Source organism: Podarcis filfolensis (assembly GCF_964270895.1).
Source record: "Podarcis filfolensis genome assembly, chromosome: 14".
Taxonomy (NCBI): domain Eukaryota; kingdom Metazoa; phylum Chordata; class Lepidosauria; order Squamata; family Lacertidae; genus Podarcis; species Podarcis filfolensis.
Genome location: NC_139616.1, coordinates 38708248 through 38830698, shown reverse-complemented (window position 1 = coordinate 38830698; position 122451 = coordinate 38708248). Strand labels below are relative to the sequence as shown.

The 122451-nt window shown below is 42.2% G+C and overlaps 3 protein-coding genes and 1 long non-coding RNA gene across 5 annotated transcripts; all 4 read left to right on the top strand.

The window, feature by feature from the left end:
• The first annotated feature begins 20607 nt into the window (after nt 1-20607).
• Nucleotides 20608-90781, top strand: SMG1 (SMG1 nonsense mediated mRNA decay associated PI3K related kinase). The gene is made up of 62 exons (XM_083584843.1): nt 20608-20988; nt 30228-30391; nt 32935-33090; nt 33509-33645; nt 35440-35498; nt 36737-36950; nt 38323-38448; nt 38538-38610; nt 41325-41422; nt 41913-42086; nt 42683-42907; nt 43271-43372; nt 44882-45151; nt 45923-46053; nt 46651-46812; nt 47668-47786; nt 48669-48756; nt 48841-48942; nt 49340-49480; nt 50212-50411; nt 53173-53369; nt 54520-54684; nt 55426-55580; nt 56973-57118; nt 57263-57464; nt 58002-58111; nt 58304-58451; nt 59547-59706; nt 60315-60435; nt 60978-61226; nt 61698-61982; nt 63522-63666; nt 64677-64812; nt 65146-65376; nt 65499-65676; nt 65879-66040; nt 66528-66745; nt 66931-67085; nt 67585-67807; nt 68683-68929; nt 69047-69276; nt 70254-70502; nt 71624-71872; nt 72114-72332; nt 73160-73350; nt 73470-73642; nt 74494-74773; nt 75092-75364; nt 75872-76106; nt 76427-76650; nt 76968-77118; nt 77354-77543; nt 78354-78823; nt 79702-79839; nt 80696-80848; nt 81595-81774; nt 82786-83013; nt 83697-83908; nt 84567-84673; nt 86946-87125; nt 87225-87331; nt 88360-90781. Exons 1-62 carry the CDS (start codon nt 20891-20893, stop codon nt 88435-88437), a joined length of 10989 nt encoding a protein of 3662 aa, XP_083440969.1. The 5' UTR covers nt 20608-20890; the 3' UTR covers nt 88438-90781.
• Nucleotides 90782-92676: 1895 nt separating this feature from the next.
• On the top strand, nt 92677-99252 carry ARL6IP1 (ARL6 interacting reticulophagy regulator 1). The gene is made up of 6 exons (XM_083585426.1): nt 92677-92864; nt 95688-95821; nt 96302-96421; nt 97353-97470; nt 98059-98143; nt 98318-99252. Exons 1-6 carry the CDS (start codon nt 92829-92831, stop codon nt 98434-98436), a joined length of 612 nt encoding a protein of 203 aa, XP_083441552.1. The 5' UTR covers nt 92677-92828; the 3' UTR covers nt 98437-99252.
• A 4063-nt stretch (nt 99253-103315) lies between these two features.
• RPS15A (ribosomal protein S15a) lies at nt 103316-111083 on the top strand. Of its 2 annotated transcripts, none has more exons than XM_083585445.1 (5): nt 103316-103449; nt 105596-105733; nt 106775-106854; nt 110170-110255; nt 110950-111083. In XM_083585445.1, exons 2-5 carry the CDS (start codon nt 105601-105603, stop codon nt 111041-111043), a joined length of 393 nt encoding a protein of 130 aa, XP_083441571.1. In that variant the 5' UTR covers nt 103316-103449; nt 105596-105600; the 3' UTR covers nt 111044-111083. The 2 variants fall into 2 exon arrangements, with proteins under 2 accessions (XP_083441571.1, XP_083441572.1); XM_083585446.1 differs by having other exon boundaries at nt 103441-104994; nt 105418-105733.
• A 546-nt stretch (nt 111084-111629) lies between these two features.
• On the top strand, nt 111630-114199 carry LOC310749037. Its single transcript, XR_014541448.1, has 2 exons — nt 111630-111764; nt 112149-114199. It is a non-coding gene; the product is annotated as an uncharacterized lncRNA (long non-coding RNA).
• Nucleotides 114200-122451: the final 8252 nt, after the last annotated feature.

Sequence of the window (122451 nt, the reverse complement as noted above, 5' to 3'; positions counted from 1 at the left end):
ATGTGAACATAACATACAATAAATAAATCTTTTGCCTTTTACTAAGCAGATTGCGTTTCAACCTTGACATTTACTCATGTAAACTAGTAAGCAAAGTGCATCTGAAATGAATTCCTGTTCTGTCCTTGTAAAGGGTTTAAAAGATGGGAATAATAATACCCCTACGACTCTAAAAGGTTGATAAAAGGCTAAGCCTTTGAAGGTGCAAATAATGCTTTCATTTAAGATGGGAGGCAATAACAAGAGTCAACACACTTTTACTCAGAGTAGACTCATTGAAATTAATGGCTGTTACTAACTTAGTCCCATTAATTTTAATGAGTCTGCGCTGAGTAAAAGTTAAATACAGCCCTTAGTGTATTGAGGGTATAATTACTGAAGAAGATATTTATGCCTTTTAATGTGCCTATCTATGTCTCATGTTCTGGCCCCCAGGCGTCTGGGTCTGGCCTTTGGAGCGCTCCCCAGACTTTGCCCCTCACGGGTCCTGCTTCCCATCCCAAGGGAAATGTGTCCTTGAACTCTGGCAATGTTGTTTGCCTTGGTGGAAGAAAGGGACAGGTATGTGCAGGAGCCAGCCACTGTTACAAAGGTATTCATTGCTCCTCCCACTTCTGCCTCCGGCCCTGTGCAACACTGGCATGTGGCCCCTGGAAAGCTGCCTGGAAGAGCCTCCCCACCCCAGCTGTAGTCCATAGGGTACCATAAATCTGCTGGCCTTTAGGATGCCGCGAGACACCTTTCCTCCAGAGGACGTTTCTGTGACCCTTTTGCAATCTATAGCTTGTGGGCCACTTATTTTAAAACTCGGCTGTATGAAAATTATATACATTGGGTTGGCACGGATTTGCCACTCAGTGACCCCTTCGGTCAATGTCTTTTCATTCTGTGACTCACTCACAGTGTGAACCAGAAAATAATGGTGTTTTCAAGGACTGAAAACTGGCTAGGGTTGGATCTGTGCTCTATACATGTAGGTGATGAGGTTTATCTCTTGAAGACTGGCTGCTGGATCAGGCCAAAGGGTCATAAAATTCAGCATCCTCTTCTCACAGTAGCCTATAGGATGCCTAAGGGTTGTTTGCAAGAAGGACCTGTGAGCACAACAGCCCTTTCCCCACTTTTGATTTTCAGCAACAGGGTTGCAGAATAGGAGTGGGGGTCTTGTTGCCTGGGCAACTGGCAGTTCTCCCAGTGGTGTCCCACTGGTGCTGTTTTGAATGACATATTTACATGAAATCATAGAGTTGGAAGGGACCCTATGGATCATCTCGCCCAGCCCCCTGCAATGCAAGAACATGCAGCTGTCCCTTATGGGTGGTCGAACCTGCAACCTTGGCATTATCAACACCATTCTCTAATCCAAGCATGCAGTTTGTAGCATCTTAGGTAGAGAGCAGTTGGTGCACGATGCCCCGTCGTCTCTCAGCTCTCCTTCATCTGGAAATCAACGCAACACAAAATCGATGGTGGGTGCCTGCCTCAGTTTGCCAAGTAGGGAAAAGCAAAAGCATTTTTAACGCAGCTCTGTTTTCAGGGATTTTCTTGGTTACGACTGAGTGGCGTGGTAAAAGGCCATGTGCTTCTCATTTGCTTCGTGGCTACCGTACTTGTTGTGGGGCTGGGGAGAGAGAAGTGGAGCGTTCTCTCTATTAAAGTTCAAACCACTTGATTTCAAAGGAGGCGTGCTGTTAAAACCAAGCACTCATAACAAAACTTAATTGCTGGATCTATACTGTGGGATGCTTTAGGTGCATTGGGCCTCATTAGCAAATATTAGCTTGACTAACCACTCGAGTGGAAGCCTACTACTTAGCGCCCTATTAAAACAAGAACCTCGCCATGATCAATAAAGCTTTCGCGAAATCTGGCACGCTAAGCACAGTGCTGCTGGATCAGACCAGGGGCCTATCTAGCTAGCATCCTGTTCTCACAGTGGCCAATCAGATGCCTCAGGGAAGCCCCCAAGCAGTGCAATAGTACTCTCTCTCACCTGAGAGCCTTATTTCTCCCCTTCTGATGGGGAGAAGAGATAGAACCTTCATATTAGAATTGATACGGTCATCTTTATTGTCATTGTCCCATAAAGAACAACGAAATTGAAAAAAATCTACATCAGACATTCAAAAACCAACAAGCTTGCTATCCCAGCTATCCCAGCCTGGTTAACCCCCTAAAAACTCTGATACTCCATAATTAAATACAATATACTCCCACAGAGACTACCTTAAACTGCGTTTGAACCAAAATTGCATTTGGATAAAAACTGTTTCTCAGGTGGCTAGTCCTAGTCTTTATAACCCTGTACCTTCTTCCAGAAGGCAGAAGCTGAAAGAGATCATTTCTGGGGTGTGTACTATCCTTCACTATCTCTGCAGCTTTCTTATGACACCTGGAAGCATAGATTTGATCCAATCATAGACTCATAGAGCTGAAGGAAACCTGAGGATCATCTGATCATCAACCTGAGAGGCACAAATACAAGATGGGTGACACCTGGCTTGAGAGCAGTACATGTGAAAAGGATCTAGGAGTCTTGGTTGACCACAAACTTGACATGAGCCAACAGTGTGACGCGGCAGCTAAAAAAGCCAATGCAATTCTGGGCTGCATCAATAGGAGTATAGCATCTAGATCAAGGGAAGTAATAGTGCCACTGTATTCTGCTCTGGTCAGACCTCACCTGGAGTACTGTGTCCAGTTCTGGGCGCCACAGTTCAAGAAGGACACTGACAAACTGGAACGTGTCCAGAGGAGGGCAACCAAATTGGTCGAAGGCCTGGAAACGATGCCTTATGAGGAACGGCTAAGGGAGCTGGGCATGTTTAGCCTGGAGAAGAGGAGGTTAAGGGGTGATATGATAGCCATGTTCAAATATATAAAAGGATGTCACATAGAGGAGGGAGAAAGGTTGTTTTCTGCTGCTCCAGAGACGCGGACACGGAGCAATGGTTCCAAACTACAAGAAAGAAGATTCCACCTAAACATTAGGAAGAACTTCCTGACAGTAAGAGCTGTTCGACAGTGGAATTTGCTGCCAAGGAGTGTGGTGGAGTCTCCTTCTTTGGAGGTCTTTAAGCAGAGGCTTGACAACCATATGTCAGGAGTGCTCTGATGGTGTTTCCTGCTTGGCAGGGGGTTGGACTCGATGGCCCTTGTGGTCTCTTCCAACTCTATGATTCTATGATTCTATGATCTAGTCCAACCCCTGCAATGCAGGAATTTGCAGCTCGTGCATGCAAAAAAGGGGAGGTGGAACAGGCATGTACAACCAAACTGAGCAAGATATAACCCTCCTTCATGAAATGAACAGAGGGTTAAATCCTGCAGTGTTGGTTGTGCTTATCTTTTCCCTACTGCATGTGCAGCCAATGCAGGATTTAACCCTGCCCTCCAACTCAAGAATGGCACCAGCTGATTGATAGGTGGGCGTGGTTTGGGCACGTCAAATTGGACTCCCCAGTGGGCCAAGATTGGCCCAAGGGCTGGTGGTTCCCCAACCTGATGTCTCTAATGGAGCGGCCTCTAGCCCACAAAAACAAAGGACACAATGAACCCATTAGTCTTTAAAGAGCCCCAAAACTCTTTTTGGTGTTTTGTTGTAACAGATTGACAAAACGGCCCCTCTGGAATTTGTTGACTTTGATGAATTCATAGAAGATAAGTCTATCATGGGATACTAGGCATGATGGCTATGCTCTGTCTCTACGGCTGGAGGTAGTAAGGCTCCCGAAAATCAGTTGCTAGAGACCACAGGGAGGGAGAGATGCTCAAATCCTGCTCCAGGGTTTCTCAGGGGCATCCTGTTGGCCAGTGTGAGAACAGGATGCTGGATGAGATGGCCTCATCCAGCAGTCTCTTTTTACGTCCCTACGTTGCAGAATTCAAGAGAAAAACATGACATCCTATACCTGAAAAGCACAGATCCAGCACTACCCAGTTTTCACGTTAACTAGCTGTACTTGAGGTAGACCCATTGAAATTAATGGGCATGACTAATTTAGGCTCATTAATTTCAATAGGTCTAACACTGAGCAGGACTTAGCTGACTACAACTCTTGGTAACTGCGAAACAATGAAACTTTTGCAAAAATGTAATTGTAACTTTTAACAATGTGAGGTGAGGATTCCATAAATGTGAATCATTCACTGAACGAGTTTGTTTTGTTTTTTATCTTCAAATACCTGGGCCAGCCTTGCCCAACCTAGTGCCCTCCAGATACTGTTACATTACTGCAACACACATTGGCCCCAGGTAACGTTGCCAACTGTCAGCCATGATGAGATATGTATCTTAATGTCTGGAGGGTGTCAGGCTAAGGAAAATAGACTACAGTTGCCCAAAAAAAGTTAGAACAGAAATAAAGTAAAGCAACAAGCGGCTATGAGGAAAGTCAGTTTTTAAAGGCAGTTGCGCTAAGAAAGCAGTAGGCCAATTTAAACAATTCTCATCAGATGATCAGGTATTAACTAATGTCCTGATACTAAACCATTTCAATAATAACTAGCTGTACTTGAAAATGCAGTTACTTTCTGCAGAAATGCAGTGGTGGCCAACAACTCTGGTGGCTTTAAGAGAAGAGTAGACAAATGCACAGAGGGTAAAGCTGTCAGAGGCTACTTGCCATCATGATGGCTGTATTCTACATTCACTGTCAGCCTCCCTCTGAATACCTGTTGCTGGGAATCTCAGGTGTGGGGGGAGGGATGCTGTTGCCCTCAGGTTCTGCTTCCAGGCTTCCTATGAGGATCTGGTTGGCCACTGTGGGTGCAGGATGCTGGTGACTGGCCTGATCCAGCAGGCTCTGCTTGTGTTCTTACAGTATGTGCTACTGAGAGTTGTCCAACAGAGTTGAAATATTGGTCTATCAAGCTCAGTATTGTCTATATGAGGGTTTCCCAAATCTGGGTCTCCAGCTGTATTTGGACTACAACTCCCATCATCCCTAGCTAGCAGGACCAGTGGTCAGGGATGATGGGAATGGTAGTCCAAATACAGCTGGAGACCCAGATTTGGGAAACTCTGGCCTATCCTAACTGGCTGTGGCCCTGCAGGGATTCAGAGAGGAGGCTTCACCAGACTTACTTTAAGAAGTCAATGAATTATTATTATTATTAATTATACCCTGGCCGCCTGGCTGGGTTTCCCCAGCCACTCTGGGCGGCTTCCAACACATACAAAAACATAATAAAACACCAGGCATTGAAGCTGGGACCTTCTACATACATGCAAAGCACACATTCTGCCATAGAGCTGTGGATCTGATTTCCTTTCGAGATAACCAGATCGTAACCAAGACAAGTTGACCTGCCAGATAATGACGGCATGATCTCAGATAAAATGATTTATGAATTGCTTCCACCTGCTGCCCCACCCCCAGTGAACTGAAGTCATTCTGGAGGGTCTGGTGGTGAACAAACAGTTGGAGGAGAAGCACCATCAAGCAATGCAGAGCTGGCTGGAGATTCCTTATCTCACAAGGGAGGAGAACAGCTGGAGGTAATTCTGAATCTAGTGAGCTCTAAATTACTTTCCTTTGGGTTCATTTATTCCTTTTGAAGCCCGACACAGTGGAATGTCTTCCATCAAAGTTTCATCATGATAGAAGTCCCATCTGGTATGAAGGAAATGTTGTTAAGAGACTCAGGAGGCCACCAAAGCAGATTTCTGGTTTCCAAGCATCCAAGATGTTAAAAAAAAAGGGGGAGGGGAGGAAGGGGGAATATTAGAACAGCTAATGATTTTGTTGTCCTAATAACAACCTGATTTCTGAACTGGAACAAGTTTCACTGTTTTCTTGCAATCAAAGGATATGGTTGCCATGCTCCTCCAAATTGCACTGCGATGAACCCCTGTTGTCTGATGTTGCTCCACAGTGGCATCTAGAGCAACTGGGATGTTGCATCCTTGCAGTGAACCCTGAATAGATAGCTGCCAACTGTCCAGAGTCTTCAAGAAGGTGGAACTAACTCTAAGTAAATTTCTGATGGACCACAGATATCACTGGCCTGAGAGATGGAGCAAATTTTGTTGTGTTTGAGTCAAACAGCAATCTGTATCCACACTCCAAGGCTGGCTTTTACTTGTCTCAGATTCCCACGAAAGTTACGTTTTGATGACTTTGTGGCAAAGGGTGGATAAAGCATCTAATAAAATAATAAATAACTAAATAGGGCCATTTCAACGCCAGGTAAAAGCATGGCTATTTATCCAAGCATTTGGTGAAAACGCTGTCCCTCGCTTGTCTAATGATGTAATTATGTTGCTAATATTTTGGTACTGTATAATATTCCACCCTTCCTGAGGTCCTGCTAGAGAGAAACAAGAGGGCTTTGGCTCTTGTGAAAAAAATTCCCCAATATGTCCTTATTCATATCTGCTGCCTTAAAAAAAAACTTCTGGGCACCTTCCTCAGAATGTAAAGACAGAATTATTTAGGCCAGCCATGGGGGACCTGTGACCTTTCAGACGTTGCTTAACTACAACTCCCATCATCCTTGCTGGCTGGGGCTAATGGGTGTTGTAGTCCAACAGCAACCGGTGGGCCACAGGTTTCCTATCCCTTATTCATCCCGTGTCATTTCTGCCAAATGCGCTCTTTGTGCCCTTCAGCTCTGCATATTCCATCTGTACCATTTATATAATTCCTGTGCTGTTTATTCTATTTGTGCAATCTATATGCTCTGTTGTGTTAATGGTTCCATTTGCACAAATTGCACTGCCTGGATGACTTCTGGTAGCTATCATAGGCTATATGCTTAGGTGATGTGATTATATGTCTGTTTGCGCTTGCTGTAAATATGGGTTTATGGTACCTTGGGTGGAAAGATAATAAGTGGGTGTGTACTTCAGTTTGAAGTTGGAAGCAGCCCTATGTTCCAATGGATAGTGGAGGTTGGCCCACTAGAGCAGATGGGGCATGGGAAAACCAATCTCAGCCTCTCCTCAGCCAGCCAGCCAGCCAACTGTCATGGACTGGTTGGATGTAGAGAAATGGTTGGAGGAGCCAGCTGGGGAACTCCCAAGGGAAGAAGGCTCAGAGCCTGAGGAGTAGTGCTAGGACAATGAGGATTGGTCAGAGGGAGAAGACTGGGAAGAGGGGGTTCGGAAGATGTAGAAGTAACAGGGCTTAGTGAGCTGGGAGACTCAGTGGCAGAGATAAGTCCAGAATAGAGCCAGAAGCTGAAAAGTGGGAGGAGAGAGGCTAAGAGGCAGAGATGAATTGAGCTAGTGAAGAGTCACAGGTGTCTCCCCCTCCTGCTATGATAAGCTCCCCTCCCTGTTGTCTCCCAGAACCAGAAGAGGCATGAAAAGAGCGGAGGAGAGATTGGCAACATGCTGACATAGTCTCCAGTTGCTTGAGAAACACCCCTGGAGAGGAGGATACTTCAGCAGCTGTGGGGAGACCTTCAGTCTCAGCAACTGCTTCATAGGGGCAAGACTAACCAGAGACGAGTTGCCGGTGGAAGCTGGAGGCCTGTTCGCCATTAGGTTCAGCAGCATCTGATTGTGCCATTTCCACCTCAGTTGCGGTGCTCTGGATTTCTATTCAATGCAGTCCCTAAGGGGTGGGGGAAGGAGAGAGATGTCTCCATCTCAATGCGCCACAGATAAGGTTATCTTAACATGACAAGGCTCTCGGGAAAGCTCTTATTCTCTTGCTTCAGACAGGAGCCTTGGCACTGCAGGCCGAGCCTTAGACTGTATAGATCTTGAGTAATGGATGTGCTATTTTCAGACTGTAGGTAGTGGGCAGATTACTGCACACAGCTGCCAATCTTACCCTCTTGAGTCATAAACAATATTATCTATCTCTTGTGTTTGCTTTACAAACTAGATTTCATTGCAGCCATTCGCTCCATCTCTGTGTGCTTTCACGGAGCGAGAGGTCGTGCCTAAGAAGACACAAATATTTTCACAAGAACTTGCTTATGTACATGTGTACTTGTTTTTTATTTTATTTTATTTTGAAACATATAAAAATTGATTTCAGAAGTTTTTTCATTTATTTATTTAAATGCTGGGATTATGTGAAAGGAAGATAAAAGGAAGCTGAATCCCTTTGGGTAGCTTGGAGGTTATATCAAACCACTAATAATCAAGGCTGGAGATGCATCTGGGCTGTCAGCAGTGTTGGATTTATGTATAAGCTAAACAAGCTATAGCTTAGGGCCCCACTCTCTTGGCCCCCCCCCAAAAAAATTAAAGGCAAACCTGGATGTACATTTCCAAAATAATAAGATAAAAAACAAATAAAATACAGTGGTACCTCGGGTTACATACATTTCAGGTTACATACGTTTCAGGTTACAGACTCCGCTAACCCAGAAATAGTACCTAGGGTTAAGAACTTTGCTTCAGGATGAGAACAGAAATCGTGCTCCGGCGGCGCGGTGGCGGCAGGAGGCCCCATTAGCTACAGTGGTACCTCAGGTTAAGAACAGTTTCAGGTTAAGAACGGACCTCCAGAACGAATTAAGTTCTTAACCCGAGGTACCACTGTAAAACCTACATACAGCAACAGTGTTTTGTGTTGTGTAGGCTCCTATGATGTAAGCAATGGGCCCTGCCTGCTAGCCTGCTCCCTAAAATATCACTGGTTAGCTCATTTCTATTTGTAGGGTGCCTACGTTCTGCATGGACTGGTTGCAGGGCAACATGTGCAAATGGCTTTAGCTACCTGTTAGGTCCGTAAATTACCATATAACATATATTTAACACAAAAAAACAGCAACAGTTTGTTGTTGACAAAGGACAGCTGGACATATAAAGGGCCCATTACCTTCAGTAGCTTAGGGCCTCATCAAACCTAAACCCTGCCCTGGCTGTCAGTATTTTGCAGGAAATTTTGAGGGAACCCCCTGGGCAGATTTAGGGGGTGCATGGGGAGAGGGAGGGGAAGTTCCACTGCACAGCTAAAAGTCCTTGCACTGATGGAACAAGTGAGTTGAATGCCGCTCAGTGTACTGTATTTAAACCTTCCTAAGTGCACTAGTATAAATAAAGAAGGCACCACAAGATTGCTTCCTTTGTACGAAAAGGAGGGGGGAGGCAGATTTCCCCTTCCCCACTGTTCAGATGACTCATCCAGAGTTGCTTGCCATCATTCTGTTTTTTAGCAATATCTCCAAATTGATTCTTCTCCTGGGTTCAGTTGCTTAGCAGCCACCTCTTGACTTGTGTGATTAGTCTGGGAGCAAAGTGCTCAGAGATTACCTGAATTGCCTGATGAATAACAGTTTAGGGTTTTTATTTTTAAAGACCGGGCACCGGTAGGGATGGGCTGATCTGTCCATCTCGGTTTCTCCTTGTTTCCATCCCCCCACCTCAATACTGAGTTCAATTCTCAGCATTTCCATATCAGTTTTCAAATTCTTTTTATTTATTTTTGAAAATGTCAATACGAACATTTATCAGAGGTTTAGTGTGCATTTCTCCTAATACACATACTTTTGGAAGCAATTTCCCATGATTAAAATGCACGTTTATATGTCATTTTTACTAATCTATGCATTTTATGCAAACTTTCCGCCAATATATGAATTTCTGTGCATATTATATAGAGAAAACTCCATTGCAAAATGTCCCCTATTTGGCCTGGGCGCAGGATGCCAGCTTCTCAACCCCAGATGGAGCCTGACGACCTAAAGCGTGGGCTATAAAGTGTGTAAGTAGATTATAAAACTTGCTGATATTATTAGCGTAAGAGAAGGTAGGGAAAGAGAGAACTGATTGGTTGAAAAGTGAGTTTCTATCTTACTGGAATGAAAAAAAATATCCCAGATGCTTTGAATCCTTTTATGTTGTTGAGGAAGATATACAGTGGTATATCTTCAGGTTACAGACTCCGCTAACCCAGAAATAGTACCTTGGGTTAAGAACTTTGCTTCAGGATGAGAACAGAAATCGCACGGCGGCAGCAGGAGGCCCCATTAGCTAAAGTGGTGCTTCAGGTTAAGAACAGTTTCAGGTTAAGTATGGACTTCCGGAACGAATTAAGTACTTAACCCAAGGTACCACTGTAAAATCAAATGTTAAAGGTTATTTTTTAGGTCAGAGAAATAACCCTTTTGTTGAAAGCTTCTTTAACTGAGAAAATTTAATTGTAAAAATCAGTTTACACATACAGTATTGTATATTTGTAGAAGTTAGTATAATTTTAGATTATGTAAAACATACTTATTTCTAATTTCATATGTGTATATTTCATACATACATAGCCTAATGAGTCTGCCACACAATCTCAATTAATGCATCCAAAAGGGTATGTTCTAATTCAGGTTTTATAATGTTCTACAGTGAAGCCTTGTGCTGCAGGTGTGCTCTATTGACTGCCGTTCTATAATGACTCTTCCGGGCCCTGCAATTGTCATTGGGCTTTTTAAATGTTCAATATCTGTTTCAATTAAACCTTTTAATCTGAACCCGGTGGGATGTGCTATTCAGTAGGCAATGGGTGGTCCTGTTAATTGATTAATTCATTAATCAACTGCATTTCATACAATGAATGAGCTAAGATTCGTTTCCCTGAGTGTCTGTAACTTACCTTACCTGCCTTGGAGGTACAGAAACTCAAATGACAATGAGTGTGCAGGTTCTAGAGGTCTTAATCAGACTTGCTTGCATAAACAATGGATGCTTTCCAGAAAAAAAACCCTCTGACAACATGTATAAAAATAAGAATCACATACAGGTATTTTGCTTTGATCTCTTTTGCCTCTGGCCTTGCCCACCACTGAGAGGTGTCCCTCGCGAAGGCTGTTCATGGAGGAATCTGGCCCCTAGACAGAAAATGGTGCCCCGCTCCTGTCTTATGTGAATCTGTTCGTCCTTGAAGATGGACTGCTCTGCCCTTCCTGACTTCTCCTGCTCTGCCCCCTTGCCTTTTGAGGCACAGCTGATGGCAACATGCAAAAGGACACCACCACCACCACATGCACCTTGTACATGCCAAAGAGGTTATCTTCACCTGGCAAATATCAGAACTGCTTGGTGTAGGTTGTATGAGACTAAGAAGTGTTCAAAGTTTACATTTAATCTGTAGGGAAAGCTAGCCATCTGCTGGTGCGTGCAGGAACTACATAAAAACTATTTTTGTTACATTTATTCTTGATAGTACAGTGGTACCTCAGGTTACATACGCTTCAGGTTACATATGCTTCAGGTTACATACTCCGCTAACCCAGAAATAGTGCTTCAGGTTAAGAACTTTGCTTCAGGTTGAGAACAGAAATCGTGCTCCGGCGGCACGGCAGCAGCAGGAGGCCCCATTAGCTAAAGTGGTGCTTCAGATTAAGAACAGTTTCAGGTTAAGTACGGACCTCCGGAACGAATTAAGTACTTAACCCGAGGTACCACTGTAAAATGTAAAGGGACCACTGACCATTACGTCCAGTCGCGGATGACTCTGGGGTTGCGGTGCTCATCTTGCTTTACTGGCCGAGGGAGCCAGCGTACAGCTTCTGGGTCATGTGGCCAGCATCACTGGCGAAACCAGAGCAGCGCATGGAAACGCCATTTACCTTCCCGCCGGAGCGGTACCCATTTATCTACTTGCACTTTGACGTGCTTTCAAATTGCTAGGTTGGCAGGAGCAGGGACCGAGCAACAGGAGCTCACCCAGTTGCGGGGATTCGAACCGCCGACCTTCTGATTGGCAAGCCCAAGAGACTCAGTGGTTTAGACCACAGTGCCACCCACATCCTTTATTCTTGATAGAGGAGCTACAAAAGGATGAGTGCTTTTTCATCACACAAAGGAATATGTTTTCCTATCTATCTATCATCTATCTATATCATCTATCATCTATCTATCTATCTATCTATCTATCTATCATCTATCTATCATCTATCATCTATCTATCTATCTACAGTGGTACCTCGGGTTAAGTACTTAATTCGTTCCAGAGGTCCGTACTTAACCTGAAACTGTTCTTAACCTGAAGCACCACTTTAGCTAATGGGGCCTCCCGCTGCTGCTGCGCCGCCGGAGCACGATTTCTGTTCTCATCCTGAAGCAAAGTTCTTAAGCACCTGAAGCACTATTTCTGCGTTAGCGGAGTCGTAACCTGAAGCGTATGTAACCCGAGGTACCACTCTATCTATCTATCTATCTATCTGTCTGTCTGTCTGTCTATCATCTTTCCCAGAGATTGTGTCCAACTGAGGTGATAAGATGACCAATTTCAAATACCTGAAGGCCTGTCAAATGGAAGACGGAGCAAGCTTGTTTTCTGGGTAGGACCCAAACAAATTGATTCAAAATACAATACAGGAGATTCTGACTAAATATTAGGAAGAACTTTCTGATGGTGAGAGCTGTTCAACAGTTGGACTGACTACCTTGAAGGTAGTGGACTCTCCTTTAAAGGAGGTTTTGAAGCAGAGTTTGGATGACCATCTGTCAGGGATTCTTTAGCTGTGATTCCTGCATTGCAGGAGGTTGGACTAGATGAACCTTGTGGTCCCTTCCAAGTCTACAGCTCTATGATTCTAATCCTACTCAGAGTAGAGATTAATGAAACTGAGTTAGGTCAACTTCAGACAGCACTTCGTTCACTTTTGCTGATGTTTCCTTACCTGATAATTTCAGTGTTTTATATGTGATCTTTCACATGATCTAGAAAAGCAGGGTTCCTGGTGTTCGAACACTTTATTTCTTCTTTCTAATGTTTTAGTTGCTCCGAATAAAACATGCAACTACAGTGGTACCTCAGGTTAAGAACTTAATTTGTTCTGGAGGTCCGTTCTTAACCTGAAACTGTTCTTAACCTGAAGCACCACTTTAGCTAATGGGACCTCCCTCTGCCACCGTGCCACTGCTGCACAATTTCTGTTCTCATCCTGAAGCAAAGTTCTTAACTCGAGGTACTATTTCTGGGTTAGCGGAGTCTGTAACCTGAAGCGTCTGTAACCTGAGGTATCACTGTACTCACCCCCCCCCAATGGACCAACACAACTCCCATCACTTTTTATTTTGTATTTTCTTTCCTTGCATTGTTTTAATTGTTCTTTAAGCTGCCTTGGGGACTATTGGTAGAAAGGCAGGGTATGCTTTAAAAAAACCAAAAACAAATTTTAATTCCCACACTAGCTATTTCCCACAGGGAAGAAGAATGAGAAGGACATGCAAAATGAAAGCATGCCAAGGAGTCCTCTGATGGATGACTTGCAGAAGTAAAGCCAAGCCACAAGGAAAAAAATGCTTTTGAAAAAGCTCTTCCTCTCATAACTGCCTAAAACGAAGAGTAAATGTTGCTAAATAGAGAGAGTTGCAGCATCCCTTATGTAATAAGAACAACTAGATTCATTACACAATGAATTAAGCACTTCATCGAACATTTCTTAGAAAAACCAAGGAAACAGGTATTATCTCCAGTGGTTTGACTTCACGCCCAAAGGCACAGTCCTCCATCGTCCCCCGAGACAAAAGGATGCCAACAATTGAGTGAAAATTAGTGCAGGATAGGCTTGAGTTGACTTCACAGGCTCATTACTATAAGGCCTCTTGCGCAACATACATTTAAAGCACTATGATTCCACCTTAAACAGTTCAAGGCTTTCCCCCAAAAAATATTGGGAACTAGAGGGACACGAGTGGCGCTGTGGTCTAAACCACTGAGCCTCTTGGGCTTGCTTATTGGAAGGTTGGCAGTTCGAATCCCCGCGACAGGGTGAGCTCCTGTTGCTCTGTCCCAGTTCCCACCAACCTAGCAGTTCGAAAGCACACCAGTGCAAGTAAATAAATAGGTACCACTGCAACTGGAAGGTAAATGGCATCTCCATGCGCTCTGGTTTCTGTCACAATGTTCTGTTGCGCCAGAGGCAGTTTAGTCATGCTGGCCACATGACCCGGAAAGCTGCCTCTGGACAAACGCCGGCTCCCTTGGCCTGAAAGCGAGATGAGAGCTGCAACCCCATAGTTGCCTTTGATTGGACTTAACCATCCAGGGATCCTTTACCTTTTTACCTTTATTGGGAACTGTAGTTTCTTAAGGATGCTGGGAGCTGTTAGGAGACACCCCAGCCCCCCATTACCCTCCCAGAGCTACAATTCCTGGGCTGCTTTAACAATAAATCCCTCTTGCCATTGTACTCTACCAATGGTAATAAATAGATAGAAGTGGGGCTTGGTGGTTTTCTGTTTGGATGAACTGATTTGGCGTGGAGGGAATTCTATCTTGTGAGCCTCCTGTTTGTGTCTGAAGTGATGTGGCCCACACACAGTTTCACCAGATCGGTGAGAACTAGGTCTTAAGAAATGTTTGGCCTTCTGACAGAATTCTAACATTTCCCCCCCTTAAACAGAATTAATTGGGAAAAGAAAAGGAGCTGCGGTCTATATCTGACCGCTTCATGCTGAAGCGTGGTTGCAGTAAGACTCATTAATTGCATTTATTTAATGTCAAAGGTAAAAAGGTTTGCTGAAAGTTGTACAGGTGGCTGGTTTTGTTAAATCAAAACCCCTGCCCAAAGTGTACTGCCTTTTCCCACGCTTGTTATTATGAACTCAAAATTGCTATCTTCAAACCAGGAAATCTGAACTCGTCTCAGTGCATTCTAGTTGTTTTCTCCAGAGCTGGCACCTTCTTCTTCTTGAAAAGGTCAAACTAGACATGACACAGTGGATCTGTGATAGAATCTCCTGGAGGTGTGTGGTTGGTTTTTTAAAAGTAATTAAAAGCAGCAGTAGAGAGTGATTTTTTTTTTATAAGATCTGTTAATTGGGCAAGTTGTCTTTCCCTTCCATGATCTTTGCTCTTTCAGGGGTGAGAAGCTGAACTTCCTGAAGATGCTTTTGAATTAAATAAACAGTGCAAGATATCCTGTCCAGACATATGCGCCCCCTTATAGCCTTTATCTTTTCAATATCTCTTCAATATCTTTATGCGCCCCCTTGCCCAGATTGTCCAGAGTTTTGGGCTGGGTTGTCAACAATATGCTGATGACACCCAGCTTTATCTGTTGTTGGACGGCTGCCCTGACTCGGCCCCGGACACACTGACCAGATGCTTGGAAGTTTTAGCTGGATGGCTGCGTGGGAGCTGGTGGAAGTTAAATCCTTCAAAGACATTGATCCTCTGGCTTGGTCGGGATGACATGGGGTTGGGGGGCCAACTCCCATCTCTTGCGGGGGCTCACTTAGTGCCAGCGCCTTCCGTCAAGAGCTTGGGTGTAACCTTCAATGCCTCCCTTTCCATGGAGGTGCAGCTTGCAGCCACAGCAAATGTGGCGTTTTTCCATCTCCACTGTATCAAGCAGTTGGTCCGTTACCTTTCTCACCCTGAGCTGGCCACATTGATCCATGAGACGGTCACCTTAAGATCCACCTTAAGGTCCACAGTGATCCATGTGACTGTCACCTTAAGGTCCACAAATAACAACACTTTGGAGGTCCCAAGCCGCAAGGTGGTTAGATTGGTCTCAACTAGGGCCAGGGCCTTTTCAGTACTGGCTCCGACTTGGTGGAACACTCTGTCACAAGAGACTAGGGCCCTGCGGGACTTGACATCTTTCCGCAGGGCCTGCAAGACAGAGCTGTTCCGCCTGGCTTTGGTTTGGACTCAGTCTGACCCTTATGTTTCCCTCCCCTTATGGTTTTGATTTATGGGCTACTATTAAAATGAGGCTGCATTTTAAATTGCATTTTAACCTGTATTTTAATAAACTGTTTTTCTTTATTTGTTTGTTTGTTTAATTAATTATGTTTTATTGTAATTTTATTGGTGTTAGCTGCCCTGAGCCTGACTCTGGATGGGGAGGGCGGGGTATAAATAAAATTATTATTATTATTATTATTATTATTATTATTATTATTATTATATATTTCCATGCTTTTCTTTGCTGCATGTTTTGCCACGTTAAATCCCGGGTCTTGGCTTCCAGGATTTCCAATCTCTACCTAGTCAACAGAATTCTCCTCAGACCATACATTGACTCCTCCTTGGCCCTGCTATGTACCCAAAATGTTTTTGCTGGAGAGGAATGTGTTCCTCTGAGACTCTGATAAGGTCTCTTGCTTGTCTGGTGGGTGGATAGAGAGGGGTGTGTGAGTGTGAGTGGAAACTATCCTATTGCACAAAGGTAATATCTACACCTGCTGCTTTGCCCCCCCCCCCACTGGGATGTGGTCCCAGGAAGGTTGTCCAGAATGGAGTGTGGCTCCACACTCCAGAAAAAGGTTCCCCACCCCTGCTGTGGGTGATAGACAAGATGCACATTCATCAGGGCTTAGAAACAAATTAGGAACCAATGAAAATGAAGCAATATCGGAATCACATGCTGCAAAGAAATATAATTATTTATACTCCGCCCATCTGGGCGGCCTACAACATATATAAAAACATCAAGTTTTAAAAACTTCCCGATACAGGGCTATCTTCAGAAGTCTTCTAAAAGTTGTGTAATTCTTTATCTCCTTGACATTTGAAGGGAGGGTGTTCCACAGGGAGGGCGCCACTACCAAGAAGTCCCTCTGCCTGGTTCCCTGTAACTTGGCTTCTTGCAGTGAGGGAACCAGCAGGAGGCCCTCAGAGGAGGACCTTAGTGTCTGGGCTGAACGATGGGGGTGGAGACACTCCTTCAGGTGTACAGTGGTACCTTGGGTTAAGAACTTAATTCATTCTGGAGGTCCATTCTTAACCTGAAACTGTTCTTAACTTGAGGTACCACTTTAGCTAATGGGGCCTCCCACTGCATTATTTCTGTTCTCATCCTGAAGCAAAGTTCTTAACCCAAGGTACTATTTCTGGGTTAGCAGAGTCTGTAACCTGAAGCATCTGTAACCTGAGGTACCACTGTACTGGGCTGAAGCCATTTAGGGCTTTAACGGTCAGAACTCAAAAAGAAAGAAAGAAAGATCCTTTGTGATTATCAAAGTGACTACACCCATACAATACATTTAAAGCACTATGATACCATTTTAAACCTTCATTGTTTCCCCCAAAGAATTCTGGGAGCTTTAGGTTGTTACGGGTGCTGAGAGTTGTTAGGAGATTCCTCATAGATACAGTGCTCAGAATGGTTTAACAATCAACTCCTCTCGACAGGGAACTCTAGAAGCACCCAAAACTCTCAGCACCCAAAACAAACTATAACTCCCAGGATTCTTTGGGGGGAGCCATGACTGTGTTAATGTATGGAGTGAATGTGGCCCATGTTTGAAAATCAGTGCCAGCCCTCTCATGAGGCAAGGTGAGGCAACCACCTCAGATGACAGGATCCACTGGGGCAGATCCCAATGTTGATCTTTCCCCCTGCTTGTTCCTAATGTAGATATTCCCTCTCTCCTTGTTCCCTGGCAGGGAGGGAAGCACCATTCTGTGGTCTGCCTCAGGTGCCAAAATGTCTTGGGCCAGGCTCTGTTGAAAATGCACATGCAGTTTCAGCCTTGTTCTGACTCCGCTTGCACAGCACTGGCTGCTACTCTGTTGCTCCGTTGAATTGGGACCCATTTTGTGAAGAATCAGGAATATACCCTGCCTATGTTTCTTTGGTGGTTTGCAAGTATAGGTCCCAGGTTCGGTTCATGGCATCTCCAGGTAGGAATGAAATCCTAGAGAGCTGCTGCCAGCCAGTGTAGACAATACACTGGACCAATGTTCCAGTTTCCTATGCTACTTTTAAGGTAAGCAGCCTTGCCAAGGCTACTGTCCTGAAGGCGGCTTAGAAATATTTGAAATAATAAACATAATAAAGTTTGACCTTAACAAGATTTCTCATGAAATAAAGAGAGGTAAGCCCATGGTTGTGACCTTTTCTACATGTCTCCAAAAATAGAACAACGGCAAATGTATTAATATAGACCTGCGTTATCATAGTTTAGTTTATAGACCTTTTCCTTGTAAAGGAAGTGTTATTGTTTTCATTACTATACACAAACGACTCTCTTGCTTTCTCTCTCGGGAAGTGGTCAAGGATATTGTTTCATATTTTCAGTGCAGACATCTTGGTTCCAAATTATGAACACGGTTGCCAAGGAGACATATCACCACCAGAATGCATATTTTCTTATATTTAGCATTTACTGTGCAATCCAAGCCCGGGATTCTCTCAAGGTCAGAGGGAGTTTCACTATGGTGGAATTCCCACCCCAGTAATAGAGAGAGTCCATGTGGGTGGAAATTCCCTGCTGCTCTTGGAACCCCCTCCTCTCCCCATGGACAGCCCAACTGATGGGAGATTATGTCCACTGTCAATCTGCTGGGAATGTCACCCCCCAAATGGGGTTTGATGGAGGCAGAGAAGGGCCATGCCAATGGGGGGGGGGTGCCTGGCAGCACATCCAACCCCCTGCGGATGACAGCCACACCATTACAACCAATTGGATCCTATACCAATAGAAGGGTTGGTGGAAGGAGGGCTTTCTCAACAGGAAACAACAGGTGGGCCTGATTCAATAATTATGGACTGCCCCCTTCCCTGGCTATGCCCATTCCCAAGCTGACACAGGAGCATTCTGGAATATGGCAGAGGCTAGTTGCTACATGACCATGGCAGGATATACTGTACTGTAAACCCTACATGCACCAGATGCAGTTCATATGACACCTCATCTGGTGCAGGATTATGCCTTGCACACTCCTGGTGCAGGGACTTTTGATTGCAAGAAGGGGAGCTCCAGGGAAGAGGCGCTGCTCTCAGGAGCACTGAGTGCAAAGCTAGCAAGGTTGTCACCCAGTTAAATCAATCCTAGTTCATATGTCTAAGTGACAGATTCAAGATGCATAATTTTGCAAATGGGAAAGCACCAAAAAATTCTAAAGAAAAAGCCTGCTTCCTTTGTTTGCTTGGGTTTTTTTTAGATTTTGTGCGTTGTAGCAGGCATCATTTTAGAAGATTCTCACACAGGAAGAACTGTCGCTTGGAAGGTGGGGCTTACTACCTGCAGGTTGTAGGCGTGTTTTAAATAAGAACTATTATTTAAAATTTTAGTTATAAAAATATGATGACTATTCATTAATTGAGTGATCTAAGAGGTTTTAACTTCACCAGGCCCTGATAGCTATCTCATTCAAAAGCACAGAAAGATATCTGGCAACCATATCTGAGCTCCCATTGACAAAATAGACCATCCTGACTTATTAACCAAGATTTTGCCTAGCAAAGGAATGGTCCACAAGGAGCCATAACAATGTACGACTTAGAATCCCAATGCTTTATAGTCATTTGGAGAGTTCTCAGTTCAGATCTCACCTTAGGCATTAACCCAAGTGTAGATCAATCTTATATGCATCTAAAATGTAAGACCTACTAAATTCAATAGGACTTACAGGTGAGAAAAGGAGCAGTCTTAGCCATGATTTTATGCAAAACACTCTTCTCTTAGCCTAACAACATAGAAAATAAGACTGGCTGACCTCTGGGAAGCTACTGATACTCTTGAGATGTCACCATGATATTTACAATGCAGTCCAAGGGCAAGAGGTGTGTCTAGATGCTGGGTTTGGGGAAATCTCATGTAAGAATCCTGAAGATTCATTAGGAGCTACATTCATGTATCTAGCTTTTACTTGCCTCCCACTCCAAGTTGATAATTCTAGTCATATGAAATCAACAATGGTTCATAAAGTGGCAACCAAAATGATCAAGGGTGGCGGAGCAACTTCCCTACTAAGAAAGGTTGCAGCAAGTTGGCCTTTTTTAGTTTAAAGGAGAGTAGCCGGTCACATTGTAGAAATGTATGAAATTATGCACGGCACAGAGAAAGTGGAAAGAGAAGTTTTTTTCTCCCTGTCTGATAACACTAGACTCCATGGATATGTGACAAAGCTGAATATTAGAGTGGTGGTCTTCAACTGCTCCACCTCTGACTCCTAACCTGCAACACAGAACCCACTTTCACATATTCACTTTTCAGTTTATTGTTGTTACTGTCCTTATTGTTGTTTATTAGATTCATATCCTGCTTTTCATCCCAAAGGAGCCCAGGGCAGCAAACATTACAATGGAATTGCCCAATGGGCGGTGGACCCCACAGCCCTGCTTTGTGCTGAATTTGAACGTATTTCCTGACCCAGCACCCTTTTCTTCTTCTTCTTCTCCTTCAATTTATTGAATTTATACACTGCCCTATACAGTACCTGTAGATCTCAGGGTGGTTCATAGAACGAAATCCAAATATAAAACCACAAAATATATAATCAAAATAAAAACAACCACCCAATAACACCCCCCAACCACATTTTAAAAGGGGGTGTCTCTGAAGACGCCAGTTCTGCTTGCAGATGCCCATATGGACATTTTGGAGGGGTTGCAGCACTGACACAAGTTTAAGATGTTTGCACTGGCGGTGACGGTATCCTAATTATTTTTGCTCTTGGCATTGCTTAAATACTATTTTTCGTTTTATTGTCTGTATATTCCTCTCTGTCATTTGTTAAATATGTTGATGACGATGATGAATCTGACAGCTAGAGAGAGCTGTGGCTGCCATGCCCTGAGCAGAGAGGTAGGAACGGGAAGAACTCAACCCGCCCCTTCTCCCCTCACGACTCGGCCAGAGCAGCGGCCGTCCCATGATGCTCCGCGGCAGGCGGTCACCTCGGCTCGGCTCGGCCTGCGTTCCCGGCATGCCGCGCGCGGGCCCTCGCCTCAGCCTGCTGGAATCAGGCGGCAGCAGCAGCAGCAGCAGCAGCACTACTAGCAGGCGGGGCCGCCGTCGCTGTCGTCGCCTCCTCCTCCTCCGCCTCCCCGCCTCCCGTGTGAGACAGCAGGAGGAGCGCCCGCCGCCTCAGGAGGAGTAGCCACCCCGCCGAGCCGCAGTAGCCGCTCGCCTCCATTACCGCCGCTCTTCTTGCTGCTGCTGCTATTATTGTTGTTGTTATTGCCTCCTCCTCCTTCCCCTGCCGCCGCCGCTTCCCCGGCCGGCCATGCCGTCTCGGGCAAGGTAATGAGCCGCAGAGCCCCGGGGTCTCGGCTGAGCGGCGCTTCTTCCTCCGGCACCAGGCAGCACTATCACCAGCGGAGCTGGAATGACTGGCAACCCAGGTGGGCGAGCGGGCAGGCGGGTGTCTTCTATGGCGGCGGCGCGGCCTAGGGTCTGAGGGCGGCGTGCGGGTGCCTCTCTCGCTCCCCTCAGCCTTGGCAGGGGTCGGGCCAGGGCGGAGGCCCTGAGGCAGGAAGGGAGCCGGCCGCCCGGGGTGGGGGTTGAAGGAAAGTTGCCCTCTCATGCGCCCACCCGCCGCCACGGCAGGGCTCGCCTGGCGCGGCCTAGCGCGGAGAGGGAGAGGCTGGCCGCTTCGGCCCGTGTTGGGGATCGTCGGAGCGGGGAGGAGGAGGTGGCAGGAGACGGGGGAAGCCCTTGCAATGCCTCTCCCTCGCGGCCTACGAGGGAGGGAGGTCGTGGTGCTTCTACTACTACTACTGCCGCCGCTTCTTCGGGTTGGTTTTGAGGCCTAGGGAGGTTTAAAGCGGGTGGGCAAATGTGTGTGTGGAATCCCACCCCCTTTCTTCCTCTGTTCCTTTCTTATGTCTGTGTCTCTCCACCTCCACCCTTGTCGGCACGGCCTCCGTGGAGATACTGGTTCCGGGTACGTGTGTGTGCGGGGAAGTTTGCTTTCACTCTCTCTCTCTGCATGTGTGTGACAAACCCAGTGCGCTGGTTGGAGGTAATAGGCCCCGTGCGTGGTGGGGTTTTCCTATTTCATAGATCTTTTATTTCTGGGGTGGGAAAGAGGATTTGGCATGGGATGGGTGGGAAACTTGTATATTGGGGGAAGTTTTTGTACTAAGAGGTCTTGCCTAGGAGGTTGAACTCGATGGCTTTTATGTACCATCCCATCCAGATGTGATTCTACGAGTGGGTGGGATAATTTAGAGAGAGGCACACACCCCTCCTTGCCAGTTGAGGAATAATAAATATTAATGGGCTCTGCAAAAGCTGGTGCCATAGCAAATGCTGCAGTAGAGCAAAAGCATGAAATACAGCATTTATACCCACAGTAGAGGACTTTGGGTTGGGATAGGTAACCTATGGCCTTCCAGATGTTGCTGGACTCCCAACCAAAATCATCTCTGGCCATTGGCCATGCTGGCTGCAGCTGATGGGAGTTAGGATCCAGCAACATCTGGAGGGCCACAGGTTTCCCAGCCCTTGCGCCAGGTACCGTTTCCATGCACGTTCCCATCCTCTGGTTTTGCAGTTCTCCTTCCTATGATTGAAGGAATTTGAATTAATTGTTCATTGGATGCCTTCATCCACTGGGTTAATTTCACAGGACTTTGGAGTTGCAACATTGTTGTCTAGATGGTAACTTGTTGATACTGTCTAGACATAAGGAAGGCCTGGTGACTTGTGTCAAGGATTTAGTGTCTACAGTAGTTCAAAATGCATTTACAGTACTTGAAAGGGTTTGAAACTATTAACTCTTAAATTTGGGTTTTTTAGATTGATTATGATGCTGTTAGATGTTACATTGAATCTAGTATTTTAAATGGGTGATAAAATTAAATCCTTAATGGTTCGGATTTTCTATTTTTAATTTTAAAATTTGTCATAATTTGGTCTAATATGTTCACTATACTTAGGTACTCAGGACGTAGCTTTTCACTTGCAGCACATTGGTCACATTAAAGTGCATGTAGGCGGTAGTGCTATACACACTTATTTGAGTTCTATTAAACTCTAGGACTTCAGAATAGATGTTTAGAGGGTTGTGCTATTTGTATCAATGTTAAAGAAATGGATGTGAGGTGATAATCTCATGTACCTAAATGATAAGATTTATTTATTTTAATTATTCCACAACATTTATATGCTGCTTCTTTGTTTTAAGACGTCTAAGCAGTTTACAAAAAATAAACATTGGTTCTGTTCCACGTTTTCAGGTGTGTAAAAATAATAGTTCAGTTTTGCTTGTCAATAATATTGAGATAAATCATTTGACATCTCCATAAATGGCAAGTGAGTTTTGTACTGCAAATTAGTATCCAAGGAACTACAGTGGTACCTCAGGTTAAGTACTTAATTCGTTCCGGAGGTCCGTTCTTAACCTGAAACTGTTCTTAACCTGAAGCACCACTTTAGCTAATGGGGCCTCCTGCTGCTGCTGCGCTGCCGGAGCCTGATTTCTGTTCTTATCCTGAAGCAAAATTCTTAACCTGAAGCACTATTTCTGGGTTAGTGTAGTGTGTAACCTGAAGTGTATGTAACCTGAAGTGTATGTAATCCGAGGTACCACTGTACCTGGGCATGGCCAGTGTGGTTTTTTGAGCACTAAGAAGAGCAGGTCCCCATGTCATACCACAGTCTGCTCATGAAAGTCCCCTCAGTTTAAAAAATGATTGCTATGTGACATGTGGGGTTACTGTTAAAAACAAACATGTAAGTAGTTCCCCCCCCAAAAAAACTGGATACTTATCTCTTGGTCTCCAGTTTTCCCAGTAGCATTTATTTAGTGGTGTAGTGGTTAGAGTGTTGGACTAGGACCAGAGAGTCAACAATAGAGAGTGCAGGACATGAGATTGCTCCTAAAGCCAACACTGCTAAACCGCAACATAGAGGGGTTTGTTTGTAAGGCAACAACAGTGTTAAACAGAATGTTGCTAATCTTTTTGAATAATGGAAAGAGAAAAGTTATAAATTAATGATGAGAGGCTAAACTGAAGGCACTGTATAAATAAAATTGCATCAATGTCATAATCTCATTTGAGAAAAATCACTTAAAATGCATGTTGGCAACAAGCTTGATGTAATCGGTCCGAGAACCAACTTCATCCTTTCAGATACATAAATGATACTGCTAAGATACACAGCACTCCAGTTTGAATGTATTGTAAATGAAGTACAAACTTTCATGCCTTTGTCATTCAGGATAAGGACTTAAGGTGAATTGTCATAGCTTTTTTTGTGGAGGCTTATTCTGTGGATGTAGATTCAATTCCAGACATCCCTAGGTAGGGCTCCAGGAGTTGCTGCTATCTGAAACAATGGCAAGGTGTTTGATAGTAGATGTTAGTGACTACTAGGCTGGGTGATATGTCAGTAAATCATCCAAAACTGGTTTGAAGTCCATATCATGATATTGATCTCATAATTTTTGACCTGGCAATATACATGTGTGTGTGCTATGCAAAAATCACAATGTGGGGAAAACCGTGGAGCCAGCCAATGCAGCCCTTGTTAATTCTGTCGGCTCAGCTCTCCCCAGCCTCTTGCACGGGGCAGCAAATCACAGGAGCAAGCTCTGGCAAAAATCACGATGCGGGAAAAACCAGGAAGCCAACCAATACCTCTACATAGCTCCATCCTTATTTCAGACATCGTGATATATTGGTATATCGCTATGTTTAGCTGATGATATATTACAATGTTGAAAACCAGTGACTACATGAAATAAAGATATAAAAATTTATAAATTTTGAGGCTGTGGGGAGGAAACTTTCCCCAGGAAAAAAATGGAAATTTTGGGAAACATTGAAAATATGTGCTGTACTTTCTTATCAAACTTAAAGGTTGTTTCCTGTTTTAACAAAAGAAAAGGTATCATTCATTATATAAAATTGTTGTAATATTAATTTATTGTATTTTAAATTATGTTTTATTACATGTGAACAACCTATCTATCTATATATGACCCACTCTTCTTACTGGAGCTTATGCCTAGTAAGCAAACATAGGATTGAATCCTAAAAGGATAAATACCTTAGTTTTGCAGCAGGGTGTCTTCCCAAGAATCCTTTGATGGTAGAGGTGAAAAGTTGACCACAAGGGAGGGACCAAGTCAGAAGGACAGCTAATATCTCCAAATTAGGTCACCAGAGAAGGCAAGCAGCAATTCATGAACAATGTAGGCCCTTTATGTTCCTTTCTTGAAAAGGGCAGCACCTTTTGGGTGCAGAAATACGTATTGGATTTCACTTGCCTTGTTGTAGACATCTACAATCTTCAAAGAAATTATCAGTCTCTAATCTCTTCATACCATACACTTTGAGTGGGTAAAACATTGTCTTAGGCAGCCTCCTAAGTTCTGCTCAAGTGAGAAATACTAGAGAATGCTTCACTTGATATGGTTAATTTACATGTTACTACATTGATAGAAGGGACTTTGGGTAATTGTGAAGAGGGCCATTTGTGTGGTAAACTTTTCAATAAACTATTGATAACTCACCATAACTATTAACCATTGAAATTGCATTCCCGCTAAAGGCTCTAGCTTAAATTTCAGCCATTTCCAGGAACATTTAAGTTTGCTGCATTTTTGCTAGTGCTGTTTCTTTAATTGCAGCCTGGCACAGGTTATACAGGTGAAGTTTTTCTTACAGTGGAGAAAAGCAATGGGAAAAGCTTCTTCTGCTAGTTTCCTAATTGTCAGGCTGCTGTCAAAGGCACAGGAGCAGTACCAGTTAAAAAAGAAAGAAAATGGTAATCCTAGTAATTGATCCTCGTACATAACTCACTACTACTTCTTCACTCTGTTATGCCTTATTACATATCTTTTGATGTCCTCTGTTCCTGCCTTCCTCTTTTTAGCAGCTTCAGGAAAGCCTTTTCCATCTAGAAAATTCAGCTGCATGCCTCTTGGCTCTGCATATGGTTTCCCTCTTCTTTTGCAGTCATGGTTGTCAGTACAATATTTGCTATGGAAGCACTTTTCCTTCTTCCATAGATAATTCTTGTCCATATAGTAGCTGTGCTGGATAAACATTTTTATAGCTTTATTTTTCTGTGTGTGCGTACTGTATTTTTGTAGAATAGTAAAATTAAGTTTCTACTTTAAAAATCCTATTTCCTTGGATATGTTTATAGTAAACTGAGAGACAAAGCCAACCTCCACTCAAGCTGTGACTTCCCCTTTTTAGTATCTTTGTGGGTCATATGATGGTGTGAGGAGTAGCAGGGGTTAGGGTAAACATATACTTCATTTAGAAACTGTCACAACTTGCTCTGCAGCATAGCAGCACTTAGAAAGGAGTTTTATAATTTTCGAAGGCAAAAAGTCATGTGTTAAACCTGCCATTTTTTAACAAACACACCGTTTAAAGCACAATGGTTGCATGTTCTTCAGAAGATGCCCTCTCAAAGCTTCTGTTTTCAAGAGAACATGTAATGACTGCCACTGAAGAATACATTTGTTCCACAAATTTTAGACTTCTGAACAAATTCTCCATCTATCACCAGTTTGAGATTATGCTCATCTTGAGATGTTCTCCTCTCTCTTTCTTTTTAAAATAAGGAGGTTCTCCTGGGTCTGTCTTATGGATGGGTTAAAACCTAGATGAGTTTGTGCATCAAGAAAAAATAAATCACTCTTCTAGTAGTGTTGAGGTTGTGTCAAATATTACTTTCAGTTCTCCACAAAATTGCTGTTAAAGTGGGTAGCATTGGCTTCTTGTTTTTACTATGTTTGCAGAGCCAAGGATACAGTATAGTTATGATGTTGTAGCTGATGTGGTGAGCTCTAGGTGTTGTGGACTGCAACTCCCATCAGTCCCAACATGGCTAGTGAGCATGGATGATGGAAATTGCACTTCACAACACGTGAAGGGAAGTAGGATATCTCTGGTCTATAATAGCTCAATATCATGTGTAAAATGAAGAAAGAATGGAAGTATCAGTGTGCTATACTGACAGTTTAATGAGAGGAATAATAATAATAATTTTATTATTTATACCTCGCCAATCTGGCTGGGTTTCCCCAGCCATTCTGGTCGGCTTGCAGCATATATAAAACATAGTAAATATATCAAACATTAAAAGCTTCCCAATGCAGAACTGCGTCCAGATGTCTTCTAAAAGTTATGTAGTTCTTTATCTCCTTGACAGCAAATCTTACATGTAGCTAGAGGGGGAAATTGCATTATAGTGGTTCAGTTCATTAGATGGCAAAGTGTGAATTATTAACTACAGTTAGAAATAAGACATTACTGAAAATGCATGGCAGTTATTGAAAGCTGCTCTTTTCAACTCGCTTTGTGTGGAGAAAAAAGAATGGATGATATCAGATGTTATGCAAGAGGAAGAAATGGGAGTTCTTTCCCCTGCAGCCCCTCCAAATCTGCTCTGGAGGGTCCTCTAGCACTCTAGAGCAGATTTGGAGGGATGGGGGGTATGGAGAGGAAGGGGAAGTTCCATTGCTCTAGAGAAAGTCACTTCCGCTCATGAATGGGCAGAATTGAACGTCCCCCAATGTGTGCCTTGATGCCTTCACTTTTCCATTCTCCTATACATGGCAGCCAATGAGGTTGGTCAGGGAGAATTTGAATAAGATGACTTGTATCATTTGTTCATTTTGCTGCATGTTGTAAGAAATAAATCCAGGGAATTGAGTGCTATCACGCCATCCGTGGCTGTCATTTTTGTTGTCTCTTGGAGATTGAATGTTTTGGGTATTAAGATGCACAAGCGAAAGTCTTACTCACATGTGTTGGGTTGTAGCTAAGGTGCCTTGTGTGAGCAGATAGGACTTCACCTTGTACAAGGCAATCCTCCCTGCACTCCTGTTTTGGCAATTCTTCACTCCTACTGGAAGCCCTATTCTGCGACTTTTCAGAGTCTGGTTGGTTGAATATTTATATATGGTAGATGTGTGTTTTGTCTACCTCTAACTAAGGGCACTGTGGGACATTACTAATGTGAAATTGACTTGGTTTGTTTTGTATCCTATTATGTGTTGCATTATATATTACAAGAGATCAAAGGAGTTAAGCTGAGCAGTTTTATTACAAACAAGGAAGAGTATTGTGGCATTTAAAGACTAACAAATTTATCATGGCATGAGTTCTTTATTATTGTGAAATGCATTCGTGAGGAGAGGTGAACTGTGCTGCTTTGGGATTTTTCCTCCAACAAAAGAATGCTAACAGATACTTGTAAAATTCAGAAGCTTCAGTTCTAGTGGTCTCTAGCAACCACAGAATTTGGTTTGGATCCTCATTTGGCATTTGGGAAACAGCCTGATTTTGTTCGAAGCAGTTTGGAGACTATCCAATTTGGCTTGCAGTCTGAAGTTGAATCAGAGTTGGATGAAATTTGCAGGCGTTGTAGCCCCTTCTGAGAGGACGAATCCTGTCAAATTTCAAGGGCAACCTTGCAATTTTAGGGTGATTAAAAAGGGATTCACCTAATTTCCCCTATTATAGGGCAGTTTCTATGGAAATAACATACATCAAAGAGGTTCTTCCTTGATAAGAAACCTGCCAAATTGCAGACAAAGAGGTCTAGTGGTTTTAAGGTTGCTTTTTTTTGGGGGGGGGGTAAAATATCCTCCTCCCTCCCTGTGGTTTATGAGCAACAGTTTTACTATAAATATGGCACATAGATATTAGAGGTATCACTATGAAGGCAAACTGCCAAATTTCAGGAGGATGGTTGCATGGGGTAGGGATTAAGAACTAGAAAAACAGCTTCAGGCATGTGTTCTGCTCAGTTGGTACCAAAAGACGCAGAAACCAAGTGCAAACAGATTAGATAGAAGTGGATGTGTGAGCATGTAACAGACATAGAATGAAGGAGCGTCTCCACCCCCATCATTCTGCCCGGACGCTGAGGTCCAGCACCGAGGTCCTTCTGGCGGTTCCCTCATTGCGAGAAGCAAAGCTTCAGGGAACCAGGCAGAGGGCCTTCTCGGTAGTGGTGCCCGCCCTGTGGAACACCCTTCCAGCAGATGTCAAAGCAATAAACAACTACCTGACATTCAGAAGACATCTTAAGGCAGCCCTGTTCAGGGAAGTTTTAAACGTGTGATATTTTACTGTATTTTTGGTTTCTAGGGAAGCCGCCCAGAGTGGCTGGGGAGGCCCAGCCAGATGGGCGGGGTATAAATAAATAATAATAATAATAATAATAATAATTATTATTATTATTATTATTATTATTATTATTGAATGCCTAGCATTTTCCAAGCAAGCACCATGAGCAGAACTAACAGAGCACAAAACAATCAAGAAGATACCTTTGCCAAAGTGAAGAGCCCTGGTAAAACCATTATCTCAGAGTAGAAGCTAGACATATCAGTCTTATAAGAGACCTCTCTTCACTTTCTCCTCACTTTCTGTTTTCTTGGCAAGCAGGCTGTGGGGAAAATGTTTCTGTTTCTTCAGATATGCTGTCTGCAGCTTTTCCTTTTTTTTTTTTTAGCACCTCTGAATCTCTGAAGTACTCAGAATCAATTTGGTGGTCCTCAGAGTACTTTGAAAGATCTAGTTTTGGGCTCAGATAAGCCATAAATCTGTCTGAAGTGGCCTGCTTTGGTCTTGTAATTCATCTGAATCTGATGCATAACCCAGTGTTGGGTATTGAACACTTTACCAGGTGAAGGTTTACTAAAGTGTCAGATTTGATAATCATTTGTATATGTTTTGTTTTTAAGGTTGATCATGGAGATAGGATTCTGAGAGAGCTTCTCTACTAGATGAGAGCTTAAGACTACTAAATCGTGGTGGCACTTAATCAAAATACTTTTTGTTAGTGGGCAGAGGGGGGTATGGGGAGCTGAGGAACCTGTGATGTCAAACACTGACACTGGGGAGCTTTTTATATTAGCCACGTCTGATGTTGAAAGTCCTTCCATGCAGGGTAGAACTGTGTAAACTTCCATGTTACATCACTGATGCATGTATTTCACTGGCCTAACGTGTGATGGAATAGATATGTTCATCATGCTAGGTCAATATTTGGTTTTTAAAAGGTGTTTCCCATATGGGAATGCATCTCACATAGCTGCATAATATTTGAGTCTCCCTTCTCTAATAATAATTCATAATTTTCTCTCTCTTTTTACATAGTGAAAACTTGAGGACTGTTGCTAATTTGACTTGGAATAGCATTGAGAAGCTGTTAGTTGTGCGCTTTCCTGTTAGGGAAGCATATAAACTTAAGTTTCTGCAGGTTTATCATTCGTAGCAGCTCTTTAAGCTTTTACAGGTTTTACTCCACTGAAATTTAGTTCTTAACACCTAGTGCTTTTGCTGTGTCCTTGATGCACTTTTAGCTGATGCCGCAATAAATTAAATACAGAAATAGGTGGTACTGACCTTCTCTTCATGCAGGTGCTTAACTTGCTTGTTACCTTGATGAATTTTTCACTGGGCCAGAGATGTTTTATCAGCTGGGACTCCACTTATCAGATGGTTAAGCCACAGGGAGAATTCATATGTTCCACAAGCTAGTGAATACTTCTCCACCCTTCTACCCTTTCCTATTTAGAGATCAGAAATTCTAGAAATATGGGAATAGTAAGGGCCAAATCAGAGTTGAGCACTCACTTAAAACATTTCTCTTTTTGCAGATCTGACAGTGTATCAGGTGACCAAGAGAATTTAAAATACTCTTCATCCAGAGACCGGAGTAGTTCTTCTTCTTATGGATTACAATCCTCAAATTCAGCGGTGGTGTCTCGACATAGACATGATGATATCAGAGTCCCCACTGACATACAGAATGAAGAAAAAGGTACATAATTTGTCTTCATAGGTAAAAAGGAATACTGCCAGTGGAAATAAACTAGTTTGTGGTCTAGATGAGGGGTGGCTGACTTTTTCAGCCCCATGGTTTCATTGAGGGTCAGCTGCTCCTCTGGAGCTGCTTGCTAGCAGTGAGCATGCTGAGTGCAATCTTGCATGTGCGCACATTCACCATACACAGGTTACACATGCATCAAGCACACATAGTCACACAGCTGGGGAGTGGAGTTGACTTACAGAAATGCAGCAGACTCTCACACACAGATACTCAGGCAGGCACATGGGGCAGGTTACAACAATTAAAACACAATATTTGCATTAAAACACAATATTACACAATGTTAAAAATGGTTTAAAACAACTTAAAATTACAGAAATAGGGTGGGTACTAATACTACCTTCTCTTTTGTTGCCATCAGCTATATAAGTGGTCCCCAAACCCTGGTGGTGGTGTGAGTAGCAGTTATGGGACTGGCTTTTTGAGATCAGTGTCACAGATTCGAGGGAGTCCTGTATGTTATCATGAAGACTTGTTTCCCTATTGAACAGATATATGGGTACTCCTCTCCAAGTGTCCCCTGTGGAGAGCATGGCTGCCTCCCCCGACCACCTCTCTCATGATATGCAACCCCATGTTTATGCTAGACTTATTCTCTTAAATGATGGTTTAAAAAACACCCATTGGCTCAAGCACCACAAAAGCTGAGAAACTGGAAAGTAAGGTCTCTAATGCCTTCACAGATGTGCCCCGTGATCAGTGATGATGTTGTGCAATGTTACAAACTATGCTTGCTTACATCTTACCCTTAGGCCAAAAAATTGCCTCATTCTTGCTTCAGTTCTCTCTTTGCTCTTACCGTGATACAACATGAAAGTTGCACTGTGCATGCTTAACTTATGTGATAAGCGGACTGGGCCTCTTTACAGCTAATTAAGAAATAATCATCAAACTAAAAATGTACGCTTTGGTGTGAATATCCACAAAAAAGCATTCCCAGATCTCGAATGTCTCTTAACTCTTAGATCTTAAGATAAACCAACTATTGCACCACACTGCCTCTCCACTTTGGACAGGAGCACTGTGATGCTGGCAGTGTGGTCTAATGGTTTGACATGTGAGTCACAGGATACATTGCCACAATTACTACCATATTTTTCCATGTATAAGAGTAGGTCCCCCCCCAAATAATGTCAAATATTAGGGGGCATCTTATACTCTGGGCTGTCTCCCCCCATTTTTGTAAATCTGAGTCCCCCAAAACGGGGGTGTCTTATACATGGGAGCGTCTTATAGACAGAAAAATACAGTATTTCTCGACGTGACCTACATCACTGGGTTGCTGTTAGTATGATTCCAATATTTAATCTGTCTTCCTAGTGAACATTCTGAGGGTGTTCACTGTGTGGGAAGAGGTTCAGTGTCAGGCAGTGTGTATGTGTTTCAGTCTAGGGTGATTCTGAGGGGGTGAGGGGTGTGTGGGTGTTGTGTGGAGCAGTATGTGGGGGTGGCTTTTAAGTGTACGGTTTCAGTGTTTAGATTTTCAGTGCAGGGTGGGTGTGGAGGTTTCAGGATGGGGCAGGGATTGCGTGAGCGTTTTCATTTATTGAGTTATTTGTCAGGTTAAACAGATGACATGCCACAGTTGCTGTCTCTCTACATGACCTAGTTAAATGGTGGTTGTGAGATGAAATACTGAAAGAAACTCACCGTTGTCAGACCTCCTGTGGAGACAGTTGAGTGTGGGATGGGATATTTGTGAAGGAGGTTTCAGTGTAAGGCAGCATATATGTGGTGTTCACCATGGGGTAGGGCGCATATTACGTTGCCATATGAGGAAAATAGTGGGGTGAGTGCATGCATGTCTATGGGGTGCATCGTCCCCCATGACAGTTTCTAAGGTTGTCAGAATTATTTATTTTATTCATTTAGTGCATTTATATCCCACCTTTTTCTCCAAGGACATCAAGGTGGCACACATAGTTATTCCCATCCTCATTTAAACTCCATCACAACCCTGTGAGGTAGGTTAGTCTGAGAGGCAGTGACCAGCCTGAGGTCACCCAGTGAGCTTCATGACTGAGTGGGGATTTGAACCCTTGCCTCCCAGGTCCTAGTGCAGTACTCTAACCACTATACCACACTGCCTCTCAAAGCCATATACTCCCAAAAGTTTGGTGTCCCCCTGTGTTGCTATTGCATCACACAGTCACACGAGGTATGGTAGTTTTACAATGGGAGAGCATGTGTATTCATGGGGTGTGGTCTTCCATGAGTTTCTTGGGTTTCAAATGTGCCCATGGCCCCAAAAGGTTGACAAGCCCTTATTTAACCATTGCGTCGCACTATGATATTTCATAACTTAAATGAATAGGTAACAGAGTGATTCATAAACTTAAATAAATAACCATCCCCGCTAAATGTGTCATTCAGATGAGAAGGACAGGTAGCTCTTAACCTTGGAAGTTTTTCAGAAACCCACAGTGCATGGCTGTCAAGAGAAACTAACATGGCTCTGGAACCTTTTCTTCTAGGTGGCTACAGTGTCAATGGAGGATCTGGGGAAAATACTTATGGTCGGAAGTCGTTGGGGCAAGAGCTGAGAGTTAACAATGTGACCAATTCTGATTTTACCAGTGTTCAGCATGGGAATCGTGCTTTAGTCACAAAAGACATGAGGAAAACACAGGGTAAGTGTTGTGTTGTCCTGAAGAAAAAGGGAAATTCTGTTTTTCTGGCAAAAAAAATATCCTGTTGCTACAGTAGCACTAGGGTCACTGCTCAAAGTAAAGTAGAGCCCTATTAAATTTTTGCAAACTCAAAATCTCCAGCATTTTGTCATGATTACACTTTAGTTTATATAAATTGGGTATACTTTGTCTCTGAAAGTACTGCAAGAAGAGGCTTTTTCAATGGTAAGAATGATCCTTGGTCAATTGTTGCAGGTTTGGATTTGCTTCAGGGCTAGAAATCTTGTACTAAAGTTACTGCAAGTTGTGAGGTAAAGATGAAGTAAGCCTATTGCGTATATGTTGCTCCTTGGTAATTGTTTATTTTATACTTCATACTTGGATAGAAGCATGCCCATGTGTAATATCTCAATTTTAGAGCGATCATTGTCTTACTCTGATGAGTCTCGACTGTCAAATCTTCTTCGGAGGATTACTCGGGAAGATGACAGAGACCGAAGACTGGCTACTGTAAAGCAAATGAAAGAATTCATTCAGCAACCAGAGAACAAACTGGTTAAGTATCTTCTGTTAGCAACATATTAATACTTTGTTTCTCATATGATCTCTCTGGGGGCAGGTTTCTGGGTTGTAGGGGCAACCCAGAAAGAATGAAGGTTTGTCAGCATTGTCATTGGTTGCAGGATAACTTTGGCTCCGATACTCTCAACCCTGCATATAAGCTTTCCTCACTAACTATATCAGATCTGAAGGAGGGAGCCAGCTGACTGTCCCCACAACTTTGATTTTTTGGAGAGCAGTTAACTGGCCTTTCACCTTCCTTCCCTCCTTTGATAACTAGAACCTTCCGTGTTCATTCTTGTCCCACAGATAGGAAGGAGTAGCAGCTTGCTTGCTTGCCAGAGGGAAGAAAGAATTTCTGGCCAGGTGACTTCATCCTGGTGTGACTGACTTTCCATGGCAGTTGGAAGGAAGGAAGGAAAGATCAGCTGTGCTGCAGATAAATGAAGGAAAGGGACTGGTCTTGAGGGTCCCTTTTCCTTGTAGTCAGAAGTTACACTGAGAATAATATATATCAGCTGGCAGGCAGTGGGAGGTGGGGGCTGTCTTTCCTTGGAATGGGGAGGGTGGAGGGGCAGAGCAGTTTTCAAATACTCCAGTTTTTTCAGTCAGCCAGTTTTTTCCAGAGGGAAATTAGTTTCCCTGTGTTCACATAGTCACTCTTTATGAATAATTAGTTCTAATCTGAGCCTCCTCAGGCTACTCTACAAATCTAATCAAATATTAGTTTAAAAGATCTCAAAATCGTTTGGCTTGAAGTTGTTGATGTGTTTCAATGATGTGTTAATACTTTAGCCTGGAGGGCTGGCTTCTGCTAAAACCAAGTTGCCCAAGGACTAGCTTGTTGGGTCAGAGGCAGAATGGCTATGGTGATAATCTCTTTATTCATTGCCTTATGCCAAGATGGTCTCAAGAAATAAGAAATAAAGTGCATAACAATATAAAAAGAAATTAACTTTTATTTCTTAGTGACCATGGGCAAGCCTTGACAGTTAAAAACCACCCCACATATCTGGTGCAGGCAGTGCTGTATGAGCTGCTGCTTCTGATCTATTGGGTACCCCATGTGGAATGAGAATCCTCTGTGACTTGAATAGGGAGGAGAGCCTAAAAGTGGCATGGACAAGGCAAGAAAATACTGGGCATCCTTCCTGGGTAACATCTATTTCAGAAGGGATGGGGTGGTGCAGTAACTTGGATTGTGGGCCATCACTTGACTGCTGTTGATTTGATTAACAAAGTTTCACCACAATTCGTAGTATAATTGTATTTGGCAGCTATATTTGATCAAAACATATTTTACCTATATACCACGATCTTGTGGTTAATGCAATTTGCTTGGACTATTTTCCAGTAGCTTGGTTTTATATTTGTATATCTAAAGAGGTGTTGTGCATAACTTCGGATAGACTTGCACTGAAACTTAAGAATAATGGGACATGGTTGCATCCAGTTGCTAATATTAACAGAAGGTGTTAAAAGCGACCTATAAGTGAAACAATGACTGCTTGTGCTGCACATTTTTTATCAAAGTCTTCATGAATATCATGAAGGATTTTTTTAGTGTATCTAATGTATGCTTCATAGATTAAGCACTATTGCACTCAACTTCCAGTAAAGCAGGCACATCAGTGCTATGAACAACCAGGAATGATATACAGTAGCACTTTTTTGGGGGACAAAAAATAGGATGGCAAGCAGTGGTGTTTATCTTTCAAATGACAGAACAACCTGAATTTAAACTACAATAGCAATTATTTTAAAAGGTGTATATGTTGGCTATTGCAGGTGCTTGTTAAACAACTGGATAATATCTTGACTGCCATACATGATGTACTTAATGAAAGGTAAGTTGGGCTGATGCATTCCTGAAGTTAGTGTATTTGTGGCCAGCAAGCCAGGTAACACCTTCAACCTGGAAGCTGCTGCAGGAGGGACAAAGCATGGTTCATATAAAAGGGAAACAAGCAGCACCCTGCTTGCTTCTGACCAGCCTAGCCCAAATGTCTCATGATTACTTTTGGAAATCAGTAACTGAATTCTTAGTTTAACATCAGTGGGAGCATACCATGTTGTGAACCTGTTGCTAGGCCAAGACAGATGTCATCAGTTCGTTCAGGATTGATGCAAGCTTAGCACTCCTGAAGCAATTAAGAGGAATTGATTTGGATTTGGTATTGCCCCAGTATCGAGGCAGATGTATGGCACCTCTGATTTGCTTTGGAGATTGGCTTGAATTCTAGGAAGTGTACTTCATTGCATGTTTCCTCTACGGTCAAACCTCAGTGACTGCTTTGAGGAGTATGCTATCCATTCTTGACCCCCAGTTATTGTGGGTTGGGTTCAGAGTGAGCTAAGAAGTGTGAGTCACAGAGCTGAGTCTGATGGAGACCAGTGAAATCTTATGGAGCATTCAGAATCTCAGTAACTGCTGCTACTAGCCATAGTTGTTCCTGGGCTGATTTAGAATGGCAACTGTGGCAAGAAATTCTGAGCTGCTGAGATAGGGGAGAGACAGAAGGTAAAGGGAAGAGTCCTTCCTACCTTCCTCCTTGTGTCTCACATTGAACCAAACACAGCACTTCAGTGTATAGAGTCCATAGAAAAGAGCTTTCCATGCTCCTGCACGTTCTCACGTTCCTGCTTGTATGTTGGTACCCCACAACCCCAGGCAATATGCTACCAATATGCTGGCAGGTATCCATGAATAAGTAGATTTGTGTGAACAGAAATATTTGGGTTATGTGAATGTTCATCTGTATGAATGACGTTTTGATTTCCGTGTGAGAGAGTCTTTGTGCTTGTAGATGGAGGGGAAAGCACAGGACAGAAGGGAAGAGGAGACATTTCACCCCTTTTGCAAATGCCTTCAACATGCTTAATCTTTAGGTTACCACCTGTGAGTTGGATGGAAAGAGAAGGGAAGTGGAAGGAATTGACAGCAAACCATGTGTTTCCACATTAATGGAAAGTGCTAACCAGATCATAGCCATTTATTCAAGTCTTTATTGTCATCATTTGCTAAATGTCTGCTTTTCATGACTGAAAATCCTTACCACTACTTTTTCTTTTTTCATAAATGCAGTAGCAAATTGCTTCAAGAACTCAGACAGGAGGGAGCTTGCTGTCTTGGACTTCTTTGTGCTTCTCTGAGCTATGAAGCGGAGAAGATCTTTAAATGGATTTTTAGTAAATTTAGCTCATCCACTAAAGATGAAGTTAAACTTCTTTATTTGTGTGCAACTTACAAAGCACTGGAGACTGTGGGAGAGAAGAAAGCATTTTCATCTGTAATGCAAGTAAGGATAAAAGTTAAATTGGAGCATTTTAGCTTTTCAGATACTGAATCATTTTCTGAAATGAAGACACTGAAATTTAAGCAGGCTAGCATATTAGCACAGTAAAACTTCATTTTAGATATTGGGCATAATAAACAATTTCAGAACTTTGTGTACCTGAAATCCATAAGTGTTGAGATGTAGATTTGATGCATATTTTAATGTGCATTTTATAATGTATATTTTTAAAACTGTTGATTTTATTATATATATATATATATATTTAAATTGCTTCCAGGTTTTGATGATAAAGCAGCTTATGAATCTTGTTAAATAAATAAATGTGCTGTAGTAGTCTGCTATAACTGATTGGTCTCCTAGCTCAGTATCATTACTTTTCACTGGTAGAAGCTGCCCGTCAACAGAATTTTAAACCAATTGTGGAATGCTCCAAACCAATTGAGACTACTTTCTGAGCTCAGAGCATCTCCTTAAAGGCGTGTGATGTCCACATTTTTGTTTAACCATGAATTAAAATTACTAGAGTTGATTAGTGTCTGGAAATGATGGTAGAAAAACTGACATGATGGGCAGGAATTATTCAGTGGTGGAGACTGAAATTTAGAATTGGGGTAATATGAAGGGAAGGGACGTGGGTGGCGCTGTGGGTAAAACCTCAGCGCCTAGGACTTGCCAATCGCATGGTCGGCAGTTCGAATCCCCGCGGCGGAGTGAGCTCCCGTCGTTCGGTCCCAGCTCCTGCCCACCTAGCAGTTCGAAAGCACCCTTAAGTGCAAGTAGATAAATAGGTACCGCTTTATAGCGGGAAGGTAAACAGCGTTTCCGTGTGCTGCTCTGGTGCCGGTTCGCCAGAGCAGCTTCGTCACGCTGGCCACGTGACCCGGAAGTGTCTGCGGACAGCGCTGGCTCCCGGCCTCTAGAGTGAGATGAGCGCACAACCCTAGAGTCTGGCAAGACTGGCCCGTACGGGCAGGGGTACCTTTACCTTTACCTTTAAGATGAAGGGGCAAGTGGGTTATATAAAATGAGTGGAAAAATCTATTAGTAGGAGCAGCGCTTGGTTTTCTCTCAGTGGGCCTGAGGTTCATTAGAACCAGTATCCCTCTTGCCAGTCCATCCAGACCCCTCTCTCCACCCCTGTAAAGCATGTGTCCAACATAGATTGAGAACCAAAGCAGTGCTACCCGGAAGCAGTTCTACTACTTCATCTGCAGGCATTTCTACATGTTGTTGACAAGATAGATTATTTATTTAAATAGTCGTTATTGATACACTTATGTAAACAGTGTGGTTGTTTTTTTTAAAATATATAGCCTGAATAGTTTTTGTTCAATATGGGTTTTTTTGGGTGCACACTTTTTTTCCCTTAAAGCTCGTCATGACTAGCCTGCAGTCTATCCTTGAGAACGTGGATACACCAGAATTGCTGTGTAAATGTGTCAAGTGCATCCTCCTTGTGTCCCGATGTTACCCTCACATTTTCAGCACTAACTTTAGGGTGAGCACCTTTGCTTCTCTTTCTTGGTTTTAGATCGGTATTGACACATGTGCTACAGGTGGATTAATTTTTCTGTATTGCTTTCCAAGGACACTGTTGACATATTAGTTGGGTGGCATATTGATCACACTCAGAAACCTTCTCTGACACAGCAAGTGTCTGGTAAGTCTTAAAAAATAAAATTTCATGTGATGACCTTAATAGATGTTCTTGGCTTCCTTCTGGAAGGTGAAGTGTTACTACTAGTGTATACTTCACTTTGCTTATAGTGGAATGAGGAAATAGTATTAGACACAGGGATTCGGTTAAAACATGAATCTCTGGGCTTGTGGGAATTTTGAGAAAGTGCTGTTGGTATCAATGTCTTTGATTTCTTCTCTCCGTGCCCTTCTCTACGCCCCGGTCAGTCTCCTTCCCTTCCTCCCCACCCCACCCACCCACCCACCCACCCACCCACCCACTCTCTTTGCTTTTATAAGAGGTATGGGTAAATATCAGAGTAGAATTAAAATGGACCCCTTCCTTTGTGTCCCCACAAAATCACCATCAAATTAAAGCTTAACTGTGACAGACCTTAGAGTAAAAATCATAAATCTGGTTCTTGCCTGCACAACAAACATTGATCTGAGGCAAAGATCCTCATGGATCTTCATGATTTTTACTTAGGGTGACAACAAGGCCACAATGTGACCAATGATTTAATGCAGGTTTTGAAGGGATTTATTGGTAAAAAAAATTAATAATAATGAGGATACATGTTTTTGTTCCATGGCAGTGGTGGAAAGCACCAGAACTGGTTTTTTTTAAAAAAAAGTTTAGTTAATGGAAGTGATCTGTGGTGGGGAACCCGGGAAAAAATTGTGTAACTTCAAGAGAATCTGCTTTACTGGAGCCACTCTTCTTCTGCTCTGCTGGAGCCACTCTTCTTCTGCCCTCTCTTTCACTCTGCTTCCTGTACAACTGCTCAGGGCATGATCAGAACCTTGAAAAACTCATAAAACTGAAAGAGGAAGTAGGGGAGAATAGCACTCCTCTTTTCATTTTTAGTTGCTATTGAAGGCATCACTCCTTCAACTTCCTCCTTCAGCTCTGTATGCTTTTCAAAGCAGGAAAGGTAACTACTCTCCCCACTTCTTGATGAAGGGTGCAATGGTTGTGTGGTGAGCATGGTTTTGTGTGCGCTAGGAGAGCTCCTCAGGGGCACCACATTGGCAGCCCCAGTGTTAAAAGGAATGTTTGGCTTTCCTAAAGTTGAACATTTTTATCAGAATCAACTTGTTGAAAAATAAAATAAAATAAATTAGTGGTATCATACCATGGGAAGATGATCTGGTTTTCCCAGAGGTCTAAAGCTGGCTTTCTATCAAAATTGTAATTTGGTTTAATTTATACCTATGCTAGGACCAATAACTGAACTTGGGGCAAGGGCAGAGTTAATAAGGTGTTCTTGCAAATACGTTAACAATGAACAAGCTTGGATCATTGCCAAATGGTGGCATTCACATGCAAGAGGGAGATACAGGTAGGCTCAGAGGAATTCAAAGTTTGCAGAAGTAATGGAATGGAGTATCCTGGAAAATGGCATAGGTGGCTGGAACCGTGAACAGGAGCATTTCATATTGCAAGTGTTTCCCCCCTCCAACAATTGCATATGAGAAAGCTTCCTGCCCTCTCTCCCACCCACATTTCACATATAGGGCATATTCATGTTGCAACTATTTTGCTTTTTTGTTGTTGTTCATTTCATTTTGTGGAGACCTCTCTGAAGTAGTGGCCAATCTTTTCCTATTTTTTAGTAATATACACCCCCACCCCATAAGACCATAAAGTTGCTATGTGTCAGTAATTGTGCAGCACCCTCAGTAGGCTCTTTCATTTTTAATGGAATGCTGGGTTCTGCTAAAGCCTTCCTTCATTAATCCAACAGCCCTGAATTTCTTCAGTGTTGTAGGTTGTGTCCCTTATTACAGATGCCCCATGTCCCAAGCATACCCAGCCCCAATGAAGACAAGTGTTTGAAAGTTTAGTTTTTTATTGGCAAAGCACTTGATTACACCAGCTTCTAAGGTGCAGCAGCTTCAACTACTTCTGTGGAGGGGACAGAGGAGATTCTAACAGCCCAGCTCTCTCTGGGACTGTCACTTCCACCTATGCACCTTCCTGCAACTCTTTCCTCTCCTCTTGTCTCTGACTGCCCGTACTTTCTCTCTTCTTCCTTCCCCTGGCTCTCCCTGCCCCCAAATTGCTGGCTCCCTTCCCCTGGATCATCTTCCTTCCTGCACCCAGCCTCCTCTGCCCACCCCTCAGACTCCTACCTGTCCCTGACAACCTGCTACAAAATGTCCTTTCTTTCAGAATATAGTTACCTGGCAACCTTACTCAATTCTGTAAAGTTGTTTTTAACTAATTATGAAATGCAAGGTATTTTATTTAATTTCCCAGTATTGAGTCACATCCACACCATGGCTTTAAAGCGTGTGGCTTCGCCCAAGGAATCCCGGGAACCTTAAGTTTATCCATCAAAGAGCTACAATTACTAGCATGTTCAACAAACTATAGTTCACAGGATTCTTTTGGGAAAAGCAATATGCTTTATAAGTTTATGGTGTGGGTGTGGCTTTCATTAGGTAGAATTTGGCCACAATTGTTCTCTGTTGACTATGCCTGGCTTATGCATTCTTCTAAATGAGTCATCATGCTCTGTTTTGATTTTCCTGATAAATGTAACTGATGTTATAAAATTACCACTGTGTAGGATTTATTAGAGCTGGTTGTTCGTTGTGTGTACACTTCACTTTTAGGTGACTTTGTTTCTGAGTAAATCAAGTGTACTTTTGATCATAACTTTGTTTTTATTGGTTTGGCACTTTGTACAGGGTGGTTACAGAGCCTCGAACCGTTTTGGGTAGCTGACCTTGCATTTTCTACCACACTTCTTGGTCAGTTTCTAGAGGATATGGAAGCGTATGCTGAGGTAATAAAATGTTGGTCTTGATAAGTGTTTAAAAAGGAGCAGGATATTGGGTATTGTTGGATATTGTGTCTTCCCTTGCCTATAAACAATAGGCAGAATAGATCAGCACACTTTAAAAGCATTGTAAGGGTCGGGGAAAACCTGTTTGAACATAGGAATCTTCAGTTTTCACTCAAAGCTCATTTTTGGTGTCTCCTATATTGCACGAGATGGTGTTCTAGAGGGTTGGTGCTACCATAGTGAAGGCCTACTTCCAAAAAATCATCAGACAGCCAAGCAAAGATAGTAGAAGCAAGGCCATTTTTGAAGGTCTTAAGATTTAACAGCTAAGCACCATAGCTGCCAAATTCTGCACTAACTTAACTGTACCTTCTGGAATATGCTTATGTTAGCATAGAGATACAGTATCTTGCACTGTGGGGTTAGAATACACGAAGCTTGTAGTTGTGAATTTGCACTGGGTATATGCTAACCACATTTCTTCATGTAGGACCTTGGCCACGTGGCTTCTGGAGAATCGGTAGATGAAGATATTCCTCCTCCTAGTGTTTCACTGCCCAAACTGGCAGCACTACTTCGAGTTTTCAGTACCGTGGTGAGGAGTATTGGAGAACGATTCAGTCCCATTAGAGGGCCACCAATTACTGAAGCATACGTAACTGATGTAAGGATTCCCGTCTTTCATGTTGCATACCTAAAAACCCTTTGTGGCAGTGAACCCCAAATTGAACAGGAATCTGATAAGCTTGTTGCCTCTTCTCCTTAATTGTTGTCACCCATCAATTGACATGCTGGGTGCTCCCTCTCCAACCTTTCTGTTGGGAACATGCCTGCACCATAGGTGTGTAATTCCAGAGCATCAGATGTCACTGGATTAAAACTCACTGTTCCATATTTAGTTTCCATCAGCAGAAAAGGACCTACGCAGAATACCTCTTTGGGACACATTCCAGCCAAAATTAACCATCTTCAATCCTTGTTTATTTCAGTGGGATGAGGATGTGCTTAGATCTTTTCTGCTTAAGCCTCTGGGAGATGCAGTTGTGCTTAACTTTTGCATTGTGCCCTGTGTGCTGTCTGTACTTATGCCACCAGACTTTAAAATCATTTTCCATTTTGATGTGCAGTAGCGGTTATTAGTATTTTCTAGTGAAAGCGTGTGGCTGGAATGACTCCAGATGGTTGTGCAGTTTTAGCCTCAGAGGAACATGACAGCACTCATCTTTCAGTTAATTGTATCTCTTTTCCCTGTGTTTTCAGGTTTTGTACAGAGTAATGAGGTGTGTGACCGCAGCAAACCAAGTCTTCTTTTCTGAGGCTGTATTGACAGCTGCCAACGAGTGTGTCGGTGTCCTGCTTGGTAGTCTGGATCCCAGTATGACTATACACTGTGACATGGTCATCACTTATGGATTGGATCAGCTGGAAAATTGTCAGACTTGTGGTACTGATTATATCATCTCGGTGTTGAACTTACTGATGCTGGTACATACAGTTCTCATAATATCTCACTTTAATCATAGGTTTTTGTTCATTTATTTGACAATTTAAAGTTATGAGTGAGTGGACAGGGAGACCATTCTCTACCTTGATCTTGGTTTCTATAATAATTTTATGGCCTTGAGCAAATCACTGCTTTTCCAGTCCCACCTCTCCATCTTTAAATGAGGAGAAAGGTGATTTACCTGATAGAGATGTTTGGAGGGATAGGAAGGGTTTAATAGCATTTTAAGGATTTAAGTACTGTGTAAATTATGGGATCACTTCCTATGTCTGTATTTTTAAAAGCTTACAATTTCCGCCTGCCAAAAAGTAAAAGTATAATGAAAAGTCTTCTTCTCTGTCTAGATTGTTGAACAAATAAATACAAAGCTTCCATCATCATTTATAGAGAAATTGTTTATACCGGAATCAAAATTGCTTGTACTCCGCTACCATAAGGAAAAAGAGGTAAGCGATAAATAGTTACCTTCGTGCCACAATTGTTTAGATGCACGTTTAGATTTTGCATTTTGATGTTAATTTCTAAATTAAAAGAAAGCACATATGTACATGCCCTTTAATTTTACAGCTGACTCAGTGTGAGTAAGCTGTTCTGCATGGTTAGTAGCTCAATTCATGCATCATGCCCAATTGGTTTGCAGTGCTGCTCGAATTGACAAGCATAAATGTGGCCGTTGCTCCATCTCTGGAGGCTGTTGTGCCTAGAGTGGACTTAAGAAACCAAGTGCTAAGAGAATGGGAAACAAAGGCAGACATGCAACTCTAGAGCTTGCTTGGCATATTGAGCTGTTGTATTTGACAAGGCTCTTACAGGAGTTTTGTACAAAGGCCACAATATGCTTGGAGCACGCTTTGGGTAAAACAACTTTTTATTTTTAGGAGGATGGAAAACATTTTTGTTTGGTCTTGATTTTATTTGGTTGTTTCTGTGCTAGATATGAACGACACTACTCGCCCCCTCCCTCTGCATCTCTATAACACACAGCTTGCATCATTTGATAGATCTCCCCTGACTCTCTGGAGAGGCTTTTTGGGGTGAGGGTGGTGATGGGTTGCAGCATGGAAGAGGTTATCGAAAAGACTGGCTGCCTTTTTGCGTAAAATTGGATGCAACCCATAATTGACACTCTTGTCGTGGTCCACAGGCTGTTGGTGAGCCTTCTCATTAATGAGGCTATGAATCAGTCCCATATAAACCATGAACAAATTTTATGAAATAAATAAATAATGTACTTCAACTTTTGTATGTTTTAAAGTACTGTATAGTTGTGATTTCCCCCCTTGATTTCACTGTTGTTGTTTTTTGTTTTTTTTTTTTGTAAACCACTTTGAGGATTTATTTTTTACAATCAGGCTGGGTATAAATTTTATGAGTTGAATAAATAAATATTTCCATCCATGACTGCTTATCAAGGGTTTTACGTAAGGGTGATATCCAACTTTAGCATATACAGAGTAGACACACTGAAATTGATGAACTTAATTCCACTTGCTTCAGGGGGCCTCGATGTTCTAAATCTTTATGCCTTTCGGCAGTGCGTGTTGTAACTTCAGTGGGCATTCACTTCCAATAACAAAGACTTTCAGCTATGATTACAGTAATTGTGGTTGTTCTAAAGAAACATCTTTTGTTTGTTACTCTTTTTATTTTTTAAAAAACACTGCTAAACCACCCTTCATCCATGCTGATGCCAAGAGCAGCATACAGTGGGCATGGATAAAAATTAAAACATGCCGCAAAGAACAGTACAGTAAAAACAATCAACTATCATAAAATTAGAGGCAAGTAAAATAAAGTTTAAGAACAGACTAAAATGCCAGATTTATTTTATACCAGTACCATAGGTACTTACCTTCAACTGTGTTAATGATTGTCAAGAGTGGACAAGCTATAGAAAATGTGTAATATGCAGCTCCAGACCTTCGTGACATGCTGATTTTCTCTTGTTTCTCAAGGTGGTTGCAGCAGCACATGCAGTGTATCAAGCAGTACTAAGCTTAAAGAACATTCCGGTTTTGGAAACAGCCTACAGGTTGATTCTTGGGGAAATGGCATGTGCCTTGAACAGTCTTCTTTGTAGTCTGCAGCTTCCAGAGGCTTGTTCCGAAATCCAACACGATGCTTTCAAGAACCATGTTTTTGATGTAGCGAATGCAAAATTCGTTGTTATATTCGACCTTAGTGCTCTGACTACAATAGGAAATGCAAAAAACTCATTGATTGGAGTGAGTATGTTCTACAGTGTAAATATGAATGGCAATTATATTTCTAAGGGCTTACATCTTAGTGGCTGTTTCAAATTTAAAATCTGGTATAGCATCATATATATTGTCGTGTCATTCACTGTGCTCCATTGAAGGACAACCACACATTTTTACTTGGGTGGGGAAGTCCTTCCTGGGTTAGAAGGAGTTAACTCTGCTGTAGGAAACCTTAGCCCATTCAGATGCTGCTGAACTACAACTTCCATCAGCCCCAGTAATCATGGCCACTGGTCAGGGATTATGGGAATTTTATTTCAGCATCATCAGGAGGGCCAGAGGTTCCCCCTAGTCACTGTAATTAATTAAAATAGACATTATCTTTGCTTTATTAGCTGCAACACAGGGTCGTATGTCAGTACACAGTGAGGAGGAACACACAATTGTCTGTTTTTCCTCTCAGTGCTGCCACATATGAAGAGAGAGTTCAAACACTAGCTGAAGTCACTTTGCTCTTTTCTGAATAAAACCATTTAAGATCACTTTATGATGATTTCAGTTGTGGAAAATGTCCACTATCTCCTATCTGATCCCCTTTTGTCCTTGCATCACACTTTACAAGGAAACTTCTTGTTATTGCTCAAATGTTAGTTTACTTGTAGTTTTGTGATTAGGTAGCAGTTGTGAGAAGACATAATCATGCTTTTTTTAAAAACAAAAACTAAATGAATATAGGACTGACAGCAATGTAATTTTCATAAATACTTTGTTCTTTACTATTGCTTGCTTTGGCAGATGTGGGCTCTATCTCCAACGGTGTTTGCATTGCTGAGCAAGAATTTGATGGTTGCGCATGGTGACATAGCAGTTCACTTTCCTGCAGTCCAGTATGCAGTGCTCTACACCCTCTATTCACATTGCACCAGGTGTGAAGGCATTCATTCCATAATGTAAATGATAAAATAGCAGCGATATATCAGTTCAGGGACCAAATGCACTTGGTTGTTTTAGTTGAACAATGGAAGGTATTGTTAATACCTTATCAGTGTACTGTATGCAACACGATAGGTGCTATTGTACAATCTCCATTCTTTTTAATGGGCGTCCCCTCACAAACCACAGTCAGATAATGGTGGCTGTGTTAGAAGATATCTGTTGTATTGTACTTTTTTTGTTTTCATGGGTGATAGTGAAACCTCTGCTCTTGGCTGAGGTAATTTCTTTAAATGCTAAAAAATAATAATCAGAAAGCTACAGAGTAAAATGGGCAGTATGGACTGTTCCTAGTGAGTCTCTTTAAGACAGAAAGAGAAGTGAGAGGATTGGGTTACTGGGACTAAATACTTTTTCTAGTTGCAAGAGAACCCTAGATTGGCAAGCCTGAATGAAAAGCGATTCCAGGAGGCAGTGAAGCAGCGTAGGTTGGTTGTTTTTTTTAACATTACGAAGCTGCAGCAACATGTGATGTTAACCCCGTGTGTGGTCACCAGTTAGTAAACATTGAACTTTGTATTGATCTCCAGGCATGACCATTTCATATCTAGCAGCCTCAGCTCTTCCTCTCCTTCCTTGTTTGATGGGGCTGTTATTAGCACTGTAACTACAGCTACGAAGAAACATTTCTCCATAATACTAAATCTCCTGGGACTTTTACTTAAGAAGGATAACCTTACGCATGATACCAGGTAACTAGTGCTTTCTCCCTGTCCAAAGAAGATGTGTCTCTGACAGAATGATTGGTACTAATTAAACATCAGCAGTATATTTATACATAAAAATGAGGGAACGTGATGCATTTATGTTTCTCATAACAGTTTGTGGAATTAGTTATGCCTTGCCAGAAAGCAGTTAAAAAAAAAAAAGTTACACAGCATGCCTAACTACTCCAAAGCAACTCTAAAACAGCCAGTTTTGTCTAGTACATTCCACATGGGCAGTTTTACTGTATGCCTGTTTACTCAGAAGCAAGTCCAGATGTTTTCAGTGGAGCTCATTCCCTAGTATGTGTTCATATTCTATGTAAACCACTTTTAGAGGTTTATATGATTCAGCAGTATACAAATGTGTTAAAAACTGCAGCCTTACTTTGTAAGTAACATGCATTCTACTCAGTTCTCCAGTGATAAAATAAGATAAAAGTTTCTTGCATTACTAGTGAAGTGGATACGTCTGATATTTATGTACCAGGTCACTCAAACCTTGTGTTCTGTGTGTCATCTTAGAGTTGGATCCAGACTTGTCCTTCCATAAACATACAGACCCCTTCAATTTATGGAATGGACTGAGATCCAGCGGAAGTGGGTAGGGAGAGGTTCCTCTTTCCCTTTGTAGCTCTGCCACCTCACATGCTGCTAGGGGGAGGGCATTGCAATTGAACATAGGGGGGCACCGGGGCGGGGGGGAGGGAAGAAAATGTGAAAATCTCCTCCCCCTCCAGTGGGAGCAGAACTCCTTTCATGACAAGCCTAGATCAAGCCCAATAGGATTAGAAATGTTAATTTGTAATTATCTAGAGTAACTGTTGTGTAATGTATTTCTAGGAAACTACTAATGACATGGGCTTTGGAAGTGGCTGTCCTAATGAAAAAATCAGAGACATATGCACCACTGTTCTCTCTCCCATCTTTTCATAAGTTCTGCAAGGGACTTCTGGCAAACAGTAAGTGGTTTATTATTCCGCTTAGCATAAGAAATGTATCCAATCTGTTGTTCATGCTTTGGCTAAACACATAGTCAACCATTTTTCCAGTCTAGCCTAAAATTCATTTGCTAAATGGCAAATTCCGGAGGTGTAGGCATTTTAGTCTGTTTCAGCAAAACCAGTAAAGATATCTGTGTGCCACCTTAAAGACTAATACATTTTATTATGCTTCGGTGCTTTTGTTAAGTTTTTAGGGTACCACACAGGCGTCTTGGTTAGTTAAATGCCCTTGCATGAAGTGACCCAAGCTGTAGAATTGACTGGGCATGGTAGTGAGAACTTGATGCTTCACATGGCTCTAAAAGGATAAGTAATCCTACAGTCTGTTGGATTATTGTGCTGTACGTAGAGCAATTAAATTTTCTACATGAAGAAAAGGGGAACAAAAAATCCAATGAACTACGGAACTCATGTCATGAGCCTAAGGGGTCATGATGCCTTTTTTTTTTTTACTGTACACTCTCCTCCGAACAGCACAACAAACTTCACTTTGTTGCAGAAGCTGTTTGTGACGTAGCATGGACATAAATTCAAAGAAGAAAATGTCAGCATGGGTGACACTACATGACTCACACTCTGGAACGAAATTATGTTAACGATGCACATCATTACTTTTATTTTCAGTGGCTTTTATAGCTCCTGGTGTAATGGGCCTATACTGGAAATTCTATTAGCATTGGTGTGTGAAATTAAGGACAGGGTGTGACGTATAATATTTGATCTTTATTTTTAGAAAAACAAAGAGAATTGATGTTAGAGATTGTGTGAATTAAATATAGTGATAGCCTAAGTTACATGATTAAAAAAATTAATGCTGTCTTCTTTTTACCCAATACATAGCTCTTCTGGAAGATGTAAATATTTGTCTTCAGGCATGCAGCAGCCTCCATGCTTTGTCACCTTCTCTACCAGATGATCTGTTGCAGAGGTACGTTGTTAATTTTGTTTCCAGGAGAAATAATAATGTTCAAATTTGTATGCAGTCCTTATTGTGTTTATTTATCTGATGCAGATGTGTTGATGTGTGTCGTGTTCAGCTAGTCCACAGTGGGGCTCGTATAAGGCAAGCTTTTGGGAAACTGTTGAAGTCTATTCCTTTAGATGTAGTACTAAGGTAAGTGTATATGCATTGAATTTTTGGAATGAGGGTGCTGAGTGTGTTCATCTAGTTTTAGTTAGATCTATATTGTAGTCTTTACTTGTAGCCACTTGCGAATGGAGAAAGGAGGTACAGGTTCACCAAGGGTGAAAGCGTCACAAAAAGTAATGCGTTTCTGTACGTCAATAGCAACTACACACACACTAACAACAAATCTTCTAACTTCACACACACTTTTGACTTCTGATTCACCTTATTGTGCTTTCTACATGTTATTTGCCTAAACGCACTTCCTGTTATATCTATTGCATATATATTGCATACAGTTCTCTTTTTTTTGTCTGTGCTGTTTTATGTAAACTGTTTTGCAGTTGTTTTTTTTAAAAAAAGTAATGAGTTTCTATCTTTGCAGTAACAACCAACACACAGAAATACAAGAAATCTCTCTGGCTATAAGAAGTCATATGAGCAAAGCTCCAAGCAATACATTTCACCCACAAGACTTTTCTGATATCATTAGTTTCATCTTGTATGGGAGTTCTCACAGAACAGGGTAAGTCCGCATTTGTATTTTAAAGGATTAGTATTTTTTTAAGATATTTGTATTTTTTTTCTGTTGAAAAAAAGATCTGTGTTTTGCTTCCAGCAACCCAACTGCCAAGAGATTTGTAAATTTGTCTCTACGTTAAGTAATTCACCAACCAGTTTATTGCACAATATCTATTGCTTTAATAGATTTGCATTCACAATTCGTTTACTTAGCTGCTTTTAATTTTCTTTAGAACTAAATCCATGTTGAAGACACCTAAATGACTGGTCCTTTGGTATGGTGCAGAAGACCGCTTTTAATGTTGGATGTATGCATTCACTTTTTAAGCAAAATCTTGATAGCAGGAGACATCTAACAGTGTCTGCCTGCTCATGCAATGGGGCTTCCCCTTGTGCAACTTCTGTCTCCACCCCAGCACTTCCCCCCAAAGCAGTTGGAGGGCCCCCCCAGAGAGCAGATTTGGAGGAGGAGGAGGAAGAGAGGGGGGGAAAGTCCAATTGCATGAGTGGGCATCTGCTCCTTGGATGTCACCCATTTATTTTTTCACATGACAATAATCATTCAGGAAAAGCAGCTTCATCATGGAAACAATAGAACAATAGATTAATGTTTTCATGACTATCACTGCTCTACCATGCGTCTTGCATACACCTTCTCCCCTGGGTCCAAGAGAATATACATAAATGCAAACATTAAGAGTTACACATTTGTCTTAATACCTGATTTTATTTCAGGAAGGAAAGCTGGCTTGAAAGGTTATTTTACAGTTGCCAGAGACTGGATAAACGTGACCAATCAAATATTCCCCGCAATTTATTGAAAACTGAAGCTGTTCTTTGGCAGTGGGCTATCTGGGAAGCAGCACAATTTACTGTCCTTTCAAAGTTAAGGACACCACTAGGCAGAGCTCAAGATACATTCCAGACAATTGAAGGTAATCTTAAAGAGCTTGTATATTTTAGGAAAAAATTTTTTTAAGTTTTAAAATCATGATATAACATTTCTGCCATTATAAAGGTAAAATGTATTTGGAGAAAAAGTGTTGATTTGTGTTTAGCTGCATATTGTCATTTTGGTTCTGTAGGTGACTTTCATTAATTTGAATGTTCACTGAAATTGCATCTATTATGGTGTTAATTAAAATGTTTGATGTAGGTTATTTGTGATGCTTTCTTGAAGAGTTATTCTCAGGTTGGCATGGGATGAGTTGTGTCCTATGATTCTCCCAAGTGTTCTTTGGAAATGGCTTAGAGGCTTTCAGTCAAGTAAGCAGTACAGTTCATAAATGATGTTGAATGGAAAAAAGCAAGAACATGTGATTGAGCTGTTGGGAGGACACCCTCTCCCTCTGGTTCTGCTTTTGTCTAAAGCAGACAAGGTCTTCCTTTCTCAACTTTCTCTGTTCCTTTCTTTTCCTTTCTATATTTTTTCAAACCTCTTTCTTCCATTAAGATTTTGTTTATCTTAGTTGTGCCTCCTGTTTTCTTAGGAAAAGAATATATATTTTCCCTAATCCTTACCTGTGCTTTTCCTTGCTTATTCCTTCACTGCTGGGCCTTACTCCAACTGAAAATAAGTCTTCCAAACCTAAACAAACTCAGAAGGCCACCAGTGCCTGGTGATCCTCACTGATTCTTCTGAAACATCTCCTAGTCTTCACAGACAGTGCCATGATGAAAGTCCATTAGAATGGGCAGAACTCCTTTTCTGAGCTGAGAAGTATTTTCCCTTGCTGACATTCCAGCAAATTAAGGATGGGCTCAACTGCACAGCAGGCTTCCAGAGCAGAGCTTGGTTCCAGCTGTGAAAGTTGGTCCTCAGCAACCTTAAGCTACTTCAGTCAACCATGGACTTACCCTCCTAGACCTCTTCACCAAGCTGGTCAATGTGGAGCTTCTATCTCTCCCTGCCCCCAGTTTCAGATTTGCAGAGCAGAGGCTATAGATTCCCTTACCGCTCCTTGGCATCAGGGTGGTCTGTTCAATTTTATTTCAATCCCTCTCCTGTCTAGAGTTCCTGAGTGGCCCAATTCCTCCTTATTGCGCTTCCCCAGCCCTATCATTTTGGTTTCTGGACCTCCTCCACCTAGACTTGTACTTTCTGCTGCTCAGACTGAATATTATCTCCTGGGGACCAATACTGCCTGGGTCAACCTAGCCATGTGGACATTGAGTGGAGCCACCTTATCAGCTGTAGGCATAATTGACACCATCCTTGCATTTCATAGGCTATCCTCTGAATCTTTGAGGCTGCTTGAAGAGCCTTTTGCAGATGAGCAAGGAGAAAAAAGCATTGTTGCCTTGTGGCCTGGCGTTAAAGAACTTGTATTCTTCCTTCAAGTTGGTCTCGACCAAGGCCTCTTACAGATGCCCTCAGATGCCAAACTACTACCCTCTCCTATGTCTTAACAATGATCTAATGGCAAACCCCCATGTTTGCATCCATATGTGCAGCACTTATAGGGTGGAGGGGGTCACTAATGAGACCTCTGAGTAGTGTATCACTTTCTAGCATGGCATCTCCACACTGTTCTGCAGGCCATGCCCTATCAACCCTATCTCAGTGCATTCTTGTCTTCAAATACACATTTTCCTGAAGGACAGCATTGGACTGACCCTTCATTTGTACCTAAAGTGAACAATTCAAAGTGTTGGTGCTGACCTTTAAAGCCCTAAACGGCCTTGGCCCAGTATACCTGAAGGAGCGTCTCCACCCCCATCGCTTAGCCCGGACACTCAAATCCTCCTCAGAAGGTATTCTGGAGGTTCCCTCACTGAAAGAAGTGAAGTTACAGGGAACCAGGCAGAGGGCCTTCTCAGTAGTGGCGCCTTCCCCTTCAGATGTCAAGGAGACAAAGAATTACACAACTTTTAGAAGACATTTGGAGGCAGCCCTGTATTGAGGGATTTTTAACTTGATGTTTTGATTTAAGTTTTTAGATATGCTGTAAGTCGCCCAGAGTGGCTAGGGAAACCCAGCCAGATGGGTGGGGTATAAATAATAAAATTATTATTATATTATTATTAGGGCTCAAGATTTAGTCTTGCCCTCGTTTTGTCCAGATGTGTCCTACGGAACATCCTGCCTAGCTGGAATGACCACCTTTTATAAAATCTGTTCCCCACTCTCGGTTATGATTTTTTTGGTAGATTGTCCCATTGTGTAAATGTATCTCATGCCGACCTGAGAAGGGAACATTGCTTGCTTACTATGAATGGGTCTTCTAGGTTGGCATAGTGATACATCCACAGCTGCACTTTGGGAGGTTAGGGGTGTTTCCAGTGGCTGTTTCGTATGAACTCATTTCCCCCTTCTTCACTCTAGTCTATTTCATCTTCCTTGCTCAGATACATGCCCTTCTGGTCCCCAACCTTATTTCCATCCCCTTGTAGGGAGAGGGATTGTGGGGATTATGTTTTCTTGTTCTCTGTAGTCTGAACTTTCTCCTTTTAGTTTGGCCACAGATGGAACTGGAGGAGGACCCAGAGGGAGACCTCCGACAGTTCAATCAATCACATGTCCTTGCCTTAAGTGAATTATAGGGCACAACCCATCTCATGAATGTATCCATATGCCAACCTAGAAGGTCCATTCATGGTAAGTGATCACAGTTCCTTTTTGGAAATCATAGTTTTGGTTTGAAGACGTCATTCTCATATCCTGTACCTTGAAATGTTCTGAATGGATGTTTCCAGGCATCATTAGAAGTCTTGCAGCCCACACCTTAAACCCTGAACAAGATGTCAGCCAGTGGACTACAGCAGACAATGATGAAGGTCATAGTAGTAACCAGCTGAGACTGGTTTTGCTTCTGCAGTACTTGGAGAATTTGGAGAAACTGATGTACAATGCCTATGAAGGATGTGCTAATGCACTCACATCTCCACCCAAGGTTTGTGTTCAGTAAAATAATTGCAGTACCTTGCATTGGGTCTTCAGATTGTTGTGGAACATATCCATAGACCTTGTTTGGATGTAACAGTAAACTGTGGTTTAGCACTATGTGAATGAGCCAGCCTTCTTTGGAGCTTACGTGTTCTCTCTGGGTTCCTGTTTGAATTGTAACCTGTAATGCACAAGTACTGTGGTCTGAACCACAGGCCCAAAAGAAGGCTCATGGGAGTGGTTGGGTGCAGGGATACCAAAGAAGGATGTCAAAACCAGAGTGATCAGTTCTAATGCTTTATTAAGCAAGATGTAGACTTACTTAGCAAAGCAGCCTACAAGGTCTCCTAGCCTTTAGAAGATGTGTAACGGATGCTGCAACAAGGAGATGACTTGTATGCACCCATGCAACTGTACATACATTCTTTATATACAAAGCAGCATATGTCACTTTGACCAGAATTGCTCATCGCTTCACCTGAGCAGATGAAGGCATAGGTGGCAGATACCTGACTTACAGATAGTTCCCCTTTCTGTGCTCAGAGCCGAGCATCCCAAGCCCAGGTGTAGCTTTCCCAAACATTCCTCATTAAAGAACATCCTATGTAGCAGCAGTGCTTCATAGCAGCTGTACAGTTCTTAAACAAATTGGAGTTGATGTGTTTACTTGAAACTGTACTTAGGTGGGAAGGAGGCATCCAGGCTTGGTTATCTTCTAGTACTGTCCAGTGTACAGACAAGGATTCTGTGACTTGATCTTTGTATGCTAGGTGTGCCTTTCAGCGATTCTTCCCCAGTTTCTTCCCTCCTTTTCCCAGGAACAAAACACATCCTCTTGCATTTAATACCTAGCTTGTCTGTTGCTTCTTACTCTACCTTTTGCAACTGTCTTTAAATCCTTGAATTACTAGGATGATGGCTGTTGCAGCTGTATCAAATAGATTATAAACATTTAATTTTTCTAATAATTCTGGGTGATATCACACTAATTTCTGCTCAGAATAGACCCACTGAAATAAATTGAATGATTATTAAGGTCTTCTAATTTCACTGTGTAACTTGAAAAATTGATAAGACTTGATGCAAATAATTTTTCAGTGTGCAGAAGAAATACTGTAAAAACAAGTTGTTGTTTTTCTCTCTTTGTGCTTATGAAGGTTATTAGGACATTCTTCTATACCAATCGTCAGACTTGCCAAGATTGGTTAACTCGAATTAGACTTTCCATCATGAGGGTTGGATTGCTGGCTGGACAGCCAGCCGTGACTGTAAGGCATGGCTTTGATTTACTGACAGAAATGAAGGCCAATAATATCTCTCAGGTACTGCATTTACATATAATTTCTCCCATAATATCATTGTGTCTGAGTAAACAAGGGTGAGGATGCGGGTGGCGCTGTGGTCTAAACCACAGAGCCTAGGGCCTGCCGCTCAGAAGGTTGGCGGTTCGAATCCCCGCAACAGGGTGAGCTCCCAGGGTGAGCTCAGTCCCAGTTCCTGCCGATCTAGCAGTTCGAAAGCATGTCAAAGTGCAAGTAGATAAATAGGTACCACTCTGGTGAGAAGGTAAACGGTGTTTCCGTGCACTGCTCTGGTTCGCCAGAGGTGGCTTAGTCATGCTGGCCAAATGACGGCTTCCTCGGCCTATAGAGCAAGATGAGCACCGCAACCCCAAAGTCATCCACGACTGGACCTAATGGTCAGGGGTACCTTTACCTTTAAACAAGGGTGGCTTTAATTCATAGCAAATAGATCTCTTGCAATAATAAAGAATGATCCATCAAAGGAAACCCACACATTCTAATAAATCCAAGTTGCTGTACATGTATTGGCTCCAGAGAAAAATAATTTGTCGTTCCTGAATTACAGCTGATTGACTCCATTTTAAGCGATGCTTGTAATGGGTTACTGCAATGGGAAATGTTACAATTGCTCTTCAGAGATTATTGTAAGAGTATACACAGACATGTAAATGAGTTTAAAAGGACTTTGTGGGTTGGTGTAATCTTGTTTCACTCTAGCCTATAAATTGAAGTCTCTTCTTTTCTCCATTCCACTATTAGGGGAATGAATTGGAAGTAACAATCATGATGGTCGTGGAAGCACTCTGTGAGCTTCATTGCCCTGAAGCAATCCAAGGAATAGCTGTCTGGTCATCTGCTGTAGTTGGGAGGAGTCTTGCTTGGATTAATTCTGTAGCCCAGCAAGCAGAAGGACGGTAAGTTAGTCCAAACATACAACCTACTTGAGATTATATATATGTATTTTATATTGAAGTGAAATGGTATTAACTGCCCCCCCCGCCCCTTGCAGTCCTGCAGTTGGGTTCTGTGCTTGTAGAGAACATTTACAGAACCTTCTAGAAAGCTCTGGTCAGTAAGATCATTTCCCCATCCCTCACTTCATACGGAAATATTTGCTCTCTCTGTACATGGCTTGGATGTGTGGGTGGGGACCACATTATGTCTTATTGTATATTCAGTGCTTTTTTCTGGGGGAATGTTTTCCCTAAACATTTTGTGAATCTTTGTACTTTTGTTACTTTTGTCCATTTACTGTACAGTGGAACCTCGTGTTAAGTACCGTCCTCCTTATGAATTCTTTGGGTTACGAGCTCCGCTAACCCGGAAGTAGATGCTCCCGGTTGCTAACTTTGCCCCAGGATGTGAGCAGAAGTCGCGCTCCGGCTGTGCGGTAGCAGCGGGAGGCGCCATTAGCGAAAGCGCGCCTCATGTTAAGAACGGTTTCCGGTTACGAATGGACCTCTGGAACGAATTAAGTTCGTAACCGGAGGTACCACTGCATTTATTTTCCCCAATTTGAACTATAAAATGCTGATTTTCTTGAGTCAAAATGAGATACCCCTAAACATTTTTTTAGAAAAAAAGCACTGTGTATATTAATTAAGAATCTGGTGCTTCAGTAACTCCAGTATGTTTATGAACACAATTCAAAGTGCTGGTGTTTTACTTCTGAAAAGCCTGTATGTCTTGGGACCTGGGTACATGAAGGAACATATTCTACCACATCAACTTGCGTGTGTAATAAGATCATCTGCCAAGAACCTCCTCTGGGTTGCACCTGCAGGAAAAGTCAAGAGGCTTAAGAGATATAAACAAGATATCTTCTTGCATTGCTTCTGCTTTTCCAAGCCTGGCAACAGATCAGAGCAAGAGGAGAGGGAGAGGCTGGTTATACAAAGATGAGATCATCCTTACACACCTCTCAGATACCCTTCTGTCTCTTTGCCTTTTCTGCCAGAGAATCCCAGCTTGGAAAGTAGGAAGGTGCTGCTGCCGTTGCCACACTTCCTTGCTTGTTTTCATTGTCAGGAGGGGGGGCATAGGAGTCTTCTGTCCCAATCTCAGTGGCACTGAGGGAGAGACAGAATTATCTGTGAGCATTATCCTTGTTCCATAAATCCGTCTCCCTTTGCTCTGAAGAAGACACCCAGAAGTAAAGGGGAAATGAGAACAGGGAGGGAATACTTAATTCTGCCATCCACCTGTATGCTTTTTCATTGAAACAACAGCAAAAGCATTTTAGTGAGGGATGCAGTATCTGTATAAGCAGAAATGATACCTAACAGCTGACACTAAATCTTTTTAAGGTATGAAAAAGCTGCTGTTGAGTACCAGGAACATATTTGTGCCATGACAGGAGTGGATTGCTGTGTCACAGGATTTGATAAATCTGTTCTGAAGTTGGCCAATTCCAACAGTGGCAATAATGCCAGCCCCAAACACACTGTAAATGGTAAGTATTACTGGAGGTAGATTGTATTGATTTGAATAGGAGATAGTCACCTGTTGGCCTGAGTCTGTCCCTCCTCCGCCCCCATATTTACCCCGCTGCCGACTGAGTGAGGTGTGAAACAATCCTAAATCTTTACTTTCATAGGGGATTCGAGGAAAACAGTACTGTCTAAACCAAGTGACTCTTCACCTGAAGTCATAAATTACCTGGGTAACAAAGCTTGTGAATGCTACATCTCCATTGCTGATTGGTCTGCTGTGCAAGAATGGCAGAATGCGGTCCATGACCTGAAAAAAAACACAAGCAGTGCCTCAGTCAGTTTAAAAGCAGACTTCAACTATATCAAGTAAGTACCATTGACTTCTACAATAGCAAATTGTCACAATAATACACGTCAGCCTGGTAAATGGTGTAGAACAGGAAAAATGGGAAGCGAGAAGTGCAAGATTTTCACAGTTCAGGTAAAAACAGATCACAGCTTTCTTTAATTAGAAGACCAGATATTTGGACAATTTCAAAGCAGGAGCCAGTGCAGGCAGCCCGAGAGAGAAACACAGACTGACTGACTGACTGACTGACTGACCCACATGCAGCTTGCCCAGTCTTGGGAGGAAGATGCTGTTTATGCCTCTGTTCTTTGATCTGACATTCAAACTGAAGGCAGACTTCATTTTCCATGGCTCTGCCAGTCTAGAAGCAGAATTCAGATCAAAATTATGTAAAGTGACTGAAATTCTTCACTCTGCAAATTAAGTGTTTATATTTTGTTGCTTTGGTTAAAGCTGTCTTGACAAATGGGATATTAAATTTATCTGGCTTTCCCTGTTCTGATTTAGAATGGCTATAACATAAAATATGAAAATGTATTAAAACTTCATTGCAGGTCTCTAAGCAGTTTTGGATCTGGGGAGCTGGAAAAATGCACAGAACAGCTAGAATTGCTTCCAGGGGAAGACATCAACCTGCTTATTGGAGGAGCCAAAGAAAAAATAGGTATAAGTTGAACACTAATAGATACATGAAGATTCTCAAATTCATTAAGCCTTGGAACTCTATTTTAATTTCCATGCTTGTACATGGGTGATGTTACTTCTACGTTTTGTTGGTGGGAGGGGAGAAACAAAAAGAAAGAGAATGACTGCCAGCAGCTACTGATAAATCTATATGTATTGTCAACCTTTGCAGATATGAAGAAGCTTCTTCCCAACATGCTATCTCCTGATCCAAGAGAACTTCAGAAAGCAATTGAGGTTCAATTATTGAGAAGCTCGATATGTTTGGCAACAGCTATTAACCATATTGAACAGGAACAAAAATGGCAACCCGTTACTGAGTGAGTCTTTCAAATGCTAATACAGCACTTCCAAAAATTAGAATAGAGCACAGGAGTTTTCTATAGGCTCTCCTCCCCAGGCAACTGCAGTCCCAGGCTGAGTTGTATTAAAAGATATATAAAATGACAGAATCTAAAATCAAGTGCGGTATTACAAAAGGTGCAGCAGCAATATATCAAAATGGGGTGGTCGGAGTAGTAGTAGTAGTAGTAGTGCAGTGGTACCTCGGGTTAAGAACTTAATTCATTCTGGAGGTGCGTTCTTAACCTTGAGGTACCACTTTAGCTAATGGGGCCTCCCACTGCTGCTGCGCCACCAGAGCACGATTTCTGTTCTTACCCTGAAGCAAAGTTCTTAACCCGAGGTACTATTTCTGGGTTAGTGGAGTCTGTAACCTGAAGCGTCTGTAACCTGAGGTACCACTGTTAATAGTAGTAGTAGTAGTAGTAGTAGTAGTAATAATAATAATAATAATAATAATAATAATAATAATAATAATAATAATAAATTTCTTATCCCCCACCCATTTGATTGGGTTGCCCCAGTCACTCTGGGCGGTTTCCAACAAAAATGCAAATAGAAGGGGGGAGGGAAGAGAAACATACTTTAAAATCTTCCCAAAACAGGGCTTCCTTCAGACCTCTATGAAAAATTATATTCTTTGACATCTGCTGGGAGGGCATTCCAAGTGTGGGTGCGACTGCCGAAAAGGCCTTCTGCCTGGTTCCCTGTAATTTCACTTCTTGCAGTGAGGGAAGCGCCAGAAGGCCCTTGGAGCTGGACCTTAGAATTAAGTAAAACATCTCACCCTACCCCCTCCGAAAGCTTTCACAACAAAGTGCTGATGGAAGATGTACAATAACAGTGCAGGATGTACCTCTGTGGGGAGAGCATAATTAGCACTGCCTACTGTGTTAAGAAAATGGGGCTTATTTATATCTGACTGGAATGTTAATGCTCAAGATAGAACTTCACACCTTGTCCTCACTTTCATAATTTAAAATACAGGGCATTGCATAATGATTTGTACATACATTTATTTTGTGAAGTATAACTGCTTTAATAATTCTTATCTCATGCAATCTTTATTTCAGGAACCTTGTGAAATACTTAAAACAGACTTCACGAATTGCCATTGGGCCTTTAAGACTTGCTACTCTGACAGTGTCTCAGTCTTTGCCAGTACTGAGTACCCTGCAGCTGTACTGTTCATCTGCTTTGGAAAATACAGTGTCAAATAAGCTTTCTTCAGAGGTATTTTTCTTTTGCATAACCCAAGCGTTTGGTAAATTCACAGGTTTATGTGCATCGACACACACATTCATGTGTGGATTGCCCTGCTATACTGTATATATTGGCATATTGAGGGGAGAAATTCCATCAGCTAGTGGCTCCACATCAGCTGATGTGGAACAGGACCAAAACTGTCAGCAGTAATACTTTCAGAGGGAATATTAACTCTCCTGCCCCTATGCCGGTGTAAATTACACAAAGCCTGGTGTTAGCATTGTGATTTGTGTTATTGCCTATTAGTGCTGTTGTGAATGGTCACTGTGCTTAACTTGTGTACATTTCACATTAACTGATAAGGCACATGAACTGTGGCATCTGGATGAAACATATAAGGTTCTATCCATGTAAATTATATTCAAGAGGAGACTCACTGAAATTAATGAGCCTAAGTTATTCATGTATATTAATTTCAGTGGATCTACTCTTGAGTCAGACTAACATTTGATGCAACACAAAAATTTAGTTCAAAGAACCTGTGTAGGAATGTTTTTATTAGAAGGTTAAGAAAACCAGAGCTTTTTAGGCAGCTTAAAGCCCTATCAAGCACTCAACTTTTATGCTTTTTACAGGATTGTCTCATTCCTCTCTTCAGTGAAGCATTGCGTTCATGCAAGCAACATGATGTTAGGCCATGGATGCATGCCTTAAGATATACCATGTACCAGAATCAGTTGCTGGAGAAACTTAAAGGTATAGACATTAAAGTAGAAGCATCTGTATTCCGTAGGGTTAATTTGCCTCCAATTTGTGTTATTGCTCATTGCCTATGATATTACCTGTTTTGACTTACCTGCCAATTTCAGTATGTGCATGTTCCTCTGACTACAGTGAAATACCAACTTATTCAGAATAATAGGTTTCATCAGAACTAGATACTTTTGGGATTATATTAGCAAAAGATTTCAGATCTTTTCACATTTAAGTAAAATGCAAAAAAAAAATAGTCTATGGCAATACTATTTAAAGATAAGAAACTTTTAAAAAGACTCTTCTGGACGCTTTTGGCTTATTATCATCATCATCATCATCATTCCACACCAGTGGACCATCTTAATGTACACCTGTGTAGCAGAATTTACGAAAGCAGCTTCAAAACTCATACAAAATATACATATAAGATTGACGACATTTCATTCACAATAAATATCCATTACATACAAAGCCCATCAGTATATAAGTTTAAACAGTTTATTTGATTCAGAGGACATTTCTGGCTTTATATGTACTTTCAGAGCAAAGTATTCCAGTCAGAAGCCATTTAATGGAACTGGGACTGACTGCTGCAAGATTTGCTAGAAAACGTGGGAATGTTGCTTTGGCAACACGGTTGCTTGCTCAATGCAGTGAAGTTCAGCTTGGAAAAACCACAATGGCTCAAGATTTAGTCCAGCACTTTAAAAAACTCTCAACACCAATTCAGATGGATGAGAAATGGGGTCCTGAGCTTGAAATTGAAAAAACCAAATTGTTATACACAGCAGGTAAGTCTCATTTACATGTTTGTATTGCAAATCACTGTGAAATTCAATCAAACTTTAATTTAAATGTTTAGATAAAAAGAACTAAATCTGCCTTTTTAAATGTCTGGGTGCTTGCTAATGTTTACTATGGGGGTATTAGATCAGAATAAAAAGCAATGTAGGTTTCTCAAAGGGTCTGTGCATCTAGTGTTAGTCCTACTGAGATTGAAATTAATAGACATGACTCCCATAGCAAGCGTGGCCAGGATGGGGAAGACCAACTTCTTTTCTTTTTTGAGAAATGCAAATCCATACCGCTTTGGGGTGATGGGTCTAGTAATGTGTGGGTTCTTGGCTCTTGTCATTAATCAATTCTCCACATATAACTTAGTTGGCAGTAAAAAAATCAGTGGTGTTCTCTGAAGCATGCAAAATAAAAACTGATTATGCAACTAAAATGATATTAATTTTACTGTTGTTTTTTTTTTTCAGGCCAGTCAACCCATGCAATGGAAATGCTGAGCTCATGTGCCATCTGCTTTTGCAAATCTGCCAAAGCTGAATATGCTGTAGCCAAGTCTATTCTTACACTAGCCAAATGGATCCAAGCCGAATGGAAAGAGATTTCAGGGCAGCTGAAGCAAGTCTACAGAGCACGGCAGCAACAAAATCTTGCTGGCCTCTCCACATTATCTAAAAACATCTATAGTTTGATTGACCTGCCATCTGCTAACACCATTGAAGAGGACTATCCTAGGATTGAAAGTGAATCCACAGGTATAAAAGTTCCTCTGTTAGTTTTCTGCTTTGTCTGCATACATGTTTGATATGGTGGTTCCATGCTGTTCAGTAAGAGGCAACATTAATTATAGGCCAGTGGTGAACAGCCTGTGGCCCTTGGCAGAAATGTGGCCTCTGCCTAGTTTTTTGCAGCCCTTTGCCTAATTTTGAAAGTCCTTAGGCAAGAGTTACCTGTCCCACTCGGGTGGCGTGGGATGTGGAGAGAAGGGAGTGATCCTGTCAGTCGTGGCTTCTGCCGCAACCATGCAGCCCTTACAGATTGGTCCATTAGATGGTCATACCCTCGAGCAAGTACATAGGTTTAAATACCTAGGATTACTTATGGATGAAAAGCTTTCATGGAAACTCCACCTGGATGCAACCAAGTTATTATCTGCCCACTCTACTGGGCAGTAACTCAGGTTCTTCCATTCGAAGGCGGAGGGCAGTTAATCAATCGAGCCATCAAGATCTACCGTATTTTTCGCTCCATAGGACGCACCGGCCCATAGGACGCATCAAGTTTTTTTGGGGGGAAATAAAGGAAAAAAAATTATTCCCCCCCCAGGCGCTTGTGGTGCCGGCAGCGGGGAGAAGCGCTCTTCTCCCCGCCACCCGCCTTGAGATCAGGTCCGGGGACAGCGGGAAGACGCGCTGCGCCTCCCCGCTGTCCCCGGAGCTTGCGGGGCAGGCAGCGGGGAGAAGCGCTCTTCTCCCTGCCGCCCGCCCTCAGACCAGGTCCGGGGACAGCGGGGCAGGCAGCGGGGAGAAGCGCTCTTCTCCCTGCCGCCCGCCTTCAGATCAGGTCCGGGGACAGCGGGGAGACGCGCTGCGCCTCCCCACTGTCCCCGGAGCTTGCGGGGCTGGCGGCGGGGTCTCCCCTCTCACTCTGCAGGCTTCAGCGAAAGCCTGCATTCGCCCTATAGGATGCACACACATTTCCCCTTCATTTTTGGAGGGGAAAAAGTGCGTCCTATAGAGCGAAAAATACGGTATGTGTCAAAGATCATTGCAGAAGTGCTTTACAGGGCTGAGATGTAGGCATTCTTTATTCGTCATGCTAATTCAAATTAAGTATTTGAAGTGTTGGGCTATTTGGTCCAGCTAAAGCTATTCTCCCAAGTGTAGACTGTCAAAAACTGGAAATTTATCTGGAATTGGAGTGAGCAAAACATAGGATCCGCTGGTAGATTGTTAGATGGTTTGCAGCAGATTGGCAATGGTTTCTGGCAAGCAACAACCCCCCCCCCATTGGACTGTTAGAGCTGTATTTTTCATAACTTTGATGTAGTTTTGAACATAAATATGCAGGAGATTGGCTCTTTGGGCAGTTGGCTGTGCTCCTGAGGTACCATTTTGCATTAGGCTATATGTGACTCGGCCACTACTTTTCATTGTTTCTGCTTGGTAGACCTCAGTATTCTAGTAAAAAGCAAAGCAAATCTTGCAAGCCTGAAGTTTAATCGTGCCCAGAGGATCATGATACCATTGTACCTTTTTGAAGCATCCACTTCATGCTTTGTTCCTTCATTGCAGTAAACATTGGTGTTGGAGAACCTGACTTCATCTTGGGACAGCTCTATCGCTTGTCTTCGGCACAAGCACCTGAAGTAGCCAAATCATGGGCAGCACTTGCTAGCTGGGCTTATAGATGGGGACGAAAGGTAGTTGATAATGCCAGGTAAATCTTACTTTTTAAAACCAAAATGGACTCTGAACATGTTTCACATTAAGTGATTTTCCTACCACTATGAAACTTGCCTGGTTAACATTGTGCTCTCCTGTCAAACAAGATGGCTTGCTAATGTATGAACCTTGCTGGCAGAGTAAGATGATTCCCATTACTGAAAACCCAGGAGGTATAGATATGCGGCTTACAGTATGGCAGTGACCGAGAGCACAGTGGGTCATTTTGTTCTTCTGATGAGCCATTGGATGCTAGAATTTGAATTCCTCAGGTTTATAAGGAATAATAAACTATAGGCTCTCTTTAAAGCTGGCTGTTTGGTGGGAACTGCTGTGCAAAGTTCTTTGCAAGCCCTGTGCAGCAATTAGTTCACAGTCAAAGCTTGCTTTCTGTAGGCATCAGGAAACTCCAATTCAGCCAGTCCAGTAGCCTTTGGCTTTTCCACCCACCAGACGATGGGTAACAGAGCTGAAGCATACTGTCCCTTGCCAGTGCACATTAGGAAGCACACTTTAAAGTCTTCCAGTTGTGCATTAGGAGCAGAGTCTTCTTCCTGCTGTTGCTTATGATGTCAGGTGTTGGACAGATGGGGATGGTTTGGGGAAAACAGCCTCACGGGCCAAGATTCTGCACCTTGGTCTATACTCTCTTTCCATTCCAAATAAAATCACTTGCTTTGCCCTTTCATTCCTCTAAAGTTGCTTGCCTTTTCTTCTCTTGCACTGAGAAGAGCTTGACAGTTAAACAGACTATATTTTCTGACTTGGTATTGTGTCTGAATGCAGTCATAGCTTAGAAGTAACTACAGTTGTTGCTGATGACTCTGCAGCACTGAATTGCAATTCATAGTTGCAAGCCTTTGTGCAGAGATGATGTTTTAACCTAAAGCAGCAAGTAATTTAAATGCTAGAGTATTAGAAGTCAATGCACAGTGTAGCAAAGATATGTTAGCACCATGCTTATTCCTTACTTTCAAAGTTGATAAAATATGTGGTGTTATACAGTCAGGGAGGTGTTCGTCTACTGCCAAGAGAGAAATCTGAAGTTCACAGCCTACTTCCAGAAAACGTTACAGAAGAAGACAGAGAGAAAATCTATGGCATCCTTGGACAGGCAGTGTGCCGGCCAGCTGGGATTCAGGTTAGTATAAATTAACTTTCAGAAGTGTTTCATTTGTCAGGGGTAGCTAACATGGTGCTATCCAGATGCTGTAGACTACAAATTGCATCAGCCCCAGCCAGTATTTTAAGTGATTAGAACTGATTATGTTTAATATGATTGGCAAATGCCACTAATAAGACCAGCATAAATAGGCTAGATGGCATATTAGTTTTTTGAGCCTTGGAAAAAAACAAGCCACTTTTTAATTTAAATAACCAACAAGGTATACATGAATAGGAGTGAATAGTACCATTATTTGTAAGTGTGTACGTGATGGGTAAAATTGTTTATTTTTGTTTAACTTTAATGTAGGACGAAGACATAACTCTTCAGATTTCAGAGAATGAAGATAATGAAGAAGATGATATGGTTGATGTCATCTGGCGGCAGTTGTTGACGAGCTGTCCTTGGCTTTCCGACCTTGATGAAAATTCAACTGAGGGCCTAATCAAAGTGTGGAGAAAAGTTGTAGACAGAATCTTCAGTCTTTATAAACTCTCATGCAGTGCCTATTTTACTTTCCTTAAACTCAATGCTGGTCAGGTATGCCGTACGTTTTGACTAGTGATGTAAGCAAGGTTGTTTTGTTTATGTTTTGTTTTTAAAGTCTTTGGGGCTTGTGAGAGAGCTGTGTGTTCAGTGAGGTTGTTTGTTTTCATGTGTAGGTTCCTCTGGATGAAGATGATCCCAGACTGCATCAAAGAAACATTTCAGAGCAGAGTACTGATGATGTGATTGTAATGGCAACCTTAAGGCTGCTGAGGCTGCTTGTGAAACATGCTGGAGAACTCCGGCAGTATCTGGAACATGGGCTGGAAACCACCCCGACAGCTCCATGGCGAGGTATGGAAGATCTCAGGCTCTTTTGAGAAGGAACCCCACAAGTTAGGGGCTGCCTCCGTCTCCACTGTTCGGTAGCAGAATAACATTTATTCCAGTTACTTGTAAATGGAGTAAAATAATGTTGCCCTTTAAAAATGAAAAAAAAAAGAGAGGCAAATGTGTTCTCTGGTAAGCTTATTTCTGTGCTTTTATCTTCATAAAGGTATTATTCCTCAACTCTTCTCACGTCTAAATCATCCTGAAGTATATGTTCGTCAGAGCATTTGTAATCTTCTTTGTCGGGTAGCACAAGATTCTCCTCACCTTATATTATACCCTGCAATTGTGGGTACTATTTCACTTAGCAGCGAATCTCAAGCTTCAGGTATGTTTTGGTAGTCATATTTATATTAGCCCGTCTCAATTCCATCCTTCATGTCACATACCATTTCAGAAGATCCCCCAACTTTCATTTAATTTACCTTTCTTTAACACTCTTGTCTTTTAACATCTTTACAGTTAAGAATTTCTAGTAGCTGTAGCTGAGCTATCTCACAGATGTGCAGTTCCACTGTTGCCAATACCTGGATTTAACTTCAATAGATTAACTGGTTTTACAGAATCTAGAGTTGCCAGACCTCAATTCAGCATAGTTTTCCTATCTTATCACACAGCTAAGTGTGACTGGTGTTACTTAAACACGCTCACATTATTTTGAGAGTTTCCTCTTGCATGAGCACACAGAGTTTATAGATGTTGTAGTCAAAGGCAAATCGTTATAATGCTGGTCAAAGATACAGATTTACAGCATCCAGCTGGCTTTTGTGTCTTGACCTAACCTGTTGATCTAATATTTTCTCTTTAAAACCTAGGGAGCAAATTCCCGTCAGCAATACCTACCTTTTTGGGTAACATCCAGGGTGAAGAGTTGTTGGGTAGTGAGTGTGATGAGGGAAGTCCCCCTGCTTCTCAAGAGAGCATAAAGGATGAGCCAAAAATGGGCCTAAATGAAGACCAGGCGATGATGCAAGACTGCTACAGCAAGATTGTAGAGAAGTTGTCAGCTGCAAATCCAACAATGGTGTTGCAGGTATAACTGCAGTTCAGCCAGAATTCGGGGATATTTGTGTTTGGAGTCGAATCGAGTGCTTTATGTGTTGTGTACTTATGCAGAAAGAAATATCCATTATATTTACTCTGGGAATTACATTTTGAGACTTTTAGAAATGCAACTGCACAGTTAAACATGCACAATTTTTTTTGTTATCAATCCAGGTTCAGATGCTCGTAGCAGAATTGCGCAGAGTTACTGTTCTTTGGGATGAACTTTGGCTGGGAGTGCTTTTGCAACAGCACATGTATGTCCTTAGACGGATTCAGCAGCTGGAAGATGAAGTAAAGAGAGTCCAGAACAACAACACTCTGCGCAAGTATGTTTCCACCAAAGTGTATATGGATATGTGTTGCAAATGGGCAGCCTTTCCTCCTGATCATTAATGGTGCTACTTTTTTAATGGCATGTCGTAATTTTTGTAGCCTGAGGAACAATCACATCATGAAAACAGCCCTATAATATTAATTCACCTCTACTTAAGATACTAAAGTGCCACAAATGGAGTAGTAGAAAGTGTCCCTACTGGTGTGGAAAGGGTTTTTTGGATGTTCAGCAAATTATACTCAGTTCCTTTTGTTTCTCACTGTCCAAGGTTTTGGAGAACTCTGGAGACAGAATATCATGTAGTGTAAATTCTGATTCTAGATAATCCGGGGGTGTGTGTGTTTAATGCATTTATTTACATTCTTTTTCATGGTTGGTTTTAAAATAACAAAGTTCCTTTCATTGTTTTTGGTAGCAATATCTAGAAATTTCAGCATACTTGAAATGCAAGTGACACTTTTGCCAACCCCTTTATCTCTTTTTTTTTCAAGAGAGGAAAAAATAGCCATCATGCGTGAAAAGCACACTGCCCTAATGAAGCCCATTGTATTTGCTTTGGAACACGTGAGGAGCATCACTGCGGCTCCTGCTGAAACGCCACATGAGAAGTGGTTTCAGGACAACTATGGAGATGCAATTGAAAATGCCTTAGAAAAACTAAAGAACCCATCTAATCCTGCAAAGCCTGGAAGCAGCTGGATTCCTTTTAAAGAGGTATAGTACGTCTCTCTTGCCAAGAATACAATAACCTGGAATATTGTTCTCTGCTGTGGAAGAATTAAAAAAAAAAAAGGTGCTGCTGTTGTAATTTAGAATATTAATGGTTTTGTGGGTAGTGACAAGGCTTAGGTTTTAGAGAATTTAGAAAAAGCAATAGAAAAATGGACTAGAAATATCATTAGTTCTTAAATATGCTACGCTAGAGGTTGCTTTCTTTTTTGGCCCATGGGCACATTTGCAAACTGCCATTGCCACTTCAGTCTATATGTTTTCTTCTCTCCCCTACCCTCCCGACTGGAAAAAATTGGCCCAGTCAGACCAACAGTTTCCTCTGCCCATGTGGTACACGGCTATATGGAGAGATTTAAGTTTCTCATTCATGTTGCTCAGATTGGCCATATGAAAAGTGGGGAGGGAACAATTTTCATCACATTGCAGGTCTGGGTGGGAGGTTCTGCCTATCCCATTTCCCATGTTGAGGGTTAAAATAGCTCATCCCCTACATATCTCAGCTGCTTTTCATGGATCAGCTGAGGAGCAAGGAGGGGGTGGGCAGGGAATGCTGTGTGGCTACTTTTGGGATGCAGCCCCCAATACCTTTCTGCAGTAGCTAATAAAAACCAAACAGGCACCTTCTACGATGTCTTCAGTTTTGTGAATTCCTTTGGAATTAGTGGGTTGCATCCAGTTAAGCTCTGTTGGGAGGAGGCTCATTGAAATTAATGGCTCTAATGTAGTCATGTCCATTATTTTCAGCAGGTCTGCTCTGAGTAGGAATAGCACTGACTACAACCCAGTATTTTGATAGATTGGAACCATGCAAGGGTCTGGACCTCACCTTCTTCAACCTTGTGTCTTTTAAAAAATAGGTAATGCTCAGTCTTCAACAGAGAGCCCAGAAGCGGGCCAGTTACATTCTACGTCTCGAGGAAATAAGCCCCTGGCTGGCTGCCATGACTAACACTGAAATAGCTCTCCCTGGAGAAGTGTCTGCCAGAGACACGGTCACAATTCATAGTGTAGGAAGCACCATAACAATTCTGCCTACTAAAACCAAGCCCAAGAAGCTCTTGTTTCTGGGCTCAGATGGGAAAAACTACCCATACCTTTTCAAAGGTGAGAACATTCTGCAACTTCTTGTCCTAAGCAGAAAAATTTTAATGGAGGATATATTGCATTCCCTTTTCCAGTTACATTACATACTGTCTGGTTTGCGTCTATTTTTCACTGCAGGACTGGAAGACCTGCATCTTGATGAACGGATCATGCAGTTCTTATCCATTGTTAATACGATGTTTGCTACCATAAATCGCCAAGAGACACCCCGTTTCCATGCCAGGCATTACTCTGTTACGCCACTAGGAACACGATCAGGCCTAATTCAATGGGTGGATGGAGCCACTCCTTTATTTGGACTTTATAAAAGGTGGCAGCAGCGAGAAGCAGCTTTACAAGCACAAAAGGTAATGACTACATTATACATGCCAGCACCAGTTGTGAAGTAAACTCTGTAATTTTACAACACCTGATCATAATAATGAAGAGTGTGTGTGTGTGTGTGTGTGTGTGAGAGAGAGAGAGAGAGAGAGAGAGAGAGAGAGAGAGGTTGTATGTGTGTTGAATGGTGTGTATGTGTCCTTTTCTCATCCTGCAGAGCTGTAACTTGGAAGGCTGGGTTTTGGACTGAGGACATCTATGAACTCTGCTCTAGTGTGATAGCAGATCATAGAAACTCATGTCTTTAAAACGTGCGTGTGTTGTTGTATGCACAAGTTCAGACCTGCTCTGTGCAGTGTCTCTTATCTATGTAGCTTATGCAGACACGGAGGTTCTCTTTTGAAGAAAGCATTTGCTGAGTCTGGAGTTAGAGGCACCTCCCAGTCCTCCTGCCGCCCCAGATGCAGAAATCTGAAAGAGGCAGAGATTCTACATGAACATTGGTCCCTGGGACGAATTGCTCCTGATTCCAGTACTGCCTATATGGAAAACATGAGCATTACTGCTTTAATTAAGTTAAGCAATACTGGCTATAGGAGAGTGCATATTCTTGGAGCAGGAAAGGGATGGTGCATACCAGAGCCTAGATGCCATAAGAACCCCGTCTTCTGTCTTGCTGTCCATGTGCAGCAACAGATATAGCAGCCATGGGAAATAATAGTTGGAGCAACGACACTTAACGCAACAGGAGATCTTGGAAAGCAGAGTGGGAAACTGGGAAGCAATATGAGACACCCTCCCCCAGCTAATTCTTCTTAAATTGATTTAGCTTGGAACTGCAAAAGGGTCAGTAGCAAGGAGCACCCTATATATTAAACGCAAACACAAAGATTTATTCATCTGTTGCAAACAATCTTCCAGCCAGGGTTTAAATATATGGCATGTTGATTCTGTCCCAAGATATAATGGAATAGTAGTTGAACTGTGCAATTGACTTTTTTAGGCCCAAGATTCATACCAGACTCCTCAGAATCCTGGAATAGTACCTAGACCTAGTGAACTGTACTACAGTAAGATCGGACCAGCTTTGAAGGCAGTTGGGCTTAGCTTGGATGTATCCCGTCGAGACTGGCCTCTAAATGTAATGAAGTCTGTTTTGGAAGAGTTAATGGAAGTGACACCTCCCAATCTTCTTGCTAAAGAACTTTGGTCATCATGCACTACACCTGATGAGTGGTGGAGAGTCACACAGGTATGTAGACACCTTTCCTAATAGAATCTTAATGTTTGAGTAGGTTTAGTCTAATATCTCCTTGCCTTATGTACACAAAAAACCATGCTTTCCATCTAAATTTGGTGGATTCTTGTAAAAATCCTGAGTGGCTTTTCTGAAGAGTTACCGTATTTTTCACTCTATAGGACGCATTGTTTCCCTTCTAAAAAGTAAGTGAAAATGTGTGTGCAATGCAGGCTGCACGGCTAAGCCCAAAGCCAGAACAGGGAGACGGAGCGCTGTGCAGCACTCTGTCTCGCTGTTCTAGCTTGGGGATGGCTGCGCAAAGCCTCCGCAGGGCAGCAGGGTGCCTTTACCCCGCTGCCCTGCGGAGGCTTCACAGGCTGTCCCCGAAGCCAGAACAGCAAGAGGCTATACCAGAAACCAGATCCCTCTTGCTGTTCTGGCTTCTGGGGTCCAGAATTTTTTTCTTCTTGTTTCCTCCTCTCCCCCCCCCCCCAAACTAGGTGCGTCTTACCGTCCGGTGCGTCCCATAGAGCGAAAAATACGGTATTTCAGAATAATTTCAATGGAAGAATAGACCATCTTGCATTATTGCTCTGGATGCCACTTAATTTCAAAAGTAAAATTGGCAAATGTGCTTTCCCACTAGGCAGCGGTCTGTTTTGGGGTCAGGGAGAGGCACAGCTTGTTGAGGATCACATGTATGTCTACATACATACATACATACATACATAGCTTCAGGAAAGGCACCTGTGATCCTTCACATGCTGTTGGAATTGTTAACATCACCCCCAACCAGCATGGCCAATGGACAGGGAATTATGGGAGTTGTAGTCCAGCAACACCTGGAGAGCAATAGGTACCTATTCCTCATTTGCTTCTTATACCACATCTGTTAGTCAGACAGTAGAAATAGAAATGTGTCCATGCTCATTCTTCTCTCTGGCCTGGTGCTTCTCCTTGAGCATAATTAGCCTTTGTGTTGATAAAGGAGCATGTGGCTTATAGTTAAGCTATATAATGACCCCCCCCCCAAAAAAAAACTTTTAGTAGTTTTTTATTTAGAGTACACTTTTTAAAATGGTGAGGAAAAGAAATTTATAACGATGATACTTCCTCCCCCCCCCCCATCCCAGTCTTATGCAAGATCCACTGCAGTTATGTCCATGGTTGGCTACATTATCGGCCTCGGAGACAGACATCTGGACAACGTTCTTATAGACATGACTACTGGAGAAGTTGTTCACATAGATTATAATGTTTGCTTTGAGAAAGGGAAAAGCCTTCGAGTGCCTGAGAAAGTTCCATTCCGGATGACACAAAATATTGAAACAGCATTTGGAGTAACAGGAGTGGAAGGCGTTTTCAGGCTTTCTTGTGAACAGGTAGGCCATGGGATATTGGGCTTTAAGGAAGTCTTGAATTTCTGTGAATGAAGCTTTTGCTTTATGGGGGGCCTTTTCAGTAGTGGTCTTAAGTGTGGAATGCCCTCCCCAGAAAGGCCTGCCGAGGCTTGCCACTGAATGCTTTCAGAAGTTGGGTTGAAACTCCCTAACACTGGATTTGGGCTTGGTAGCTAATTGCAAGTGCACATTTTAAATGATACATGTAATATGCTTTAAACAGGTTCTGCACATCATGCGGCGAGGACGAGAAACCCTTCTGACATTATTGGAAGCTTTTGTTTATGACCCACTTGTGGACTGGACCGCAGGGGGAGAGGCAGGGTTTGCTGGAGCAGTGTATGGTGGAGGTGGGCAGCAAGCTGAAAACAAGCAGAGCAAGAGAGAGATGGAAAGAGACATCACACGTAGCCTCTTCTCTTCCAGAGTTGCTGAAATAAAGGTATGTTCAGTCCTTTCAAAAATTTGTTTTATATGTATTTGCTTGTTACTTTAGATTCCAGGAACAGTGTGCAAAATTGCTTGCATGAATTAACTCAAAACAGGTTTTAGATTACAGTATTTCAAGCACGCTTCCATCTTAGTGAATCTGTTTATGCTGTAACTTTAGAAATACGTATACTCACAACATGAGTACTTTTTTAAAAAAAAATTCTTACAAAAATGTGATTTTTCGATTGACTTGCCTAAGATCCAGGACAAAGCGCTGCCTTCTGGAAATTCCCCCCGGAAGTCAATTTCACCTTTGAAATCCCAGTAATGTCTGGGAAAATCCGAACATATGGCATTCCTAGTCCAGGGGAACTTTTGGTAATCTGAGAAACTGATTGATAATACAAAATACACATTTCACCAAAGGAAAGACTGATAAAAGTCAGAACTCCGAAAACAAACAAAAACAGGCAAAACATGCCATCAAAACATAACAGACAAGAAAGTAGGCAAATCAGAGTAGGCAACCTTCCCAATAAAACCTCAGTTTTAAAATAAAATGGAGGCAGGAGGCGTTGATGGGTGGTTAGGTGGTTGTTTGAAGATGCTGTGGTGACCATGAGCACCATGCTGGAGACCCAGTTTTTGCCATCCTGTCATTCAAATGTTAATTTTGCTCTGAAGTTTTAAAATGTGTGACTTGTGCGCCTTTTTATTTGTTTAATACTCAGTCTAATTTAGTGATAACAATATCAGTTTCACTCCACTTGTGATAGTGGTAGTGAAAAGTGGTAGCAAGTGTTATTCATAAGTAAGTAACATAAATCTTGTCTACAGGTCAACTGGTTTAAGAACAGGGATGAGATGCTGGCTGTGCTTCCTAAGCTGGATGGCAGTTTAGGGGAATATTTAAATTTGCAAGAGCAGTTGACTGATGTTGAAAAATTGCAAAGCAAATTACTAGAAGAGAGTGCCTACCTGGAAGGAGCAGAAGCAGCGGATCACCCATGTCACACACTGCAGAACAGGTACCAGAAATCTCACTTTAGTTCAAATGCTTTATGGAAATTCAAAACTGCATATGTTTCTCTAGAATTTGGAGTTTTTTAAAAAATCACTTAATGTGGCTTCTTCAATTTTAACACAGATATTCTGAACACACTCAGCTGCAATCTCAGCAGAGAGCAGTACAAGAAGCAATCCAGGTGAAACTGAATGAATTTGAGCAGTGGATATCTCATTACCAAGCTGCTTTCAATAATCTGGAAGCAACTCAGCTCGCAAGTCTTCTTCAGGAAATCAGTACCCAAATGGATCTTGGTAATGAAACAAATTAGGTGGTTCCCCCCCACCCCCATTATATTGTGAGGCAGAGCAAGGTGGCAGATTAAGGGCAAGTAAAATGGTGTTGGGGGTGTTTTTGTTTTTACTACAAGGGGTTAACATTTTTATATGTTCAGGATACTTCTTTGCTACAATCCTGTACTGGGTAGTCAGCTGCTGAATGTCTGCTGGCTTTGGAATGCATTGCATTGGTATGCAGTGGAAATCAGGTTATTCTAGGCCAACCATAGGTAAAGATAAAGGGACCCCTGACCATTAGGTCCCGTCGCAGACGACTCTGGGGTTGTGGCGCTCATCTCGCTTTATTGGCCGAGGGAGCCGGCGTACAGCTTCCAGGTCATGTGGCCAGCATGACTAAGCCGCTTCTGGCGAACCAGAGCAGCACACGGAAACGCCATTTACCTTCCCGCCAGAGCAGTACCTATTTATCTACTTGCACATGACGTGCTTTCGAACTGCTAGGTTGGCAGGAGCAGGGACTGAGCAACGGGAGCTCACCCCATCCCGGGGATTCGAACTGCCGACCTTCTGATCGGCAAGCCCTAGGCTCTGTGGTCCTAACCCATAGTCCCAACCATACTGTGTGCATAGTCCTTTAGCTTCAACAAGGGTAGTCAACATGGTGCTCTCCAGATATTGTAGACTACCAGATGTTGTTGACTACCACTCCTATCTCCTCTGATCTGTGGCCTTGCTGACTGGGACTGATGGAAGTTATGGTCTAAAATATGTGCAAGGCTGTTGCTGAACATGTTTTGCCCCTGAACATTTTCCTCCCCTGTAGTTAGGTTTTAACATCCTTCTTTTTTTAATGGTTCATTTTGAAGGTCCTCCAAGTTATGTCCCTGCAACTACCTTCCTTCAGAATGCTGGACAAGCACACTTGATCAGCCAGTGTGAGCAGCTAGAGGGTGAGGTTGGTGCTTTCCTTCAGCAGAGGCGATCTGTTCTGCGTGGATGTCTTGAACAGCTACACAACTATGCTACTGTAGCTCTTCAGTACCCCAAAACAGTGTTTCAGAAACACCGCATTGAGCAGTGGAAGACCTGGATGGAAGAACTGATTGTTAACATGACAATAGAACGCTGTCAGGATCTTTACCGGAAGTAAGTTGTCACTTGTTTGCACCCACAGAAAGTGGGAGGGTTAAATAATTTCTAGTCTTTGGTAGTTCAATTTTTGCAGGAAAATAAATTCTCAGAATAAACCATACTAATTTCTGCAAAGTTGAGCTCAGTTAAGTGTTGTGTATGTGTCAACGTGTAAAATGTAAGTATTTCTCTGCCTCATGTATCTCAACAGAAAATGGTAGTGTTTAAGGGTAGAGCACAGATGATGCTAGGCATTTGCCAGGCATCACATTACAAAATGCATGACAGAATATATATATTTAAATAAATATTTGTAATTTTATTGTTTGTCAGGTATGAAATTCAGTATGCTCCTCAGCCGCCTCCGTCTGCGTGCCAGTTCATAACTACTACAGAAATGACTTTGCAGCGATATGCAGCAGACATCAACAGCAGGCTTATCCGACAAGTGGAGCGTTTGAAGCAAGAAGCAGTCACTGTTCCTGTGTGTGAGGAACAGCTAAAAGAAATTGAGCGTTGCATTAAGGTCTTTCTTCATGAAAATGGAGAAGAGGGTTCATTGAGCTTAGCAAGTGTTATCATCTCGGCTCTCTGCACTCTTACCAGGTGAGATGCCTGCAAAATTTGACAAGAGGTGGTGGTTTTTTTGTTTTGTTTTTTGATCCCTCCTTCAAAAATACATTTCCCAAGGTTTTAAATTCCTTTAATTTCATAAATCAAATTTACTTAACCATAATTCATGAAAATGCTTTATCTAGAAATGGAATATACTGCATTTTTCCATGTATAAGACAATCTTTTTTTCTGATAAATTGGGGGTTGTCTTATACATGGGTTAATATGGTAAGTAAGTGAGGGCTGGATCCCCCAGTGGTAGTTATGGCACCAGTTCCGTCAGCCAGAGCGGGGGATCTTCGAAAAACAGCTCAACAACTTTCTAAACTTTTAAATTTCTTAATTTTGGGCTCCTAAAAATAGGGGTCATCTTATACATGGGGTTGTGTTATACAGGAAAAAATACGATAGTATTCTTTTTAATGGGTTTTAAAAGATTAAGATGCATAAATTGGAAGAAAAACTTCTATTTATTTACAAACTATCTTTTTCATTTAGACGTAATCTAATGATGGAAGGTGCTGCATCCAGCGCTGGAGAACAGCTGGTGGACCTGACTTCAAGAGATGGAGCCTGGTTCTTGGAGGAGCTGTGTAGCATGAGTGGGAACGTTACGTGTCTTGTGCAGTTACTGAAGCAGTGTCATCTGGTCCCACAGGATTTAGATATTCCTAATCCAGTTGAAGCATCAGAAGCTATTCACCTGGCTAATGGAGTTTACATCTCACTTCAGGTGAAATATATCTACAACGTGTGTTTGTAGCAGCTCATGTTAATGTACAAACCCCTTTGTAGTGAGCAGTAGTAAGTTGGAGTAAAGTTGGAATAAATTGGAATAAATCTACAATCCTAAATAGGTTTATCTGGGAGTAAGACCCACTGAGAATAGGGGACTGACTTCTGAGTATACATGCATTGTTTAAATTGAGAGCATATTCTAAACACTTACATTTTTTCTCCTTATTAACCAGCAACACATTATACTTTGAAAACTCTTAGATACTTTGCTGTTATCTTCTTGTTTTCATGCATTTGTTGTTGTTGTTCTGCCAGGAGCTGAATTCAAATTTCCGTCAGATTATTTTCCCAGAAGCACTTAGGTGCTTAATGAAAGGAGAATATACTTTGGAGAGCATGCTTAATGAGCTGGATAACCTGATCGAACAAGTTACTGATGTTCCTTTGCAAACGCTGGTTGAGTCTCTTCAAGCTTACCTAAGAAACGCAGCAATGGGGCTTGAAGAAGAAACCCATACTCATTGTATTGATGTTGCAAGGTAAATCATTGAGTTTGTTGTATCTGGTGCAAATGCTTGCTTTAAGAGTTAGCTTGAAACAGCCCACAGTCATGGGTCATAAGACAACATGCCATATGGTGGCTTGTTTGTGCCCTGTGTGACACCCACAAGACACCCACATTCACAACTTAGCCATGGTTTAAAAAAAGCTACAGCTTAGCGTGATCTGAAATGTGTTGAAGGATTAGTCAGTTATTTGACATTTCTTTAACCAAATGACAGTCCTGCTGTAGTGTTTGTCCTTAAAACCATTTGGATATTCAGGTCCTAACTACCCTTTTTGCTTCTGTCTTTAGGATGCTTCACGCCCAGTATGGTGAACTGATTCAGCCAAGGAATGGCTCAGTTGACGAAACGCCCAAAATGTCAGCAGGCCAGATGCTGTTGGTAGCATTTGATGGAATGTTTGCCCAAGTGGAAACAGCATTTGGCTTATTAGTTGAAAAGGTAAGGTTACTACTAAAAAGGTTACTTACTAAAGCTAACTTTGGAAATAAGGTCCAGGCAACTCCCAGTTCACACGGGGGTTGCGTCCTGAGTCATTGCGTGCCATGCAAAGCTCACTTAAGTCCGCCCTGCCCACTTTTCCAGCCACTTCCAGTTTGCTGTGATGTGCGCATGCACGCACCATTTGGTCTTCGTATTTGGCAGGTGACCTAACATTTTTCTTATTTTCCTTCAGTTAAACAAGATGGAAATACCTGTTGCCTGGCGTAAGATTGACATCATCAGGGAAGCTCGCAGCACCCAAACTAACTTTTTTGATGATGATAACAACCGGCAGGTGTTAGAAGAGATTTTCTTTTTAAAACGACTGCAGACAATAAAGGATTTTTTCAGACTCTGTGGCACTTTTTCTAAAACTCTTTCAGGTAAGTGCATACAACATTCCTAGTTTACGTCTCAGTAGGTAAAGTTAAGCACTGTTGTCTGCCTTGAATCTTAAAATGAAATTACAAATAACGGTATCTGTGTGTTAAACAAAATAAAACATTGGGCTCAGCAGATTCTCATCTTGTATTACCTGCAAGTTTTAAAGCTGTGATGTAATGACTACAGTAGCAGCATTCTCAAAATACATGGGTTATACTGTGCCATGAACAACTTCTAGCAGTGCCATAAGTAATAAGCTGTTACACAAAACGAAACAAAAAACAAAAAACAACTGGTTAAAAGGTGCAGAAGACAGCCAGTAAGCACAGGAAATTTATTTCCATGCTTGCTCAAGCTTTCTTTGTGAAGAGCAAACCTAGAGTTTTCATGTTTCCTCTGTGATGTTTCAACACTTGCTTTATTATTGAACCAGTACATATTACTGAATGTATTGACTGTTGGATTATTTTGGCATTATTTGGGAGGCAGCAAAACGGAATAGATGTTTGCTTCCATGTTTTCATTTTCCCCTAGAAAAGAACCAAGAACATTTTTAATTAATTCAGGAATGCTATTGTGGAGTTAGCCAAATCAGTGTGCCTTAAAGCATGTACCAGCCTGTTAAAATGGGGTTTATATTTATCTCAGTCAGCTTGGACCTTGCCCATTTGCATTTCATAAGAGTGCCATTGTAATCTTGGCTGCAGTTAATTTATGTTGTCAGCTCTCTAGAGCAGAAATTCAATCTAGATTGCTGGTTGGTAGGTATTTGTTCAATGGCTGTTTCTTTTTTTTCCTTTTTTTGTAAGGTGTAAGTTCAATTGAAGATCAAAGCTCTATGAATGGACCAGTGCCAATGGTAAACGTGAAAACCTTGTATCGGAATTCTTGCTTTAGTGAAGACCAAATGGCCAAACCAATCAAAGCCTTCACAGCTGACTTTGTCCGGCAGCTTTTAATCGGCCTTCCCAATCAAGCCTTGGGACTTACATTGTGCAGTTTTATTAGTGCTCTGGGTGTAGATATAATTGCTCAAGTAGAAGCAAAGGATTTTGGGGCTGAAAGCAAAGTCTCAGTGGATGACTTGTGTAAGAAAGCTGTAGAACACAATATCCAAATTGGCAAATATTCACAGTTGGTTATGAACAGAGCAACAGTGCTGGCCAGTTCATACGACACCGCATGGAAGAAGCACGATCTGGTGCGGAGACTTGAAACCAGTATTTCTTCTTGTAAGACTAGCCTTCAGAGAGTGCAACTACACATTGCTATGTTCCAGGTAAGTCTTCAAACCTGTATTTCATTTCAGAATATTTGCTGCAGATGTGGAAAGTTGCATAATAAACTAATTGTCTTTGGTGCCATACCTAAGTTGTGGAGAGAAGTTACCTCTTCAGATTTTAAACAGTATCATACATTTAGAAGTAGCTTCATACTGTTTTCCACGTTATTGATCTGTGGAGCTGCCCTCTTCGTCATGTGAGGTGAACTTCATGGCTGCATGAGGATTTGAGAGTCCTTATTTCACCAACTTTGTTCATTTGCCCCTTGAAACCTCTCTCTTCTTGAAAGCCTGCAGGGTGGATTTCCTGCAGGCCTCTTGACGATACTTTGAAGCAGATCCTGTTCTCTGGTTCTGAGGGCACTTTGAATTTCCTTTTTTCTAGGCAGAAACCCTCTATCCTTGTTAGTCATGAGGTTTATAGCTACCGTTGTAGCTGTTGGGTACAGCTGAATTGTCATGCTGGTGTGGAGCAGAATTATTAAATGACATCACCATATTTCTCTCAGCAGATCCATGTACAATTTGGATTTTTTGCAAAGCAGAGTCAGAATTCTGACAACTTTCCTTTTAAAAAAAGCAAAGCAAAGGGGAATGACAATCAGAACCTTTGGTGCACTTAAGGATTTTAGAAGCAGGACAGCTGCAATTTTTCAAAAGAGCTGTCACTTGACATTTACAGGCAGTGTGAACATAAACACTTTTTATGTTGGTTATGTTCATTGCTTATTGCGCTGTAAATGTTCATGGTTATTGACTTAGGCATCTTGATTAGGCTCTTGGGGCCGTATCTCACTGAACTTCTCAGTCTTACCATTTATATAGCATTATCATAACGTTGAATAGAAACATCTTTTTCTCTTGCCTTTCAAAAGTGGCAGCATGAAGATCTCCTCATCAATCGCCCACAAGCCATGACAGTCTCTCCTCCACCTCGGTCCGCAATCTTAGCCAGTATGAAAAAGAAACTTCATACTCTTGGCCAGATTGAAGCTTCAATTGCAGCAGTTCAGGTAAGTTTCTTCACTGCTCCATGGGGGAAGCAGTGGAGGACTGTTGAGGAAAAATATGGAAGCAAAATAACTGGTCTTTCATCAGTATTTGGGAATATTGGTCTTCCAGCTCCATTGTTATAATAAATATACTGAAACTGCAAGACTGGTAATGGATGTTTGAAGTGCCTTGTTTTCAAGTCAAAAAAATTTCCCCAATTATAACAGTGTTTGATCCTACTTTACTGTGGGGCATGTCCAGGGTTTTGAATTAAAGTCAAATCTTTAATAACAGTTTTTACAAGATTGAACTATTTAGACTTACATTAAGCTAAAAATCTGTAGTGACTGGTGATGTAATTTTTAATAGCCCTCCACAGTTTGATCACTTTGGAAGCTGGTCATAAGAATCTGAGCCAATATCATCCTGCAATGTGTACCCTAGATTTGATAGCTGAATCTAGGGACCTGTGGCAGGGGTGCAGTGCACGAGTGTCTTAGGTTGACTCTTATCAAATCAGTATCTTATGTACCGCTTTTGGAGAGTCTCTAGAATTTTGTATATTTTTGTTGTCCCAGGTTGCAGTGTCATCCAGTCAGCTAGTGGCTGGGTATGTGGAAATATGTATATGTCACAAGCCTTCTCTCTTCAATACATGGATACTGATACTGCATAGAGGCACATTTTGAAAAGATAATTTTGTTGGTTGGGATATATACCGTCCTAGTTTGCCCTGCTGGTTGCCAGAACTGAATATGTTGGATTCCTTGCCCTTGTTATAATAGTAGTTAAGTAATTGCATCTGTTCAGGCCCCAGGTATAAGCAAAAATTGTAAGATTTAATGCTTTTGATTTTCATTCTATCAACAATCTCAGGAAAAGCTGGCAGCACTTGAAGCAAGTATTGAGCAGCGTTTGAAGTGGGCAGGAGGCGCTAATCCAGCATTAGCACCAGTTCTTCAAGATTTTGATGCCACAATATCTGAAAGAAGAAATCTTGTCCTTAAGGAAAGTCAGAGAGCCAGCCAGGTACTACAAATAGCATGATGTGATGAGTTTGAGTTGATTTTCACTAACAAACTGTGTATAAGAGAGCAAAAAAAATTTATCAGATGGGATCAGGCTTAAGGAGAAAAGCATTTGCCATATGTGGGGAGCTATTTTGGAGTGAATACTAACGAGGTCCCAAAATACAAAGGGCTGTTTGGGATTTAGTTATTTGTGTGTGTCGTAACCATCTAGCAGTACATATTGTCACATTTCTTCGTGATACTTTGAATGGAGTTGCATTTTAATCACATTTGACATCATTATCTTAGTTATTTGGCTTTGACCTTAATTTGTAGCTACATCTCTTGATAGTATAATATATATCATAACTCCATAGTGATTCTTGATCATTTCAGTTTAGGCTTTGTTTAATCTTTGGTCCCATAATTTCTCGGCCCATTGTAATAATATAAAATTTATACAGGACAGCTTAAAACCTAGATTTTAAATTGCTACTTCAAAGTGGAAATCAAGTTTCAGACCTCAGAATATTTTGTTGGTCCTGGTGGGCTAAATTTTGAATAATTCAACAAAAATTGTAATTCTCCAGGTACATATATATATTTAATTGGGTGTGACTGCAGAAAAGCACTAGAATATGTTTTAAATAAAGTAGTCAGTTTCCTCTCTGGCGGCCTTTCAATGCATTTTTTGAAAATAAAATCTAGAAGCTTAAGCTGTGTGTGAATGTTATGAGCCTTTTCTCTCTGTGCCTTGTCTTTCAGGTTACTTTCCTCTGTAGCAACATCATTCATTTTGAAAGCTTGCGTACCAGAACGGCGGAAGCCTTAAACCTAGACACTGCCTTGTTTGAACTTGTCAAACGTTGCCAGCAAATGTGTTCCTTTGCTTCACAGTTTAACAGCTCAGTTTCTGAACTGGAGCTTCGTTTACTTCACAGAGTGGTGAGTGTAAGACGCACACACACAATGGGTGGGGTGCAGTGGGCAGGAAAAAGTGCATTGACTTCTTTTACATATAATACCAAATCATGTTAGGTTGTAAGAACTGTACACTGTCACTCTCCCCCTTCTCTTTGAGGGTTCTGATTCTCCCTCTCATTTCCTAGTTCAGGCAAACTGTGGTTTATGAAAGCCATAGCTTCCTTCCAAATGAGAACTGGAAAATTCTGACTTCTCACAAAACATAGTTTTGTTGCAAAAACCAACAACCATCAAATTGCCTGTATGAGGAAAGCAAGGAGGAAGTGCATGAGTATTAAAAAAGTGGTTGGACTAATGTGTGTTAACAGGATCATCTTTCTCAACTCCGACATGCCAAACCATGTTGTGTGTAGAATACAGATCATGGTCTTGAGCTTGCAAATTTACAGGCAAACAGTGGTTGTTTACTGCTCAGTGGTGTTCGTTTTCTGTCTGCTCATCACTCCCATCTCTAGGCACAGTGATCTCTGGGAGTGAAGCAAATACTTTTACTATAGCTTGTCAGTACAGATACCGTGCTAAACTTCTTGCACACCTTGATTTGTAAATAGTTTCTGGTGCTGACTTGCCAGCCAATGTATCAATTCAGCTTTCATGATAAATCATGGCATTGTTTTAGTCACTGTTTGCTTTGAAGTCTGAACTGAGCCATTGCAAATTATAGTAACAACACACACCTCAAAATGCCTGTGCTCATTTAAGATTATAATTGGGATGGGGGTTGGCAGCAAGTGTCTTGCAATCTGACTTTAATACATGTATTGATTTTATTTGCCTCATTAAGCAAAGAGGATCAGGGTACTATGCACTAAATTATCTTTCTTAGCTTCAGAAGAACAGAGAGTTTAGATTGGCAAACAGTAATTTGCTCAAAGCCTCTAAGTTTCATAGCTCAATGGGGAACTGATCTGGCCTCGCTTGGAGATGAGTTTCAGTAGCTTGACTGGCATTTGGAAACTTGTTTTGTTACAGGGCACCAATCTCGACCATCCTATTGGTAGCACAGAATGGCTTCTTTTGGCTCATAAGCAACTGACGCAGGACACGTCTACCCAGAGGACTGTGCAAATAGAGAGAGAGCAACAAATAGAAACTGTGTGCGAAACCATTCAGAATCTGGTTGATAGTATTAAAACTGTGCTCACTGGACACAACAGGCAACTTGGGGATGTCAAGCACTTGCTGAAAGCCATGGCAAAGGTAATGCCCAATTATTCATTGGTGGGGGAATAGAACAGAAAACATTTTGATGTTCATGGAATACTTTCTGAAGCTATGGGGAGTTACGCTGCCCTTGGTATGCCTCCCCCCCCCCCAGTTTGACTCCCTGGCACCATATTTGTATAAATTAACCATCCCAAAATACAGACATGGCTTCACATTGGCCAGATTGGATGTGATGCCCTCTGCCATACTTGAGGGCAGATACCAAAGGATTCCAACTGAGAAGCGACTCTCCCCCTGTGGAGATGGCAATCTGGAAACAGTGGCTCATGTTCTCCTGTCTTGCCCCCTTTATAAAGACCTGAGGAATGAGATCATCACCCCACTCCTACTTAACATCCCAGGCCACCCATCTGAGGCCACATTGTTTTTCCTGTTATCAGATCAGAATGATCAGACAACAGCAAAGGTTGCTAGGTTTATCGAGGGTGCAGTGAGATTAACGGCCACTATTTGAACGATGGGCTTGGTCATTTGATGGTCCTTTTTATCCATTGTTGTTGTTTTTTAATTGTATATATTGCTTGCTACGGCCGTTGGCTAATGCAAATAAAGTTTATCTATCTATGGGGAGGCGGATAAATAGTGGATAAAAACTATCATTTTTCCAAGCTTCTGTTTCCAATAGTGAAGTCATAATAAATGTTACTTTATTACAGGATGAAGAAGCAGCGCTGGCAGATGGTGAAGATGTTCCCTATGAGAATAGTGTTAGACAGTTCTTGGGTGAATATAAGTTATGGCAAGACAATATTCAGACAGTTCTGTTTACATTAGTTCAGGCCATGGGTCAGGTTCGCAGTCAAGAACATACTGAAATGCTGCAAGAAATTACTCCCACCCTGAAAGAACTGAGAACCCAGAGTCAAAGGTAAGCAGACATTCTCTGAATTCTTGTAAATTTGCATATTTGGTTAAAAACAAAGAATATAATGCAGGCATACGTAAACTCAGCCCTCCAGATGTTTTGGCTCTACAATTCCAATCATCCCTAGCTAACAGGACCAGTGGTCAGGGATGGTGGGAGTTGTAGTTCCAAAACATTTGGAGGGCCGAGTTTGCCTATGCCTGATATAATGGATAGATTATAGTTATTAGAAGCACAGAAATGACATTCTTATGACACTTGGAATCAAAGGGTCTATTGTTAGGAGGGAGGGATTTAGTTGCGTTTCAGTCAGTTTGTTTATTTGTTATGTGGTTCTGTGTATGCTTGTTTGCTGGCTGAGGAAAGTATAATAGTGTGATACAGTTGTATCAGCATACTTTATTCAACACATAACTTCCTCAGCTTATGTATTTTCTTATTCTTGAAAACCTACTAATTATTTTTTTTAGCCTCACAAAAACTGACAGGATCCCCTAATATTGTAATGCATCATCTACAGAGTCTAAACATCTAAACTTTCTCAAACTGTGCCAAAATACTTTTGAATTATCTAACATTCTTACACAGGCTTTCTGTTTTTTGATTTCCAGATAGGTCATGTGTCAAGATTAATATTGATCATTTTCCTTATTTTTCCTAGTGTCTACAATAATCTAGTGAGTTTTGCATCTCCCTTAATCACGGATACGCCAAATGAATGCTCAAGTCCAACATCTGTTGCTACATGTCAACCAACATTTGCTGCAGGTAAAAGATGGAATACATTGAATCTAATTTCTCTGTCACTGAGCTTGAATGTAGATGTTGTCATCGTTCTCCTTCTAGATGTAGTAGAGCAGTCTACTTGCTAAATTTCTTCATTATCTTCAAAAAGACAAATGTCAAGGAGTTAAACCACCTGTCTTCATGCAGACTTACCAGAGAACCTGACTAAACTCTGCTTACCAAAGAGTACTACTCATTTCCGTTAGCATTCATCATTCTGAGATAGGGACTCCTTGGGTAAATGACTTAATGACTGCCTCCTACTTGCTAGTTGAAGACCTTCCAAGTCTACTAGGAACTACCCACCCATGAGCAGAAGTAATATTTATACTATTAATATGTTTTCCATATAAGGCTCTTGCAGAATTTTACTAGCTTAAGGCATCTAACCAACAAGTGATTTTATTGGTAAGGTATATAAATTAGCATTAAAATAAAGATAAAAAACAAATTGATACCCAATGCAAAGATGCTGTAGCAAATTCTAAAACTCTGTTTACAGGACTTCCATCCATATTCAGGTACCATATGGATACTTGTCAAGAAAGAGATGGCTCTCCATAAACATTTTGGTTTGCTGAGCATCTCTGAAATGACACATCTTGCATAAAGGGGGAAACCTGGTATCCCAACCTTGTTAGGGTTCAAATCTCAAGAAAGATGTGGTGATGTAGGTTCCACTGCAGCTTAGGTTGTTAAGAACTACAGTACATATGAGTGACATACATACTCTCATTTCAGCAAGGAATGGAAACGTAAAAACTGAATTCTTCATGTAGCTTGCTTGACCTGTTGAAAGGCTTTTTTTATTTAAAAAAAACTATTTGAATTATCATGATCCATTTCAGTCAGGCTTCAGCATTAGACTGCTTTGGTTGATGGAAGAGAGACAGGGCAGGTCCAACTTTGTTGGTTCTTTTTAATTGCTGGCTTTTGATACCATCAATTATTGTATCCTCTTGGAAGTATCCTCTTGGAATTGTTTGGTGGATTGGGGCCATGGTGATACAGTGGTTCTGCTCATACCTGCAGGCAGTTTCCAGAGAGTAGCATTGGGTGACTTCTGCTCAGCCTCGAGGTAGCTGAGATTCAGGGCCCTGTGCAGTTCCATTTTGCCCCCAATCAGTGGCTGGCCATGGCTCTCCAGGACTTCTGGATATGGGTTCTTTCCTATCCTAACTGGAGATACTAGGGATGGAACCTTTAACCTTTTTGTATCTATTCGGCCATTGCGCTTTGTCCCTTCCCTTAGCCTGGCCACAGTTTTGCATGGTCATGTGACATCAGGCTCAGGAAGGATGGGTGTGGTTAGGCCAAAATAGCCTGGTGGGCCAGCCTCTGAGGCTTGGTGGGCCTAATTTGGCTTGCAGGCCAATGGTTCCCCTCCACTGTCCTAGAAGCACAGATGACCATGTTTTTCAGCTTCTGTCACCTACTTACAACAACTTGTTAATCCAGGCTTATGGTGGACTTGGTTAAACCTGCTGTTGATTGCAGTTTTGTTTTGTAGTATACTGTTGTTGAATCTAAGATAATTTTAATTGTGTTTTATTGCTTTACATACTGTGTTTTATTTTTTTGTGTTGACAACAACATTTTGACCACACAATGGAGAAAAGTGGTCTACAATTGTTGGAAATGAAATCAAACAATCAAACATCATATATTGACTTCATTTTGAAGCCATAAATCATAGCTTTTGGTGCTGAATTCTGACTTGTTCTGCCATTCATGTCAAGGGAGCAGGTAAACTACTACAGTAAGCTTGCAACTCATGTGGGAGCTACATTTCAGGGATCGCACCTAAAGCCAAAATCACGTATAATCAAAACCCATTGGGCTCAGTAGTGGGCAGTGTTGCCAAAATCATTTTCCCCAGAACCCTGTCCCCTTTTAATTTTTTTGCTCTGCATGTAAGGGTGAATATGCACAAGTTAAATGTGCATAAGATAAATATGCACAAGTTAAATATGCATAAGTTGCAGGTTTACTGCATAAAGGAGCTCCATGGACGCACACGTAGGTCATGCAAATCTTATTAAGCCAATCTTTGGTTTAACTTTGCCTGTGCACCCAATCACTGTGTGGGCAGGAGGCCTGAAATCAGTGTCTTTTGCCAGTGCATTATATGTTTTGTTTTGTAGGCATGTTTGGTTTTGTTGTAAAACAAAGCATTTTTCTTTTTGATTATGAATAAAACTTACTTGGTTCCTTTTTATAGCGTTTTAAATATTTCATTTTCATTTGTTGACAGCGGTCCGCAGCAATACGGGGCAGAAAACTCAGCCAGAGGTCATGTCGCAGAATACAAGAAAGTTAATTCAGAAAACCCTTGCACCATCAGCAGATACTCCACCGGGGGTAATTACAGGCGCTGGAAAGAGTGTTGTTTCTAGTCCTAAAAAAGCCATCAGGGACCCCAAAACAGGAAAAGGTAAATAGCAATATTAAATTTATGTAGAAAGATAGGCTTTGTAATGAGCAACACATTAAGATTTGCATGGACTTGGTGTTTTTGTTTTTGTTTTTGAAGCTGTGCAAGAGCGGAATTCATATGCAGTAAGTGTGTGGAAACGTGTCAAAGCCAAGTTAGAGGGCCGGGACTTGGATCCCAACAGGAGAATGTCCGTTGCTGAACAGGTAATTTGAGGAGCAAAACTTGTTCCCTTCCCTTCAGATGATTTTAACATTTAAGTTTATGGAGTGTGTGGGTGTGTGTGTGAGAGAATGAGAATATTTTTAAATGTGCTCTAATATGTTGCTGGATGTTCAGTGGGAAAAGTTTATTCGTATAAGCATCATTTTTCCTTGAAACTTCACTCCTACATACCTTAAATCACTTGGCAGACTAGTGTGCCCTCTTGCTTCCTTTCTGCTTAGTCCATGCCATTTGAAGACAACCATATGCAAGTCATGTCATGGCTGGCAGTACATTAAACATTTCATTGCTAAACTGTCTTTTGGCTTGCAAAAATAATGGGAATTTTTCATAACCTATGGAGACTTGCTGGCTTGTTTTAGACATGCAAAAATGGTTGGTTGTTACATATTTTAACCATAGCTGGTTGTATCCAAACAAGGTATGTGTGTTTTGTTCAAATCAGTCTAACAAGGCAGGATATCAAGCTGGGATCCAGGTTGGATATTCTGGCTTGTTAAACAAAAACCTATGGTTTTAACAAACTACCACTTGCCGAGTTCAGGCACAATAATGGCAGCCTTAAATCTTATTCCTTTGCACATGCACAATAATAGAATCGTACAGTTGGAAGGGACCCCAAGGGTCATCTAGTCCAACTCCCCCTGCAATGCAGGAATATTTTGCCCAACGTGGGGCTTGAACACAAAACCCTGAGATTAAGGGTCATATGCTCTACCCACTGAGCTATCCTAGGTCCTGAGGCTCTTGCCAGCTCATTCATGTAAACAACACATGGTTTGGTCCTAGGTCAGAACCTGGCCACTTACAGTTTTTAGTAGTGTCTGCTGTGTACATGGACTATAAATGTTAAAGGAGTAAACCTTGGTCTTCCTAAAACTCTAACGTAAACTGTTGATAAGTAATGGTGGACAAAGTTGCTGCTGAACATGCTAATAAAGGTGGTCTTGAAGTTCTCTGAATGTACAAAATCCAAAGCCCTAACTTATTTTACATTGCAATTTCTTAGGTTGACTATGTGATTAAGGAAGCAACTAATCTAGATAACTTGGCTCAGCTGTATGAAGGTTGGACAGCCTGGGTATGAACAGGAAGATAGCAGGTCAGTCTGGTTCAGCGAGGTCAGACATCCAGCAGAATCAACTCGGCCTCAGGCATCCATAGCAGCACCACAGTCGGTGGTGATGCCTTTCTGGGGCTTAATGTGAGGAAACCTAGGCAATCTCGGTGCACTGGGAAGTGAGTCCTGCAGAGTAGCTGCACTCAGGGATACGCTAAACACAATGGCCTGGAACCCCCAGGGTCAAGGGTGAAAGCTCACCGCCTGAACAACACGGCTGTCTTTCTGCTACAGAAGAACTGCAATCGTGTCAGGGGGAAACATAGCTGCAGAAAGGAAATTGGGAATGCTACATACCGCAGAGTGATTTGGAACCCAGTTCCACCTGACCCTGTGAACAATCCAGGAGAAACCGAAACCGAAAAAAGGGGGCCGTGAAGAAATCGCAGCAAAGGAAGATTTGAGAGATTGAGTTTCTTGAGTCGCTCTTGTTGCTTGGCAACAGTGCTGGTTGAGTTGACCAGTTTGTGCAAAAAATGAATAAATAAATGCTACATGAGAATGAACTTCAGAAATGGACTGAAAATGCAAAGAGCTGCATGTCAGCTGTGTTGGAAGAACCTCTTTGAGAAGAGAGAGCCTTTGTGTCTTTTTTTTAAGTTCTTTCCCACTTCTGGTTTATTCTTGTTCTTTAGATGTATTTCTAATATGTTTTTATTTCAATCCTTGTAATTTCACTGTTCAGTCAAATTAATCATTTCTTCTTTGTTTTTTGCAAACCAAATTTTCCAAAAGCACAGGGAACGCTGAACATTTAAGCAAATCTTTTGTGTTGGCTGATCAAACGCAAATGGTTGGAGTTTTGGTTCTTTTAAAGTGATTTTTTGTGATTCTATCATGTACAGTTTCCCCAAATTCACTGTGCATTTCAAAGTAATGAATCTAACAGGCATTTGGTTTTCATGTGCACCTCCCTCTGCTTGCAGTGTACACTCCTTTTTGTAGTTCAAACCTTTTCCTCCAAAACACATTCTACTGTGATTTTGCTGTAGTTTCTTTTGTAAACGTAGGTACTCCAATGTAATCTTTACCTTAAAAATGATTAGAATATCTAAGTAGACTCTTTTACATTGTTGATGACAGAAAATCAATAAAGTCAAGTTCTAGTGGAGGTAGTTTTATGCTGTTTGATTCATTTCAAATTTTGATTTACACTTGTAAATGTATAGTGTTTCAGTTCAATCCGGGAATTTAAAGATAGACATAAATACAAAGCTAAAGTGGACTATCTCTTTTTTTGTTCAAGCGAAATTGTATAAAGATTTGTGTGAAGTTACATTTCCATATGACTTCCAATAGGTGGTGTTCAGTTGTGAATTTCTCAGCAAGTTTTCCTAAACCTACCTTGCACTTTTGAACTATGGGTGTGACAAAAGTTGCTATTAAAACGGCACTTTAAATCAGTCTGTTTCCATATGTCCTCAGTGTTTTACTTGCCTGCTCACTAAAATCATTACCTTAGGAGCTTGTTTTAACTTTGCTTTAGGAAAGAACAGGCTGCTTCTTAACTCAGTTATCACTAATCGGTGTCATGTTTTGATAGGCACCGCTTGAATCTAAACTTCCAAATTGAACATGTGGGGCTATGTGAACTTATTTAATTTGCTTTGAAAGCCGTTAAATGAGGACAAATCAAATGTTCCCATCACTTCCTCTTTAGTCTCTTAAGGATTTTAAAAACCTTTCCAACAGTTAATTTTTTAAATTGATGCAGCCTATTTATCGGAGTTTGAGCTTTGGCCTTTGTTTTGAAGAGTTGCTATCAAATATATATTAAGGTCCAGCACAAGAAGAAGCTAATTATTCCAGCATTTTTATAATGTGGAAAAATTGTTTTGACTTCCTCAGAATATCTGATACAGAAGTGACTTGATACTGGTATCAGTCTTCCACATAGGCGCTAGCTATCTCACCTTTTAATTACCTGCCCTAGACATGTCATGTGCACTGCCTATTTACTAATGCTTGTGAGTAAATGAATTCAAACTCAGTATTCTGGAACTTCGCTCTTAGCATTGCAAGAGTGAGAGGTTTGCTTTTCAGTAAAATTCAGTTAAGGCAAAATCCAAGCATTTGGTGAGTGTACCTTTATTTTCCTTGTACGAAACACCCTTAACGAGCAGTCTGTATCCAAATACGATTGGGATAAGATGGTAACATGTTTTTCTTTTCTTTGGGAACCAGGGGTCAGGGCAGGCTGCTGCGCTTGTGATTCATGTATTATTATACCACACTATCCAGAAATGTGTATGGAGACGGGGGTCTTTACTGCATAATGTAATAAAGCTCAAAAATCTATTTGTATTCTTCATTCCCTGTGTGGCATTCTTTTCTTTACTGCAGTAACATTCAAAGTTCTAGATCTCTAACTTGCAGTGTGCAGTGATCGTGGTACCAAGCATGTGTAACCTCTGCAATTGTGGGAAAGGTTACCACCTCTTTCACAGAGGGGAATCAGCACAAGGAATAGATTTGAAAGCTGCAGCTTGTTGCCTGTCATGCATATAATCCACACAAATGTGTCTAAAGCAAAAGTTATTGTTGCACATTTAAGCAACCATTGTGCAACATCTGGAGGGCACCATGTTATTGGCAGCAAATCACTGACAGCACAGAGTGGAAAAAATGAAGTGCATACCAAAGCAGGGGCCTCCCATGGTTTGCTTTGACTGAATCAGGCAGGGAATATATTTTAGTAGGTTGGTTCTGTGTGTAATGAAACTTTTTTTATATATACTTTGATGCATTTCGAGCATGAGCTCTTCAAGGGGATGCACGGAGAATTAAGAACTGCAACATCCTGCAGAATCTAATTGGACGTTATTGTGATAGTTCACATTGATTCATTGGACTTAGGAATTCCTAACCACACAAGATTTGCTCCTCTCTGCTGCTCCCCCCCCCCTCCAAATGGGAACATCAGAACCTGCCCCTTTTCATCTTCAGCCTTCACTATATTTGAAACTGCAGTGAGTTATTCAGAGGAGTGTTGGAAGCTGTTGGGGGAGAAATGAGTTTAAAATCACCTTTGTTAGGATGCAGGTTTTTGCATTAGTTGGACTCCCAGACAAATCCACCTAGACTTTGCAGTCTGTCTCCTGCTGTTGTTCAGGCTTGCCCCTTTTATCCAGAAAATGTAGGGCTTTTGAATCAAACAAGTTGAATGTACTATATTATTCCTGGTCTTTTTTTCCTTTTCTTTTTTTAAGTATAGCAATTCAGTTTACCAACATATAGTAGGTTACAGAAATGGGGAAAGCATAGGTTTAGGATCAAACTAATACCCAACACAGAAACAAATGGTAGTATATAAAATATGTGTGTGAGAGAAAGAGAATATTCTGGAAAGGCATTCTAGAGGCTCACCACAATTGCAAGCACTGGATGGTTGCCACACCATTCATTTGTGGGACCCTTCCCTCCCAGCTGTCACCTGGATCTCTCTCCATCACTTCCTTCTCTCTAGCCTGGAGAGGTAAAGACTACCAGCCCTTTCCACATCCCTTCTCACTCACTCTCCTGTCACTTCCAAACTGCAAGCCTCGTTTGATTCATATTTTGATTCATACAGGTACTTCCAGAGGGCCTGCTCAGCACCAACACCTCAGGCCCTGGCTCTGCTCGGACTTGGCTTGCTCAGCTGTGGAACTCACTGGGTGACCTCAGGCCAGTCCCTGGTTCTTCGCCTAGCCTACCTCACAGGGTTGTTGTAAATAGGGAGAGGGAGAACCCACATAGGCCACCTCGAGCTCCTTTGAGGAAAAATAAGAAATGTAATAAGTAATGCATAAAATAGACACTCATGGCAAAGACTCATTTATCCAGCTGGGAAAACCTGTGGGAACAACTCCCACAACCCCCCCCCCCAATAAGGGGCCAGTTTGCTTCTATTTGGAAAGGCGCTAAGCAGTCCTTCCCCACCCCCACCCCACTCCGGAATCCCCCTCCAAAAACCCGTTAAACGGTTTCTGCTGCGGGACGTCAAGGGAACAACGCGACGTTTCTCGCCCTCACGCGCCCGAAGTCATGACGAGCAGGAGGAGGGAGCTGATTGGTCCAAATTCAAAGGCGAACGGGCAGAGGGGCAAATGAGAGGGCGCTGGTTAGGGGAGTGAGATGGTCTTTATCCAATGGAAAGCGTCGGGGAGGCGGGATGGGCGGGGCCGCCGAGCTCATAATAGGGGAAGGTGGGCGAGGCGGCGAAGCGTTCTCGCTCGCGAGGCCGACGGGGAAGCAGAAAGGAGGTGTTGCTTCGGAAGGGGGCGTGGCCTGGAAGGCTAGGCGGAGGAGGCGGGGCTTAAGCCGTGACGGTTTGCGAGGGGTGGGAGAGAAGAAAGCAGCTGTCTGGGCCACACAAAATGGCGGAGGGCGACAATAGGAGCACCAACCAGCTGGTGGGTGAGCGCTGAGGCGAAGCACTTTGGGTGGGCGGGGGGCGAGTTGAGGCCCTCACTTCCCTCAAGAAGTGAGAAGGAAGGAAGCGGGGGTGCTTCCTTGGGCTGTATCCTGCGAGGAGCATTTGCGGAGGGGCGCTTGTTTTTACGCAGGAAGAGGGAGGGGCTGGCTCTTCTGTCTCCATGCACGTCTTGCGAGGCTGCCATAGCGGCCTCTTCACCCCCTCTCCCAGCCCCGCCATTCCTATTCTGCGTTATTTTAAAGTGGGGGGAGTGGGAGGTTTGTGTCATTTGTGCAACTCTTTCTTTGATGGGTGGAGGCTGCGAACTGCTTCATAGAGTAGAGGGGGCTTCAAGGAGCGAAGTGAGGAAACTTCGAAAGTATAACAGGCACACCAAATAATCTTATGGCGCTTTTCAAGACTTAGCTTACTGCAATGCAGGGGGTTGGGCTGGATGACCCTCGGGCCCCTTCCGACGCCACAATTCTGCGATTCTAAGACCCGCAGATTTTTGATGGCAGAAGCTTTTGTGGACTGAAGGCTGCTTCGTCGGATGCACGAAGTGGTTGTTTGATGGTGTGCGTATGAATGTCTTCTTTCACACACACGTTGTTACCTATCAGTATGTGTATATTTGTATTAACACTCACCTGTGTGTAAATAGATATGTGTGTGTGTGTGTTTATATATACACACACATACGGATGGATAATAACATTTTGTGCGTTTGATTAATGGGGTTTTAGCCTGTGAAGCTTCTGCCACCATAAGCCTTAAAGGTGCCCCAAGGTTGTTTGTGTGTTGGCTGTATGAAACTGTCCTTCTGGAACTTAAATAACACCCCACGGTCTAGTCATGTTTACTCAGAATGAAGGCCTGAGTAAATTGGGTTTATTCCAAGGTAAATATGTCACCTCAAATTTTGCCTTTTGAAAGCTGTGGAAGGATCCAAAATCAGGAGAGAACCCATTATATTTTGCTGATGTACAAGGTTTTAGAAGCTGGCCGAGGCAGTAGTAGTGTTTTGTAGGAACATGGGATCAGAATTGCAGAGCTGAAAGGCAAAATAGCCTTCTTACAAATGGGTAGGGATGCAGGCTTTTCTTCCCACCAAATAATACATAAAAAATTATTCTAGGCAAGCCATCTTGGAAAAGATCAGGTTTCATTTTCCTGTTTCTCCAGTAGGACTCTGCTATGTCATCTTCCTTTGTAGTATTAGAGACACACCTGGCCAGCCTGCTTATGCTAATAAGAGCAGAAATAAGCAGGGTGCTTTGTTTAGGCTGTCAAAGGAGCTGCAGCGCTTCAGGGATAGGTGGTTGAAAGTCAGATGCACAGCATTGAGCATTATGGTTGATGAACAGAGGAGTGCAGATACTGTGTGTGCCTTTTCTTTGAGTTTGAAATGCAGATCACTTGTATCCACAGTGTTATCTGCTACATTTCTCACTATGTCATATGCTTGGTATACCCTACTTTTTGAGTTGAAGACAGTGCACATGAGTTTCCCCCTGTTTTATAACGGCCCTGTGCAGCCACTGAGGCTGTGTGCGCATAAATGGGCCAATATAACTGAGTGAACTTGATGGGCAAGGAGAGATTTTAACCCAGGCAGAACAACAGTTTAGTTTGTCTTGTGACTGAATCACTAGATCTAAGCTTCAGGGGAAGAGAGAAATGTTTAGAAACAAAATTTATTGGCTAGAACTCCCTATATTTTGCTGATCTAGAAGGCCGTGTTAGGAAATGGACAGAAACTGAAGAACAGAAATTAGAATTCAAAATAAGGAAGCATTAAACATGCTAGACTAGCAGGAGTTTTATACAGTGTGTAGACCTCAGTGGCAGGTCTCTCCCCCTCCCCCCTTCATAGTTCATTATGAAAGTTTCACCTACGTACTATTCACAAGTCTTCAGTTTATGGTCCTGGGCTGAGACAGCAATCAGTACAAAACACAGCTGTGTAGGATGTCGAAAGTAACAGTTATTCAGAGTGAATTAAAATATTGGTGAATCCAGTTTTGCACATAGAACCTTGCATAGCATTTAACACTGTTAGGATAATAAATAATGTAAAAACAGTTTAATTTCAAATATTTTGTTCGTATTTAGTTACTTTCTCATGCTGCCCAAGTTCATGATCATAAGATTTGGGTTCTCCATAAGCCAGATAAATTTTATCCTAATATCCAAGCTGGAATCAGAACAAGTCTCAAAATAAGGTCCTGGAGCACAGTTTTCACAAGATGGTGCCATAACAATAAATGGCAGGTAGAATAGCTCTTTGTTATGAAAAATCTTAACTACCAGATCTAGAGTTGTCATTGTGGTTCTGGAAGAGGTTCCCGCTTGAGGAATGTGGGAAAGACAATTTCTGCCAATTTCCCCTTTCCCCTCTGACCTTAATGAATCCCCAAACCTCTAGAGCAGCTTTTCATTGGCTAAAGGAGGAAGGAAGAATTGGTGTAAATTGCATCCACAACCCTTTTGCTCTAGCCAGAGCATCCTGTTCTGCTCATGGGAACTCTGGATTGAAGTTTCAGTTTGTAGAAATATATCCTATGAATATGGCACTGTTCTCCTAGCTGGGAGTAACCAGATATTTTGTTGCATGATAGACATATGGCTTCAAATTAAAAGAACCAGTTAAGAGGATGCAGACATAAAAAACTTGAGTTATATTCTGTAAAGCAAAGTAAGGATAAAGCTGTTATATTGTCTAACATAAGATAGCCTACATGTCCAATGAAGCATATGCATTGTGTAAGCATTTTTCTGCCTGGGGCAATTACATATGTTAAAATGCTTTTATTCACAGGCTGCAGAGACAGCTAGCTTGGAAGAGCAGTTGCAAGGATGGGGTGAAGTGATTCTGGTGACAGACAAAATCCTTCGTTGGGAAAAACCATGGTTTCCACCTGCTATGATTGCTGTAGTTTCCTTCATCTTTCTGTAAGTTATTTGAGAGAATGTTACAAAAAATAATAATGCTAAAGACAGTTAAGCTAGTAGTTACTTTTCTGAAGTTCTCAGTACTGCTCTGCTGTAAAAAGTACATGGGAAGTTTTATGCAGCTGGAAAAACAATGCTGCTATAAAAAAACCAAATATATTTTCAAACTTGGGGGCATTCCTAGTCATTTTATTTCATAGAAGGGCCTATTAATTGGAAAAGATAGGGAAGAGCAACAACTTTTTATTCCTTCCAAACTTCATTTTCTCTCTCCTTCCAACCTACTCTCCCATTGGTGATTATGCCATTGCAGAAACTAAACTGAAGCATTATTTCTCAACCACTGGCTATGTTGGCTGGGGCTGATGGGAGTTGGGTACTTCAAAATAAAATTTGGAGGCTACTTCTTCTCCACACCTCCTTTAATCACATTGTTAAATGTTTTGCCGCTAGATAACAACATTTTTCTTGCCCCAACAGGATGATCTACTACTTGGACCCATCTGTTCTTTCAGGTGTTTCTTGCTTTGTTATGCTGCTTTGTTTGGCTGACTACCTTGTACCTGCTCTTGCTCCTAGAATTTTTGGCTCCAGTAAATGGTATGTTGTTTGACAGTCCCTTAAGTATAACATTTAGCAAGAATAGAATTGAACCAACATATATTCAGTGTTAACTATGTGCATCAGTCCTGAACAAAAATCATTCTACCTAGTGTTCTGACATACCTAGTGTTGTTCTACTACCTAGAGCAGGCATAGGCAAACTCGGCCCTCCAGATGTTTTGGGACTACAGTTCCCATCATCCCTGACCACTGGTCCTTTTTGCTAGGGATGATGAGAGTTGTAGTCCCAAAACATCTGGAGGACCGTTTGCCTATGCCTGACCTAGAACAACAATATCTCTGTATATTAAAGGCTCAGTTGTCTCTTTTTTCTGTTTGATACCTTTGCTTGTATAATTATGTTTAGACTGCAAGGTCATTGAGGCAGGAACCTATCTTTTCCTCCTGTTCCCGTCCCCCTTATGTTACTCTCTACAGCACCATGCACATTGATAGTAGACTAAAAACAGAGCTGTAGCCTTTAAACAACTGGCTGTCATGGATTCTTGGGGTGTAAATATATATAAAGATGTTGCCATCTAACTGAAAGTTTTGAGACAGCTGAAGAACCTCTTTGCTGGAAATGGTGATTTGCTGAATAGGACACAGATTTGCAGTTAATGGTAAATTCTTCATAATATCTGGTCATTCAGAACACATGTCAACTGCAAATTAATGCAAGTTTTAGTCCATTAAAATATATATGATCTTCTCATTCTTGGATTTGTTGATCACCCTAACAGTGAATACTTATAGTAGAGAATCAAAGAAATATATATTGTACATATATGAATGGGACATTAAAATGGCATCAGATTTTGAACTGGGTGGCGGGAGGTCGAGATGATAATGGTTGCTCATGTGCAGTTTCTAAAGTGGAGGCGAGACCATAATATCAAGAGTTTTGTTCAAAATAATTTCTTTAAAGGACTACTGAACAACAGCAGCGGTTCCATGAAATTTGTAGCAACCTGGTAAAAACACGGCGCGGAATTGTTGGTTGGTGGAAACGTCTTTTCACATTTAAGGAGGAAAAGCCTAAAATGGTAATATATGTGCTTCTCTGAAAATGTTTCATCCTTATTGCAAATTGGATGTTGCTTTATAAATCCATTCTGCCTTACATATACAAAAACAAATGCTTTTGGTGACTGGCATGTATATTTGTTTTTTAAATGAAAATCCCTTTTTCTTACCTAAAATGCTTTAGTAAGTGCACACACCATCTGATCAGAGCTTTTTATGGTATCTTGATTTGAGTATTTGACTCTCTCCCCCTCCCCCACTTTTGTTTCAGGCACTTTGTGGTTGTTTTTTTGCTTCATAGTCTCTAGGACAGTTATTGTAGTGGTATGCGAATATATTCCTGTCTGCAATTTATAACATCGTCCTAATGCATCCAGCAAGCCAATAACAATCTAAGCTAAGCTCCTAAAACCTACTTGCTTGAAATAAATTTCCACTGAAGTGAATGAGATATACTGCTAAGTGTGTTTGTTTGTTCACTCATTCAGAATCCATGCTAAATCAATAATGCTGCTTTTAATAGCAGCAGGGAAAGTACTTGGAGAGGTAACTATCATGCCTTCATAACTTACTTTTAAGGACTACTACCATTCTTATTTCTCTTCTAGTACTTCATGACAATGCTCTGTTCCTTAGCTGTGATTGCTTGGATAGGACAGCAAGTTCATAACCTCTTCCTCACCTACCTTATTGGTAAGTGGTGCAGAATAATATATTGCTGTGTTTTTCCACAATAGAGAATGGGGGAGATATTTGTAGTTGGGATGCCTGTAATGAAGCGATTGCAACATAAATTAGATGAGTCGGTATGGGGGATGAATTTGCAAATGAACATAGTTGGTGATAACTTCTTCTTTACTCCCCTAGTGAGCTGCTTCTTGTTGTTTCCTGGGTTAAACAAGCACGGAATAATTTCAAAATATGCTGGAATGGCAAAAAGGGAGGTCAACAAACTCCTGAAGCAAAAGGAGAAGAAAAACGAATGAAACATTGCTTGCTAATTCACTCTATAGTATAATTGTGTTCTGGGAACAATTCAATGAATTATTGTGTGCTTAATAGTATAGAAGTGCTTATTTCAGTCATCGCTTTTTGATTTTAATAAGGGCCCTTCTTGTGCTGTTTAAACAGGAACTGTATGGTCCCTCAGTCACACACTAATAGTCTTCTAACGTGGACAGTTATTCTTACAGTAAGTGTGACTAGCAACTTCAATACTGTAATAAGACTGATCAATAACAACTGGTGGTGGTGAACTGGGTAACATTTTCCATTCCTCTTGAGCATTTTAAGGACCCTCTGGACTGTCTAGATTTACTTCAAAATGCCCTCTAGATTAAATTGCTAAACGTACAATGTTGTAGGTGACAGGTGATTTGAATAAACAAAGCTCCTAAACTCTGAATCCCAGTTGTAGCTCTGCAATGCAACTTAATTGCACTGAAACTGAATGAAAAACTTAAGTCAGGATGCACAGACAGTCAACTTCATTGCTTCTATTATTTAAATAGCTCTAGTTTTGGTGTTGTGAAACATGTCTGTAGTTTTTTAAAAATATGGTCTTATATAAAATCATGTTGAAAATACGTGATGCGTCTGTCTTGCCAACAAGTCTCTGGAGTTATTTGTGTTTTCTTAATGCTATTTTGTTTTTACTACACATTTCTTAAGTAAAAGTTTGTAACCTGTTAAAATGATAGGCATCTTAAATTTCGGTTTAACAGGCAAATTTCTGTCTTAATTGTAAATTGATGAACAGTGTTATCTTATGTTTGAAAATATAGACTTGAGAAATCTTGAAACTTTTTTTGTTTCATTATTATCTTTTTTGACAAAATGAGATCTGCTTACATTACTGCCTTATAGATGGTAGCTGCTTTTCATTCTAAGTTCCCAACCTTTCAGTTTTCTGTTAAACACTGTAATTCAGTACACATTTTTTGTAAATGTGTCTCAAAAGGACAAAGTTTTTAAGTTGCTCTTGTGATATATTGCCTATAGTGAAGCCCGAAAGGCCATAACTGTGTTGGCAGTATTGGCAGCAAGGGATAGAAAGTCTTCTAACTAGAACTAACACAAATATTATTTTTATCATCACTCTCTCACTAATTGGCTCACAACAATAAAAAGCAGTCTTTCTCTCTTCACGCACATCTAACATTTTTGAATGCTAGGGGTGGGATGTGGCTCATTTTTTACTGCCATACTAGTATGTAACATGGTGCAGATAACTTATCTGCATAAGGACACTAGGGTGGCGTTCAACACTTAAACATTCCTATGTTGGATCTCTTGTGACATGTGAATCTTAGGGCATTCTGTTTTTCCAAACGAATGAAAAACCATTTTTGGACTCATTAGAGCAACCTCATAAGATCTCTGCCTTAGGAGAAGAAACAAAGCCTCTTACTAAGGCTAGTGAAAAGAGAAATCCCTGAAGCAGGCTTTCTTCAGCAGGTGAAAGGAGCAACATTACCTATTACTGCTCCTTGGGTTGAAATATTTCGGTATGCCAACTTAGTTATCATTGTAGTAAGTATTTTCCCATTCATGAATACCATATTTGACATTATACCGTCATTTTGGACATTAGAAGCAGCACACGTCCTGAGAAAAGCGAGAAGTCTGTGATGGCAGTTCCTGTATCTAGCAGTTATGGGCACTAGCAACAAGATGGTGAATATAAAACTATTTTGTAATGATTTAGTGATAGCATAAGTGACAGGAACCGGTTTCTTTCAAAAACACCACACTTTCCCATAAGTCCTACCCCCCCCCTTGATTTTGTGTGTTTGTTTTAGACAGGATAACTAAACCAACTTTACCTAGTTTGGGTAGGAGGGCAGTGTTTTACGTGAAGGGAAAGCAATGTTGTAATATGATTTAGGAGGGAGCCATGTAGGGTGGGAAGGTAGAGAAAAGACTTGGAGGGAGGGGAAATAACTTACATGTACGAGCCTTTTTTTGGTTAATGTTGCTGCTTTACTTTTGATTGCGTTGATACGTAATGTAGATGGATAATAAATGTATTATCTAGAGAGCTAAAAGTTGAATAAAAATGTTAGTAGAAGGAAAAAATGGCAATTATTGAATGTGTATGTAAGGCCCCTGTCTGCTTTTCTCCATTCATCTAACCAGGAAAATAAAGTCATAGCAAAATTGGAGCTAACTTATTGATGTCTTAAGACACAAGTGGGCAGAATTCAATTTTGAACTTTCAAACAGAGCCAGATGCAAAATAGTGGCTCAGGAAGGCAGATGTAGAATAGCATAACAACCTTCAGCACATACTCAGTTTAAATTTATTTTCCTTACCAGATCTAGGACCCCCCCTTTTTAAAAAAGACAAATCTTCAGTCTTCCCAGGCTTTCTTGATTTGAGCTAGCTAGTTTAAGAGGAGAAAAAGACTTTTGGTTGATAGTGATGCTTCTTTGCAAGCACAAACCATTTATGAGCTAACTGCCAATCATCACCAGAGATCTACTAGTAGATTCTACTCTACCATCTGACTACCCCTGCCTCAAAAGGCTGCTGCTGAGGCCTTTAAGTTCCCCTCAAGTTTTCCTCCACTCTGTTGCATAATGCCATCCTTTTGGTGTTGGTAAAACAGTCTGTTTAGGAAATACCTCATGCCTCAACCTTGTGAGGCTGAAAATATTTCCACATCTCCTTGAGACTTCCTTTTATCCCTTCCTAAGAAAGTGGCTTGGCATCTTCTGAGTATTTTCCTTGGTAACATCTATATAACATTATAGGGCCTAGCAAGCTGGGGAATCTCAGGCCAAGGGGCTGAATGCTATCTCCCTGGACTTTGAAACACCCCCCCCCCAGCCATACCCTCTCCCCTGGCACTGCTTCACACCCCAATTATTTTTGCCTGTCTCAAATGTGTCACTGAACTTTCATAATTCCTCTTCCTTCTCTGGATGGAAGATGGAGAAAGATTTGTGAGTGCATAGAAACTACTGTACAAAGGTAAACTTAGGTTGTCGATTTTTGCAAGCCCCTCGTAGGAGACTTTATGCCTAAAGGGCCACATATAAATGCTGTTAATAAATAATGTTAACATTTACATTTGTTCCTGTGCTCATTTCTGCCTTCAGAAGGTTGCCCAGAAAGGAATACAGCCCTCTGGCTGAGAAAGATTCCCCATGCTAGGCCTAACTGGAGACAGACAGAGGAGCTGCCTGGGTGGGGAACCCTTCATGCTTCTTAAATAAAGGACTGAGAACATGTCACATTTTCCACTGGGGCGACTGCACTAGAATAATTGCAGAGCTCTTGCCGGAACCTGCCCTCACTTCTTGGGTGGCGGCAGTGGGTGGGGCGTCACCCCACGGATTCCACCACCTGAGGTGTTTGCTTCAGCCTGCTTCTGGATGGTACCAAAACTCGGGGCACAGCACCAGATCTGCCTCATTGCCCTCAAGAAGGCAACATGAATCACGTAAGAGGCAGGTTCAAATCACTGATGAAACTGGCCAGGCAACCTGGTCTCTGTTACCCTAGTCTAGCCCAGTTTTCTTCAACCTTAGGTCTCCAGATGTCCTTGGACTACAACTCCCATCATCCCCAGCTAGCTTATCCAATAGTCAAGGGCGGCGGGCGTTGTACTCCCATCAAAATACAGTGGTACCTTGGGTCACATACGCTTCAGGTTACATATGCTTTAGGTTACAGACTGTGAAATAGTACCTCGGGTTAAGAACTTTGCTTCAGGACGAGAACAGAAATCGTGCAGCGGCGGTGGGAGGCCCCATTAACTAAAGTGGTGCTTCAGGTTAAGAACAGTTTCAGGTTAAGAACGGACCTCCGGAACGAATTAAGTACTTAACCCAAGGTACCATTGTATTGTACCTGAGGAACCCAAGGCTGGGGGACTATGCCATTGCTGTCAACGTTTCCCTTTTTTGAACGGAAAATTCCCTTATTCCGAATAGGATTCCTCGGAAGAAAAGGGAAAAGTTGACAGCTATGGACTCTGCCCTAGCCTATCTCACTTAAGGTGGCTGTGAGAGTAAAATGGAGGATAGGGAAGATCCCTATATGGTGCCTTGGAGCAACTCGCGTGTGTGTGGCCTGGAGGAAACAGGATAAAACGTGTAGCGCATAGAGTACAGTAGAATGAGTTCATGCGACGGAGTCCTGCCGCGCAGTGACAGAAACAGGCTGAGCACCTACAAAAGCGTCGCCTGGCCCCGCCCCTTTTCGGGAAGCGTTCTTGGTTGCTACTGGATACCAAAACCGAAAGGGCCGCTGGGAGTCCACTCTCTGCCAACTCCGGCCGTAGTGTTTGAAGACGCCTTGCCTTTAGGCCACAGAGATAGAAAAGTGTAGTGTCGGTAACTTCCGGGTAGCTGCCGTTGAGAAATCTTGGCGGAAGTACTCTTTCTAACTCATAATTTTTACCCGTGTAAAAATTATCGGGAGATCAAGCCTGAATCCAGCGGTCAATTGAACACAGAAGCCTTGCGCTTCATTGACTTGCATGCAGACATGTTGCACTTTAAAATGTTTTCTGCTTCCAAAATTTTATTTTTAAGAATCCCCTCAAATGTGGCATGCATAGGTTTGCGGATTCTTTCTGTTTCTGAGCGGAGAAGCTGCTGCCAAAAAAATAATAAATCCTGGAAAAATCAGCTCAAAGACATTCTGAGCACTGCAGCTGTCGACTCAAAGCGACGTCCCAGTGATTTCAACAGGTTTGCTCCCAAATGAGTACGCAGAAAATCGCATCCTAAAAGATCAGAAAATTGAGCCCTATGTGTCGATTCAGCCTTAACACAAGGTATCTCTACATTTTGTTCTCTACGGTCCAAAGCGAAGCCGTTGACGAGCACTGGCTGAGCGGAAATCTCCCCGAGGCATTTTAACCCGGGAACAATGTAATCTCGCGAGAGAAATCCCCGCCACTTCCTTGTTATCCTGCCGCCTCGATTTCCCATAACACCCCGCGCTCGCTCGGCCGCCTTCCTTTTTCCGCCATATTGCTGCACTGGTGAGTAGCGGGCGATGGCCGTTCCTGGGTGGCATCCGTCGTATATCGAACCCATCCTGTCTCCTTGGGCCGCTGTCGACCCGGTTCCTGGAAGCTGGGGCTCCGCTCGACCTGCGCAGCTTATTTGGAGATGACCGCGCTTCTCCTGGTCCTCGCGGCGGCCGCCTGAACGGAGCCGGGGGGGAGAGCGGTTGGGAGAGGAATGCCTTGGTCTGGGGCTTTGAGTGGAGGAAGGGCTGGGCTGGCGGGCTGTGCCTGACCGGGGAGGCCTTGACCGGCAGGCAGAAGGTGCCTTGCTGGACGAAGAACGCCGGGCACGGCTGCGTGTTCACGCGTTCGGGCTGCAACTTACTTTACATGCGTGTAAGCCCCAGGGCACGTAGTGGAGCTTCCATGTGCCTCATGTGGTTGCATTTTAGGTCCTCGCGAGACATGGGCGCCTGCACCAGCTTGGGCGGGGGTGGCTTGCAGGCTGCTGCTATAGAGCAGGCCGACATGGGTGGCATTCAGCTCCGGGTCGCCCCTTAACATCCCGGGGTCGCTGGATGCTTCACTGGGGCAGCAAAGTTTGGGGCCCTCAGCTTCTCATGCATTCCAGTTCCTGGAGCGGGTAGTTTGCCTTACCAAGTGCTTACAATAGAACTCTTTCCCTTTGGGGATCGTTGGCTTCGGGAAAGTATTGCACTCACGAGCTAATGTTAAAACTTGTAAGCGGTGGGGGGGACACACAAAAGCCCATCTCTTGTGGCATTCTTACTGCAAATACATCAGATCAGCTGTGTTAATATTTCAAAGGGTTGCTGTGTGGGTCTGCAGCTGTAAAAACGATGGGAAGGCTTGCTTGATCACACCAAAGTTGTGAAGTCCAGTGTCCTGTTTCCCAGAGATGCTTCTGGGATGGTCACAAGCAGGTTTTGAGGGCAATGGGCCTTTGACTCCCCAGCAACTGGCATTCAATAGTGTCCCTGAACATTGTTGCTCCTTGTTCAAGGTGTCAAAATATGATATTGTTTTAACCCAAATTAAGGAATCCTTGCAGTGTCTGTGTTTTTCTGGCTAAGGAATATAATTCTTCAGGGCTTTGCTTGGACTAGAACCCCAGAGACAGTATAAGACTTCTTTTATGAAAATACAAAGTATAATATATGCGTCCCTTTGAGTACAAAGGGACTCTCCTCTTCACCCCCATGTAGTCAGGGCAACTACATAATCTGTTAAAGGTCTTTCTAGGGGGGAAATGTGACTTAAAAAAGAATGACAACACAGACTTTGAAGATATCCCCAATCTAGTCTCTGTGTCTTGATGCAGGGTAGCTTAATGTAGTCCCAATGAGTGCCTGATAATTGCACACAAAAAGCTATTACAGTCTCCCAAAGCCATCTTGTTTCATGCATAAGCAGCTCTTAAATTTTGAAGTGTTTGTGTGTGCTGCACTGGGGGGCATGTGTGTATGAACAGCACTGGGCAAATACTCTCCTGATTGCAACTCCTAAGTAAGAATAGCCTTCAGAGCATCCAACCTGGGCAGTTCTTATGAATTGGAGGCAATTAATCCTTTTTGTGTTTAAACTTTTACTGTACCAGAGGTAACTGTGTAAGCATTTGAGCTTAGTACCTTGTGAACTTGTTTGCAAGGCTTCTCCGAATCTACGCTTTTTTTATAATTTTGGGTTGTTAGAGCTCTTTGAAAAGAAGTCGAACAGTTGCAGTTATTTTTTTCTGGAAATACACACAATGTAGTGCCCTTGCAATTCAGTACTTTCTAAAGATAGTTTATTCATTGTGACAGTCACCCCTTTCTGTAGGCAGTTACTGAGGCTATTATATCAACTTACTACCCTTATCCAAAACTTAAGAGCAGAATTGCTCTTAACTTGCTTTGTCTTAGGAATGAAAGCTTGTAGCTTTAACTGGCTAGTGAACTAAACGATTTATTTGCAATTGGAGTGGCCACATCGTAACAGCAGATAATACATGCCATTTGTTTAGAAAGTGTGTTTTGATTACTCTTTTAATTATCTCCCTATGTTTTGTGCTGCTTCCAACATCCAGACGCAATCCAGTGAGCCACCATTTGAAGAAAGAAAACTGATACATGTTAGCAATTGGGCTTATCATTTAAATTTGTGTATTTTATCCATGCAGGCATCATGGTGCGCATGAACGTTCTGGCAGATGCTCTAAAAAGCATCAACAATGCTGAGAAGCGTGGAAAACGTCAAGTACTCATCAGACCGTGCTCGAAAGTTATTGTCCGGTTCTTAACCGTGATGATGAAGCATGGTAAGTCCACAGAATATATGTAAAACAGTCCAGGAAAGATTCAGCTTTTTGGCCTTTTAAACTCCGATATCACCTTGGCTGGGAAAGCTGCCAGTGAATATATTATATTCAAAGTTAGATGTGGGTATAGGTTGAAACTGGGCTTAATTACTTAAAAGTTCTGTTTGAAGATGACTGTGGTTGAAGCAGCGTACTTGGGGTTGGGGGCAGTGAAAATGGTCAGCTCACTATAAGCCAAATAACTTGCTCCTTCAGATGGTACAGTGCAAGTAGTATTTTAAATTATTTATCACACCTGTGCTTCGCCCTTCCTCCAAAGGGTTCAGGGACCATCCATTTTTGTTCTCATCATCAGTTGATTGTTTAGCCAAGAAGGCACTGTCCTTAGGTGTACATACTCTGTAAAACAAAACAAGCAGCAATACAGTGGTACCTCGTGTTACGTACCATCCCCCTTACTAATGCTGCGGGTTATGCACTCCCCTAACCCAGAAGTAGATGCCCCTTGTTGCGACCTTCGCTCCAGGATGTGAGCGGAAGTTGCGCGGCAGCAGCGGGAGGTGCCATTAAAGAAAGTGCGCCTCATGTTATGAGCAGTTTCCTGTTATGAACGGACCCCCGGAACAGATTAAGTATGTAACGCGAGGTATCACTGTACTAAATGAAATAGCGAAGTATGCTGATATATATGATAGTGTGCACAATAGCCTGAAAAACCTATGGTAATCCTTGTATTAACATGCAGTATTCGATTTTATAAAATGGCTTCCAGTTTTGTTTTTGCAAATTGAATCACTTCGAATGCCACAGGCTGTGTGAAATAGTAACTTGCCAAATGCAAGCCAAGTGTCCATGGCACAGCAAGGATTTGAATCCCTGCATTCCTAGTTCTAGTCAAATAGTATCTGCTATGCCACACTGGCTCATATATCCCACCCTCATAGTCAAGCAGTTCAGTTAACGGGGAGGAATGGGTTGCTTTAGTTCTATTTCAATGGTGCAAAGGTTTGAATATGCTGAATGCTTTTCTTTGGTTCACAGGGTACATAGGTGAATTTGAGATCATTGACGATCACAGAGCTGGGAAGATTGTCGTTAATCTCACAGGCAGACTCAACAAGGTAGGACCTGACTTCCATTTAAGCCCCACTGGACTTAATGCCAGAATTGCATCTTGGAAGATACACTTGCTGGGTGCATCTAAATTCACCTCACTTCACAGGAAAATTCACCCTTTGTGGGTTGGAATAAATGGAAGGTGTGTTATGTATTTAGGCAAAATTTCCTTTAGCCCTAGGGCCAGTTCAGACAATACTGTAATGTTTTGTTCATATAATTGTGTGCCTGACCAAATGGGAACTTTTATTATAAGCAAATGGCTTCAAGAGGTCCTTGATGGGAATGGCTTGAAAAGAAGCAGCTGTGAATCTTGGAGGTTTAAGGATATCATTTCAAGGTCCTCTGGTCCTACAACAGCCACTGTCTGGTTCACTTGAGTTGACAACATTGTGCCTTAAACTGGCAAATCAGAAGACATCTACTCTGCTTGTCTTAAAAACCCTTAGAGAACAGTCTTTAGGGTGCCACCTAAGTGGCTGTCATCAATGGATCCTCTTCTTTCTCCTTGACCTCTTTGAAATCAGTCTTGGGAAGCCACTTCCGATCAACCTATAGTTCCTGGCATCTATGCGTGCAGTTGGCAAGGGCTCCTTGCCTGAAACTCTAGACAGCTGGTGCTAGTCAGTGAAGGGACTTTTGAACTCCTTGAACCCAGACATCTGATAAGGCAGATTTTTATTTTACTATTTGTATAATTTTGTTTCTAAATTGATTTTTACGTTATTGAATTGAGATGTGCATTTATGCATTCACATGATTCTTGGGCTTTTATTTTCTCAGTTTTTAGTTTTTCCTGAGATTGGAGTTTATTTTCTTCTTCTTACCTAGTATTGTGACTGCTTGGTCAAATGTTAATAGGCCTAGAACTGAAAATAGCTGGTAAACTGATATATTCAGATCTGTTAGGGCATAGCATCTTACAGCTGCACCTTTGAAATGGGTTGTATTTATATTTTCTTCTTCTTTTAGATACCACATATTAAATGTGTGTGTTGTGCTCTGGATGTTGCAAGTTTTAAGAGTATTCTTACAGGGCGGTATATATTGTTATACTCTTAAAAGAGTATTGTGAAAGTTTTCCAAACATGTTTTTTCTTTCTTTGTGTTCAAAATATTTGACTTGATTGTTACAGTTACAGGCTGATATTACAAATTCAGGATGAAACTATACAACTCTATTCATACCCAAGTTCTGAATCATTTCTTACTGAAAAGTTTAAGTTAGCTGTGCTGGCCCATAGGAGACATACAAAATCATGGTTAGAACAGAATATAACAAAATTGTGTGTGTGTGCTTTTGAGACCTCCAGAGCCTGTATTCTTTCCTGTTGAAATAAATGATTTCAAATTTCTTATTAGAAGTAATAAGAAAAATGGCGGTAGCTGTTTGGTTTCATTTAGAAAATTCACAAGACCTTCATTGGGACCAACAGAAAAATCACAAAATAAAGCAGAAATGGAGTAGCCGTGTGCCAGCAACATTTTCCTCTTCCCACCTTCTCCTTTTTTGCTTTCTTTAACATCTTGTCAGAGGAAAAATTTGGTCCCACAAAACTCAAAAGCGCACCATTTTTGTGACTTGTCAGTTGGTCCTAATGCAAGCACAATACTACTTCAATAATCAGGTGGAAAGCTATAGTGGGGCAGGAGAGCTGAAAATAATGACAATATTCACATCTGGCAACCAATGTGCCCCTCTGGTTTCAGATAGTACATGAGTAGACAAGTTGAAAAAGCCTGGGAAACAATTTTTCACAGTCCTCTAGCGTCTATGATGGCTCATTTACCATAAGTAATGTATTTAGTGTTAACTCTGGAAGTGTATACATGGTACCTCGGGTTATGAACTTAATTCGTTCTGGAAGTCCATTCTTAACCCGAAACTGTTCTTAACCTGAGGCTCACTTTCGCTAATGGGGCCTCGTGTTGCCGGTGCACAGTTGCCATTTTCATCCTGGGGCAAAGTTCTCAACCCGAGGGACTAATTCCGGATTAGCGGAGTTTGTAAACCCGAAGTGTTTGTAACCTGAGGTACAACTGTACTCTATTCTGACCAAAGTAAGCCTCATAGGATGCAGCTGTCTGGCCCTTGCTGCTAGTACAGCAGACGAACATCTCCCTTCCATCCTCCCCAAATTGGCAATGGGGAGGAGGCAAAATCACTTCTTAGCTGCTGGGACAATCCTCGCCCATCTCTGCTGCTTCAAAAGTTGGGAAGAAGGCTAGTTGCTTGTCACACTCCACAGAAGGCAATTTGCATATAATACGCAACCCTAGTGTAGTTGAAGACTGGCATGCACCTCTGCCTCTTGGCAGAAATGTTGGCATTTCTGTCAGCCCTGTCAAAGCAGCATAATGCCAAGGTTTCTGTTGTGCCCTGCAGCTTGTGACAAAGCCAGTGTTTGCATTTGACATGTGCTTGTTCAACTCCTGTACGTTGGTGTGAGGCAGCGCTTCGATTTATTTATTTTGTTAACTGTATTTATAGCCCACCCTTCGCCAAATGGTTGCTGGGTGGGCTGCAAAATATAACAATTAAGAACATTGTGTAATTAAAATCGTAAAATAAAAGGCAGTTATCAGAATAACAAAAGTAGCACAGAACTGCAGCACACAGCAGAGTAGGAGGAGGGAAGATATGCACTCATCCAAAGGCCTAGGTAAAGAAATGTGTCTCAGCCTATCATCAAAACGCATTGTTCTGTGAACCGCCCTGAGACCTTCCGGTATAGGGCGGTATATAAATTTAATAGATGATGATGATGATATTCAGTGATGGCACAATATGGGCTTCAGAAGGGAGGTCGTTTCACTAGCTGGGGGCCACCACAGAGAAGAGCCTCTCTTGCCACCATCACCCCTCAGCCATCTAGTCCATTTCTATGCTGCCTTCCATCTTGTAACTCAGATGTGTTCTAGGCAGGGTTCCCAGTTTGTCTCCCATTCAGGCACTGCTTAACTCAAGCAAGATGGTTTCATCCTGTGCCTAACTGACAGTGCCATCTGGATCCTGTTCAGGATTGTATGAACTGGCTATAAATCACAGCCCCTGAACCCACAAACATTTATTATTGTTGTTCCCAGGCACTTTTCCCTGGTTCCGCTTCCTGTTGAATTGGGTAGCACAGCTGTGTTCCATCTATCAAATTTATTGAAAATACTTTAATGCCACATCCTTCAGTTCAATGACTTCTGGACTCTATCAAATTTATTGAAAATACTTTAATGCCACATCCTTCAGTTCAATGACTTCTGGACTTTGCAAGTAATACATTAGAAAGATGGTTAAGTCTTTTCTCCTTTGTTTGGCTTGATAGTGTGGTGTGATCAGCCCCAGATTTGATGTCCAACTGAAGGATTTGGAAAAGTGGCAGAACAACCTGCTACCTTCACGTCAGTTTGGGTAAGTATCAGCTGTGTAGAACTGGATTGCCAAAGCTTGTGATTAGGGCTGCTTCATTGCTGTGAGTTTTACCTTAGCTATTGCTCCTTGGTGCTAGATTCATATTGCAAGATAAGCGCATGCCGAAAATCATTGAATCTATTCATAATTTTGGATCAAAAGCCAGAACTACTACTAGCACTTAACCTGCTAACTCTGGCACATTAGCTATTGCTTTCTGTAGAATCAGTGCATAGCTGTCAACGTTTCCCTTTTTTAAAGGGAAATTCCCTTATTCCAAATAGGATTCCTTGCAAGAACAGGGGAAAAAGTTGATAGCTATGATCAGTGGGTTGTATGCAACTAATTGTGCAAGGTTCCCCTCACTCATCTCCCCCATAGCAGCTCTGGGAGTTCCCCCTAACTTTCTGGAGCAGATTTGTTGTTAGGAAAGAGGGAGGAGAAGTTCCTTGGTGCTTATGGAAGTTGTTTTGCATGCACGATGATCTAGCTGGATTCAAACCAGTATGGCAATGATCCCATAAGAATCTAATCTGTATATGTGTTAAGCAGTTTTGCATTTAGTTTTTGTGGTAGTACATTTTTCTAATGTGCTGCCTGTTAAAGATGAGGTTAAATTCTTCTTTCTGCTTTTGCAAATGGGTAAGAAATCAAGCATAAAGCATAACGGGTATTTTCCTCACCCTTTTAATAGGTACATTGTGCTGACAACTTCAGCTGGCATCATGGACCACGAGGAAGCTAGGCGAAAACACACAGGAGGAAAAATCCTGGGATTCTTTTTCTAAACTTGTAAAAACAGGCAAACTAATAAATTGTTCAAATAGACTCTTTGCAGCCTGCATGTTAAACTCAATCCTTGTTCCATCGCCCTAGTATATAATGCTATTCGGGTAATAGTATATTTTACATTGTTGTGTAAAGTGAGCAACGGCCTCGGGTGCGGGCACCTTTGCTGGCTCAGGTTGTCTTCTCGATCTTGCTGCTTTATATAGGATAAACTGAACACATATGTCTATGCACACGTATATCTATGCACCAGAAATTAACAGAAAAGTAATCTGCAATGCAGAAGAAAGTGTGAGACTTGATTTCTATAAATTTGAGGCAGTTGCTGGTCTTAAGAGAGCCAGTGTGGTGTAGTGGTTAAGAGCTATAGATTCGTAATCTGGGGAACCGGGTTCGCGTCTCCTCCACATGCAGCTGTTGGGTGACCTTGGGCCAGTCACACTTCTCTGAAATCTCTCAGCCCCACTCACCTCACAGAGTGTTTGTTGTGGGGGAGGAAGGGAAAGGAGAATGTTAGCCGCTTTGAGACTCCTTCGGGTAGTGATAAAGCGGGATATCAAATCCAAACTCTTATTCTCTCTTCTTAATCCATCAACAGCAGTTACAAGAGAGCAGGACCTTACTAGTAAGGAGTGGAGCATAGAAACACATCAGTAGTCAGTATTGTATGCTGAGCAATTGCTTATGTGGACACTGGCAAATGGTTGTCTGTATGGACCTGTAAAGGTAAAGGTACCCCTGCCTGTATGGGCCAGTCTTGACAGACTCTATGGTTGTGCGCTCATCTCACTCTATAGGCCAGGAGCCAGCGCTGTCCGCAGACACTTCCGGGTCACGTGGCCAGCGTGACAAGCTGCCTCTGGCGAGCCAGCGCAGCACACGGAACGCCGTTTACCTTCCCGCTGGTAAGCGGTCCCTATTTATCTACTTGCATCCAAGGGTGCTTTCGAACTGCTAGGTTGGCAGGTGCTGGGACCGAATGACGGGAGTGCACCCCGCCGCGGGGATTCGAACCGCCGACCATGCGATCAGCAAGTCCTAGGCGCTGAGGTTTTACCCACAGCGCCACCCGCGTCCCTTCTACAGGTCTGTATGGACCTGTAGTCATTGGCATTAATGCAGTGCTCAAAAGATTAGTGCTTTGACCAGATGTCTAAAGGACAGGACAGACAGGCTAAAGTAATGAGAAGCACATACCTTGAGAGCAGTTCACACAGTGACCTGTTGTGCAGATTATAGGTTTATGGGGTGCATATGTGAATCTTGGGGCTTATGCATATTTTGCTTCCACCCTCAGATAGTGGGAGAGATGCTTAAAATTCCCTGTTCATGCTTACAAAAGTTTCAAAACGGGTAAAAGAATTTAAATAAGGAACTTAATATATTTTAAATAAGAAATCAGCTGTTTAAAAGAGCAGGAGAGTTTCTCCAGTTTAGTGGCTGCCACAGTGAATGCTTTGCTCCATTTAGGGTGGATGCACTCTCGCTAATCGGTAACTTTGGAAGCGCTGTGTTGTGGTGGATAGTGAAATTAAGCAAATCACCCCTTTGTGTTTTATAGAGGCAAATTCATTAAGTCTTAAAAAGTAATCCTATAGGGGTTTTCTGAATAGCTGACAGCCATTCAGACAACTAGCCTTTTCTTCGCTTTGGACATTTGCAGCTTCCCGTTTTGCAGGGAGCCTTATTTTGTATATGCATGATCAGCAGTGAAGACACTGTGTGCTTGCAGAACGTTGGTAAACTGAAGTCATCCTCCACCCTTTTCCCCATTTGTGCCCATTTTTTAAAAGGGTTGGATTTTGTTGGCCAGCCAAGGACTCCCAGATCTCATTTATTTGATGCATCCGTATCACAGGACTTCATGTTTATCCGCCTCTAATGAATATGGAAAGAATTGTGCGGTTGGCCAATTTTACAGTAGAGTTGCCAGTCATGCCTATTATTGTTCCTTATCACACTCCCTCTGCCTCTCCTATGTTGGAAGGCAGCCCACTACCTTCAGAGTATCTTCTTGCCCTTGAGTCTTCAAGCTTTTGGAAAGCCTCTGGCTGGCTGCCCATCCTCCTGGTCCCATTCTCTCTTTCTGACTCCTAAAAAAACCCACCTGATTATCCTCCAAAATTTCTCGCTTTGCATCTAGGAGCAAAAAACCCAGAGTTCCACCTTAAAGAGTGAACAAATGGATTATGGTGCAGTCATTTGGGAACTAGGGCCCAGTCCATCAGATGCACAAAGCCTTTTACGGTTTTAATTCTGCGTTTTGCACTTCCCTGAAGCATTTTATTGTAGTATGTGCGTCACTTAGAAGGCAATTGATCTCAGTTTTGTAAGAGATGCTTATTAGTACTGTCTTCATTACTGGGAGGGCAGAGAGGCTATCAAAACTGAAATGTTAACATAAGAAGAGACCTGCTGGATGAGGCCAATGGCCCATTTAGTCCAGCATCCTGTTGCTGCAATGGCCACCCTGATTTGTGTAGGAAACTCACAAGATGGACCTGAGCAGAAGAATACTACTACTGCAGTTTAGAGCAACTGTGGCTCCTAGAAGCTGTCTGTGACAGCAGCCACGGACCACAAAACAGCTTCAAATGGATGGCTAAACCAGGTGAGGGTAGCCGATGGGTCTCAGTCCTTCTATGAGTTAGGGACTTCCCTTGCATGTGAAGGCAGACTCTGATGGATTGAGCAGATGAGACAAATGGTGGACCCAACGGTCAAAAAGGCAGTTTCTGCACATGCTGTAGAGGTAAGTGAGGGGCAGATGGGGCTTTGTCAACCTGGGAAGAAGAAGGAGAAGCAAAGACTGTTCCTAAAGCCTTTAAGCTGTACTGATTTTTGAGAAAGCCTTCAGCAGTAAACCCTGAGGAAAAATCTCCATGCTGCCTTGTGGGACATCTTTGGGAGAAGATGTTTGTTGCTTGGTCCCAACCTTCCATCCGTGACACAAAAGGAAAATGGTTTGGAAGGGAGGAGGGAATAAGCAAAACTCAGCCATATAATATTTAAGTGCACAATTGAACAAGTGCACAATTTCTCAGATTAACCTGGAAATGGGAGGAGTCAACTTTTGGGTGCACACATTCAAAAATGACAAACTAATTTGCCTGTCCCTACACTAAATCACTAATAAATTTCCTTTCTCAAATGTATACTTCATGTGAGCCATTAAATGGCACTACTGCATTTTGGTTAGACTTGTCCAGAGAGATATATCATTCACCAAAGTACTTACCCTGAAAGAGTTTGCTCATTTGCCCTGGATTCTGCACCTACTACAGGAAATCCCTGTCTGTTCTCCCTCTCCTTTAAAATCATTCTCTTAATTGAACTCATGGCTGTTAAATTACTGGTGATTGAAGACATACGGCCCATAATTTAATTTTTCTTCATTCTTGCCTCAGTATTAGGACTGGTGTGCCATACTTCTTCATGGAATTCTTCTGTTGAAAATGCATAAAATGGAAAACAAATGAGTTAATATGTGCCTTCTACTCAGAAGCAAGTCCCATAGAGCGCAACAGGTCTCTCTATTATGCACCCTTATTTAGGGTTGTGGAGTTTTAAGAACTAAACACGGAACCTTCCCTGGAGTTCAAATGAGGTTTGGCATTTCCATTTTGTCTTTGGCACAGTTTAATCTCTGCCTCTGTTCCTCATTTAAGCAAGGCACGGGAACGAGCAAAGGAAAGGCAATATGCAAATATTGCTGGCATCAAAAATGTCTTGAAAAAGCTATCTTGCAAATGAGCATGGTTTGGAAATTGACATCAAGTTAGGTGCAGCGAGCCTATGGCTATTTCTGAGTACTCTTGGATGGAGCTGAGGACTGGCAATAGCAAATACACTTCTTGAAACACAGTACAAAGGGAAAAGATGTGCTATCCCTTATTCCAAATGGCGGAAATGGTAGAGGAATGGATCTAAAACCCAAATGAATTTGCATTTTCATCTCTTCTGCATTTCAACAAGCATGGATATTGAAATTCAGCTGTTTTTATTTTTATTCAGTTGTACTGGAACAACCAAAATTCCGATCAGCAACCCCAAAAATGACTGAAAATCAAAGTTGTTTGCAGATGAGGGCTGATCCACGATTCATTGTCTGCCAGTCCATAGAGACTCCACCACAGCCCAGGTTGGGTGGGATGCTTCAGGGACCAAATATGGCGCCAGTCCCTGGCACATTGGTTTTTTGTTGTTTTTTTTTTAAAAATGCCAGTCCACCACATCAAGTAGCTTGAGAAACAATGACCTAAAAATATGACACATGGGTCAGGATTAAAAAAATGATTGAAAAATAACGTGCAGGTCATGATCCTGAAAAATAACTGAAAATGTGGCATGCGAGCTAGGATTCTAGAAAAAAATCATGAAAAATTTGACCTGTAGGTGAGGATTCCCCAAAACGACTGAAAACAACAATCACAGGATAGGATCACAGTTACAGAACTGTGATCAAGAAGACAGGCAAAAACTACCTGAGTGCATTTTGAGGGAGCTGAAGCCACGGATCATTTTATCAGATCCTGACTTGAAAAACTAGTGTTTTTCAACTTTTTGATCTGTGAGTCCTCATGAATTTCAGCGACTCATCCAGCAGGTGGCTGGAGAAAAAAACAGCCAACAAGTGCGTTAGATGAGCATGAGCAAGGAGCTGGGTTTCTGGTAAGATGGCAGATACGCAAGAAGTGAGCTCCCTCCTCTAAATTTCTAAAGATCCCCTGGCCAGCAACCGCTTCGTCTTTCTTGTGGGGTGGAAAGAGACAAGACTAGGTTGGCTGCCCTAAATGCACTGGAGAAGAGTAGAAAAAGAATCTATGCTTAAAATCTTCCTCTTCTCAGTGGCGGACCTACATTTTGGGGGATCTGAATCTCAGAACTGTCACGGGGGCCCCTTTGCAACCAGCAACAAGGTCTGGGTAACCACTGATACCTTTTTCAATGAGGTAGTTCCGTGACAGATCACCACACCTTTACAACATCTGTGTTACTGACTCTCAAGCTTGGGGGTGGTTGAAATGTATACAACAAAAAATTAATCATGCGACTCAAATTTGCGCTACTAGACCCAACATTTTAAAGCAATGTGGACTAAATTCATTTCTGGGGCCTCTCTGGGATTAGGGGTCCTGAAGCTTAAGCCTCATTAGTTTCATAGTAGATCATCCCTGACTCCCATACATTTTTAAAATTTACAGTGATAGTTCGTGGCTGGAGGAGAGGGAGGCTGGCCTAGGATCTTTGACATGAGGCTTCAGAGCAGAGTAGGGAGTTCCCCAATCTCACCTCTACCTCAATACCCTAATATGGGCTTAACTTTTTGTGGCGGCCACCAGCAGCAGCCCTATTTATTCCCTGCCATTTGAAAATCATGTTTCTATACTTGGTACTTGAAAGACAGTGATCTCAGCCTCAAAAAGAAGGATGAAATGAAGAGACTTGTCAGTTTGATTGATATGGGAGTAATCTGTGTGGAAGTTTCCATTTCAGCAGAGGGCACTCTTGGCTTATATAATGCATCCAAGGCAAGCAAAGACATCATCTTCCCTACCAGAGGTGACCTCAGAAGACTTCCCAGCTGCTTCCCTGGATTCAGCAATGTTGTGTCTTTGAATCAAACCCACCATTCAATGGAAACAGCAACAAAGTAATGCTACTGCAGAATTAGAATTCAAATATTGTAATCTCAGGGTTCCCATGGTCTGCCTGGTGTTGGGTCTCTAGATCACACTCAGTTATCATTCCCTTAATTACACATGTACGAGTGTACTTACATTATTCTTATTATTTTATCAACAGCTTCCTATGAAATATCTCAGCTAACAACAACAATACCAGCAATATAAAAATGTTCACATAAAAAAAAATCAATTACACCAATTTCCATCTGCTGGAAAACTCAGACTTGCTCTGAAGCTTGCAAGCTACCTTCAGTCTTCGACAATGTCATGATAGACCAAACAATGAATGTGTGAATCAATGCAGGAGAGATACCTGTCAATGTTGCATGAATGTTGTCATTGTGTATGTATGTATCAATCTTTTGTTGCTTTTGTCAGAAGCAAGGAGTAATTTTCATGGAGGTGTTTTTGGGGGTTCCTGCCGTAAATATTTTTGTGCGTTTCTGCAGAACTTCGGTTCCCCCCCAACACTGCCAATATCTCCATCTTCTTCATGGGTTGTGCCATTTTGGCAACACAAGAAATGGCACTCATAGATTGGACATTAGAAATAGAGGGAATATTCGTTTCTGCATCATCTTCCTTGTGTTCCATTTTTGTGCTGTTAGCTGCTTTGAGTTCCCACAGAAGAAGAAGAAGAAGAAGAAGAAGAAGAAGAAGAAGAAGAAGAAGAAGAAGATCTCTCCTCCCCTCCTTTGCAGCACACAAAGAGGGGACAATCCACTTCAGATAAATGCTGGACTTGGAGCACCCAGCAACTCCAAACATACCTGGTAGTGCAAAATTGTCTGGTTATGTGTGTTATTGCTTCATATAAACAAGGAGTAGGGAATCTCTGTCCTGCTAGATCAGGCATCCCCAACCTTCGGCCCTCCAGATGTTTTTGACTACAATTCCCATCATCCCTAACCACTAGTCCTGTTAGCTAGGGATCATGGGAGTTGTAGGCCAAAATATCTGGAGGGCCACAGGTTGGGGGTGCCTGTGTTAGATCTTATTGGACTCCAACTCACATCAGCCCTGACCATTAGGCATGCTGGAAGGAGTGAGATGCTGGAACTCAACATGAACGCCTCCCTTGTTCTCTTATAGAGTAATGGCAATGGCGCCCACCTGAGAGGTGTCAGAACTGAGTTCCGGCGAGTTCCGGCTGGGGTGTGTGTGGAAAGCCCTGGTTGTATCTGATTTAATTCTACTCAGAGTAGCTCAAATGGAACTTAACTGATCTAAATTAGTCATAATTTAAGTGAGTGTATAGTCTTCTAGAATTTAGTTGAATACAATGCCAGTCTGTTTGCCCATATTGGAATGTTCAAGATGGTGGAGACATCCTAAGAGGGACACATTGTGGACTGTACAGTTGGAAGAAGCAAAGTGACCATTGATGGCAGTAGCTTTCGTCTCTTAGAAAGTAATAATATCACTCCATGGAACAATAATGCCATTTTCATCAAAACACTGGGTTTCACTTGAAGCATTCCCCTCCCCATTTCACTGGCTTGCACCCCCTCCCCCCCATCTGCTTCTAATACAGGCTCAATTAATTATCAGTAGCATTGCTGAGATGAAGCAGTCATAACTTCCTAACTCTCTTTTTATTCATAGAGGGCTGAACTGCAATCATTGCAAAAATCAAATGCTGCCCAGATTTCTGAACAGCTATAACTCAATGTGAAGCTTTTATAGAACTGCAAATAGTTAAAAGAGAGGGAGTTAAGCAAATTCACATGGCTATAAAGTGGAAAACACTCTTTGAAAGACAGACAGCCCCCTCCCACTTTTTATTTCATACACTCACCACCATGCAGGGTACCTGAATCAACAGATATCCAAAATCAATGCAGGAAAAAAATCCATTCAGTTTCACAATTCACAAATTCATATGTAAGATTATATATATGCACATACATATGGGGTGAATGGGGTGGGGTAGTATGTCTGGTGGGGGGGCATGCTCCTGCTTGGGTAGTTTGCCCACCTTTGGTCCCCACCCTGCACTCAGCTGGCTTTGACCGGCCAGCTAAACCAGGTGAGGGTAGCCAATGGGTCTCAAACCCTTGGTGAGTTAGGGACTCCCCCTGCATGCAAAGACAGACTCCAGCAGATTGAGCAGATGAGATCAATAGTGGATCTAATGGTTAAGCAGTTTTTGCACATGCTGTGGAAGTGAGGGGCAGATGGGGCTTGTCAGCCTGGGAAGGTAACCCATCTAGGAGGAGCAAAATTATTGTCTGGGCAGCCCAGGACCTCCATATACACTGCCCAGGCTTGCGCCCTGGAGAAGTCATGTTGGTGCTGCTAATGCAGTGGTTTGACTTCACCTCTGGAGGCAAACTCCATTGTCACTTGAGACAGATGGATGCCAGCAACTATGTTGTGTGTGTGTGTGATCACCTATGACAAAGCTCAAAACTTACTTCTACTTAATAAAAACTGCTTGGAACAGATTTTTTCTGTTCCAGCAGAAAAATAATAATTAAAAGGCCCTTTTGCCAAAGCACATGGCAAGGAGTCTGATGCTCTGGTCAGGCTTTGATCTCCTGAGCAAGCTCTTTTCAAAAGTTCAAAATATTATTTGGAGGGCGGGAGGAGGACCAGATGGAGCATGCAACCCTCAGATCACCTCACTGGTACTTTAAAGTGTGTTTTTAAACCCTCGGATCACCTCATAATGGACTGTCAGATTGGATCTGGCAGGTCCACTTTGAGATCCAAGTACGGCAGGCTGCTCTTCCATTCCTTGGGGTGATGGCATGTTTGGCAGGACGGTTAACACAGTGAGAGTAGGATGCTTGACTATGCAGGAGACACGGCTGGCCACCAGCTTCAAGAGAGGATTAGACACATGCATGGAGGACACAGCTATCAATGGCTGCTAGCCACCATAGCTACCTACCTTTTCTGTCAGGCATTATGGCCCTGAAAAGCAGTTTCTGGGAATCACAGGTGGGCAGAATGCTGCATCCAGCTTGAAGGCGTCTCACAGGCATCTGCTGGCCACTGTGAGAACACCATGCTGGACTAGATGGGCCTTTGGCCTGATCCAGCAGGCCTGCCTTATGTTCTTAACTGGCCTCTAGCCAGAGGGTAAATGTTACTAGATCTATATTCTGGTCAGTGCCCTTCAGATGCTGCCAAAGGAAGATCAAGAGCTTGACCTTTGGACTCACTGAAGTAAATGACAAAAGCCACCATTGATTTCCCCCCTCCGCAGCCAAGGCTCCTCATCTTGGAGAACAACATGTCAAGATGAAAAGCATTTATCCTTCTTGCATGTCTAATTTGTTCTTTGGAACATTATGCCTTTCTTCGTATCTTGGGTTTATTTTTACCCTTTTGGTTCAGAAGACGCCAATTATAAAAAAAAATCTTTTGAAAGCCCTTTTTCTTTAACACGAGTTTCCTTTATTCTTTGCAAACAAGGGAGATGTTACATGCTTCAGATGGGATGAATCCTCTTCGTATTAAAGGCCAGAATGACTTCATTGAAGGAGACAATATGCCAGTGAGCTGGTCTGCAGGGGGCTCCTTGTATCTGGTTGGTGGCCTCTAGCAGTAACACTTCAACAGGGGCACTTCCAGGTGTGAGAGGGCTCTAGATTAAGCCCCCTCTGCTGGTTACTGTCCTCTCCTGTGGACCCAGAGAAGCTTGCCTGGTGGTGGCAAGTGGCTGGCCAATCCACTAAGGGTGGCTCTGTCTAGGTGCCATTTAAATGAGAAGGTCTGTTAGGCCAGCTTTGTAGGTGTGCACCATGGAGCATCTGCTGATGCCCACACCAGCAGGGACCGTGCTGTTGATCCCGCAAAGCCCTCTGCCCCTCTTCTTACTCCTTTCTCTGCTTTTCCTTTCTGTTTTCCTGCCCATGAACAATGAGCAGAAGTCTATGCTTGCCTCTCTTCGCTGTAGTTCCACGACCCCTCAATCTCTGAGCAGCGAGAGCCTCCACGGGTCCCAAGTGCTTACTCAGGGTTCATCTTCCTTGGAAAGAAGGTCAGTGGAGACCAGTGGCACACAGAGAAATTTTTCATGGGGAACAGTTAGAGCCAGAAGTGCCAGCTTGTAAGGGTGGTGGGAGGGAACGTCACATACGGGAGCATCACGCCTCCCTCCCTAAGCCAGGCAGAAGCTTCCTGGGCTTTGGGAAGGAGGCGCCAGGCTTTAATACTTCAATACTCTAATTTAGGGAGCTAGCCTAGTCCCCCTAGTCCACTGACTGCACACCACTGATGTATCTTTAAGATACATGGTTTTATTTACCCATTTATACAACCGGAACACAGGATGGAGGGGCTCACATCATGAACACCCTAAAATATGTTGCTTCTTAGTTATGGACCATTGGTCCACAGTCCCTGAAGGAGGAACTTAAATTGAAATAACACTTCTATTGTATATCTACTTTAGGCTGCTTTCCTTTATTGGGATTCTGTAATTGTTGAGAGCATGTGAGTGTAGGTTGGTTGAGGTCTTGAATGAATTTAAGCATGCTCAGTGAAATGCTGTGTTCTGAAGTTTGATGTTTATATATATATGGATTTTGATGTTTTCCATATGGTATTTAATTGCCTTTTCTTTGTAAACTGCTTTGTGGGTTTTTTGGTTTTTAAAAATGAATGAATGAATGAACAGGGTGAAGCATCCGTCCACCTGCCTGCTCTCCAGACGTTGTTGACTTCCAGCTCTCATCAGCCCCAATCAGGATATTCAGTGATTAGATTTGCCAGGTCAGGAGCATCCCAGACCCTCAGATTTCAGTGCCCTAACCTGAGACCTGATGTCACAGGGGCGGGTCCTGGAGATGGAGGTTAATTAGAGGAGGGCAGACCCTTGTCCCCAGAGTGCCCATGCTATAGTTTGCGGCTGAAGCTTTCCAGCTGCACACTTCATAATATTAAATATATATATTATTAAAGGCAGTCTTTCCTATCTGGAGATTCTGGCCTTCTACTTGCTCCCTGGAGAGGTTGAAGCAAACTTGAAGGCTTCAGACCTGGAGGAGGTCTGGCAACCTTATCAATGACAGAGACAATTTTGGGGGACTGGTGGATACACTGGTGTCAGGCCCTGCTCAAGACTGTGTTCCAGAACCACTTATATTTTCTTCACTTTCCTTTTCAACACTTCTTGTACTTTCTTTTGGAGGGGAGCTTCAAACTTTGGCACCGCCTTCGCTCTTGCTTATTTGCTAGAGCAATCAGCGCGATTATTTCTTCTGCTTCCAGGTCAGCTGATGACCACAGCTCCCCTGTTCATCCCAGTGTGCGGTGACAGGAGAGCCCTGGGTCAAGCAATGAGCCATAAAACATCTCGTTCTAATTCACTGTGGTTGTAATACAGTGATCTGCATGCTGCCAGTCATCCACCATATTGATGAGATTAGCTGGTAATTAAAAACTCAGCCAAGCCACGGAGAAGGGGGAATGACTCAATTAGCAGAATGTCACTGAATCTAATTTACTTTGCTTACCACAGATTTGATTCTCTAACGAATTAGAAGAGAAGTGTGGGACACCTTCAAAGGAAAATCTACAAGATTGCAGGATTTAAAATTTGCTAACATTCTTTTTCTTTATAATAATGGGATTTTGATATCGAATACGTATTAAATCACAGTAGTATTATTGTTGTTACTCCTCCTTCAGCAGCAGGTCCCAGGGAGGCTGACAGCAATTTAAAATCCAGCATTCATTCATTTATTTATTTCATAAAATTTATATGC

Coding starts and splice junctions, on each gene's coding strand:
- SMG1 (XM_083584843.1), top strand. CDS start 20,891: ATGAGCCGCAGAGCCCCGGGGTCTCGGCTGAGCGGCGCTTCTTCCTCC. Junction 49,481..50,211: donor GGGAGTTCTCACAGAACAGG/GTAAGTCCGCAT, acceptor ATTTTATTTCAG/GAAGGAAAGCTGGCTTGAAA. Junction 65,677..65,878: donor CCCGACAGCTCCATGGCGAG/GTATGGAAGATC, acceptor ATCTTCATAAAG/GTATTATTCCTCAACTCTTC.
- ARL6IP1 (XM_083585426.1), top strand. CDS start 92,829: ATGGCGGAGGGCGACAATAGGAGCACCAACCAGCTG. Junction 92,865..95,687: donor ATAGGAGCACCAACCAGCTG/GTGGGTGAGCGC, acceptor TTTTATTCACAG/GCTGCAGAGACAGCTAGCTT. Junction 95,822..96,301: donor GTAGTTTCCTTCATCTTTCT/GTAAGTTATTTG, acceptor TTGCCCCAACAG/GATGATCTACTACTTGGACC.
- RPS15A (XM_083585445.1), top strand. CDS start 105,601: ATGGTGCGCATGAACGTTCTGGCAGATGCTCTAAAAAGCATCAACAAT. Junction 105,734..106,774: donor AACCGTGATGATGAAGCATG/GTAAGTCCACAG, acceptor TTTGGTTCACAG/GGTACATAGGTGAATTTGAG. Junction 106,855..110,169: donor TCACAGGCAGACTCAACAAG/GTAGGACCTGAC, acceptor TTGGCTTGATAG/TGTGGTGTGATCAGCCCCAG.